The following is a 140,816-nucleotide window of genomic DNA, read 5'->3' on the forward strand; positions in this document are numbered from 1 at the left end:
CTGTCGGTTAATGTGTGTGTTTGTTTCTGTCGGAGCAAAAATGACTTCTTCTCCTCTCAAGGTCAATGTGATGCTGTGATCAATGCTTGATGTCCTTTACCAGCACTCTTTACTCCTGCTCTAGCTCTCCGTTTCTCACTGGTTTAGCCTTGTGTATCAACTTTATTACTTATACTAGGATCTGAAAGAGTGAATGCAGAAGCAATGATTGGCTTATATTTTTATTTCCATATATTTGTGTGTCTCTCAAAGGGCAAGGCGCCTTGGAAAACAATCCCTGGCTGTGGTGCCAAAGCCTTCCCTTTAAATTTTACACAGCTGCTAACGTTGGCAGGAACAACAGCAACATAAAACCAATAAAACACCCTTTCCTTCTGAGTGTGGCAAGCTACGATTTCCCCCTAAGTAACAGTGCTGATTTTGTATGCTTGCAGTGGCTGGTGGGAAATGTAGTTCAGAGAGATGATGCTCTGTATGCCAGAATGAAACAGAGGGAAATTGACGCATATGACTCGATGTGGGATCCCATCTTTGTGGACGATGCCGCATTAGGACTAGGCGAGCAAAGAAATAAGGTACTGGAGGTTTTGAAAGTCAAAACTAACAATGTCATCAATCTGAATCAATCCCGATCAGAGGAAAATGCTGTAGTTTTATGTGCATTTCTTTGATTTCTATAGATTTTTAAGGCAACTTTGATCATCACTCCCACCATTGTGTTTTTCCCTCTCTTGGTTTGCTCTTCATGCATTTTCCTGACAAACATGGCTCGGCAGTTTGATTTCTGCAGGCATTTAATTTAACCTCAACTTGGGCTGTACTTCCAAATTGATGGGAAATGACAAATATGGCAAGAGAGAAGAAAACATCAGTAGCTTCTCTTAAGATAATATTACAAATACTGTACAACCTCAAAGGCAATTGATAACTCTCTTAAGGCTAAGTGAAGCAATTGAAAAAAAAAAAAAAAATGGATCGTCATATAAGAGAAAGAGATTATTTGCAGTTTGATGAATAGTGCCAATTAAGTGGCTTCGCTTTCAAAGTGAGTTACACAAAAACAACAACCAGCTCCATTTACAGCGGGACAGGATTGGATTATAGGGACGTTTTTCCTCAGAAGTCAGGCTATGGATGAAGAAATGTTGATCCGAATTCACTTCCCTACAACGTCTTTCCTGACCTGCCACCCCCGAACCTTTTTAGCCTCTCCTCCATCTTTGCAAAGTCCTTTTACTAGTTCTCTCAACCTTCTCCTGTCACATTTTTTTCCTTTTGCTTTCTCTTGTTTTATTCAGTTTGTCTTGTGAATCGACAGAATTTTAACCAAACTCTGGTTGAAATTCTGAGATGACAATGAAGATTTCTCCATGAGAATTAGTTTGTGGAGTGCGTTGTGTGCTCTTCCAGGAATGTTATCTCATAGTCTTGTGCTCGTATTATCACTCAGATATTGATTGACAGATGATCAATGATAATAATTTAAAGTGATTCAAATTTCACTGTAAGTAACACAATTTTTGACTCATTTGCATTACCCATTATAGCACCTCATCACTATTATTTACACAGTGAATGACTTAATGATCATGGTAGCTAATAATCATTTTACTATAGACTTAGTTTGTAGATTTCCCCGTGGCAGTAACTTCTCATGTTCTCCACCTGTTTTTACACCCTCACACAGATGACTCCCGACGACAACATCCTGTTCAGCACCCTGGAGATGAAGAACGAGATGGGTGGTGGCGGGGATCTGTCCCGGGGCCTGGGAGCACCCGGAGACCCCCGCAACACCATGCTGGCCTACGATAGCTCAACGCTGCAGTACCGCCGGGCAGCCATGGCCCGCCAGAACTATGGCCATAGCGCCTTGGAGCGCCACGCCCAGAAGAAGTCGCGCCTACGGAGACGGGCCTCCCAGCTCAAGGTGAACATCCCAGACCTGTCCGACGTGAACTCTATCGACAAGTGGTCCAGGATGATCTTCCCCACCGTCTTCTCCTTCTTCAACGTCGTCTACTGGCTCTACTACGTCCATTAAACCCGGCGGCGCCCGGTGGCCAGCTTGCGAAGATGGAGGAGGGAGGGAGATGGTGGGATTTAGGGAGGATGAGAGAAATCAGGAGAGAGAGAGAGATGATGTGAGAGAGAGAGAGAGAATGAGAGATAAACAGTGCACCGACTTTTTTTAGCTGGTTCATTTTAGAAAAAGCGAAGAGAATGCAAAGACTTTCGGATGGACTGCAGCAGCACCCAACACTTCAGTCAGACTCTTTTAGGATTTGGGAAACACCTTAAAACGACTGACAAACACTCGAAAAAGAAGAGCGAGTTTTAAAAAGACATAAATGGTGCCTGTTCCAGAATTTCAATATATCACTAATATTTGTCATTCGTAGCTTACTCTCTGTGGATCAAATATTTATGCTTGTGTTTGCATATACTTTAAGAATTTGTTTTGTTTAGTATCTATTTACTTCGTAGCCGAGCTGTCTGCATCCAGGAAAGCTTTATAAATGATTTTAAAGGAGTCATCCTTAATAGTCTATTTTCCTATAATTACTGTATATCAAAAACATCCTTTAAAAGCATGCTTATGTTTGATTTCATTTGCATCTCAGTCATGATGACGATGGAGCGCAAAGCGATTTTTAGTTTCACTAGTTGAGCTTAGTCTGTCAGTTACCATTTTGCAGCTTTGGCTTTAGGATGATGGCTCACCTGGGTGGATGGTTGGAGCATCGCTGGATGACAACAGGTGGACAGCAGGGGGCGCTCTTTTCTTTGCACATCCCTGTGGGGTTTTAATGGTGCCAATGCTGAGCAGGAAAAGCTTCCTCAGGTTGTTGAAGGTCTCGTGTTATCTGGTGGAAGAGCGGGACTGTTGGACACTGACGCTTTGGCCAATTTTTTTTTTATTTGCTTTTTGCCTTGCTGACAGAATCAAGTCCATTTCACCACGTGTTATTTTTTTAAAGAGAACATTTGACTCCTCAGTAATCACTGCCATCGTGTGAGGAGCTTCAGAGTGGCTTTAACACGACATAAGCTGGCGTAAGAACTTTGCTAACAGGTGAGCTGAGTTTCATTGCGACCAGAGTTGCTGCATAAATATGGCAATCCACAATCATCATTACCAGTAGAACTGAATGATAGAAGTATGATGCGTTTCATTGTGATTAGGTTTTCTGTTTTGAAAAACTGTAGATAAACATAAATCATGTTTAAAGAAAAAGAGATGATTCATTTTTATAAATCAATACTCGCATTATTGTGTAAATATTATGGATTTATTCTATTTAAATGGGTCTCTGTTGTTGTTTTTGCAGTTGAATTACAGATCAAATGTTCCATTCAGTCAAAAAAAAGAAAAGAGCAATTTAACTGAGGAAAAAGAAAAACACAATTCACAACTTTGCTGACTCTGTACTTTTGGGACTTTTCTCTCTTTTCTTTCTTTTTAATGGACTCTAAAAGCATCTACTTGCTGAAACTAAAGCACTTCCAGACACCAGTGACTTTTGGGTCAAGGTTTTGTTCTCCGGAGATGACTAAACAAGGACCCCACTATCCAGGCATTGAAGTCAGGCATATTTTGTACAAAGTTTCTGTAAATTCCAATTGTAATATTTCATAATGACTGTAAATATCTTGTGTAATGATTGTCAGCAATTATGAAGATGTATCTAAATTCAATTAAAACTCAATTCAGTCTATCACTTCAATAACAGAGTACATGGGTGGCGGTTTTATGTGTCCGGGATGAATGTGTTCACGATGACTGCTTGTCGGGCTCATGGCTGATTGAGCGTCTGAATGAGTGAGTGAACAGCTAAACCCGACGCAGAGTGAGTGGGCAAGCGAGAGAAACAAATGTAGGGGTGAACAGAGAGATGTGAGGGCTGCAGCTGGGGACAATTGGCTGCATAATGGATGGAGAGGCAGAGCGAGAGGCCACAGTGGCGGTCTGGGCTCGGCCGGGGTCTGAGCAGGGCAGAGCGCCGGCCCCGGCCTCAGGGGACATTAACGCAGAGAGCCATGGATATGGAGGCACTCTGTGGACTCAACTGTGGCCCGCTGGCTGCAGGGGCCAGAGCGCCTGCTACAAAAAAAAGACGGGAAGAGAAAGAAAATAAAGGGCAAGAAAGAGAGCCATCCATCCATGCCTCGACCTCTCCGTGCATCCTCCCCTCACTCAGCAAACCCACTGCACTGCACTTTCTCCCTGACCTGACCACTGTTACAGCCCTTAAATGGATGCTATTGAATATTTGATGGTGCAAAACACTGAATATTTAAAAAGAGATTTTGTTCTAGTAGGGCCTAATGTGCAGCTAATGTTTGATTTTGAACTTAAACAACCAGAAGAACACAATGAGATACCAACGGAGGGAGGATGTTTTAACTGAGGAAATATCTGATGAACAAATAAGCATAAAAGCAGGAAATGAGGATTTTAAGATTGTTCGATGGTTACCTTAAATATACAGTTTCTGGACTATTCTCATTGAGCTCAGGAAAATGGAGGTCTAAGTCTTAATTTTTGTCTTAAAACCACTGTGATGTCTGATGTGTGTTGTGTTTTACGTGGCTAGGGTTAGGGTTCTGGGGGGTTGAACCCTAACCCTAATCCTAGAGCGGGCACCAAAAGGGCTAGAGCTGGCCCTGATCATGTTTGAGGATTTTGTTTTGGAGATAACAGAAGAGACCCAGATAGGAATGAACGTGGCGTGTGTGTGTGTGTGTGTGTGTGTGTGTGTGTGTGTGATGCTTCTGGGTGTAAAAACTCTGAGTGCAATACTACCTAAAAAGGCAAAATGGTGTAAAAACTGATGTAACGCGACATGTAACCTTGTTCCAGGTTCCTCCATGCACTGGTAAGAAACAGCTCTACATTACTGTTCCCCTTCACTATAACAGATGTATTATCCCACTACAGTAGACAGATGGTTTGTGCTAAATTGGCCCTCTCTCTCTCTTTCTCTTTTCCTCTTTTCAAAAAGGGCATTAGTGTTGACATGTAAGAGAGGGGGGGGACAAGGCAGATGCTTTCTACTTTGTAGTGTTTCCATGTCACTGGAGTAATTAGGAATGCACAGACCTCTGCTCTGTGGATTTGTGTGTGTGTGTGTGTGTGTGTGTGTGTGTGTGTGTGTGTGTGTGTGTGTGTGTGTTTTGTTTCCAATAGTGTGTTTTGTCCCTGTGTGTGTGTGTCTGTGTGGACTCACAGCTGCGCCACTGTGCAGTCGGCGTGCCAGCCAAGCCAAACCTAGCCAGAGCTGACTGGGACGGGTGAAAGGGTGAGTCTGGCACACACGCGTCACGCCACTCCCCTGCTATACACGAATTCGGATGGAAAAATCACGCCGAGCCACCCAGCAGAGATGAACCCGCCCGTGTCAGCTATTCAAGGGCAAAACAGGAAATCATTTAAATTTTTTTAGATTGATAATAAATCACCTGCAAGGTCGAGCATGGCATCTGTTAAAAAAAAAAGAAGACAATAAAGGCCCATCTATCTCCATTTGGAGGCAATTTACCATTAATGCTTCTATATGCTGTGCATCAAATACTAACCAGCTACATATAGTTTCATTACTAAGGCTATAACTGTGTCGGAAATTAAAATTTAAGCATCATAAATGAGTGACCCAGTGCAAATTTGGTGCGTTTAAACAGGTTTTGCAGCCTGCTCTGGAAAAGACAGCATATGTCAACACCAGGAAGTGGAAGGCGTCCTACATGCATGCCATCTGTGCAAGAAGATGCTTTGTTGTAGTCCGTCATACGTGAGTCTCACACACATACATGTCAACACAGTCATTCACCATATTCTGAATAGACCTTTTCAAACTTGACAACATAAACACTCTAAATGGGCTCCTTTGTATTTCCTGTTGCAATGTTTGTTAATGCAGCAGCTGACAGGAAGTAAACGTGGACCAAAGCTGTTACCGTAGCAACAGAATGAAAAGGTTTATAATCATGATCAAACTTTCAGATCTATCGGCAAGAAATCTTTCAGGCTTCTGTAGCTGACCTCTGATCGCTCTGTGGACGTGAGCAGGGAATTCTCTTACATGCACCAATAAAGAATTGTGCTAATTATTATCTTCAGTCTTATTAAATGTCTTTAAACATCGTGGACTGTATTCTCCATCTGTATACTCCTGAATGGGTTGTGTATGTTCCCTCTGTTGTGTTCATTTACACTCTGTAGACTCTTCATATGTTTGCCCCGAGCAGTCATAGCGCTCTGCTCGGTGTTGTTGTCAGTTCAAATCTCCTTATGACCCACTGCACCAATTTTCTGCTCTGCAAATATTAGATTGTCAGCTGTGCATACCATATTAGCGTATTCTTTTTGTGTGTTTAATTTTCAAGGACAAAGACTACTATACTATGCAGGTCACTGACTCGTAATTCTGCCGTATGAAGGACTTCAAAGAGTTGGTTTAATGATTCTGCTGAAATGAGATTATTGACAGCAACGTTAAAGTCAGCTGAGTCACTGGAGCACCTTCAGCTAAATTTCTGACTGTAATCAGTCACCTTATTTCCCCTCTCCGTGAGGCTTGAACAGCTCCAGTGTGAGGAATGCAAACACACCTGTCAATGCAAAGGGCGGACTCAGAGGAGGACTAGGTGTGCTGTCATTTGTTTTAACCTGGCATTAGGCCTCGACACAGAGAGAGACTCATTCAAGGAGAGGATGGGCCTGCGGAGAGTCCTTTTAACCCACAGGAGCTGAAAGAATCGAGAGGATGGGAAGGAAAAGTTGGTAAGAAGAGGAAGAGAAAAACAGAAGTTGCAGCCATGACATGGAGGAGCCCTCTGGCCCTGTTGAGGGATGCTCTGAGAGGTCAGAGGGCGCGGGACAAGGACCTCCGCAACTTGGTGTCCAATCTGCCTTACGAGGGCCTGGAGAAGGCGAAGCAACCCAACCGCTACTTCCCCAGCAACGCCATCAAGACCACCAAATACACCCTCCTCTTCTTCATCCCCATGAACCTCTTTGAGCAGTTTCACCGTCTGGCCAACATCTACTTTGTGGGCCTGGCTATTCTGAACTTTGTCCCTGTAGTTAATGCCTTTCAGCCCAAAGTAGCTCTGATCCCCATCCTGGTCATTCTGTCTCTGACGGCCCTGAAGGATGCCTGGGAGGACTTCAGGAGGTACCAGTCGGACAGGAAGATCAACAACACGCCGTGCCTCATCTACAGCAGGTAACTCAAAGACAATCACGTCCCGAATATAGAAACAGTGCAGTTGTGCTGTTCATGCATGATGTGGAAACGTTCACGGTGCCTCCACACATCTGTGTTTATCATTCTTATCATCCAGCATGTCTGTGTGAGTGTGTAGATCTGTGTGATTGTGTGCTGTGTGTGTTTTACCTCCTCTGCGTTTCAGCACCCCGTGAGAATTTTTGACTTAGAAATAGAAAATGTGTGGGAGATTATTCCTCTTTTGAAGAGCCTCACAACAATATCTCTCACCATTGCATTGTGCACATTTGATGAAATCCTCATCTGGGTGTTGCGTCAGCAAAGACAGTAAGGTTAGCGGTTATCTATTTTTGAATTACTGGTGAAAAATGAATAATTCACAAAGGAGGATAAACACTGTCATTTTCAACCCTTTCGCTGCTGGAGTGGAGTGGGAGGAGGAGGAGATGGAGGAGGAGGTGGAGGAGGAGGAGGAGGAGGAGATGTGGATTTCCTCTGGATGTGATGTGATGAATCCTCACATATTCAACCTCTGGAAGGGTTTATCATTAACCAGCAGTTGCTTGCTTTCAAATTTCCAAGAAGAATCAGCAGGGATGCTGGGAAGTGCAGCCTCAGCTGGGGGAAAAGCCTACACCGTGTTTGTGTGTGTTTAATATATTTGTGTGTGTGTTAATAGGGTCCAGTGCTGACCCCAGATGTAGCATTTCGGACACTTTGGAGGACGCACAGGTCCCTCTGGGCCTGTTAGCGGACACTAGTCGTCTCCGCCTCACGCAATCAGATAAACAGCAGTTGAGCCGTGGCGAGCGGGCTCTCGTGGGTCTCTTATTGCTCGCTGGGTGGGGATGCTAAAGCTCCAGATTAGAACAGAATCGATTGGCTGGGATTTCTTTGAAGTATACAAATGTTTCCAGAAGAAGCTCAAGAATAAATTTTAGGCTTCCACACACTTCCTCTTTTTCGCCATCTAGGTGAGGTTTATCCATCTGACAGCACGAGGAACACGCAGCCTTGCAGTGCATGTAAAGGTCCACGTGGAAGGCTGTCAGATGAGAGGGATTTAATTCATCAGACCTTCTCAGATGCACGTCCTTATTTCCATCACCCTTCACCCACATTGTTGTTTTCACAGAGGTGTGAAGTGTGTCTGTTTAAGCACGGTGTGCCTTATCTTCAGGGTCATACTATCTGTCTCTATCTCTAAACTCTTGTCAATCCACCTGCACTCAAAGGTACCGAACACAAAACATGCCGGCTGTTAATCATGCTGATGTATTGATAAGTCTAATTGTATCGTCTGCTGCTCACTGCAGAACATTAAAACCAGTCACCACGCCTCACAGACTGGTCCTGTGACTGTTGTTTTAAGAGTTAGAGAGTTCAGTACATGTTGTATGAATGTGACTCATATCACACCTACTATCAAACCAAACAGGTTATCTTAAGTGTCACTTTATTGCTTAAAGGTCCCATATTGTAAAAAGTGAGATTTTCATGTCTTTTACATTATAAAAAAGGTTTATGTGCTATATAAATACTGGTAAACTATCAAAATGCTCAATTTACGGAGAAATGCACACAGCCCGTATTTAGAAATTTTGCGTGTGAAACAAGCCGTTATGATTTCTGTCCATTTGTGATGTCACAAATATACAATATTTAGACCATTACGTGGTTTTAAACGTAAACGTTCCAAATGGGTCCCAGTTTATTTCCTATTTGCTAGCTGCTGGCTCAGCCGTCCCCATGTTGAAAGTTGGATCGGTGCATCACTACTGATAATGAAATGTACTCTATGCAATGTGAGAACACACAAAACACTTCTTAGACAAGGACTTCCCATAACAGGTACCCGTCAATTTAGACATCCTGACGTACATAAAGGTTTTTTGACAGGAAAGAATATTTGTGCAACCTGGTAAGTATACACTAAGTACAACATGCTAAAAATACAATCTCCTTCCCTCCTGGCTTTGTTTTGATGGAGGTGTGGTGTTATGTGGCAGCCACCCGATCAGGTCCTACATGCAGGGCAGCATGCCTGCAGCTCTCTGTCACTCGCGGTCAGCCAGCTTGACGTGCAGGTTCAAGCCATAAAGCTCTGTGAAGGCTCACCCTCTGGGAGCAGCCTCAGCTCATAATATTTACCTGTTCCTCTGAACGTTTCCTTATTCTAAAGCACACACAACACATCTGGGCTGCTCTCCAAAAACAACAGCATTGATTTTTCATTTGGTCGTATTGTTTATTCCCTGACTTAAGCAGCTGCTGTGATTCTTTTATCAATAAGGAGTGAGTCAATATTTCATTTGATTGCATAAACAGACAAAATACACCCACTGTGCCAATACTGTTAATAAATGTGACAAAAATCAATGTAACAGCCACCCAGGGACTTATATATCTTTATGCAATAATCTGTAGTGACTGTTGGTATCTGACATGTCTGATTTCAGGAAAGGGAGACAGTTTATGGAGAGGCGTTGGAAGGATGTGCGAGTGGGAGATTTTGTGAAGGTGATTAGCAATGAGATCGTCCCTGCAGACCTCCTGCTCCTGCATACAGGAGACCCCAACAATGTGTGTCACATAGAGACGTCCAACCTGGATGGAGAGAGCAACCTGAAGCAGAGGAGGGCGATGACAGGCTTCTGCATCTCGGTGAGGAATACCTACTTGTTCTAGGTTTCATTTCTCTACTGTGTTTATTCACAGTCCTTCTATCCCCATTCCTTCTGTGCTGCCTCACCTCTCCTCCTTGTGATTGATGTTTAACACACATAACATTTCCTGATCATCCACGGTAACTGTGGATCATCATAGTAGGTCATAGTCTTTCATAACAGACGGAAAACACAAACCTGTTGGATTACATAGCTTACATAATTCTTATTTTTAGACCACAGCTGTCTTTTGTGTGTGTAATAATCATTATGTCAGTCTGGAAGTGCAGGTTAAGTTACCTTTAAAACGTTTCCATTCATACTGTAGTCCCTTTGTACCTCCTCTCATTTCCCAGGACCCTGAATTTGAACCTGAAAGCTTCAACAGCCTTGTGGTGTGTGAAAAGCCCAACAACAATCTGAATCATTTCAAGTGTTATGTGTGAGTATCAAATACACAGATCACATGGATTCCCCAAACAGTTCCTTTGAGCCTTTCAGAGCAGCCGAGCAAAACTAATTCCAACCCACTCGCTGCACTTTCTGATGCCACCAGAGGCATTATTGGGGCTGTAATAGACTATAATCGATTTCCTCGGGCACCACAGCTCTTACAGCTGGTCTGCCCATGCTGTCCAGCTATGGCCGTAAAGCAGGGGAATCGCTAATGGGGAATATATAGGCAGTAATGAATATCTAACAAGATCTGACAGTACAAAGGAGGTTTCTCACTTTCTCCTCCTGCAGAGAGAAACCTGATAAGGACAAGGTGGGCGCTGGAATAGAGAGTCTGCTGCTGCGAGGCTGCACAGTGAGAAACACGGACCACGCTGTTGGCTTTGTGGTGTACGCAGGTATAGTCTCCATTTTCTCAGCTGCTTCACTGCTTTGACCTTGAGCTTTTAGTGTTTTTGTCAAAGGGCCGTATAGCCAGGAGTTTAGAAGTACGGAGGTCATGAGTCCAGATTACAACTCCACCCAAATGTTTGACTCACTACCAACCAAACTCATGTAAATGTTAAGTTACACTTTCTGTAAATCTTTCCACCCTACATTATGATTTGCTGCAGGTGTGTAATTATGGTGCAGAATACACTAAATTCCTTTCATTTAAATCAGATTTTTTTTTGCCTAATAACTGTCAAGTTTAGTCAAACAAGACTATGTTGTGTTGTGTGTATTACTCTGCTGGCGGCTCTGTGAAGCTGTAATTTAGGCACAGCTGTGTTTGGAGCTAAATGCTAATGCCAGCTGATGTTTAGCAGGTATGATCTTTACCATGTTCACCATCTTTAGGTTAACATATTAGCATGCTAACATTTAGTAATATAGTGATGCAGGAACGAGTCCTAAAACCCATAAATGAGTTAGCATTTTAGCACTTCCGGTTTCATCTAATGGAAGTCAATGGGTTTTGGGGTTTTTGCATGAAATAAGGTCTGTGGTTAACACAAGCTGAAACGATTTTTGTTTTGTTCTACGATATAAGATACGTCAGTAAATATCCCACTCGTGAATTTTGAAGCTTTTATGTGTCCTAAAAAAGGCGGTTGCTAACATGCTGATGTTAAGCAGGTATACTGTTTAACATGTTAACCATCTTAGGTAAGCATGTTAACATTTGCTAATTAGCACTAAACACAAAGTAACTTTTCAAGTATTTGGTCAGAAACCAAAGTATTAGACAACTTTTGACCTGGTAATGATGCTCTATGAAGAGTTTAAGGATCACCGAAGTTATTACAACGATGCAACATCCAGGAACATTTTGTGCTAATCCATCGAGTAGCTGTTGAGATATTTCACAGGATAAGTGAAAAATTTGACCTGCTGTTGTTGTTAGAGGTAAAGTCAGAGGATCATCAAAGTCAGTAGGATTCATCCTCTAGGGATCGCAGATGTCTGTGCAAACGTTCGTGGCAATTCATCCAATAGCTGTTGAGATATTTCAGTCAGGAGGTGGTGGACTGACAGACTGACATTGCAATGCATAGATCCACACTGCTACGTAGCATGGTTAAAAAACATCTGAATAAGTCCTAAAAACATTTGCTTAATGTGTGTAATATTAAACGCCCACATTTCCTGAAATGTTACAGAGAACATGACCTCCTAGTGCCCTGCTTTTTGTTCTTACATTAGCTGACCCAGCATGAGCTCATATTTTAAGGTATAATAATCAATTTCCCTTCCATACTGACCATATGTGAGTGTCTATTGGTAACTGATTCAACACCTTCTGATCCCACCTTTAAGGCCCTGAAACCAAGGCCATGCTCAACAACAACGGGCCAAGATACAAGCGCAGCAAACTAGAGCGGAAGCTGAACATAGACGTCATCTTCTGCGTCATGCTCCTCTTCGCCATGTGTCTCGTCGGAGCACTAGGTCAGTAATGAATTACATAACCATAAAATCACTACACAGACTGGTTCATGATTAATGATTTTACATTTATGAGGGGATGTTTAATTTCCAATATTGAAAAAAAAAAACACTTTGGCCACAGGCCCAAAACACATACCAGGGAAGCTGGGAGGAGATAGGGGAAGGTGTGGTGCCAAAAATAGCTTTCTTCCCTGTGCGACAGTCGGTGTGATTAATTCCCCTGTCCTCACACATGCAGGTCACTACTTATGGCTGCAGGCGCTGCCCGGTGTGCCCCCTTACCTGGTCCCCGACAGCAGCGGTCACCTGGACAGTCCCAGTCTGTCTGGCTTCTACATGTTCTTCACCATGATCATCCTGCTGCAGGTGGACAAGTCTGACTGTGTGTATTAAAGGGAGGATTTATTGTGTTTTTCTTAGTTTCTTAAACTCTCCTCTCATCTCCTTTCTCCTCTAATATCTTCTCTTTCAACATCTGTTTTCCACTTTACTCTCTCTTTTTCATTTTTACATCACTCCTCTTATCACTTATCGCCTCCTTTCCTTTCATTTCTCTTATCACTTCTTTCTCGCTCTCTCCTTTCTCTCTTGTCTATATTTCAATTTTCTCCCCACTCCAACTTTTCCTCTCCTCTCCTTTCTTTCTTTTGTCTCCTCGCCTCTCCTTTCCTCTTCTTTCCTTTCCTTATTTCCTCTTCTCTCCTCTCCTCACCTTCAGATCCTGATCCCCATCTCCCTCTACGTGTCCATTGAGTTGGTGAAGATGGGTCAGATCTTCTTCATCACTAATGACATCGATCTGTACGATGAGGAGACGAACAGCCGCATACAGTGTAAGGCCCTGAACATCACGGAGGACCTGGGACAGATTGAATACATCTTCTCAGACAAGACTGGCACCCTCACTGAGAACAAGATGGTGTTTCGCAGATGCTCCGTCATGGGCACCGAGTACCCGCACAAAGAGAATGGTAAACCTTCATATTGAGACATTTTATGTAACCAAAATTATATATATATATATATATATATATACTGTATACATACTCGTGAAACACACAACGATGTTCAGACACAGCACAATCCCAGAAGTAGCCTAACATAAAAAGGTCTGGATGATCCTTTCCTCTCGTGAATCACTTTATTGCATCACAGGATACCTGAGAAACGTATTACTGAATTACACTCACTTTGACACTTCGACTAATGTTAGCAAGCTAATCTTAGAATTAGCTCAAAGTAAAGCTGATATAATTTGGATAACAACACGTCCTTTCCGCTGGCCAAACTACTTTTTGTGCTATTAGTGGTAAGAGTCTAAAAATAGTTGTCTCGTCTATCCACTAATTGATTTCTGTGGTGTTCCAGTGTCACAGGTCCGCTCACCTGGCTGCGGACTTAATGACATCGAATAATATGTTTTGATTGTCACCTGTTCAGTTGGAATGCACTTCCTGGTTGGCTCTGCAGTGTGAAACCTAATTTGTTCCCAATTCAAGTTGTGCTGTGTCGCGATATTTTGATGTTGATCTGCATTTGTGACTCTGTCTTGCGTGTGTGAAGCCAAGCCTAGATTATCTTCTATATTGAAATTTGATCAGACAGAATATGAATATTAAGATGTAGTGGAGTTAAGGCACAAATTGGATACTTTTTTTCGACTGAATTGGATTTTTTTCTTCCATATTTGTGCTGCCTAGCTTCAATCTGATTTCTGACTAATTGTATTACTGATCTATTTACCCTGGAGTTGAGTTCTCTCTTTTATAATTCTTCCCAAAGTTCATTTATTTGGCTAATTGAGGTTTTTTTTTTGGGCAGCCTTTGATTCAACCTGGGTGGGACTGTTTAATCCAGGTTTTTAAAGTCCAAATCCAAAGTTTTAAAGACACAGTTGCAGTTTTGGTTAAGGGCTTTACATTTGAACTTGACTCTGGACCTAACATACGGTATGCAATATATACAATATACAATATGTATCAACATGTTTTTTGGGGATTTGCAGCCATCCGCCTTGCTTTCCTTGAGGAACCAGAGTCAGAGGAGGAGGTCATCTTCAACCATCCTATACCCCACCTACAGACTGGATGGTCCATGGATGCTGAGGACCCCAGCATCCCTGAAGACATGCGACATCACCGTGACAACCAACGCAAGAGCAAGGTCGTGATCAAGGGAAATGCCCAGAGCGATGTGGCCTTCAGCAGTCCGCTGGTAAGATGGTCGCTAAGTGTGGAAGAAAAGGCAGTGGGGTCAAGTTGTGGGTTTTGCCCGTCTTGATATTATAATGAAGGGTCACAGGACGCCACCATGGGGAAAATGCTGGTGATCATTTTGTTTGCTCATGCAGAAGGTGTAGTTGTCAGGTAGTTGACTCAAGGCCACCCGGAGGGGCCAACAAATTAGACTCATTCTTCTTGATTAACAAGTGTCCTTCCACTTATAATCATTACTGAGTAGCACAAATAAATGGCTCAAAATCAAACATGACAGTGCATTTATATAGTGTGAACTGGCCCACTACAATCAAAACCAATGTAGGGAGCTGGGACGGCTACTGAGACATCTCGTCTTACTCTAATGTAAAGGGAAATGAATTATAATGTCCTTATTGAGTTTATGATGATGTCTTACCACAAAAACATTATTAAGAATGCATTTATCAGAATGGAAATGTAACTTTATCTATCCATCCATTTATTAACTTAGTTATCCTGCTTATGGTGACGGGGAACTGTAGCATATCCCAGCATGGATATTGTGAGAGGCAGGATACATCCTGGACAGGTTTCCAGTCTATGACGAGAAGTATTTTCTGCTTCTTTTCATTATATCTGTTGTCTAATTGGGTAATTAATGTCATACATGTTTCCAATATCTAGAAATTTGAACTTTTAACCCTATGACCGCATTCAAAATATTCTGTTCCATGTCTGAATACACGCTCAAAAGACCTCAAAGTGTCATTTGTTTACCCAGATTTCACCCATCCTCGTGTCAAAGGGCCTCATGGTCCCAGTCCCTGCTGCAGATGGCCGAGCTGCTAGGTGTCAGTGATAAGCACATCCATTTTGGCTCAAAGACGCCCCCGTGTCTGTGACGGGACATATGGTCATGCTGGGCACAATTTGGCATAGACCACTGATGTCACATAAACTGTAAACGTGCACTATAGATTAGTCATCGTCGTCTTGATATACAGTAGCTCTGTGTCTATTTTGGTCCACAGAGCAAAGAGCAGAGGCCTGGAGATACAGGCTGAGACAGCAACAGTCTTGTGTTTATTCCAGTGAGGCAGCACAGAGCCCATCTTTGGTTTTCCTCATGCCGAGTCTCTAACAGAGAAGCATGTTTGCATGAATGAAAACTTCCTTCTGTCCCTTTGTCCTTCCTGCAATATATCCCTTGCACATGAGCAAACAAAATTGGCTGAAAAGGTTAAAAGCTAAAAACTTTTTCCAATCCTGTGTCATGTCAAAACAGTGAAAGTGGAGTGTAAGCAAGAAATAGTTTATCAACATGAGCTTTTAATTAAAAAACTGATTAACTTTTACTCCAACAGGAAACTCAGGTGATTCCAGACAGGAAGCTGCTTCAGCAGATTAGGAGGGCAGAGAGCAGCAGAAGCAGCGGCAGCCGGAAGATAGATCCTTACCTGGACTTTTTTCTGGGTCTCGCCATTTGCAACACGGTGGTGGTTTCCATGGCAACAGCTCAGAGACAGAGGGTGAGTGCTCCGTTTGCTGTGGATGGGAAGTAGAGATGGAGGGCACAGACAGGAGAGGAAAGATGGACGAAAGGATTTGTTCTCAGTATGCAAACTTACAAAAAAAAATTCTTTCTTCTAGAAAACACTGTGGAGAATCTATTAATTGTCTCATTCATTATTTAATAAAGAGCTATAGACCTGGTGTCCAGCCATTTGGCTGCAGCACAGCAGCAAAATCTCCATAATTTAATCAGTAACACAGACAACAATTAAATTTAAATTCGTCTTATTAACCTCAAACATTTAGTTTAATTTTGAAAGTTCTCTTCAATTGTTTAGCTTCAAGTTTCTGCTCTTTCATCAGTGGTCAGTACTAATTTCCTTTCATCTCTAAAGCCCCAATTGTAAAGAGTCCTCACTAAATTAGCCACATAGTAAAGGGAGATTTGCAGGGGCAATCAGGGTTGCTTTATTAATTTTAGTACTCGCTGCTCTCGTCTGTGCTGTTCCCAGCTCTGGCAGATGGGAGGAATATGTGGGTTTTCCCTTGAGTTTGTAATTAAAGGTAAAAGCACAAAAAGAAACAGAGTGGAAATGGATGACAAGGTTTTAAGAGTGTTTTTGTGTGATCACCATATGGGTGATATAAAAACACTATGTGACATACACATTTCTTTTTCAGGTGAACATGTTTTCACGCTCTGGTCAGACTACAAACCCACTGGATACTTTGTCCAACCTGCTGAAGCCTGGCTCTCTTCGCAATATTTTCACCTCCTGGCAGCGCAAGCCAAAGAGAAATCTCATCATCTCACAGGACTCAGTTGTAGAAGAAGACAGTTTTAACCCCCCTATAAAACTAGAGGAGCCTGAAGACCCCAGTGGGCTCCGAAGATGCTCGCTCTACGCTCCATCCCAGTCTGCAACGAACTCAGACGATCTGAGCTATGAGGCAGAGAGTCCAGATGAGGCAGCCCTGGTGTACGCAGCCAAGGCATATGGCTTCACCCTGCTGGCACGCACCCCTGACAGCGTGACGGTGAGGCTCCCGTCTGGGGAGGACCTGGTGTTTGAGGTGCTGGACACCTTGACCTTTGACTTCAACAGGAAGAGAATGTCTGTTTTGGTGCGACACCCAATCACCAAAGAGTATGTGTTGTACACTAAAGGGGCAGACTACGCCATCATGGAGCTACTCGGGACACCGTACGCAGGTATGAGCATGTGAAAGTCAATACTGAGATACCCTGGGTCAATTCATGATTCAAAATGAAACTATATAAATAAATCTGTCATATTATTTTCAGAACAGCTCAGTGGGAAGCTGAAGAATATAGCAGCAGGTACTCAGTATCACCTCGACTGCTATGCTAAATCGGGGCTGCGTACACTTTGCTTTACAAAGAAGGTGCACAATCTGATATATTAATATTTACCAGCATCGTTTTCTTATACTAGAGGAGCTCTGTTTCATCTTTTTTCTGCGTGTGCTGCAGGTTGTGAGTGACAAGGAGTATGAAAGCTGGTCAGTGAGCAGACAGAGAGCTCTGGCTGCTATAGACAACAGAGAGGAGCTTGTTATGGACACTGCTGTGCAGCTAGAGACAGACCTCTCCCTGCTGGGTAACATACATCAGCCCAACACACATCATTCATAATAAACACTTGAAAAGCATACTGTGCATCTGTGTGATAAGCTCTGTGTTTGAATCATGCCTGACTTTGGGATATATGTCCTCCTACAGGAGCGACGGGCATTGAGGACCGTCTGCAGGAGAGTGTCCCAGACACCATCATGGCTCTGCGGGAGGCAGGGATCCAGGTGTGGGTGCTGACTGGTGACAAGCCGGAGACAGCTGTCAACATCGGCTATGCCTGCAGGCTACTGGAAGAGGAAGACCTGGTGATTAACATGAGCTGCAAAAACAAGGTGAGGAGGCCGCTGTCTGCCTCACTGAAGGTTGGCTGTTTGACTCAGAGCTGCTTTTCTTTACTGCTTATGTGAAATGAGAAATGGCGGTACACCTCTGACTCATTTCTTACTCCACAATTAGAATTTGTTTTGGTAACATCAAACATGAAATAAAAATGGAAAACAAGCTTAATAAGCCAGTTAGCTTAGGTTAGCATAAAGACTGTAAAACAGGGGGAAACACCTGTCCGAAGGTAACAACATCTGCCTACTAGTAGTTGCTAGGCAACAAGCAGAGAATCCAGGAGGTTACCAGTCCAAGAAATAGTCAGACACATTTTTACACATTTAACAAACGCAATACAATTCATTAATGAGCTTAAGAGGTGCTTGTAGGTGAATTTTTTTTTACCTTTGGACAAAGACAGGTTAGCTGTTTCCAGGCTTTATGCTAAACTAAGCTATTCGGCTGCTGGCAGTATCTTCATATTTACCGTACGGAGGTGAGAGTTCAATCTTCTCATTCAACTTGAACAATTCCTTTAAACTTGTATCTCTTGGGGATTTTTTATATATATATATATACATATATATATATATGTATATATATATATATGCTGAAACATTAGATTTAATTTAGGGGTAATTCTACTGACTTAAACCAGTTAATCTTACATCTGGAGATCTTACCGGGCCTGTCAAACAGCAGGCTGTTCTCATGCATTGTTCGTAGCTATACCTACGAAAAGTAAAGCACTATAATTCATATATAACCCACATAATCAATTCATAAGTAATCTACGTAATCATGAGCCAAGACAGGTGACGTAGTATAAACAGAGACAAAGTCTGTGTGGGGAGGAGGTCGTGTGGATACGTAGGTCCAAAAACACAGGACGTTCACCCATTAGACCGCTGTTTGTGTCCTGTGTGAAACCAGAAGTCTTGTTTGTTGTACTGAAGTAACGCCATTTCCGTAGTTATTTTAACCCAAACCACGATCTTTTCCTAAACCTAACAAAGTAGTTTTGTCACCTAAATACCACAGGAGCTTGGGCAGGCGCACTGATCGCTCGTGTTGCTGGACATTCATAGGAAAACGCACAAAATATAACAAAATAACTTTTCGTAAGATATCATACAAACCGTTGTATGAGGATAGTTGTAACAACGTTGGTATTGATTTGGCGGAATTTTTTTAGATAAAGTAAAATATCATCCGCACAAAAAATTTATAAAATGGGGTGTGTTATGTACTGTGATTCACGATCCCGTGGTTCATGATATCAGATTTAATAGGGCTGTCATTGACAAAATAATACTTCCCAACTTTCTTAAATTATATATAATTTATTGCTTAAATATATATGCCTGAATATTTGAGCCACTGAGTAGAAGGTGAATGGAGTTTTCAAATGATGAATCAAAAGTAAAAAAAAGACCTGGAGAATTAGAAGCATACAAGCGCCACTAACTCCTATTGAGCATTGGCCTTTTATGTAATTTATATTTCCCGCATCACATACAGCTTGTTTCCGAGGACAGCGTTTGCTTTTCTTGATGGTCATTCAGGACAAGTCGTGTGTTTTCCAAGCAGTAAGTTCAGGAGGGTTTTACCTGTGAGCTTGTCTCCCTCCAATTTAAATGGCCAAACCTTTTTTGACCACTTTTACATTTTAACTAAAGGTCAAACCCTCACATTTTCATCTGAGAAAGATAAGGTGTCAGGTGTAGGCCCTGCTTCCCGGCCATTAAAGATCTGGTAGCACAGGAATGAGCCCTTCGTAACAGCCTGACCACGTCTAATCATCCCCGTCCTCAAATAGACTGAAATTACCCGTCGGCTCTAACGGATACACACGGGGAGCTTTCTGGAACAAAGGGACTGCCGTGCTCCTCTCAGACGGGACTAGTCATTGATGATGAATGGAGTGAGATACCCCCAATACAATATCTACTGCTTTCATATCTAATTACCAGTCTAATATTCAGCCCTCAGGGGAAATACCTCTTTGCTCATATTGGTAATGAACTTTTTTTTTAACCACTGTAACTCGATGACCACCAGAGGGATGCATTCCCACAGTCATCACCCTACCACACCTAATGAAATTTAACCAGCATCAGATAGATGATATAAAAACAGCATGTGACCCAATTTTTTTCATCATGTCGCTTCTCCTTTTGGCTAAGAGGCTGGAGTTATTTACAGACAACAATGACGAGTCCGATGGGACCAGAGGCTCGTAATTGCTTCTAGTCAGACATCGTGAACATGACTCAACAGCAGAGTGATGTTATGTCTCTTTTTACCAGCACATACCATAATCTCTACTCTGTAGCACAGATTGTCTTCAACGTTATGCCTTGTTATGTTATGCATTTTGCCTTTTTCTTCTTTTTTTGGATTATAAGAGATGTCACATCCAAGTTACAACTTATCCTCTAATTTTTATATTTTCTTTAGGTCACCTTACTACCTTCTGTGCAGTTCAGTCAAATTAATAGGGCTGTGTATTATAACAGGGCTGCAACTAACAATTATAATATAAGCATATAATTACAATTAATTATAATTATAACGGATTATTTGCTGGTAAAAAAAAAAGCCCATCCAATGTTTCCTAAAACCAAAGATGACAACTTTAAGTTATTTATTTAGTTTTGTTAACTATCACATAAGACCAAGAAAAGCAGGACATCTTCACATTTGAGATGCTGGAACTACAATGAGACCACAAAATAAGCAAATGTCGATGTGTAAGCATGTGTCCTTGTGTGAGACACTGAACCCCAAGTTGCTCCCAGGGCGCTTCACAGCAGCCCACTGCTCCTAAATGCTTAGGATGGGTTAAATGCAGAGGTCAAATTTCATGTATGTATATGACGAATGTAATAAAGTTACATTATTTTGTTTTCCAGATCGTGTGCACATCCATCTTGGACAGCACACTGGAGGAGGTGAGGAGGTACCACAAAGACCCGCGTAATGTGGATACAAAGCAAAACATCTCTCTGGTGATCGACGGACGCACCCTGGCCATGGCTCTGTCGTCAGACCTGCAGGACCGCTTCGTGGACCTGGCGAAGCGCTGCCGCTCTGTGCTCTGCTGTAGAGTCACGCCCTTACAGAAGAGCAGAGTGGTGAAGGTGGTCAGGGAGAAGCTCAAGGTCATGACCCTCGCTGTTGGTAAGAGACTTTTCTTGAGCTATTCACGTAATTCCAAATGCATTTATTTGAGAATTTAATCTATGCAAAGCAGAAGAAAGCAGCTGTATAAATACAATAAACTGTAAAACAGTATAACATAAAGTGACAAAGAAATCTGGTGTTTTTGGAAGTCTTTGTTTTATATCACTTTAAGACTATAGCGGGCCCCTGAAAGCATTTTCGCATGCCAATTTTCAACAGAAAATCAATAAATTGATTACCATTGCACACTGCTGGGGTACTGTAATTCTTGGATACAATAGGCTTTTTACACAAAAGACATTATGACATGTCACAGTAGGAAAAGCCCAGGTGTAAATTATCCGATTAATGATGGCTGAATTCCAGTTAGCTTCTTCAGTTTCAGGGTCCTGGTGTTGTTCATGCTGGCTCCCCATCATGACTTACTGGGACACTTAAAAAGAACAGAACCATTGTTAATGTTACTAGTAACACCTGTGCTTTTCCTACTATGACAAGTCAAAATGTCTGCAGATGTATGAGAAGGAAAGTAAAAAACATTGTATGGGAAAGAAATGGTTTTGTGAGAGCAAACAGTGCTACAGGGGAACAGAAAGGTAATTGAGGTAACTGAGTCACTGAACCTCCTGAGAAATATATTGTTGGACATTAGACAAGAGACGGTCGAGATCCTCATTTACCCTGAATAAAAACAAATTCATTCCTTACCAGAGCCTAAATATATTATACATACTGACGGTGAAGGTTTGTTTTCCTGGCAGACTTTACATTTTATATTTGCATCATGGTGAGACACATCATCCCTTCACTGGGTTCTATAAGGACGACAGTTAATTCAGGTCTTGAGAAAATGACCTAGTTTGAAAATATAGGCAAAATATAGATTTTTTTTTTCATTAAACTCAAATTAAATTCACCAAATAAATGCATTTTATTTGTATTAATGTGTTAAGACCCATAAAATCAGTGGCTTTTAATACATTTTCTTCATTTAATAGACTATTGTTGTTAAACTCACTGTGTGGTTTCAGGTGATGGTGCAAATGATGTCAACATGATCCAAGCAGCTGATATCGGCATCGGGCTCTCCGGTCAGGAGGGCATGCAGGTCTGAACTGAGGTCTTTATCTTTGAAAATGTTGTTTGTTTCTTCTACTGCTCTCACTGTCCAAAACTCTGTGTCATCTGCAGGCGGTCATGGCGAGTGATTTCGCTATATCTCGCTTCAAACACCTGAAAAAACTCCTCCTGGTCCACGGACACTGGTGCTACACCCGACTGGCCAACATGATCATTTACTTCTTCTATAAGAATGTGGTGAGTGTCGTATCTCTGCTGTCTGAATCAGCATCTAGCCTGCAGGTTTCTCATCTAATCATCTGCACTTCAATGTGTTCCCCCAGGCCTACGTGAACCTGCTGTTCTGGTATCAGTTCTTCTGCGGCTTCTCCGGCACCGCCATGATCGACATCTGGCTGATGATCTTCTTCAACCTCTTCTTCACCTCTGTGCCGCCCATCATGTTTGGGATAATGGACAAAGACGTTTCTGCAGAGATGCTGCTGGGCGTTCCTGAACTGTACCGGACCGGACAGGGTGAAGGGGTCAGTGACACTCCCAAATGATAGTAGCTACGTTTTTACACAGTTTATGTATTTTGATTTATTCAAACGTGTGTCTGGTTCTTGTTTAGGAGTACACGTTTACAACTTTCTGGGTCTCCATACTCGACGCCTTCTACCAGAGTCTGGTGTGCTTCTTTTTTCCATACTTGGTAAGAGAAACATTTGAATACTCTGTCTTTGATTCAAGTTGTTTGTCATCTGTCATGATGCGTCCTCCGAGTTACCAGTTATTTCACTGGTTTACTGCTTTTTGCCTAAAATTTGACGACATGTGTTTTCTCCCCTGCAGGCGTACCAGGGTTCAGACATTGATGTTTTTACCTTTGGAACTCCTTTGAACACAATTTCTTTATTTACCATCCTGTTGCATCTGTCAATAGAGATCAAAGCCTGGGTGAGTGCTCAACTGATGGATATCTATTTCTAGATATAATCACGCTATACACTCTCAGTGAGCCAAAACTCCTATCATTAAATAGTTTGAGTCAGGTCTGCATGTGAAACCAATATGATAATAATAATATGTTTACATTAATCCACTGTATTTTTAAATGAATGCAATAAAACAGACAAATGTATTTGTTATCAATATGTCTAATTGCTGTTTTATGCGTCTTGCCTTGCAGACGGTGGTTCACTGGGTAATCATGCTGGGCAGCGTGGCGTTGTTCTTCATTGTGACGCTTGCCTACAGCGCCCTCTGCGTCACCTGCAACCCTCCATCCAACCCGTACTGGATCCTCCAGAGCCAGATGGCCGACCCTATGTTCTACCTCGTCTGCATCATCACCACTGTGGTGGCTCTGCTGCCCAGGTACCGTCACTGTTATCCGCCCTGTGTCTGTCACACACAGAGGGGGGGTAGTAATTTAATGTGCCCTTGTCATTGTTACAGAGTAGCTTCTTACCATATATTGTACTTGGAAAGACAACAGTTTAAAAAGCAGTCTACACAAAGCAGCCTACACAAAAAATATGGTCATCTGATGCCTCACTGGCCATTACAAGATGACCATATGTAACTAGGGCTGCAACTAACACTTCTTTTTTAAAAATCAATTTGATATTTCGTCTTTAAAATGTCAGAAAATAATATCCATCACACCTACATCCCAAGGCAACGTCTTCAAATGTCCCGTTTTGTCCCACCAGCTGTCCAAAATCCAAAGATATTCCATATCTCGACTATGAAATAAAACAGAGAAAAGCAGTTTAAATAAGTGCAGATTCATTTTCTGTTGATCAACTAATCGAATAATTGACTTTTTGTTTCAACTCAATATGTAACTGTCATTTAAGGAGTTTGCAGTCTTATTTCCTTTTAACATTAATTAAGGATATTCTAGTCCAGTGTTTCCCCTGAGCGATCCCAAAATACATCTGAGGGGACCCAGTATGTATATACTGTTTGACCAAATTCAATTTATTTATTTTTTTACCTATTTATCTAATTCTTTAATATAACTCAGTTTTTTTTCTTGTGAAATGCTGGGTACTCCTACCCCTTTAAGTCTCTAAAAATCCTACAAATAAAGAAGGAAAAATCCCTGTACACCAGTCGTGAAAAGTAACTAAGTACATTTACTCAAGTACTGCACTTATTACAATATTATAATACAACTTTGAGGAACTTGTACTTTACTTGAGTGTTTCTATTTTGTGCTGCTTTACATTTCCACCTCACAACAATTCAGAGGGACTCATTGTACTTTTTACTCCACTACATTTATCTGATAACTTAAGTTACTTTACAGATTCCGATTAATTATACAGAATATAATAAACCAATAAATTATGATGTATTATTATTTGTATAGGTTAAGATAAGACCTGATCCCTGGAGAGGAATTCACAAGCTACCCAGCGGTATATAAAGTAGTTAACATTATCCCCACCCATCGTTACATATTAATGCATCCAATAATTATCATCCAATAATATAATATACATTATTCTGAAATAGGACATTCTGCATGATGAGTACTTTTACTTTTGGTACTTTAAGTATTTTTTAATGCTAATACTTTTGTACTTTTACTTAAGTAACATTTTGAATGCAGGACTTTTACTTGTAGTATTTCTACTCTGTGGTATCTGCTTAAGTAAAATATCTGAGTACTTCTTCCACCACTGCTCCACATAGATAACCTGTGATGACGGATCACAGGTGACATTGCTAATTTTTAGGGGTCACTAGTCAGAAAGGTCCGAACAACTGTTGTAGTCTTCCTTCCACCTCTGTTTAAACCTAATCAACCTTATAATTATATTATTTCTGTATTAATTTGGAGCGTGTATTTCACTTGTGCAGATCATGAACTGCTATGTAATTGTACGGTTGTTGTGGTGCACAGACAGTCTCGGCCGATTTGTGATTAAATAATGTTAATTGTGAAGTCCAGGAACGATCTGCACCGCGGCTCGCTCTTCCTCCCGGTTGCTGATGCGTCTGAAAGTGCTGATATTTAGAGGGAATGCTCTGATTTACATCAAAGGGCCGCATATTTTTCACTGGCCTACTTTCTCACCACCACACTCTCTCCCCCAGGTACATGTTTCACGTGCTGAGGAACTCTATCGCCCCCTCCCCGCTCGTGCAAGCCAGGCATCTGGACCGGCTGGAGCCCTCCACGAGGGACCAGTGGATGAAGGAGTGGAGGAGCTACGGGGGCAAGGTGCAGGTCAAACGCTCCGGGCCGTCTACCCCACCCAGTCCCATCCTAGAAACCCCTGTTGATGATTATCTTGAGTCTGCCACCGCCTTTGATGTCATGGAGGATGAATTCACACTGAATGTCATCACTGAGAGTCCTGTACACACATGAGAAACACAGACTCGTTGAAGGAATAAGATGATTATTTATTCAGAAAATTGTAAATATTCTGATCTGGCTCTGGATATATCTCAGTATATTTTCATTTTTTTGAGGGGGTGGTCTTACATAGATGCAATCAGGGAGAAATACTCTTCCTCTCTGACTTGTGACGAATCATCGATTGGGGTGATGAGTGATAAAAAGTATGTAGGCCCTCTCCTCCTTACTCTCCTCATAACAAGCTGCCATAGTGAACACATAAGCCTGTTACTTTCCTGATGGGTTTTCAGAGCACAGTGGTAACCCAATTAGTCATGCCACCCACCCCTCCAAAACGTGGCACTTTTCCAGAACAAAATGCTTAGCTGGTTTAATATATTCCTCTCACCTAGATACCCTAAACAGTCACAATGCATCCTGTCACTGAGGCCGACACACACGTGTGTGTAGTTTACAGATTTTCCATTAAATTTGCCTGTATAGAAAATTATGTTTTTACGCTGTAGGCTGGGCCTGTGACTACTTGTGTGTAGTTTTTTGTATGTGCTGTGAAAATACACGTGAAAACAATCAAATTGTGTTTATCCCAACTGTGTGTGAGTGTGTGTCATCTTATTTTAGATGCAGCATCAAACAAGCAAAAAGGTAAATTCAGAAGAATCGGAAGAAAAAGGCTCCTAAGCTACAAAGTCTGGAGCATTTTTATGTAAATGGGAGTGTGCACAAGCTGAATCCACTTGTAAAAAGGGCTGAGTTATCATTGGCATACTTCATTATACAGTAGCAACTCTGCTTATATAAGGTCCCACCGCCTCCAGTTAGACCATTGCTGCTCTCTAGTGTTGAACATGAAAAGCTGCACAAAGGTCAAAAGGGACAAAGTCAGAAAAAGGCTTGATCATATTATAGCAGCAAGAATACACAACATTTAAGTTAATTAAACATAATTTTTATTGAGAATTAAATACAGCATAAGTTAAAGAAACAGCTGTTACAATGAAGCAGACCTGAGCAACCCTGTCACTGCTGCACATACAGAAACAAAACATGTAAACATGTGTGATATGTGACAAATTAACAAATATCTTTACAGCTGTTTTAATGCATCGTTTGTTGCAGTGTGGCACTGGATGCTGGGGGGATTTATTTAATTTAACGCACCAAAACTATTTTGTACAAAATAAATTTGTACCATGTGGTAACAAAAATATATCATGGTAAAAAAATGAAACTCAAACTACTACTATGATTGTCACAAAGGCCTCTATTTTGAACATGGTAAAGAAATCCAGTGTGGAAACCTTCCTCTGTTTAGCCAGTGCTCCTAGATGAACAGGGATGTCCATATACATTAAAAAATAAAGTGCATTTGAAATATTTTTTGTAAAAAAAAGCTTAAAAATAACTCTTCAGTTCTTCATAACCCGTTGAAATATGCATATTTCTGATGAAAACCTGTGACAACAGAAATTAAAACACTGTTTTTACTATTACTAACTACAGAATGTGTGATGTTCATTGTATTCCAGGGTCCATTTTGTGGTTTGGTTGTGTTTTATCTTATTCTTGAGGGTTACTAAGCAAATTTAGAAGATGACAATAATGACAAACATTACATGGAGATATCTCCAGTGCAGCAAGAATGAGAGTTTGTTAGGTCAAAATGACAATTGTCTTATCAACTTAGATTTCAGACTATAAATATAGAACATGCGCTTTAAATGCCAATTTGAATGGAAAATAAATTCAAGTTTAGCAGTGAAAAAAAGAGGATGGTCAGTATGAATGGTTTAGATGTCTAAAGCTGAGTTCAATATTTTATAGCCCCATTTAAAGCTTTTAAATTAAATTCAGATATTTTAACTGACAAGTGAAAACCAAATCAAAATGTTGTAGTTGAACTATTAAAGTCTCCACTGACACAAACATAGATAGACTTGAGTCTATTGCATTTTATATGAAGGTGTGACTGTTGCTCTGGCTCAACTGGAATCTCTTGTTCTCTCTGTACTGCATTATTATAACTATTGTTCTTGCTCTTTCTACCAACGGCTGGATGAGTCCAGACGAAGTCTCAAACTGTATTATGGGAAATGTAGGAATGATAAGGAGAAGTAGATAGGGCAAGACTTAGAGGGATGTAGCAATAAGGAAAATAATTAACATTTCACCACAAAATAAGACCCAGAATTCACTGAACGGCACACACTGATGTATTCTGGGAGATGCTGTTCAGCATAAATGATGAAGTGTGATGCTTTTAACATAAGCAACCAGCAGATGGCAGATCCACATCCTTTACCCACAATGGTTGAAAGGTTGCAATTCAGACCATCCTTCACTGACTGAAAGAACCTACTACATCCAAGATTTCACATCACAATATATCTGGATCTGGAGAGAAGGCCGACAGAAATCAATCTGTTTTTAAGTAAGAAAGCATTTTCAGTCTTACATCAAATCTACTGCAGGTAAAAATACAAGTGACAGATTTAGAAATGAACACTGATGACAGAGAAACTGTCTCTCGCCTGCTTAGTGTCCAAAAAGAACCCATCATCACACTGCAGCCCTCCCCTCTGGCTTTATGTCAGCCTACCAGGTGGGCATCATATCGGGGAACCACGTGCGGCCCAGGTGCTTGGACACCTCGCTTTGGATCTGCTCCATGTTGTAGCTGCTGTCTGGGATCAACATCTCCTCCATGATTGACAGCTGAGTCAACCTGCCCCCGCACGTCTTTACAAACTCCACAAAGCCACTGCAGGTCACCTCGCACTCGCCCAGCCCGATGGCAGTCAAGCTTTTGCAGCGTTCGGCGATGCGGATCAGCTCCTCGTCCAGGGGCTCCAGGCCGTTGGCGCACACCACCAGCTCCACCAGCCGGGGACAGTTCATCCCGATGCGTCCCAGCATCTCCTTGCTAACCGCCCAGCCAAAGTACAGGTGGGTGACGGGAGTCTCCTCGCAGAAGAAGGGCTCAAACTCCTCCTCGTAGAGGTAGAAGTACATGACGATGTTGACCTTAGGCGAGTGTCTCACCAGAGCCTCCCAGCTGCTCCTTTTGATGGTGTGAAAGTGTGTCTGCCCGGGGTTTTCGCTCACCACGTCAATGCGCAGGTGCTCCAAGTGGACGTGTTTTTCAGAGGACAGGGCGAGCAGGAGCTCATCGCTCAGGAGATGATAGTTCAACGCCAGCTCCCTGAGTCCATGGCACTGGTCTGCAACACACAGGATACCTGAGGACAGAAAGAGACGTCAGAACATCTGAATGGGAGCAGATCCTTGAAAAAAGGACAAATAATCAGCTTGGCTCTAAGGATGTGCGATTTCATTCAGTTGACTGAAATATCGATCATCTATTTAGTCACAAACTGTGCGTTCCAATACCCATACTACCATACTATTTAGTATGCCAGAAAAATATTTAGTATGTCCCAATACATAGTATGTCAAATACAGTAGGCCCAAAATACCAGGATGTCCTACTACATCCAGTCGCATTTAGCAGTATGCAAGCATGCTTTTCTGGCAATTCTGACCAACAATCCTCTGCGCAGCACATATATGAACACAAGGGTCAAAGTTCAAGGCGCAATGTTTTGACAAAGTAGTCTGTCCCAATTGTATGCATACTGCATGCAACAGTACGTACTTTGTAAGGGCAGCTGCAGTATGTATTAAAAGTAATAAGTAAGCAACATGGAGCATCCTGGTGGCCTACATTAGGGATTTAATACACTGACCTTGTGCTTGTACTTCAAGCCCGGCCAGCAGCAACACTTCATTTCCCCCTTTCTCTCTCTTCTCATTTCTGGCCCACTCTCTACTGTTGCTGCTGACTAATAAAAGCAAAACAAGAAAATCCCCTTTTAAAAAAGATCCCAGTGACCTGCTGGGGAGACGTGAGGACAGCTGCTCATCTTCAGCAGCTTCAGGGTGTCGCTGTTGTTGGCGACCAGCACCTTCAGGGACGGGTCGTCCACTGGCGTATCATCAATCTTGATGGAGGACAGGGACTTGGAGTTGACAAACACCACTGTCAGTGCAGACACAAAGTGGGCCTGAGGAGGGACAAACAACGCTGATTAAACCAGAATGTCTGATAGCAGATAAATGAGCAGGATTTGTGCAGAATGATTACCGTCTTCAGATTGACGTGCAATCGACAGACATGATGTGGCTAATCCAGCTCTTTATAACAAACAGGGCAGCCGTGAAAGTGCTGAGATGTGTGTATGAAGCACAGGCAGTCTCTTACCTGAGACACATCCATGAAGCTGGGCCGTGCCGTGGAAATCAACCCCAGGGTCTTAATGGTACAGTTCACCAGCTGGGAGAGGATGTCACAGGCCGCCTCTGCAGATTCGGTGCAGCTATCCACCTGAATTACCAGCAGGGATTCAACATTTAGGTAAAACACACACACAAAAATGAGGAATGGAGAGACGGAGGTGCACTGTAAGAATAATCTCAGCCCTGGATGTGTTAAGCCCGCTAATGCCAAGGCAGCCGATGCGTCACTATCAATTCTGCAGCAGGTGGTTTGGATTAAGAAGGCCACATATTGTTTTCGTGGCAGCTGTGTTGTGAAAATGGAGGAGGTGGAGGTGAAAGGAGAGGAGAAATGGGTGACAGCAGGGAAGGGCTTTTACCTTGAAGCTGACGTACTGCAGGTGCTGGGCATGCCTCTTGATGATCTGCTGAATGAGGTCAGGATGAGTGGAGCGCAGGTAAGACGTGGCCGGCTGATTAAGCTCGAACTCAAACCTCCTCCACAGATCGGGGGAGTGAAAGACGTCATTCCAGCAGCGGGAGACGGACGAGGCCCTGGCCCGGTCCACCAGGGACAGGTGCTGGAAGATCTGCAGGACGACATGGTGGGGCAGGTTACCCCAGTCCTCTGATGAGGTCAGGGTAAAGCTGGACGTCCTCCGCTTCTGTCTTTTAGCCCTCTTCTCGTGGGAGGGGAAGAGCTGGCACTTTGACTTGAAACCTGTCCTTCCTCGCTTCATTCTGAAAGAAATCAGCACACACAGAGATCATGATATGTTCAAAGTTTAAATGCAAACAGTAAAATGATCCATGCACAGTGTGTACATCAGTATACCTGTTGGTTAGTCACAGTACACTCTCAGGTTTGTGGCTGAAACCAGGCAACATTTTGTGAATTTCACCTAAAATAAGGTTAGTTTCTCTCTCCTTGTCTACATAAAAGATAGTAGTTATTTAATAACTAGACTTCTAGAAGTAAGTTACTCTTTCATTCAGCATATTATCACTGCTTGTCATATTTGGCTTTAAGGATAAACATCTCCAACTCTTTGAAATCCTTGTTTTCAACCCCCACGTCTACTAGCAGTTAAATCTGAATCAGTATCATTACTGAAAATGGTTTGTTTTTAATATTTTACCAGATGTTTTAACACACTGGCTGGAATTGACTCTAATAAATCAATAATAATCTATAACAACTGTTTATTAAACAAACTGCTAATTCTATCAGACAATTTATACTTCAAAATCTACCACTAATTTCTGTGAAAATGCCAAGTGCACGTCTCATGTTCTTCTATCGTACACTGAGTTAAAAAAAAACTACTACTTATATCACCCAAGCTTGCATGCATGAACATGAAAACTGCCACTGCTGATATAACCTGCACTGAAGCCTCTATCAAATACGGTCTTCTGATGGATATTGAATAATAGCAAACTCACCTCATAAAAACTTGTCAAAACACTTGTGGACAAAGTGATGATGAAGCCTTTTTACAAAGATGTTCCTGCAGTCTTGTTGAGGCAATCTTTCACTCAGTCCCAGTATAAAACGTATGTAATCTCTGTACGCATGCATGACCCACCAGTGTGAAATGTCACACTCACTAGGTTCATAACTGGGGACTCATATTTTCCCACAGCATTGCAGTCTTTATCTTAATGTAAGCTGATAGTATTACATTTTAAATCATTATTGGCTCATGCTTATTTATAAAAGTCTTCTAAAAAAGAGTATAATTTCTTTCTTTTTTTTATACTTTCTTTTTTCCTTTTTTCAAGGCTGTTTTCATATATGCAATTCACTGTTTGTAATTACAACAGTCTATAAACCAACTTTTAGGTAGATGAGCTTACAGACAAACCCATCAAGTAGACTAGAGAAAACAACCTCAACATTCAAAACCAAAACAAAACCAAGAAAAGAAATAACAATAATAATAATGACAAAAAGAAAGAGTAGAGTTAAAAAAAAAAAAATTAAAAAAGCAACAAAAAAAATAAAATAAATACAAAATAAATAATCATACAAAATTACGAGTATAATTTAATGTATCTTCACTTCAGTAACCAGACCTGCTCTGCTGTGAGGTTTCAGCTACAGGTTTCAACAACCTGTAAAGTCTGTTTACAGCTGGTCCAGTCTATAAATAACAATTTACAACAAGTTTTGAAGCTTGATACTCTGGTGACTCTTCAGACAGCTCTTTAGGAGCATGATAGATGAACAGTAGGCTACTACTTATATTAAAACCTATTAATTGGACTGGACTGGACTGAACTCAATGGTATAAAGCACCACATGTGGCGCCACCTAGACACATTTACAGAAATCTGGACGCTTTATGAGCATATAATCATTTCAAACACAGAAAAATAAACACCAATAAAAACACGTGTTACTTACATGAATGTCTCACAAACAACACTTTGCTCTCGGACAGCGTCCACTGGAATCCATGGCTGGGGAGAACTGCAGAAATGCAGTGTGTTGCTGCAGTTTATATAGGACAGCAGCAGCAGCAGCAGCTCCCATAATAAGCTCTCCTCTCGGCTTTAGCGACAGCTTGACGGGCGCTGCCGAGCAGCAGAGACACGTGAGCTGAGCAGGGGGACAAAACATGGATCTGCTCGGCTGCATCTCCAACCACAACACCCCCACCACCATGCATGCAGAGGTATATAGAGGGGATGTCTACCTGACCACAACACTACCACCCATGCATGCAGAGGTATATAGAGGGGGATGTCTACCTGACCACAACACTACCACCCATGCATGCAAAGATATATAGAGGGGGATGTCTACATGCTCCTGTGCGTCCTTATTAAAGAGAGGTTACATTTGCTTTGATTTATTTATGTACACTAGTGTGCGTGCATGTGTGTGTGTGTGTGTGTGTGTGTGTGTGACCTATGAGCAGCTAGAGCATATAAAATAGCATACTATGTGCACGCGCACTTGGGAAGTAAGTCAGTGTGTGCGCGTGTGTGTGTGTGTGAGATGTAAAAATGGCCATTAATAATCAAAGATATTTGCAGAGTAAATAGGCCTACCATAATGTTTAATAAATGCTGAACTCTACACGTTGTAGAGGGTGTTTTTATTGCAAGGTTACAAAATGCTCTGTCACACACTTTAATAATAAACTTTAATATATATAATATATATTTAAATACACTTTTAATAATATCTATATATATATAATATCTATCAAAAAGTAAGCACAACTACAAGCCAAGTATACCTTTCTGTATAGGCCTGTAGGGCAATGATACTTCATTATACTTTTCTTAAGTATCTCGATTAAAAGATTAAGTACAAGTAGGCCTATTAGCCAAGTATACTTAGACTTTTATGTATACTTGTCAGTATAAGTCAAATATACTTAGACTTTTCTGTATACTAGTCAGTATGAGCCAAGTATACTTAGACTTTTCTGTATACTTGTCAGTAAAAAAGTTATTTCTATAAAACGGTCTCTATATCGGGACAGTAGTACATGAAACAGGTAACCTGGAAAAAACAGTGTCCTCCGCCTGAAAACAGAGCCATGATGAGGTGCAGAAGTCCAAGTATCTCTCGGAGCACTTAAATTACAATATGCTGAAAGGTTATTATGGAATTTTTGCCCAATGATGCCAAAATATACTGCCTACTGCCATTTTAAGTATACCTTTGATTAGTACATAAAAAGTCAACTGAAAGTATACTCTCTTATTTCAAGTTTAAAAGAAGTATACTAATAGCACACTTGAATAAATTTCTTCTTGGTAAGGGAAGTAGAAAGTGAAGTACGCCTGCAGTATGAATACAGTGAGCTTACATCCTGGGGGAAAACTGTAGGTTACTTGTGCTTTAACAGGCAGGATTTGTTATTGGTGCTTCTTCATGTTTGCATTTCCTTTTCCTGTAACTAATTAAAGCCAACACAAACACTGTTTGAGGCTATTGTTTGTGCTTCTATTGATGCTCGCATATTGTTTGTGTTGATGGATGTCTTTGTGTCCAGTAGATCCTGCACCCTGACAAGGAGGATGGCTGGAGGAGTGAATCAGCCACTATACTTCATCATACAGGCTCATTGTTTTTTTTTAAGATATTGCATGTATGTGCATGCATTTACTGTATGATCATTGTTTTGCATTCATAAGCACAATATAGCAGTAGTCTTTTGACAGCAGGTTCCCATAATGCAATTGCTCTCACTGTTAAATATTGGTAAATACTACTATATGATTATAGTATGAAAATGTGTACTTTTACAGAATTGGCAGCTCTGATGTTGTTTTTGTGTTTTCCATTTAGCATACTTGTGTGTGTGTGTGTGTGTGTGTGTGTGTGTGTGTGTGGCTATTTAACCCACCTTTACCATTTATTGTGACAAATGTTTCCCATATAGTTTGCCATTTATCATGTCACGATTACTACAAAATAAAACTCCCAGTTAGCAGATGGTGTTGTAAACACTGTTTATCAGTATCATATAATCAATGATGCATGGTTGCATGGTGACAGAAAAAGCTATTAGTATTTGGCATGCCATGATCAGGAATACAAAAGTGAAGCTGTTTGAAATCAGTTTGTGCAAGTCATTCTAGTTCCCCCTCTGCATCCTTAAACCTTCAAAAGCATGCAGCTGTGCCTCAAATATTAATATAACTGACTCAATGTTTTTTCCACAATATGTAGGCTACTGTTAAGAGGACGTGTTTATTGTTTATTTGGAACCCCATTAGTTGTTGCCTTGGAAACAACTACCCCTCCTGGGAATCTCAATTAGGAGCTGACTCATACACCATTAAAATATCAAACACAGCAATTTATCATATTCTATTTCACATTTTAACAAGTGAACAGGTCATCCCACACAAACAAATCAGGAACCCTCTGACCAGTTCACACAATTCACTTCTTTCTTTAAATTTCCATCATAATTGGACCAGCAGCCACCCACAGAAAAAGAAGGTGCAATTTTATTACCAGGGCAAATGTTTATGTCACATGTAGTGGGGTCAGTCATGGTGACAAGGCACAAGTTTGCCCTGTGTTTAAAGCTCCCCCATGAGGACAACCAGTGTCATTGTTCAGTGCTGCCTGAAACACAGTCTGAAGTTATGTCAAGCTATGGGGTAACTATAGTTACCCCAAGCCTTAACATAACTATATGAGATGTATCACTATAGTGATGATGTATCACATTTTAGAGACACACTGTGGCCCGGATTGACCATTTAGGGTGCATAGATGATTACAAAGCGACAATTATTACTGGTCAGACAAAACAAGGGAGAAAGGATTCAAGGAGACAAGGAGGCTTAAAGGTGCAGCGGGTAGAAATGGAGCAAATATGATTAAAAAAAGTTATCTTTATAAAATCAATATATCCTGACAGTAGCGCATGAGACAATCTGAAAAAAATCATGTGCCTCTGTGTCCTCCGGTGTCCTCCAGTGCTCCTAATGGCATCTGCAAGATTTCACAGACTGGAGTAAAACAACCAATCAGAGCCGAGCTGGAGCCTTGCCGTCTCTGAGCAGCTGTCAATCACTCACAAACTCCGATCAAACAGTCAAACTAGGCAGCGCTGATCAAATATGAATCAATATTCTGTTACTGTAATACCTATTTCTCGCCCCAAATGTTTTCAGAAACATCTTGTAGTGCACTGTTTAGCTGTAAAATTAGAAAGTTTGTGACCATGTTGGGATCAGTTGAGGATATACCAAGCACCGCCCACCAGCCGGAGCACAGCCAATAGGAACGCTGAATTGGAACGCTCTCTCTCTGAAATGACCTGTGATTGGTCAAAGTCTCTCGTCACGGGCTACATTTTCTAAAGTCTGAAAACAGAGCCATGAGAAGGTTCAGAAGTCTAGTTATTTCTCAGAACACTTGAATTACAATACGCTGAAAGGTTATTATGGAATTTTTGCCCAATGATGCCAACAATATACCGCCTACTGCCACTTTAAGTATATCTCTGATAAGTCAAATTTACATAAAAAGTCAACTGAAAGTATACTTTCTTATTTCAAGTTTAAAAGAAGTATACTAACAGCACACTTGAATAAACTTCTTTTTGGTAAGGGAAGTAGAAAGTGAAGTAGGCCTACAGCATGAATACAGTGAGCTTACATCCTGGGGGAAAACTGTATTACTTGGGCTTTAACAGGGAGGATTTGCTATTGGTGCTTCTTCATGTTTGCATTTCCTTTTCCTGTAGCTAATTAAAGCCAACACAAACACTGTTCGAGGCTATTGTTTGTGCTTCTATTGATGCCACGTATATTGTTTACTTGAATTACGATAGGCTGAAAGGTTAGTATGGAATTTTTGCACAATGATGCCAAAAACTTTATGTCTACTGCAGGTTTAAGAATCCTACTAATCTTACTAGTTATGCCTGTTAGACTCATGGTTAGACTCACACTTCAGGCCATCTCAGTGCTTTACATCTGCTAAAAATCATGACTGATCTCTGTATATCTAATCTAATAAAGTCTCTCAATTCCAATTCAATTCAATTTGCTTTATTGGCATGACCGTCAGGTGAACAATATTGCCAAAGCATCAATTCAATAATAAATAAAAATAAAAAAGGAACAAAATAAAAACAAAAACATATATATATACATATATACAATTCATTAAGCAAATTACAATATATAGATATTTAAAAAGAACATGCATGTAAATAGAAGAAAACAATAAAGAAGTAATTAATGTTTGTTGTGTCAATAAAACAAACAAACAAATAAAAAACAATTAATAACAATATATTGCAATATCAAAGGATAAATGTAAAAAAAATAAAAATTAAAAAATAAACCCAAAAAAAACATGACACACACAGTTCATGTAATAGCTAATTATTATTAGAGTGATAACAGCTGTACTCTACATGGAGTAAATGCAGCCTTAGGTGACTATTTGTGGCAATGTTTCATTCATATTTCATTAATCCGTTTTTTATATCCACATGTAGCTTATACTGTGTATACTACACTATTTTAAGTATTTTACTAGTATTAGTACTATATTATTATCATTATTTTTAACTTTCAAGATGTTTCAAAATGTCCTGTAATGGCAATTTTCATATCTGCAGTTTAACACTGTACCTTTAGATAATCTCAGGGCCTCACATGTTCAACTTCGTCACCATAGGACAGTGACCTGACATTTTAGTTCTCTGTAACTGCAAACAACAGATTGCTGAAATACTTGTTATGTCTTGTGATGCTCTGTTGTCTGCTGTGTGCTGACGCATTGATACACTTTCTATCCTTCTCTTCCTTTCTTCTTTGCACTTATCTTCATGTTATGCTTTAAATGTATAAATACTGACTACTCTTTGTATTCGGGGCTCACTTGCCACAGTCCACAACAGGTGGCTGTGCTCGTGAGTCCATCTGCAGATGTTTTAGTTATTAATGTATGCCTTTTTATTAAATTCACTGAAAGACAAGTTGTTACGTTGGTTTATGTCTTGTTTTAACAGAAACTGCCACCACAATTCTCTATTGTGTTGTTAATTGTACTACTCTACGAGCCTCTACGATTGCCTCTCGGGGACAAATAAAGTGATTTGAATTTTAATTGAATTGATATTTACCTATAATAATTGTCATGGATTGATTGCAGCCTTGCAGCCACGAGTGACGCTCCGCCCCCTGGCAGTGACGCGGCCGTGACGTCAGCATGAGAAGAAGAAAGAGAGCAACATCTCCACAGAGCTGAGCTGAGTGACAACAGAGGAAGAAAGCTATTATCACAGCTCTGTTCGGTTGTTCCTCGCAGGCAGCACGATGCCACGACGTGTCCGAGTAGCTGCTTGTAACGTGAACGGTGAAGAGAAGAAGCTAACTAGCTAGCTTAGCCACACAGCCTGACAGATAACGTCATTAGCCCGTTGCTAACCGGTTACTAAGGTGAGAGTTGATATCTTCATGCTAACACTAGCTGAGTTTAACCACAAACATGTTGTCTGAAAGGTTAAATACGTTGTTGATGCATCAGCTGACTTACCACACAGAGTTGTGGGAGTTTAGCAACAAGCTAATGTTAAGTTTAACTTATTATTAAGCTAAGTCAAGCTACTGTTAGCTGCTTTAAACTTACATTAAATGCATTAGTGTGAACATCTTACTCACCAGAAGTCACTGTTACAAATGATATGTAGATCCTATTAAGTCTGTCTGTAGCTAATCATGTTTGATTTCCTTAAAGGAGCAATCACAAACAGGTTTATCTTGTCTTCATTTTGAAGTGTTGATAGTTGTCTTCTCTGAGGCTGACATTTGATTTGATCCTCTGCTAGACATTTGTTTTATTTTATTGTTTTACTTTATTTTGTTACTTTTTTCAAGTCTGTTTTCATAAATGCAATCCACTGTTCGTAATTGCAACAGTCTGTCAACCAACTTTTAAGTAGATGAGCTTACAGACGAACCCATCAAATACACTATAGAGAAAACAACCTCAACATTCAAAACCGAAACAACACTAAGAAAAGAAATAACAATAATAATAGAAAAATAGAGTTAAAAAAAAAAAACTAACAACAAATAAATAAAAAAATACGAGAGTAATAATAAAATAAATCAACAAATAAGTTAGACATGTGTTTTATAGTCATCAAGACTCAGTGCCTTGCTGATTTTCTGTCCTGTCAGTCTGTCAATTGTATTCATTAGGTGTCTCAGATGTAAACTACTCTCAAATCATGAAGTGTTTGATTATGAGACTTATCAGTTTGTGATTAGATGACTATCATTAAAAGCAAAAGTAAACTATAGTATATTTGACCAAGCTTGAGAACTGAGATGACCTTGTATAGGTGTGGTAGGTGTCTTTCAAAACTCAAGAGAAGCTGACAATTGTCATATTTCAGGTAAACATTGACTTGGTAGCAAAGTCCTGAGTTGGCACCAGGATTTTTGTAGGACAGTAGTGTTACCTGCTTTTCTGCTGTTACTTTATAACCAAATGTTTCCATCCAAGCAAGGAAACACAGAAATAATAACCTAATAATTATTATTTTTTTTTACATTCTTGTGACTTTTGTACAAAAAAGCTTTGTTTTATTTTTCATATTTTTTGTCAAGTGAAGGTGCTAGAAGTGAAAATACGTCACAGATTATATAAATTGGCAGCATTGGTGCAGCTCCAAGTTTTGTCCCTTGTTTCTTTACAGCTGTATTAATTGATCCTATCCTTTGATTAACATTTTTAAAAAAGGTTTCTTTAAAATAGGTAGTATTGTGAATGTGAAGTGTTTTCCTATCTCACTTTGGTTGCATGGCTTATAGTTGTAGGTAGAAATCAGCTTTGTCTTCTCAGAGCTATCAGGTCCCGCGGTCCTCAGTAACATGACTGTCTCTTGATTTTAATTAAAATAAAAAGATTTATATTAATGCATAGTGCTATATAACCTTATCATAAATGTATAAACAACTCAATCTTGTGTTGTTTTTCCCCAAGATCCTTTTACATTTTGTGAGAAGAGCCTACCTGCCTCTTTTATCAATTGCCCTGATGTTGTTCTTGTTTTAAAGTCAAAGACTTGCAGTTTTTTGTTAGACAATAAATTCTGTCCTTCTTGTGTCCTTTTTAGAGAAAGCAATCATGACGCAGAAAGTCAATCTGTGTTCGGTTTCCCTCGGAGTGGAGGGTATGACTTGTGGCTCCTGTGTCCAGTCCATAGAGCAGCGCATCGGGTCGTTCCCTGGAGTGATACATATAAAGGTAAATGCAGTGTTTGCAAAGATATAAGAACATTTTTACATTTAGTGTCATTCAGTATTTTTTTCCACATTGAGGTGCAGTTCTTAACATTTTCTGACTTCAAATTTCTTGCTTGCACTTCCAGTTTAAAAAGAGGATCTGAAATAACTACCATGGATGTTGTACCATGCAATCTGTATTTTAAAATAGAGTATTGTGGAAAAGGCAGATATGTATACATTATTATATTAACTAAAGGTTCCTGCCCATTTTAGGGTAACGCAGTTTGATTAATCCCAGTGTTGCTCCCTCAGGACTAGCTGGTCTGATTTACAACAAAGTAACATCAATGTAGCCATGAGAGATAGCTAAATTGCAATAGTTGTGGTCTGCTGTTTTGTTTATTGTGTGTTTACCCCTCAGGCTGGGGTTAAATGAGAACATAACATAATAAAGTGTTCCAGATAAAGCTCTGCCCTTTGCAGGGCTGTGACAGCAGGTCGATATGCAGTCTGTACCCACAGGAAATGTCATTTATGTCTTACGAGAATTTAGTTCCTGGTTCCTTTTAAGTTAATTTATATAGACGGGATCTGGGAGGAGTGAATAGATTTTTCTTGGTACAACAGACATCGTTCCTTTCCTCGCCCTCCCCCGTCTCTCATTCTCAGAAAAAGAAAAGTGAATCCAAAAGGCAGGCACACTCACTTACTACTAAACCCCCACGGTGGTTTGTAACTTACGGCCCAGTCAAGTGATCTCTTTAGTGTGTCACATGTTTCCTTCTTGCTAAAGAGGAAGAGTTAAGGGTCAACATGCTGACAAAACATGCTGTGAGACCATGGACTCATTTTACCTCTTTTTTCTATAAATATATATATATATATATATAAGGTCCATTGTTGAGACAAGGCAGATTCACAGTATGGCTGTAAAGATTCTATTAAACAGAAATAGAATGGCAGGATGTGGATGTGATCACATAAGGAAAGAATTTTCTTCCTACACTAAAGTAAACCAATAAGATTGATGACTTCTCCACAATAGAGGGCTGCAGAAATTAGTCATAAAACCTGGAAATGAGTTAGCATTTTTGCACTTCTGGTTCCCTCGTCTCAAAGTCAATGTTTTTTTTTCACAGTGGTGTCCATTTGTGAAGATTATCTTGCTTAACAAAACATGTATGTAGTGGCTGTTTTTGCAAGGTGTCTCATTTCTGACTCGTGTTCCAAATAATTTCAATAATTTTTGTGAAGACCCAACGTACTCACAGGAGGCAGGAAAACTTGAACACGGGTTTATTTGAGAATCTATTATAACGTTACGACAGGTGATTTCCATCAAAGTTACGTCTTGCCTTGTCCACTACCGACTTGATGTTCTAATACGTTAATGAAAAAACTTCCGAAAACTCAAAAACGTGTTGCGATCCACACCTGCGCAGACTTCACAGCATCTTCCAAAACCTTTTTATGGCCATGCACACTGCCTTATGTCACTATAATCTGTCATGAATAATAAAATGTCTATTCTAGCTCTTTATAACGAGAAAATGGTAAATAACATAATCCTACACGGTCGCTATTCAAACTATACGAAAACTTTGGTACAAACTTAAATAATATCAGAATTTATATAATATGTCATGCCAACAAAACAATTTTACCAAATATAAACATGTGCATAATTAAGTCTTACAGTGTAAGTATTATAAACTTTTGTTTGCCACAGATCTTGTTTTCTGCAATAATCCAAAATCCAATGGAAATATCCTTTTGGCTTTTTGTTGAGGGAACCAGAGTGATGCTAACTTCCTGGTTGTCCTACAAAAATAGGTCATCCCTGCAGCATATTGACATAAGAATTCTGACATAAATAACGTACTTAATCCAGCACTTCGCCAAAGGCAAACAAACCTACATTAGTGCTTAACAGTTTTATTGGTAGGGCTGCAACAAACGATTATTTTCATTGTCGATTATTATTTTCTCGATTAATCGATTAGTTGTTTGGTCTATAAAATGTCAGAAAATGGTTGAAAACATTGATCAGTGTTTCAAGATGACGTCCTCAAATGTCTTGTTTTTGCACAACTCAAAGTTATTCAGTTTTCTGTCATAGAGGAGTAAAGAAACCAGAAAATATTCACATTTAAGAAATCAGAGAATTCAGATGTTTTTTTTCTTAAAAAAATACTGAGACCGATTAATCGATTATCAAATTAGTTTGCGATTCATTTAATAGTTGACAACTAATCGATTAATTGATTAATCTTTGTGGCTCTAATTATTGCTGTGCTAATGAAGCAAATTATACATATATGCTGTTATTAATCTGAAGAAAGAGAGCCACCTTTGGTACATTTATTTTGTTAGTTATTAACGTGATTATTAGTAGAATGAAAGACTCAAGTTAAATGCAGCTAGTGATAGCTAAACTGATTTAGCTAAGCCTGATTTTTTTTTTTTCACATTTTCTGAATATACTCTCTGTTATATTTACTTATTTAACCCATACCGTGACTTTTATTTTTTAGGTGTCGTTGGAGCAGAAGAATGCCACTGTCCTATTTGACCAGAGCCAACAGAGTCCAGAGTCTCTGTCAGAGGCCATCGAGGACATGGGCTTTGACTCGAGTCTATCAGACTCCAGCACAGCCACGCCCGTCTCTACGGACACCCAGCTCATCCTCACCTCAGGCCTGACACCTGCAGCCCAACAGGAGGCTCTGGAGAAGCTGTCCCAGATTCAGGGAGTACTGGATGTCAGAGAGAGTCCGGCCCAGATGGGTCTCACTGTTACCTTCGTTCCTTCCCTGACTTCTTCGCAGCAGCTGAGTGAGGTGGTTGCCATCTTAACTCCTCTGGAGACCCCCACACCCAGCAGCCCGATACCAAAAGGCCCAACCTTGTCCCCATCTCACACCACGGGAAGCGGGGTGGCGCTCCTTAAGTTGAGCATTGAAGGAATGACTTGTCACTCTTGTACCACCACTATTGAAGGAAAGATTGGAAAACTGAAAGGGATTGAAAAGATCAAAGGTGATGTACTTGACCTGTTCACAAGCTTTTAGTCATGTATTGCCTCAATGTTTGACCTAGAAGTGATGTTGTAACACAGTTACAGCTGCACTCTACAGGAATGCACATCTTACAGATAACAAGTCTAAGTATATGTCAGGCTCTCTGTATGTTCACCAAGGACAGGTTGCTCAGTGGGATTTGACTATGACTCATCCTGTAGGGAGTGACATGGAGACAGACAGGATTATGTTAGTGTCATTGTGTATGAACTGGTTGTATATGCTGCCAGCAGTATATTCTAGATACATTGTCCCAAATGTATTTTTCTTTAATATTTCCTTTATTGGGTTTTATAACATAACAGCCCGTACGAGAATATAAATCACATAGATACTAGATCAGCCCACCCATCCCTCCCCTGCCAACCTCCTTCGAGGCTCCCCGCCAGCAGCTCCGTCACATCTCCAAAAATGATCGCAGCAAATTTCCAAACGGGCGTTATTTGGATAAACTGACCACATATTGTTACTTTCTTGCATGAAAACATATTAACACATAATAAAGTGACATAAAGTGGCTTAAACAGTTTGCTCAGTAGACCTGAAGCCTCAATAAACGCTTCAAATCGCTGTTTTGCCCGTAAGAGTGAGCTGAGACGCACGCCTGTACAGAGCCAGACGTCTGCATAGATTACATTGACAGCTAATCTGTTTTGTGAGATGTGCGAGTGAGAGACCCGTCTGATACACTTGCAGTAGATGGAGGCATTAGCTATGGAGTTACTTTTGTGTCTTTATTATGCAGGCAAACAGAAAAGGTTTGAGAGCAAAACTATTGGCATGCAATCAAAAAATATTTTATTGCAAGTAAAATAAATTTGTGATTCAAAAGTTTTGTTTGCAAATCCAAAAGTTTCACTTACTGTTTAACCAAATCTCGTGGGTGGGAACCTAATGTGGATGTTGCCAAGCTGTCACTCCAGTCGAGACTGGCCAATAGAGAGGTGTCTTTCAGCATAGGTCCCCGCCCATGAGATTCAGCTCAACAACAAACAAAACTTTCAGATTTGCAAACAAGACTTTTCACATTAATACATTTTTAATCACAATTTTATTTTACGTGCCATAAAACACTTTTTGATTGCAGTTTCATTTTTGCTCTTTAATCTATTTTTTGATTACACTGTGGAAAGTTTTCCTCTCAAACCTATTCTGTTTGACTGGATAGTAAAGACACAAAGGTAACTCCATAGTTAGCCAATTGGGTTGTATTCATTCAATCAAACATTACAGCAGTGGTCGTTGCAGACACACCTGCGTGCACCTTTCTAGTTTGAATATAAAAAGGAGTACTGCGTTGTGCACTCTGTCTCCAGAAATGTTAGAAAACCACCCCAAATCCTTTTAAACTCTCCAGCCCTTCCCTTCAGGTTATCTTTTCATTTGGTATACATGGTATACTTCATGAGTCCATCTAGCAGATGTTGATGGTTGTTCATCTTTCCATTGCATGGCTATGGATAAGGGCTATTCTAATACATTTGAGTTTCCAAATGGAACATTTCAAGCGAACAAAAATGATATCCTCATGACAGTTTTATAATAATGATAATAATAAAAATCTTAATTTATAGAGCACTTTTAAAAACCCAAGTTAAAAAATGCCTCACACAAGGCAGCAAATTAATATGATGAATTATATAATCATTAGATTTTAGTCCCCAAATTCAAACAGAAATATAAAGACAATCAATATTTGAATTATCTCAGATGAATGTTTTAAGAGGAGATTTAAAAGATGTTATCGACTCAGCCAGCCGGATTTCCTCGGGCAAGTCGTTCCAGAGCCAGGATCTCAGACTAGCAGGCTCGTATGGTACTAAATGATTGTTTAACACTGATTTAACACTGATTAAACACTTCATGTGCATTTTTTATGTATGCAAATATGGACAAGAATGTTCTTTTAGTGGATTTTAAGTTATATTGTTTGCAAACATCTGCATCATCTTTTCATGCAGTCACTTCCTGTGCCTGAGTCCTTCCTTTGCTTTTGTATTTTTAACTTTATCATGTCTTTTATTCTCCACAGTTGTTTTAGAGACTCAGGAAGCTACAATCGTGTACCTGCCTTACCTCATCACTGTCCAAACCATTACCGACCAGATTGCTGTGGCCGGCTTCAAGGCGTTTGTCAAGTCCAAGCCCCGCCCCCTGCAGCTGTCCCTCAGCGAAATTGAACGCCTTGTTGATTCTCACAAACCCACTGTCTCTTCGCCATCAGAGTCATCAGAGGAGACCGAAATCTTCATAGACACGACACTTACTGAGCTCAGGGTGAAAGGCATGCACTGCCGTTCATGCGTGGTCAATATCCAAGACAATATCTCCATGCTGCCTGGTGTCTCCTCTGTGGAGGTCTCTCTGGAGCAGGAGAAGGCCTCCATCTGCTATGATCCTCTAAAGGTCACTGTGACTCAGCTGCAGCAGGCTATTGAGGCTCTGCCTCCAGGAAACTTCAGGACTCAACCGTGGGACTCCTCTGGCCCTCTCAGTCCTGTTTCCACATCGCCCGCGCCTGCCTTATCGCCGCCTCGGCCTGCACGAGCGACCCAGGCCAAACCTGCTGCCTCACAGCCATGTTTTACCCAGCCTCTAGCATCTGTAGTCAATATTCACATCGAGGGCATGACGTGCAACTCCTGTGTCCAGTCCATCGAAGGCATGATCTCCCAAAGGAAGGGGGTGACGTCAGCCCAGGTCTCTCTGTCCGATCACCAGGGGACCTTTGAGTATGATCCCCTCCTGACCACCTCAGAAGAGCTGAGGGAGGCCATAGAGGACATGGGCTTTGATGCCTTCCTACCTGGTAAGAGGATAGATGGTGTGGTTGTTGAGTCAGCACATTTCTCACATAGTGAAATGGTTAAAGCAGTGTTAATTGTAGTGTTTTGACTAGAGAGAGAATTGCCTGCAGATAGTCTATAGCAGGGGTGCCCAAACGTTTTCCCTTGGTGGGCCAAAACTGAAACTTAATGGTGGGCCATGGGCCATAAGCAAACACCTATTGTATTTCATTGTATTGTTAAGATGCAAAATATTACTAGGATCCCAAGTTCCCTTAATTGAAATGCCTTTTGTCCGTGTGCCATTGTCTCTGACTTAGTTTTTTCTTACCTCACTCACGCCAAATTGACTTCTTGCTCAAATTGTCACTCAGATTATGAAAAATAATTAATAAGGGATCCTACATATTTAAAGAGCAGTTTAACCTCACAAAAAAATAAAATGGCACGAACAACAATTTATATTATAATTTTTTTTAATAATTTTTTTTCTACTAGAAACATCTGGCAGGCCAAATCAAACCTTATGCTCACTTTGGGCAGCCCTGGTCTAAAGCTTTGTTGCCTCTAGATGCTCTTCAGCCGTCGGGGATAGTTGAACTGTGAGGTTGAGTCATCATAGTTACATGTTTCTTTAATAACTATAATTTGTTGTCCACAGAGACCAACTCTCTGCTGCCTGCACCAAATCCCAGTCTCTCAAAGTTTTCGAGTCTACCACATGTGAAAGATAAGGAGCTGGATAGCGACCTGCACAAAGAAACCCTGCAGGGACGCAACGGAGACGCGCACTCTAAATGCTATATCCAGATAGGAGGGATGACCTGTGCTTCCTGTGTGGCAAACATCGAGAGAAACCTCAAGAATGAATCTGGTCTGTAAAAACACCAAAATAATTAAGATTCATTTCAGTTTTATATCTCTTTGCTTTTACCCAGAGCTAAAGAGAAAATGTTTTTATTGTTGTGCAGGTATTTACTCGGTTCTGGTAGCACTAATGGCCAGTAAAGCAGAGGTGCGTTATAACCCTGAGCTCATCGACCCTGGGAAGATAGCGGAGTGTGTGAAAGAGCTGGGCTTCACCGCCTCTGTTATGGAGAACTATGAAGGTTCAGATGGAAACCTGGAGCTTGTGGTGAGTCAACGTGAGGTTACATTGACATTATGTTTGCGTTGCATTAAAAAGACCAGTTACATTCAACACAGTCATTTATTTCCACAATATGAAATCCATAAATAAGCATTTCCATCACTAGTTGAGAATACTGTCTCGTACATGCAGCCTCCTTTTCAGTAGAAGTAATGAATCATGTCTGTTCCTCTCTTCATACTCTCTTCAATATATTTTTGTCCCTTTCTCTACTTGACTGCTCCTCTTCACCTTCCGTCAGGTCAGGGGAATGACGTGCGCCTCTTGTGTTCACAAAATCGAATCCAGCCTCATGAAAAAAAAGGGGATTATATATGCTTCTGTTGCCTTGGCAACCAACAAAGCACACATCAAGTACGACTCGGAAATTATAGGGCCGCGAGACATCATCAAGCTGATCGAGGTATTATTCCTGTTTGTTATTTAAGCATTTGTTCAGTTTTTTTCATGCCAACCAGAGAATTTGTGTACAATACATTTCTATATGAAGTGCTTCATCATAATGGTATGAAATTTAATCAGTTGTTTGACTAATTTGTAGGATCTGGGGTTTGAAGCATCTTTGGTAAAGAGGGACCGCACTGCCAGTCACCTGGACCACAGCAAAGAGATACGACAGTAAGTAGCATTTTGTTTTTGTACACCAAGAACATGCAAGAGCACCCCATTGTGTTGCCCCCCCGCACACACGCACCTCCACACATAACAAACAGTGATATCCATCTAAGAATAACTAATAATAATGAATGTGTCATATGAATAATGTTGTGGGATTATTCCTTATTTCAAGGGCTATTTTGGGATTTATACAATATTATTACATACTTATATATCAAAAAACGAAGCATTCGAATACTGATTTGGATGCCAATTACCATGGCAACGGTCAAAGCTTCGAAGCATTCGGGTCAGCCCTACTTTCTTTGATACCAAATTGTTTTTTTGTTTTTTTTAATGATTCAACAATGTGTCTTGCTTTTTTCTCAGAAACCAGTTCTGCTTTTAGGTCAGTCAGCTGCTAAAAATAGTTGTACAGAGATAGAAACACACCCACTTAACATTACTGAATGGTTTCTGTTATTACAACACCCAGCTTCTCATGAACACCACATAGCTCGGACCATTAGTGCCAGGGAAAATATAAATGAAGCGTTGTTCACCAATCGACCGCTGAATCTTAGTCCTAACTCTGAGAAAACACACACGCAGACACACATTACGTTATTGGTTCAGAAATTTTATTACATTATCGGCTTTTATTACATTAAGGACGGAAAAAATATGATGTTATTGGCAGTTAATACATTAACGGTAGGTATTATATCATTGGCTGCTACAGCCTCTGTAATGAAAGTTAAAACCTAGAGTAGACCACAAAATACAATGAGTCCATTTCTAACACACAACTGTCTCTCTAAGGTGGAGGAAATCTTTCCTGGTGAGCTTGATTTTCTGCGTTCCTGTGATGGGCATGATGACCTACATGATTATCATGGACCACCACATGAATGTTTCACATCAAAACAACGCCACAGTGGAGGACCGCAACCACTACCACGCCACCATGTTCCTGGAGAGACAGCTGCTCCCAGGCCTCTCCATCATGAACCTCCTCTCTTTCCTCTTTTGTGTGCCTGTACAGGTAAATCACAGGGAACGTGATATGGACATTTCAGCAGCACATATTGTACAAATATAGATTTTAAAAGAGGTGCTGAATGAAATGTTTGTGGTTTCTGTTTTTCCTTTTCTTTAGTTTATTGGAGGTCGCTACTTCTACATTCAAGCCTACAAAGCAGTCAAACACCGATCCGCAAACATGGATGTGCTAATAGTTCTGGCTACCTCCATAGCCTTCAGCTATTCATTGATCGTCCTAATAGTGGCCATGGCGGAGAAGGCAAAAATCAACCCCATCACCTTCTTCGACACCCCGCCGATGCTCTTTGTCTTCATCTCCTTGGGACGCTGGCTGGAACAGATAGCCAAGGTTTAGTTCATTACCATTGTATCTATGGTATGAAATGCAGGACCTCAGATGAATTTATTAGTCACTTTGAAATCTTCTTCTTCCATCCAGAGCAAGACATCTGAGGCTTTGTCCAAGCTGATGTCCCTACAAGCTACTGAGGCCACAGTGGTCACTCTCGGCAGTGACAAGTCCATTCTCAGGTACTCGTTGTTCTCCTTTTGTTTACATAAATCTTTCATATCTTTAGTTGGTTTTAGATTACCGCATATCTAAATGTTTGCCGTTGAAATGTCAGTAAAAGGTCTAACATAACAAAGACTGAATAAACAAGCTGCAAATGATTTTCCAAAGTAACAATAGCACAAATATATTTGTCAATTCCAACTGAGATTCAGATTTAATCCCCAGTTTTCATCTTGTGTTTTTTTCTGAAAACCCTACTAGCCCCTAAAAATATCATTTGATTTTTCTCAGATTTTTTTTCACACCATTTCTGATTTACGATTTTAATTTGTTTTTTTCTTTCTTAAAAACAAACTAGGCCTACAAAAGACAAATGAATTATTAAAATAAGTTTAACTATCTGATCTACTACTCAGATTTCAGAAATCCTGCTGAGAGAAATCTGGTTTAGTAAAATTGTGCATATGGTTTTGCTGCTAGTTATTAACAGCATTTCACACTTCTTTTCAGGTTTCCCCCTGGGTTTTTCGAGGGCTTAGGTGCTGTGTAGCCGGTGGGGTATGGGAAGTGAGGGGTTTGGGGTCCTTCCCAAGAAAATTTTAAGGTTTTCGATGTAAAACAAATCAATTTTACATAATTTCAGACCATTATTATTACTATAGATAATGGCCAAAAAGCTTAAAGACAGAATTTGCTATAGTTGAATCATTATTTTATTATTTACACATAGGCTATCACAGCCTTCATCTAAACATTTAATTCTTCTGGCAATGTCTGCCCTGTAAAATCATATTCTGTAAATCAAAAGAGCAGATTCAGAAAACTGAACATTGTTTTATCAGTGCATAACGTCGCGTATTAGTAAACAACCAGTTCCACCCCGGCATTCTTACAGAATGACTGGTAGATGATTCGCTCTCATCTGCGATATTATGCTTTTGCAGGACGTGAACATTGTATGGATAAATTACAGCACTGTTCTCACCTCCTTCCCCCGTGCAGTGCCTGTGCGTCGGCTCGTCCGGATGCTCTCCACGTTGTTTTTAAGCAGCGCAAAAAAACTCTGCAATGGCAGTGAAAACCTTGATTTCAGAAAAGCAAGCTTGAACATCAACATACTGTATGTCGAAGTAGCCACAGCAACACAGTCAACAACACGGAGCTTGAGAATTGTGAGTAGAGAAAGAATGAGGCGGTGTATGGATGACCCATAACCAGGTTACTATATTTATATTAATGCAGGACCATGAGGATACAGCCGTTTCATGAGACCAGCGAGGATCTTTTCACCCCGTGGAGGTTCATATGAGACAGTATAAAACATATAATTATATATATATATACATATATTAATTTCCATTGCAGTTTAATAGTAGGCCTACAGAAAAAAACAGAGGGTGCTGAAGCACCATCAGCAGCCCCCGCTTCCCGCGTCCATGGTTACAGCAATAGTGTAGTAATGGTCTAGCATTGTATCGACACTGTATGATTTACAACATTTACATTGTTTGACACTCGTGTGTGTTCCAGTGAGGAGCAGGTGGATGTTGAGCTGGTGCAGAGGGGCGATGTGGTGAAAGTCGTTCCTGGAGGGAAGTTTCCAGTAGATGGGAGGGTCATCGAGGGACACTCCATGGCCGACGAGTCTCTGATCACAGGTTGGTCACAGTGAATGAAGGACCAAGTATTTATTCATATTGATTGAGGGCTCATTATCAGTATTGGTGGCAATAATATGCTAAAATGTAAGTTCTCAGGTTAAGAGATTTGACTTGCACACACACTCCTGCTCAGATTGATCCCTGAAATGTGTGCCTTTTAGCTGTTTGTGCTGTATTGGGTTACTTACTGTTGCAATGTTGACACAGTTTACCACAACAATTATTACCCTTAATTTGCCACATCGTTAGCATCGGTGCTCAATCAGAAAATCCTTTTAGAATATGAAAGGATAAATTGCCAGTACTAACAAACATGTAGTCTTTGGTTATTATTTGAGTCGTGGTTTCTGCCAAAGCTGCAGTATTTGCTACAGATGTCCTGTTCCTGTGTTCTGCTGCCTCGTGTTTCCTGACCAGCTGTTGCTTTGTGATTCCAGGTGAGGCCATGCCAGTGACTAAGAAGCTCGGGAGCTCTGTGATCGCAGGCTCCATTAACCAGAACGGCTCGCTGCTCGTCAGCGCTACACATGTCGGGATGGACACCACGCTGTCTCAGATTGTCAAACTAGTAGAGGAGGCTCAGACTTCAAAGGTGAATTATTTGGTTTGAGATCTGCTCTGTGTGTCTACCTGCTTTGGTGGTAACTGCTCAGGTGTTTAATTCCTGACGTTTCATTTTTAGGCTCCCATCCAGCAGTATGCAGATAAGATCAGCGGCTATTTTGTACCCTTCATTGTTGGCATATCCCTCCTCACGCTGATCGTCTGGATCTTCATTGGCTTTTTCGACTTCTCTCTGGTGGAGATGTACTTTCCTGTGAGTCTTCTTTTTAATCTTGATATCTGACTGTACCAAGCTCCTCAGTTTAGCATCAGCATTTTACTGATTCAAAACATTAAACACGACTAAATGTCATCTGATATTGTTCCTTATTACTATTTAACTTTATTTTCTTCAGTGATTGTAAAGGTGATTTGTAATTAATTTGAAAGAAAAGCTAACCGCCCCGTTTCCTCCCTGCAGGGTTACAACAAGAGCATTTCCAAGGCCGAGGCAGTGATTCGCTTCGCCTTCCAGGCCTCCATAACAGTATTATGCATCGCATGCCCCTGTTCCCTTGGCTTGGCAACCCCGACAGCTGTCATGGTGGGCACAGGGGTTGGAGCCCAAAATGGCATCCTGATTAAGGGAGGAGAGCCACTCGAGATGGCGCATAAGGTATGTTAATGATGACACCCCTATGTAGTCAGCTAATTATGTAACATACCAACTGTCAATTTAAACACATTATGAAATGGCTCTGGTTTCCTAGGTTACAAAACCACATTAGTTTAGATGTGACTCTGATTAAATACAGTAAAATCATTTAAAATCCAGCCTGATAGTATTTCTTTCTGATTTTGATCACATCTCCTTTTACTGGCAGGTCCAGACGGTGGTGTTTGATAAGACTGGGACAATCACATACGGTGCTCCGAAGGTTGTCCAACTTAAGATGGTTGTGGAGGGGAACAAGATGCCTCGTTCCCGACTGCTGGCCATCATGGGTACAGCTGAGAACAACAGCGAACACCCTCTGGGAGCAGCTATCACCAAATACTGCAAACAGGTTGGTCCCTACCTCAAATTTAACACTCCACAATCTCAGATCCTCTACATGATTCTCTGTATGCTCCAGTTGTAAAAACATCCATTACTCTCTGTGTGAAGGAGCTCGGCACAGAGTCTCTCGGAGCATGCACTGACTTTCAGGCGGTGCCGGGCTGTGGCATCCGATGTCAGGTCAGCAACACGGAGAGCCTGCTGAAACAGGAGGACAGCGACAGCGAGGACAACAACCAGCGCAACAGTGTCCTCGTCCAGATCAGTGACACCCGGACGTCCGCCAGCTCCCATCCACTCATCATGGACCCAGAGCCGCTAAGTATGTTGGGAGGCACATTGTTGTAGTTGTGTATTTAACAGAAATACTGAAACATTTTTATTTAAACCTTAGATTATGAATTTAGGTAGTGATTCGGTTACAGTAAACGTAATCTATGTTTCCTTGCTGTTGTCTAACCCAAATGATATCTGTGTGTAGGCCTTGTCCAGACAGCCACCTACGTTGTCCTGATTGGCAACAGAGAGTGGATGAAGAGGAATTGCCTGCAGGTCAGACCAGAAATAGATGAGGCCATGACGGAGCACGAGCGCAGAGGACGCACTGCTGTTCTAGTAGCTGTAGACAGTGAGTAATACTGTTTGACTCGAAATGTAGTCTTTTTTTATCTGTTTGCCATCATTTCCTGACTGACTGCTAACAGTTTTGTTCTTATCTAAAACTACTTGTATTCTCAGATTTGCTGTGTGCGATGATAGCCATCGCAGACACAGTGAAACCAGAGGCTGAGCTGGCGGTCCACACTCTGACCAGCATGGGTCTGGAAGTTGTGCTGATGACCGGAGACAACAGCAAGACGGCACGAGCCATAGCTGCTCAGGTATGGACAGAGACTGGATATGGAGCTAGGCGATATGACAAATCAGTATTTTAAGAGTGAGAATCTGTGCTTTTATACATATTTATAATGGGGAAGAGTGATATGGTTTGAGAAGAAAGCATTATTAATGTTGATATAAAACTACAATGTTGCATTTAAAAAAAACTAAAAACGTCACAACACTCAAGATATTATCACAATATTACGGTAACCAAATTCATAGACAATATAAAGCCTCTATGATGGCGTATTAGGGCCAATGTAGGTTAAAAAACCCCCCAAAAAAACCCATTATGGAGCCAGGGAAAGGGGTGATAATATTCCGAGAAAAAATTCAAAATTTCTGAGATTTAAGTTGTAAATTTACAAGAAAAAAAACATTTGAATATTCTCTGAGATTATAAAGTAATACATTTGAGAAAAAAACTCAAATGCCAAACTGTGATAACGCCAGCCTCCGTCTGAATTTCATTGCTCCTAAAGTAGTGTTACCATGGTAAGGATGGACTCTGAGCCCCCTGCCTCGGCTCCTTTAGTATATTTATTTTTTACCTACAATGGCCCTAATACGCCGTCATAAGTCTCTATAATTGCTTTGCATATTGTGGTTTGTGTGTCTCTGAGCCCGTCGGTCTGTCTCTCTCTCCCACAGGTGGGTATCAGGAAGGTGTTTGCCGAGGTGCTGCCCTCCCATAAGGTGGCCAAGGTGGAGCAGCTGCAGCAGTCAGGAAAGAGAGTAGCTATGGTGGGCGACGGGGTTAACGACTCACCTGCTCTGGCCATGGCTGATGTGGGCATCGCCATAGGAACCGGGACAGATGTGGCCATAGAGGCAGCAGATGTGGTGTTGATCAGGGTGAGAATTTGAGCTTGGAGGATATTTTTTAAGTCTGTCATGAATTCACATCTCTGGCCTACAGATCGGATGTTTCAAAACATGAAAACATCAAACTTGATATTTCTGCCCTGCAGCAGAGACGCAGAGTGAAACAGGATCTGGCACAACACAGTGTCACAGATTCAAACAGTATACAACACTGTATCATGATACCAAACGTGTAATACAAGTGATTCAATCTGCAATATGCCATATTTTGCAAGACAGCAACTAGGGCTGCACAATTAATCAAATATTAATTGCGATCACGATTTTGGCTTCCAACAATTAAATGATCGACTGCGAGAAAATTCTGCTTCATATCAAATCAAGCACTTCCTAAACTAACAGTCCGCCACCAGGGGGCAATCAACATGTTTCAGCTTCACTTTTGGGGAGCTGTACTGCAGCTGTGAGGGAACCCTACAGATACAGCCTGTGAAAAACTTTCCTGAATGTTGCGGCTGCAGTCCAGAGTAGAAGAGTAATATACTGTATATTACTTGTTTTAAACAAAAATGCACTGGATTCAGATGAATCGATGCAAAGATTTGTACATTAGCAGGAATGTAGCACAACATGGAAGTGAAAGCAGTCTTCAAGTTTATTTAAATGTGAAAGTGCAATAAAAATATTTTGTCCCTAAAATCAGTGAATAATTGTGATCCTGATCTTGATTATCATTTTGGCCATAATAATTGTACAGCCCTAAGAGTAACACATGATATGTCACAATATCTGTGTGACTGAAGAGAAAAAAAACATTCATTCCCATTTTACTTAAAAATACAGAAGTCTGTTGTTATTATGTAATTATTATATTTATTTACTGCGTTGTGATGTGCTTTATATTTTGTTTCATTTTAGATGTCTTAATCAGGGATGTGTAGCAAATGACAAGTCTTTGAATTGATACTACTGTTTGTATGTATGCTAAGGCTGCACAATATATTGTATTTTATCACCATCGCGATGTCAACACATCGTTAAAGACTGCGATATTGCACTCAGGGATTGTTTTAGTTAGTTGAAAGATGGTATCAGTAGTAAACTGCACTTTAATATGTTTATTTAACGCGAGTCATATCATTATTGCAATGTTCGTTATCGAATATGGCATATTGTCAGAATAATGCTTCTAGATTGAAAAATAGGTTTGTTTTTTGTTTTTCAAAAATGGTTTGACCACTGTTGCCACTGTTTTCAATCTTTGTATCTCAAATGTGTTAACCTCTCTGCAGATATTACTTGGAATGAGGTTTTAATTCGTCTTACTAAGCACTATTTATCTGATATTACTACCCTTTTTTTTGTGTTGTCTGCAGAATGACCTCCTGGATGTGGTGGGCAGCATTGACCTCTCTAAAAAGACCGTCAGGAGGATCAGGATCAACTTTATATTTGCTCTCATCTACAACTTGGTTGGCATTCCTATTGCTGCTGGTAGGTGACTGCAACAGATTAATTTAACTGTTGTCATCACACTGAGAGTGATCATTGCAATAATCCATGACCCGTGTCTGTCCACAGGTGTGTTCCTCCCCGTTGGTCTGGTGTTACAGCCATGGATGGGCTCTGCTGCGATGGCGCTGTCGTCTGTCTCTGTGGTTTTGTCCTCCCTTCTACTCAAATGGTAATGAGATATTTAATGCTTTGTTGAGGCCTTTTTCATCTGTGTGCTTTGCTTTTCTCCCTTTTGATGATATTCATCTAAAACCATTTTTTCCATTCACTTTCCATATTCTCTTTCTTCTCGTCTTTGTTTAGTTACACTAAGCCCACTGCTGAGCAGCTTGAGGCCAGACTGGGTAACAGCAGGCGGCAGTGCGGCAGCCTGTCCGATGTCAGCGTCCACATCGGCATGGGCGAGATGCGTCGTCCCTCCCCCAGACTCAGCCTGCTGGACCGCATTGTCAACTACAGCCGCGCCTCCATCAACTCCCTGCGCTCTGACAAGCACTCTCTCAACAGCTTGGTGCTCAGCGAGCCCGACAAACACTCGCTGTTGGTGGGGGAGGCGCTGTGCGATGAGGAGTTCTGCTGAATACATGAGGCTCACATGGGTCAGCAACGACTTTTATATGCTGGAGGAGTAGATGGTAACTGCATTTATTCAATGCTGGGCCACGCTAAGCTGAAAGGGTTACATTGAATTACGGCCGACCATCTGCTGCAGGCGCCTCAGGGCAGCGCCGTTGACTTACAGAGCCTCGGTTTGGTTTTCTTTTAGCTCAACCAGCCAATCGCACGCACTTCAGAGCTTGAGGGGGATTTTCTCTCCCTCGGTTGCAGACTATCTTTTGTTGAGGTCACGGCCCTCCGGTACACTCTTTGCCACTCTTATGTGTCTAGGGGCATGAAGCATCTACAGAGCCTTGAAGCAGGTGTCCACATCCAGGAAGCAGAGTGACGATCAGCTCTGCCACTGTGCACATCTGCCAGTACAATCTTTAACACCTATCCAAAGACATTTAAACAGCGTAAGAGTGGACACTACCGAGTTATGTTTTAACTAATTTCCCTTAAAAAGGAAAATTATAATAACACTGTTGTATAATTCTTATTCCAGAGTATTTATATTCCTTTTATTTATCTTTTTTTCATTATATCCGATGTGAAAAATGAAGTTGTTGAATCCAAATGCGAATTTTTCATTTTCAATCTCCGAAAAATGTGTAATTACTGAGCAAGGCAGAGAAACTCAGTCAATCAAAGAAGTCTTGTAACTTGCTGAAAACAGATTTTTTTTATTGTGCAGAGTGCTAATGGAGTGAGTTGTAAATGTCAATGTTACCCAAGTGCCAATCGAAGTGCTGCCTTGGCAAAGTCCAACACATTCCAAAGATAGCACCGTACAGAGGTTACCTTGGACTTATTGTGAGAACAGAGATAAGGTCAACGACTCACAGCAGAGACTACGAATGGTGACGCCAACTATAGAAGGTTTCCATAGTTGTGTCGACCCCTCTGCATCTTTGGTTAATGATACAAGGTGAATGTGAACATTATTCACTGTCAAACAGAGATTGTTACATGGATGACTTTGAGCTTGAATTACTTTATTTGCTCGTTGCAAAGAGAGGGTTTTGTGTTGTGATGTAATTTATGAAGAAGCCAAATGGGCCTTTTTCACAGGAAGACATTTAGACTTATCACAGTTGGAAAAGCACAGGAGGAAATTGGTTTTATATTGAGCATGCTGGCTCACCGTCACATGAATAGAACATCATTAATGTTAACACAAGTAACGCTTTTCCTACTATGACGAGTGAAAATGTCTGCTGTGAAAACGGCCTATTGTAAATACATTTGTGTTATCTCTGTCGTCACACTAGACAAGACGTTACTGTTTCCAGGAATTTCTTTCAGTGGTGTAACTCTTTGTGCTTTTTTTTTTTTTTTAATGTGATTCACACTGTTGCACTTGATCAAAGAAACATCTTTTAAACCCAGGGGAGCAGGAAACGCAGCAGGATCAGCAGACTAAACACAGCTGCGTCTCAGCAGTTCCACCAAACAAGTTACTGAGAGGCAAATGTTGAAGAATTAAGTAGATTGTTTCTTAAAAATCAGTGTACAAGTTGTTAAATTGAGATCCTAGACTGTTAAACTGTCTATTTTTTTTCTCCTGTAAGAGTATTACAAAGATTTTCTGCATCACTATCTGCTGTGTCAAATCAGGAGAGAACCGCTACAATCCAGCCATTCCTTGATTTTTAGTGTCTATTGTTTCTTTTTGATCATGAAAGGAACCATCAGTTTGTCCTGCCGCTTTCCCATGATGCATCATGCTCTGTAGCTGTCACAGCCCGCTGAGTGCAATTGTTTTTTGTGCATTGCTTTTGTAAAAGACGTCCGTAGGGCTTCAGATCTGTGTGCAGTCAAATTAAGCGCGTCCATGTTTGCTGTCTTTCATAGGTCTTCTGGACATTATGTGCCTTGGAATAAAAACGCTTTTGTAACGTCACCCGGTCGTGTCCTGTTTATACCAGACGAGGGCGCCGTGGAGCCGTCAGTTAAAAATAATCAACACCAGGTATAAGATTTCATCAACTTTATTTCATCCAGTTAGTCTAAACATCACATCACCCCAGTGAACTGCAAAAACAAATATTTTTTTGTCAGAATATTTTTTTTAAATATAACTGTAAATGACTTCCTCCTCTTGAGTCGATTTGTATCGCTTTGGCTGTAGTGACATTTCATCTCATTTGGTAGATTGAAGCTTGTCAACATGTTATTTATTAGGTAGTTAATTCAATATTTTTCAACACATTAAAGGGGATTTAGCTCGCATTGGATGCAGTCAAACGTTAAGGGACACTCAGAAATAATGTCTACCAAAGGGCAAGTTTAATATTTACCATCTTTTCTGAATCCCTCACTGATCAAGGTGAAAAGCATTGCGGTCAGGAAACTGAACAGGTTTAATAAGTTTTTAAAATGTGCAGCATTTGGAAGTCTGTTACAACATTGTGCTTTTCTGGACGAACACATCCTAAACCGCTGTAATTGGAAAAAATGCTACATTCAGTTACCTTTTAACACTAGAATAACAAACTTCACTTCAAACCAGCTAGGGAACAGCTCCAACTCCAACACGTCTCTCTGGACACACAGACGACCTAAAGTAAAGTTACTTATACAGCAATATATGTAAGTAGATTTACAGTATATTAAACATTAAACACCTTACAGAAATTACACACCATGATGAGCAAAAGATGCAATGAAATCAAATCATTGTTCACAAGCGTTTGATGGATTGAAATGTAAACATTTGCATTATTTTGGACCGGATGGTTTTGAACACACTGGATCCTAAAATCATTTTTAATGAGGATAGGTTTGCTAAAAATTGCTTGTTGGTTTTGTGGCTTCAGGTCCATCTTTTTCACACTCATCCCTGATTTTAAAATGTCCAATGATAGATCTGGCATGCCGCTGTACAGTCGCATTTATTCACACAGTAAAATACAACATCTGTAAATGTGGCACATAAATGTCCTTCAATTTTATACACCAGCAGGCCCACACAACACAGTTTACACCGACAGAGACCAAACATACCAGACGGGGAATTATCAGACTGCACCTGCTTTATCTCTGTGATAGTGTGTGCTGATGTAACTGTATGTAATAACTAGAGTGAGTGTGCATATTTCACACTTTAACAGCAAACTATCATGAAATATTGAGCAGGGGGTTGTTAACGCTCCAATAGCTGGGAATTCACCAGACTGAGGTCAAACTAAGTCTGTATGAGGAGTCCACAGAGCAGCTTGAGTTCATAAAGTCATATTTAAAACACACATATTGGTTAGATGGATTCCTCTTTATATCACCCTTGTCTTGGAAAATACTATCTTGAGAATGTTTTTGGCATTTTTCCCCAATACTGACATCCACATCTAACATATGTATATACAAATGTATTATAATACATCAAAAACAATAATCAAATTGCCACATAAATCTAAAATGTGTCACTTTGTGCAGTAATTATCAAACCTCTTAGGATGCTGCATTAAAAGGAACAGTGTGTAACATTAAAGGGGATCTACTGGCAGAAATGGAATATAAGAAGTATGTTTTCTTTAGTGTATAATCACCTGAAAATATGAATCGTTGCATTTTCGTATTGTTTCGTTTGATAATATCTACATATGGAGCGGGTCCTCTCTTCACCGAGCCGCCATGTTTCTACAGTAGCCCAGAACGGACAAACCAAACACTGGCTCTAGAGAGAGCCATTCACGTTTAAATTCTCCTACACGCTTGGCACACGGGAGAATTTTCCGTTGGTTGCAATCTGCAGCCAAATCCTACACACTGCTCCTTTAAAGTTACAGAAGATAGATACAAGTCTGTGTGAGGCATGAATGAGTTGATGAATTTTGGTGGTATCAATTACAAAATCCTGGATTAACTATTGGAGATTATGGATTAGGTGAGCGAGAACCAGCGTGTTTGGCTAAAATGATCATTATTAACACATTTTGTCGCCACTGTTCAGCTCTCCTGAGTGTGGCCTCATATACTGAAAGATTATTTTTCACATAAGTGAAATCATGAGTGGTTTGTTCATGCATGTTTGGCAAGCAGAATAAATAGTATGATAAACACTGATTATTAAGACATCAAATAGCACCGTGTTGGCCCGTCAATGGTTGCCACCATCATAGCATCACATTTTATAGGGTGGATCCCTGGAGAGTTGTCAGATTCATGATTAGATGTCAAGAGGTCTTTAGGCCTCACTCATTTGGCAAAATGAACTGAATTAAAGTGAGTTAAAGTGAATGCCATTCTTTGAAATAACACTGTCAAGAGTAGGAGGTTGTCATCGTTGATGAGGTGTAAAAAAAATTGTGAGTACAGATTTGGCAAATGCATGAACTGCAGAGGTCTTTGTATAATTAATGTTAAAATCTGATTATAATGCAGGTAAGAAATAAGATGACTGCCAACCTCAGGTAGTATGAAAATGGTTTGGCGGCAACATAAGTCACCAAATCATAAAAAACAAAAACTGCACAGACAAAAATGTCCACTTAAAACCACCTTACACCGGCCACTGTACAGTATCTGTCATGATAAACATCATACTTCTCATCCGGCCCAGTCGGAGAAAATCCTCTCTAGCAGTTGCAATAAAATCAACAATTACACTGACGAAAGCAAACATCTCGTTACGAAGAGACCGAGGGAGTCCTCAGATATCCATCTGAACGGTGGAAATGAGGAGACACAAACTTAACTTTGGCACACTGAATGGAGAGGGCTGGCAGAGAGGCGAGGACCGAGCCTGCAGCTGTGTTATGGCAGTGTTTGGATGATGGGGACTGCACACTCATAGCCCTTTGTTGAAGTAGACCCTCTCCACTCCCGGGTGGCTGGCCCGGATCTTCTCCTGCAGCTCCGGCTCCAGGCGGCTGACTGACATAGAGCTGGATCGGGGGGGGAGGAAACGCAGCGGTTAAGGGGTCAAACACATTTACTGTAGGCGTATTATGCAACTTTCCAGGCAGAGGAAAATCATGCAAACTTTGCAAATATTCAACCAGACTAAAGGGCAAGGTTCAGTCACTATGACAGATGAGTTACTATTATCTCAGGGTCAAGTTTTCACTCACCTCTTCTGAGGGAACAATGCGCAGCACAGTGGAGTGGCAAACACCAGGCTGAGAAAGAAACACAGATCTATGAAATACACTGAACAGACGTACAGTCCAGAGCTTCCTGTTGTGACATCAACCTATTGTCTAAAGACATACCCGATAGACAAGAGGGAGGGTAAATTCAGCTGTGTGGTCATAGCAAGCTGGTCATTTCATGTGTACAAGCTTTAAAATCTGTGCTGCTATTTTCTTTATCATTACTGCAATATGGATTTGTATATAATGATATAGAACATTTTCTGAAAAATCAGTGAAGAAACTGTTTATAGATAAAACAAGACTGAGAGTAGCAGCTCTGTGAGGCTGTGCCCAGACACACAAACTGATGCTTTGAGCTACATGTTATTGCTGTATCGGCATGCTAACATGCTCTCAGTGACAATGTTAGTATGCTGATATTGCCATCTTAGTTTAGCGTAACATTTGAGAATCAGCACTAAACACAAAGTACAGCTGAGGCTGATGGGAAGGTCATTAGTTTTGCAGGTATTTGGTCATAAACCAAAGTATTGCACAAATGTATGGTCTGCTGATGTTGCTATATTAGAAGTTAAGGATCACCAAAGTCAGTATCCTCTGGTGACCATGAATGTCTGTGCAAAATGTATTGGTAATCCATCAAATAGGTTGGACAAAAGTGACCAATAGCTACACTGCTAGCCTGGCTAATAACATGCTGCAATTTCTATAATTCAGTGTATTAAATACCAGACAAATCAATAAACTTCATCACATTGATGCAAAAATCATAAGCTACTGAAATCCAATTTTGCCACAAAACACTCCTGCTCATTGATTTGCGAGATATTAAAGGGAAAGCTACCTCGGTGTGAGATTATAGCAAAATCTCTGACAGATGACCGGCCACTATAACAGGTCTGCTCTGGTGTGTTTGTGTGTGCTAGTTGGCAGGATGTGCTGTTCAAATCACTGTCATCTCAGCTTAACTGAGGGAATGTTTCACATGATTTTAATAGATTAATCTGAGGTCACCGGAGGGGAAGTGGAGCCAGGAAAACACGTGGGAGGACATGTGGATCATTGTCAGCATGACACAGCTTCATGATATGACTAACAAATCTCATGAGCACATTCCTCCTGAGATAAATCACAATAACTTAAACAGCAACGTTTATAGTGACATAAATCTTAGGATGAATGAAATTTCATGTCCTTATAAGTAAATAAGTGGGAACTTCAATGGAATTTGACATGGCTGTTTATCAGGTGGACCATCTCTGACGACTCACCAGAATCCCACCAGGCCGACTTGAATAGGTGCACTCATCCATGGGAACTTCTGAAAAGACCAGGCACAAAAAAAAGCACAAAAGCAGTGGTGAATTCCCATACTAGAGTGGCCTCATGTCCTCAGCGCTTTTCATTCCTCTGACGTGTGATTACGAAAAGAAAACCGAGTTGGTAGACACAGTGTGGAACATGAGGTTCCCACCATTTAACATTTATGTCTTAACGGATGTCAGAAATATGCCTTACCCTCAGAAAGGCCTTCTTTTCCAGATGGTTCATTAAAAACGGGGGGATAGCTGAAAAGACACAAAACGAAATATCACTGCGCGATACATTTTCAACTGAAACATAATAAAGTTGGTGGTTTAAAACTTGTATTTTGTTTAATTAAAGATTATTATAGACAATGAATGATCATATAAACCTATTCGTACCCATTCCTGGAGAAGCCATGAGGATCCTGGAGACCACAACCTGAGAGATGGCCTGCTGTGCAGCTTTCGTCGACTCTCCTAACCTGTTGTCATTCTCGTCTGTTATGGGAATGCCGTGTTGAAGTTCTCTGAAGACAAGGAGCAAATTAAATCAGAATCAACTGACCTTTTTATTACACAAACTGAGAGGAAATGGCTCTAAAATCTTTGTTTCCAGGGATATTTTCACCATTAGTGTTGAATGTGTCTTCTCAAAGTTACCTTTGTCTCATCAGAGGGATGTTGATACAGTTAGCAGCGGCTACAGCAGCGAATGGAACAAACCGTCCAATCAGGGGTGAGATGTGCTACAGCGTGGAGAGAGGAGGGAGGAAATTAATCATTTGGCTCTGCTGTTCTGTGATAGCACAGCCAATGTAACCTTTCAGACCAGTGGAAGTTATTGCAGCTTACATTTCAGATGCTGTACATGTATTCTTTTATAACACAAAGTCACTGTAAAAGCTGGCAATACAACATGCCGACACCAGGGCATGACCCTGTAAATAATACGGCTCTTCTATGACAAAGAGACTATTTGAGCGTGTCTAACTTCATGCCAGCACGCTCATGCGGCTGAGGTCGATACATTAAAATGAAATGCAGAATGGGGTTAGATGAACCGATACCTTTGTTAGTGCGTTTAGTCCTAGAGCGGTGGCGACTGCCCCTGTGGTGGCAGACACATAAGCTGTGCCAAGCTGACTGCAAACAGAAGAGTCACCGGTCACTTCACACACCAAAAAAACGGTTGAATTAAAGGGTTAATATGAGCTGGTGTCAGTACCAAAACATCTGTCTCTTACTTGACCGTGATCGGAGCATCGCCGCTCCTGTTGGTGTAATTGACTATTGCGTTAAAAGACTGGTTGATCCACTGCCAGAGCAACACGGCTGGAGTTGTCCTGCAAGATTGAAAACAATAGAGAATATGACTTTATTAGAAAGAGTTTAAATGATTATCAATATGGATTACCAAGCTTAAACAAATGTTCCTTTTTCCAGATGTCCTTCAGTAATACATAAAAATGTGATTTAAGTTGTATGAATATGATCAGCAAATAACAATCAATCACAGATTGCTCCGTTCTATTCTGTCGTTGCAGTCGTTGTAGGAGGAGTGTCAGTGAGAGAGTTACATCTATAAGTTACAGTCTGACAGTAAAATCCTACATGTTCTTACTTGTAAAATGTCATCATGCATCCAGTGATCGTCATGTTCATTGGAACTTGTGCTGACATGCGGCCAATCAGGATCATCTTCTCCCCGGTATCGGGATGGAAAGCCGAATCAAAAACATATTTGGCTCTCCACAGTTCATCTTCTGTCAGTCCTGGAGAGACTACACCTTTCCTAGGGAGACAGAAAAGATAACATTTAAAAGCAAACCCATTCATAAGAGCACTGAATTTACATTCTATTGCTACTGCAACAGCTGTACTTGCAGCTGGTTTACCTGTAGTCAGTGATGACTTTGTGTGCTTGTGATAGTTGTTCGTTGGAGAGGAGGATGTTCCTGGGGTCTGTGACGGTGAAGAAATGTTTGGCCCGACCTGTAAATGTGCTCTGGTCCCACCGGGGCTCCTTGATGTTTATGGAAGTGGATAGCTCTGCTGCCATATTTATCTGGGGAGAGAAAAACGTTTCAATAATCATATCGGGTGTTTTGTCAGAGCACAAAAGCATGTAGGTGTAATGGGGACATTATGTACCTCTATATGTTGTTCTCTGGTTGTTATAGTTACACAAAACTGATCTGGTTACAGTTTATTTTCCTACAACGTAATAATGTCCATCCCAACCTGTCAATATATTGATTTCAACAAATTTACATTTAAAAATAGTTGTGTTAAGAGTAAATGCTGCTAGTTTAAAGTTACGGCACCCTAAACTAACTTCCAGTTTGTATAGCGTATTCGTTTGTGTAGGGGCTGGAGCCGAGCGGGCTGTAGATTTAACATGGAGGTTCTGTTTCCTTATGTGTTTATCAGGTATGTTTTACTGTATACTTGATATTAATCCATTGTTAATATTTTTCCATGGCGCTTTCATTTTTGTACAATAAAGTGTTACAGAAATTAGTCCTGAAACCCGGAGATTAGTTCGCATTTTAGCACTTCCGTTTTCCTTCGTCTGGAAGTCAAGGTCATTAGGTCTGTGGTAAACACAAGCTGAAGAGATTTTAAAGTTTTGTCCTACGATATAAAATGTGTCAGTAAATAACCCACTCCTGAATTTTTAAGCCTTTATATGTCTTAAAAAAAGACTACTAAACGTCATCACGCCGACTCGTCCTCCTTCACAGCCTTGTTGTGTATACTCGCGCTCATGCGACCTTGGTGTAGTTTGTTTATAAGCCTAACGTTAGCTTTTTACTTCTGATGATTGCATTCACACTTCAATAATCATAACAGTGATGTTCATTTGTGAAGATTATCTTACGGATCAAAACGTGTAAGTATCATAAACGTGTGTTTGCCACAGAGCTTATTTTCTCTAATAATCCAAAATCCAAATGGAATAATCCCATTGGCTTTTTGTTGAGGGAACAAGGGCGATGCTAACTTCCTGGTTGGCCTACAAAAATACATCATCCCTGGAGCACTCTGTTATCCTGTGGGAGAGGAGCTGGAGCAGGCAGCAGATTTAACATGGAGGTTCTGTTTTCCTATGTGTTTATCGGGGTAAAAAGAGGCCAACCATGAAGAAATCGATCTATCTATCTATCTGACCAACACAAAGCAGAAGCCCACCGGTCACATAGAAAAGATCCTTGAAGGATTTACAGTCGTCTTCTTCTAGAGTAAGAAAGAATGGCACAAAAAAAGCACAAGTTCTCTGTACAGGAACACAAAAATGCCAGACTGATTAGTTATCTAGAATAACTGTGTTTCATAACTGCATTGTATTATGATGACTAATATTGTTCCAGGATGTCAGGGCCCCGCTTCAGCAGTCACCCCCACGACTTACAGCCACTCACTTCTCGTTTTCTTTTTTGCAGACACAGGTCAGCGAAGGAGGACTCATGAAAATAATGCTCCTCTCTGGATTGCCATGCTGCTTATTCAGCATAATGTTGCTATGGTGATGGCTGACCTGACACAAGGGTTGTGAGGCACTACATTGCAAAGCCCTATTATGAGCGCACACCAACCCCCCCAAACTGTGGCTGAAAAGCAGCTCTTGGAAAGTGACAAAGACCTCAGCGTGTGCACTGTGAACAACTGAGAATGGCTGCACAAAGTTGTTTTTTTAATTATTTTTTATCAATACAAATTGTATTAGGGTTAAGTGAACAAAGCACAATAGGTTATGCAATATATATTTTTTTTATCACCACCACTAGTGAATATTTCATTAAAGTTGTATGCATTATCACATCACAATCTAAAACCAGATAAGACTGGCCTGCACTGACTGACTGACTAAACACTGCACTGTCAAGAACATCAGCTTTGTGAATGTGCATGCTCCATTCCTCCCAGTGTGTGTGCTTGTGTCCAGATAACCCAGTCTGATCTGGTTTTTATTAACCATTTCATGCTCCAGCTGAACTACTGGGTAGGCCAGCAGGGACACACCAAAGTGCAGCAAGTCCATGCAAGGATCTGCAGCAGCATGCATGCATGCATGATGAAACTCCACCTGAAATTGCACCAAAGATGGCTGCTGGGATTGATAATAAAAGGGGAAACTCTCCTGTTTTGCTGGAGGCTGTGGCATGCAGGAGGCGTGCGGTCTCTTTAAATTGAATTAAACTCCACGGGATTCTCACGAGATGACAACAGAACACCCCCCCCTTCCCTTTTCTCTGAGATTGTCCAATGAAACACTAAAATCACTGTGTGAGTTGGTTTGAACAATGGTTGCAGAGCTGTTAATAATAGCAGAACTATAATGATAATTCATTAATGAAGGTGATAACAGGAGGAGTGAACTTTAGACCTCTGATCTAGACCCTGAGCTGCATCTGCCCTCACTCTCAACCAATCAAAGGAGGCCTGCCTGGCTATACATTAACCTGCAATTCACAACAACCCCTTACAATCAAATAATCATCCAAATACATAATCATCCATATACTACACTCAGCATCTCATTGCACATGTTTTAATCTGCATTTATGGTGTCTATTACACTAGAAATAGCTTGCTTTCTGTCTGTGGTTTGCAGGGTAAACATGCTCTACTGTGACTGCTACACATTAACCTGCAATTCACAACAACCCCTTATAATCAAATATATCATCAAAATACATAATCATCCAAATACTACACAGCAGCATCCCATTGCACATGTTAATTAATCTTCATTTATTGTGTATATTACACTAGAAATAGCTTGCTTTCTGTCTGTGGTTTGCAGGGTAAACATGCTCTACTGTGACTGGATATGGTTAATTGTGCAACCCGACCTAAACCAGTCAAATCTGGACTGTAACTGGAGGTGTTATGTGTGCATCTGAACAAAGAGATCAAACCTTTTACCTTTTACAATGCAAATCAAAGTATCATTTTAAAATATTAGGCACGACATCTGTCCAGCCCGATAACAGTCCAGCTGTGTGCGCCCCAGATTCAACTAGTATCAGCCTGCCACATCCACACATCCACACATCCTGCAGGCTGCTCATCAGAGGAGGCTTTAATGACAGTTTCTCAGACACACAAAGTGCATGCTGGTTCTTTTTCCCTGTTGACGTCTTAATGGATCCATTAAAACAAATAAGGAAAGGTTACTTACTGCACTGTGGGCTCCGGCGGTCCGCAAGAGGTGTCCCTGAAAGGCTGCAGCCAGCTAATTTGACATGCAGCAGCGTCAGAGGGAGCACACAGAGAGGCGCATCGTCACAGCGGCCGGAAGCGCAGCGACAAAATAAAAGTCGGCTATTCAACACCGACAAATATTGGCGTTTTAACGATAAAGAAAAACGTCTTTGGACATACATGATGTTTTTTTTTTACTTATCTACAATACTATGCAATCTTAAGAGAACACCTGAGAGGGGGCAAATTAAGTTCAATTTCACTTCGTCCTTTAAATGAGGCTTTTATTTTTCAGCAGCGAGCTGAGCACCACTTCCGGTGATGCTGTGATATTTTGGCCACATTGGTTAACAGGCGGTAAATCATTAATAACTGGTAAAACTTTGGATTTACACACACGACTCTACAATAGCCTGACACTAATGTCTAGTGTAATGTAAAGTAAATGCCCTTTAAAACAAATAAAGCATTTGTTTTGGTTCAAATATAAATAAAGCACACTGGCAATATTTGCACTATCTGTTTATATCATGTTTATTTTTGTTTATAGCTTATTTTGTATATTGTATATTGTTAGAATTAATTTTTTTTAATTCTTATTTTATTCTAACGTTTTTATCTATTCTTTTGTTATTATACTGCTTATTTGCACCAACAAAACTAAAGCAAATTCCTAGTGTATACATCTTACACCTGGCAATAAACACGATTCTGATTCTGATTCTAAAGGAGAAAAACAAAACAAAATTCAAAACACAATGAGTCACCATATGGCAAACTAACAGTCGCATCCCTTTCATGTTTCACAATCATTATATACCAAATTGTAATAAATAAATAAATAAATAAAACTACCCAATTTCCTGCATACATTCATATTAAGCCTGATAATCACCATGCTGATTATTCTCTCAGTTGATCATCAGCAGTTTCTGGGTACCTGTTTCCATCTAGTGGTGATTGGTGAGAGGAAATAATGCCACAAACTGCCTAAATAAAGTAAATGACGAAGCAACTTCAGTCTTTATTTCGTATAGCTGTGGCTGCAAAACATTAAGTTATTTTTTTTTTTTACAACTGATGTCATTGGTACCAATATTGCCTATACTTAAATGAATTACATTAACTCCCATAAGAGACAGCAGAGCAGAAAGAGAGCTACTTAACACTATAACAGGGTATAAAAAAGAACATAGTCTGTCAGTGCCATGTGATAAAAATCAAATACAAAAGTGCAAAGAGAACACACTCGTTTCCGACGTCTAACCCTATCATCTCACTTCACAAAATAAACTGTTGCGCTTTCGGTTACAAAAAGAAAGAAAAAAGAGTTCACGTTATATTTACTGCAGTCTTTTGTTTTGAGGCCATGCCAAGTGACAGATGTAGCTTACATACTGTATATGGAAACACTCTGGTCATCATTAAACACACAAAGATTACTTACATTTAGTTGTTATTCTCAGCATTAGTTCATTCATGTTTCCTGACAAACCAGCAGGTGTTGTGACGGTACTGGTCATAGTAGCAATCATTTCTAGCAATAAAAACATCATGCACAGAGAGGAAAAAAGTTGAAAGGATGGTGGTATTTAGCTAGATGTGATAGTTTCCATTTCATTGTGATTATGGCACACATTTTTTTTTGGTCCATGGGGTTATGAATGCTTCATCTTCTTCTCTGTGTAGCCTCCTGCCATCCTCGCCAGGTGACCTTTACAGGAAATAGTCTGGCGTACGCCGCGTCACGTGGGGCTCCCCTCTGCGTGGTGCAGGGTCGAACTGTAGGCTAAAAAAAAAACGGAGCAAGTCTCCTCATCAACTCACATTTTTCTTCAATAATATTTTTTAAGAAAGTGCCAAAATTTAAAAATTGTACTTACAAGGAGTATTTCAATGTGTCATCAAGTTCCATGATTGCTGCCTGGTTTCCACAGCGATAACAATAGTTTGGTGCACTGAAGATCGTCACTACATTGCGGTCGTGGCACCAATTATAACCCTAAAATCAAGAGATTACTTGTATGTTACCTATTTTTAATCCACAACATGTAAAGTCAAATCTGCATCTGCAGCAAAAACAGAATTACTTCCAGGAGATAAACAAAGTTAAAGTACCTCCATCACCAGCTGGTGGGCTCTTGAAACCAAAGTTAGGCCGTTTGCGTGGTTGAAGGTCTCCGAAATGTCCTGCCCGAAGGTATAACCAGCACCGCGGGGCGAGATGCCCCAGCCACCACGGTCATCTGGGTCGGACCATAACAAGTCACACATTGGACCCTGAAAGAGGAGGAAACATCAGTGTCTCTTTACACATGCAAACACAAAATCTATCCAATGTGTAGACGTTTTAGGATACTGTCAAACTGCAGACTTATATTAGGGCTGCAGCTAAAAATATTTTCATTATTGATTAATCTGCTGATTATTTTCTTGAGTTATTGCTTGTTCTATAAATTCTCAGAGAATTGTGACAAAGAAAACAAAAACAAAAAATCACATTTGAAAAGCTAAAACCAGTGAATTAACAAACTATTAAAGTTGTTGCTGATTAATTTTCTATGGATCAATTCGAAAATCTGATTAAAGTGCATGAATGTGCAATATATATATGATGTAAAAATTGTAAAACTGTAGGAGCATTCTTGCAGCTACATGCCGCATCATACTCCTTAATATAAATGTAGTAACATCCATATGTTATGACAGTAAATTACAGAATAATCCATAATATAGAAGGGCCTTCAAGAGAAGTTTGTCAAATGTGTAGAATTTACCTCATGAGGAACCTCCTGCAAGCGATCCAGCGCTCTGATGTGTTCCAGTGTGTCTATTGAAGGGGACAATCCTCCATGGAGGCAGAAAATCTTACAAGAAGAGAGAGAAAATAAATGACGAGTCCCCGTATGTATGCTTTATGTCACATGCCACACCTGAATACACAACCTTACCTGGTTATCTACCAGCGCAGTGAGGGGCAGATAGTCAAACAGATCTGTGAAGTACTTCCAAACATTGGCATTTCCATATTTCCTTAAGCACTCGTCGTAGAAGCCGTACACCTGTGTGATCTGTCTGCTCTCGTGGTTCCCTCGGAGAATTGTGATTCGCTCACGGAACCTTACCTATAAAGAAAAATGGATTTATAAACAAAAAGAAAAAATAATCAGCTATAAACATAATCCTTGCTTACAATATATATATATACCCTACCCTCCAGATGCTTTATGAGCAGTCTGTCATCAGACAGGCACAGAAAATTGTGTCAGACCCAACTCACATCTTACACCAGGAGTACCAACTTTTATCTTCCGGCAGGAGATATAGAGTCCCACGGTGCAGATTGAACCGTTACAAACATTCATTCTTGCCAATGTCTATTAAACTTCTCAACAACTCGTAACATAAAGCTATCATAAGGACAGTGCAATATGTTTAGACAGTGCAATATGTTAAATAGGGGCAGTGCAATATGTTAAATTGGGACAGTGCAATATGTTGCATCTGTGTAATATTGGGCTATTGTCTGTGCAATATGGGCAGGACGGTAGACGGTGCAGTGCACTAGGGTGCAATACCTGCCATGGTGTGTGTGATAGTATGTGCCATTATGTATGTGGACTGTGCATGTGTTGAAACATCTGTTTCTGTGGAACTGTGTCCCTGTCTTGTGTGGAATCGTTTGTTATTTTTGTTGATGCTGTTTTGATTTAGTGTTTGTAACTGCAGTTGGACGGAGCCCAGGAAAAATTTCCCCACAGGGACAATAAAAGTATATCTTATCTTATCTTATCTTATATCACAGCATCAGTGGCAAAGTGTCTTTTTGTTTTACCTTAAGAGAAACCAGGAGGGTGACTGTCTCCACAGAATAGTAGCCTCTGTCAACATAGTCTCCCATGAAGAGATAGTTGGTGTCTGGAGACTTCCCTCCGATCTTAAACAGCTCCATCAGGTCATGAAACTGACCATGGACATCTCCGCAGACTGTCACTGGACATCTCACCTCCTGCACGTTGGACTCCTTAGTAAGGATCTCCTTGGCCTTAAATGGAGGTGCAAGAAAAAACACAGGATGATGCTGATTTCATTCATTAATTCTCACTGTGCAATATCATTTTCCACTTGTGCAATTTTGTTAATAGTCTGTTTATTGTCAATAATGTATATACTGCTATTATTTTTATACTTCCTTCTATTTAAATGGTTCATATTTTGTTACACTTTGTTTAGCTCTTTTTTACTATGTTAGCTGATGACTCTTGTTATTTGCACTATCCCCTTTGCTGCTGTACACTGCAAATCTCCCCACTGTGGGACTAAATAAAGGAATATCTTATCTTATCTTATCTTTATCAAGTAACATAAAGCATGGTGCAGTGTAGGGGTGCACAATGTGTTTTACACAAGCCTTATTAATATCATAACACACTGAATATTCCTCATTTTTTCAGATTGTGAAGGATAAAGCATATTATTGGAGGTCCAAGAAAACACAGGATGATGCTGATTAACAGGTAACATAAAAGCATGGTGCAGGGGAGGAGCGCACAATGAGGCATGTGTTTTTACACAAGCCTTATTATAATACCCTATACATTTTTCAGATTGTGCATGATAAAGCATATTATTGTTTGCTGTGCCAGTGCACTCCAGTGAGGAAGCAGGAGTGGGCGTAGCTAGGGGAAAACATATTTTGCAGGCATCCTCCTCCATCTTCTTGGCTTCCCTTAGCAATGTACTGCATGCGGCTGCAGCCCAAATGGTGTGCTCCAAAAGCAAGGCCACATGCATTAGCTCAGGCAGTACTTGTTCTTGTAAGATGTACCAGCTAACAGTCAGCTGGCATGATAGAAAGCTAATGAATAGCTGCTGCAAACCCCTTACCTTTTCACACAGGACTTTGACCTGATTCTCACTCAGCTGTTTGCACTCATTCAGCTGTTCAATCCATCCGTCCAGCTCCTTGGTGAATGACTTGTCGTCCATGCCTGCTTTGCCGTCAGCTCAGACGAGCAGCTTTAAAGAAAGTGTCTCAGGAAAACCTCCTCTGTTGCTGTTTTCGGTGCGTTTTGCTATGCTACGTCCTATAGCAAGCTGTCCGGTCATCCGCAGCTTGTATGTGTGTGTGTGTGTGTGTGTGACGAAAAAATGCGTCAGCTGCCCTGCGTCCCTACAGTTTAGTGGGGACAACCGTGTTTAGTTCACATGATACACAGAAAGGATGAAGGTCATACAGTCATCCAGTAGTATATTGCAAAAAAGACTATAAGACGAGCAGCTCGGAGAGATTGTAGACCCAACCCTGTTAGCACTGGTCCACAGCGAGGCTGAGCAACACATCATGTTTACGTCATCGCTTCCATGGTGACAAACCCTTCACCACACGGATTTAACTAAATAAATGGCGTTTATTTGTGCAGGAAATATGATGATTATGATTACTTTATCTTGCTGGTTTTGTGTTTTATGCATATAGGGTTATTTAAAAAGAGAAATTTGCTAATAAGTTGATCTACGTCACCCTCTGCTGGAGGAGACGGGAACAGTAGTCAAGGTTACCAATAGGGATGGGAATTCCGGCTCGTTTTAGTGAGCCGGATCATTTGAGCTCAGCTCACCAAGAAGAGCCGGCTCTTTCTGCTCCCAAACGGCTCTTCGTTTTTACCACTTCTGCCTTTTATAATTCAGCCAAATTTAGCTTTAGCTGTTTTGACCTATGATTATTATGTGTGCACATATATCACTAAAATTATTCAATATAATACTAAACCTTATAATTTCCAGAATATCATAATTTTACATGCTGCTTCGTTTCCGACTGTCACTCATCTTGTCTGCTATTCGTGCACCGCACCACACCGCAACGCACCGCTACGCAATTCACCGCACCGCATCGCTACGCACCACAACGCAACCCCCATCGTAACGCAGCCCGCATCTCACCGCAACGCATCGCACCGCAACGCATCGCACCGCAACGCATCGCACCGCAACGCATCGCTCCGCTACGCAACGCACTATAACTGAGATAATTATGTAACAGAGGTGTAACCTGTGACAACATTTTGTTTACTCTATTAACTATTTGTGGAAGGCGGTTTAGGGTTTGTTTTGGTGCTCATGGAAACCCATAAACTATTAAACTGTGGCTTATTATTGAGCCTCTAAAGGCTGTTTTAAAATAAAACATACATTTATCAAGTTGATAGCATCTTTCCACTTGACAGAATGAGTTTAACGAGATATTTTAAACTTTTTTTGTTTTTAATTTGTGGTTGTCCATTTGATAGCCTCTTTCCCCTCCTGCCATGAAGCTCTGCACCACACAGGTAAAAACTACATTACCCAGAGTTCAACTGCTTCCTCTCAAATGCACATGCGCAGTGGCTCGCTCTACTCTAACCAGCTGTAGGAGAAAATGGCAGCACACATGCTAGGACAGCAGGTAAGACATTTCAATGATTTTAATGATTTTAATCATTGTACGGTCGTTTTGACTGAACCATTTACAGCTTTAAAACACATATTACTGTATTGTATTAGAAGAGGTAAGGCTAAATGTCCAACACATCTACATGAGGCATTGCACTTGAATGACTGCTAACGTGTTAGCCTACAGCTAGCTGACTTTAACGTAAAGGGAATTAAGTGTGCCAGAAGTTAAATCAGCTCAATCACTGGTTCCTCTGTGTTGACATCATGCACTTCTCTGTTCCAGGTCCGTCAGTTCAGCACGTCTGTGATCAGACCCAAACTGATCAGGGTAAATAACGTCAAACTGCACGAAGCACGAAGCATGACCTCTCGTTCAGCAGGACTAGTGTGCACAGTGTAGTAACTCTGTGTGTGTGTATGTGCTTCTAGCCTCCCATCCAGGTGTATGGCGTGGAGGGCCGCTATGCCACTGCTCTGTTCTCAGCTGCTGCCAAGCAGAACAAACTGGACCAGGTCGAGCAGGAGATGGGAAAAGTGTCTGTAAGTGTCGAAGATTAAGACCCTGAGCTGCTAATTGATGTAAAGGTCGATGGATGGGCCAGGATTATATAGTTGTTGGAAATTCGTTTACACATTGTTAAAATAATAATAAATAAATATATATATATATAACATTAATATTACAAATCAACAATGGGACAATAACACCAATCAATTCTGACAATGTAATCATCACATATAACATCACTAATATATAATAGTAATATAATAATATAACGTATTTAATAGAGAAATGTAACAGTAAGTAATAATAATAATGCATTTTATTTGGTGGCGCCTTTCAAGACACCCAAGGACACCTTACAAGGATAAAAATAAACTTAGACAGACAAAAACAACTGGACATGACGGAGACATATTTGTGCAGACACGTATGATAAACTGATGGGTACTATCAGAGTATATATGCAGAATATATATATATATATATATATATATATATATATATATATATATATATATATATATATATATATATATATATATATATATGGTCGATGGAAGGGCGATGATTATATAATTGTTGGTAATTCATTTACACATTGTTAAAATAATAATAAAAACTGTCAAATGTCCTGTATATCAAAAAGAATGAAGCATATTATATATATATATATATTTTTTTTTTTATATATATATATATATATATATATATATACACACACACAATGACATTAATATTACAAATCAAGAATGGGACAATAACAACAATCAATTTTGACAATGTAATCATCACATATAACATAACTAATATATAATAGTAATATAATAATATAACATATCTAATAGAGAAATGTAACAGTAAGTAAACAATGTCATACAAATAATTTAATAACTTTATAAAATGTCAGGGGACTTTTGAAGAAGTAAACTATGAGAAATAGATATGGTTTTAATATACATCTCAGGGATTACAGTAAAATTTGTAGGGCTATCCCCAAACTTCTTATTAATCTTATCCAGAATACAATTAATTATTTCGAAGATCAAACATCCTTACTGATGCTACTAGTAAGAGACATCAAATTTCTATAATTGTAGTTCAATTTATAGTCATTTTAGATTTTTTCTTGTCCTTTATGTAATTAATACAGTACATTTAATGGGAAAGCATCATATCCATATATGTAAGTGGAAAAATAGAAAGCCTAGTTCTATTTTTTTTTTAATGAAATAAAATACTTTGTCAAACTGTTAAATTGTAAAAAACAAACATGAAAGCCATAAAACTACTCAAAAACTTTGAAGATCATCTTTTAGATAGATAGCAACTTTTGTTATAACATATAAGTCATTGCCCAGGATGTTCCTTGCTAAGTAAGCATTGGGATAATGATCTGATCATTGTCCTTATTTAGCTAATCCACATTGTTTCAACTCAACCTACCTTTCTTCTAGCACATACATTCATTTGCCCTTTGCTGTGTGCCATTTTGTTTTTCAGGCCCTCATCAAGAACCCCAATATTTCCAGTATTGTAATGAATCCTCATGTAAAGCGCGCCATCAAGCAGAAGACTTTCCATGATGCTCTTGCAAAGGCCAGGGTTTCAACCATCACTGTCAACCTCATCAGTGAGTGATCACTGATTGCTGCGATGCGTTTTAGCATGGCATTATCTTAATCATAGCCAAGTAGGCTTTGTGAATGTATAGTGTATGTGTGAGTGGAATGCAGTGTTCATATCACATATCGTCAAAATGAAATAAGTTTTAGCCTATCGGTTAGGTCAATAGAGGTTACAGGAATACTAATAATAAAAGGAGTCCACCAGAACATACAGATGGAATACAAATGTTTAATTGTTGTACTACAAGAAGCTGAAGTAAAGAACATGTTTTCCACTTGGTTACTTTATTAAGTTTGCTCGCAGGAACCAACATGCAAATAATTCACATTTTACAGTCTTGTTTAATCTCAGAAGTCATGTGCAGAAATATCACAAGTAAACTAAAACATGCAATGTTTTCAAGAAAACCATCTTGTGTAGTTTAATTTAGAAAAACAATTTTTACTTTGATTTTTTTTTTTTTTTTTATAAATCATGACTGTCCTTTTAAGACAACTGTAGAGAGTTTAGCTTATAGGCACACTCTCAAATTGAAATCAACTGCAGCTCTTAATGTCTTTGACCTCCATGGAGGTCACAGACCTAGTGACTACACTAGGGCCGTCCCGAATACCATTCTTTGGGCTTCGAAGCTTCGGTGAGAAATTTGAAGGTATTCGAATCGTTGCAGCTTGACAGGCTTTGACAAAGCATTCAAATACTGATTTGGAGGTCGATGACCATGGCAATGGTCGAAGCCTAGAAGCATTTGGGTCAGCCCTAGACTACACTAGCATTATACAGATGGTATACGCTTTATTGATTCTGTGGTTTTACAATCCATTTGGGTTTTTTTTTTTTTATATTTGTTGGCCCAATGTGAAATGTGCAAATTAAGCAAGTGAACCATAATTGTATAAAAACATGCCAAAATACAAATAATGTAGATAAAAATGGCTTTTCAATAGGACCATTGCAGCTCCACAATGCATTTTCCACTGCAGCAGTTCTCCACAACCCCCATTGTTCAGTCCCCAGAGTGCTATATTGATATTGATTATGGTGTAAATAAACTTTGGAGTATGTTTCTAAATTTGACAGTAAGTGAATAATTCATATTGCAGGACCAGTTGAATGACATCATAAACAATATGTATTTTTTAACTGTAATAAAACAGAAAAAGTATTTAATCCCGCTCAAACATATCCTGCTTTTTGTTTTTCAGATGTTTTGTCTGACAATGGTCGTCTTAGAATAACTGGTGATGTTATCACTGCTTTCGGCAAGATGATGAGTGCACACCGTGGAGAGGTCATCTGCTCCGTCACCACAGCTCAGGTATGAAATGAGTGGACATACATTATATGTATGTTTCTGCACATCCTTGTTGAAAACTGGTCACCTCAAATAAAACAGTCCCTATTATGTATCCGTCACTTAAAACTAATTAATTGGGTTCTTTTCACTGTAAATATGTTATACAATCAACCAATTAATATTTATCCATTTTAGCCTTTGGATGAAGCTAATCTCACTGACCTGAAAGTAGCTCTCAAGGGCTTTCTTCAGAAGGGTGAATCCATCAAGCTGGAGACAAAGGTACAGTTTCAATGCATGATCCCATAAATATACAAATTACCTTTTTGCAGTTAGTGTGACTTTATCTTAATATAAGTAAAGGTGATTAAAAACCAGTCTGATGCTAATCATTTTCAACTGTTGTCTCCTCTTCACAGTCGGATCCTGCAATCCTGGGTGGCATGATCGTCAGTATCGGAGACAAGTATGTGGACATGTCCACCAAAACAAAGATTCAGAAGCTGACCAAGCTCATCAAGGAAACCTAAGTCCCGTGGACTAAAAAGATCGGAGACGACCAACAGGGGAAACGCTGATAAAATGTACATTACTATCTGTTTTGGCACTGCAGTTGCTCCATAAATCCAGTGTCTAATACTTAAAGTTCATATGGATGTTAATAAAACATACAAAAAATGAAGAAGCCTTTGTTGTCATTGTGTTAAATGTACGCTCATATTTCCTATCAGTTAACCAGTGATTATGATCTTGACACATAGTAAATTGGAAATATAGCAATTATATAGTAGCTGGAGTAGTGTCAATTAATAATTGTGCTTGTGTTGTAACTAGAAGCCCACGTTAGAGATGCGTCTTTGTTTAATTTGGCAGAGTGGCACAGATCTGCTTCTGCGTTTCCTGGAAGCTCTTCTGCGCATGCGTCTTCAGCGCATCCTGTTTTATTAATTTATTTTTCCAGGCGAAAATGGCTGCCTCTCTCATCTAAACCTCTGCTTAAAGGATTAAATGAGCATGAAATACATGCAATAAGCAACAGGAATCGCAGCTCCGCTTCAAGAGGACCCTCCTGGACGCCAGGTTGTAGTTAGTGCAGCTTCTTCACAAAGATGTTGTGGCTGCCAGAGGACGAAAATGTATGCGAACCGAAATTAACCCTTTCCATCTAACATCCACAAACAAATGAGGTACGTACTATTCATTTGACTTTCCTAAAAATAGTATAGCTGGGGTAACATTTCTGTTTGTGCATTTTGTCTTTTTTTTTTTTCTTTTTTTGTCAAACTAGTTGTACCCCTCTTTGTCTTCACATCACTTATGTTTTGTGTTGCAACGCTAAAAAGGCCTGTTGGCTCCACCAAAAGTAAGCTACTAAAAAATGCTTCTTTGGTTTTGTTTGTCTACACGTGTGCATGTGTATTATTTCTACCTAATGTTTTTATTTCTCTGCACTCTCCAACAGAAAATGATGCATCAAGTGACCAGCAGCAACAGTGACTATTGTCTGAGTGGACTGGCAGAGGACTGTCACCCAGCCAGCCACTTTGATTTATGTAGCACACAATCCAACAAATTCTACCCCTCTCCAACAACCCCTGGTTTGCAGCTGTCTCTTGCCGGCCTTGCCCCTTTACCACAGGGCATGCACAAAGCCATGATATGTCAAATGCAAGACACCCAGAGCGACTTCCAGGCTCAGACGGTGAGAATCAGGGGCAATGATGCTGCAGGGCCCGATGGCTCCAAGAAGAAGAAGGGTTTAGTGAAGTCGGGGCGGAGAGGGAGGCCATCAGGGACCACAAAGTCAGCTGGTTACCGTACAAGTACTGGGCGTCCACTTGGGACGACTAGAGCAGCTGGGTTCAAAACCAGCCCAGGGAGGCCCCTTGGTACCACCAAAGCAGCAGGATACAAGGTCAGCCCCGGCAGGCCCCCCGGCAGCATCAAGAGCCTGGCTCGGCTCAAGAAGCTGGAGTTTGGTTGTGACAGCGCCAAGAAATTTGACTTTAGCAACTGCAGTGTTCCCAAGAAACTGGACTTCACCAGCTGTGATCTTCCCACTTTTCCATACGCCATGATGGAGAAAAGACCCCTCTGTGAGCCCAGTGGCAAAGTGGATGAACCCAGCGAATGCAGTGCTTGAAAAACATTTGAGTGCATGAGCAAGAAGAAGCTTAGGAAAAAAACATGTCCCTCAAATGTTGGAGGAAAGAACTTTTTTGCCATTTAGAAATGGCTCTAAGTGTTTGTACAGTGTTTGACATTGTCTTCATCTTCATCATAATAAATGACTGAATTAGAAGTATGTTATTCCAGTTTGGCAGAGATGCATGCGTATGAATTAATCACACCAATCAGTATAGGCAAAAAATGTATTTATCAGTTTGTGGTTCAAACCTCACTAGAGAGTGAATTTTTTTTTTCCCTCAAGCATTTTGTTCCTCTGAGTTGTGACTTCTTTCTCTGCTTTTAACATTTCTATGGCTGGTTTCTTGTGACATTTTCTACATTTATAAAAAATTGTACTAACAGCTGATCAAATCGGCTTTTTTCCTGAGCATAAATATGTGGATGTGTAGCTGTCCTTTCTGTGTTCAATATGTGTTTTAATTTGTGATATTATCCTGCATCGTACCTATAATGGGGAACACTGCAATATATTTTTTTTGGATTAGCTTGAACTGGTAAAACTCAATGCATAATATTCCTTTTGAGCACAGTATTTGTTATTTCTGCACTTTGTGAATATAATTTCGATCATGTAATGTAGCAGCCTGTTTCCGTCCCTAAACTCACTATAAGCACTTCCAGATTTACATGTATGTTGTTATGCTGTTTATTAGGGGGGGGGGACAAACTTAATAAAACAGAAAAAAATGCTTTGTGGTATATATATGTAATAATAAATGCTTATGTACTGTATGTGAAACAAAATAAAATACATTTCTTTTCCACACAACTATTTCCTGTTAAAATGGAAAGCATGTAATTCTCCTTGTAGACACCAGAGGGCCTGTGTCTCCAGACAATAATAATAATAATAATAATACCTTTATTTACCCTCTGTTAAAATTAAATGACGGCCTACTGACAGTCATGGTTTTAATGTATAGACGTGTTATTACACAGTGTGATAGCAGAAGTGGTTAAACACACTATATAATGGGTGGTGTTTTAATGCAAACGCCAGATCTATTAGGGTGGGTGAATAAGTTAGTGCTTCTACTGGATCATTCAACACAAAAAGGGTTATAGGGAAATAAAACCACGTAAAAGATGTGAATAAACAACGCAGATAGGTGTAGTATATTTAAAAACCTGCACACACACAGAGAGGTAAGTTCCTGTCAAGTCGTCCTGTAAACTGACTGGTCTTTGTTTGATCTTCAAGGACTGAGCAGAGCCTATTGTGCTCTGCGCGTTCATGGATATGAATCAAATTTGATCCACAATGTCGAAGCCTTTATTAATAGGGTTGTGAGAGGTCGAGCTGGAAGGCGATCAAGTTTTTAATCGGAACAAAAAACCCGCGTTTCATGCAGGCATTACAGCCACACTGACTCCTTCTTTATGTCCTTTTTCCTGAGCGCCTAGCGGCCTTGTTTCCTCATGTCATAAGAGCACCTCGGCGCAAAACAGGCAACATGGCGCACTGAGTGTTGGTTTGACCGGAGAGAGGCCGTGTAGTGGAGGAGGCTGCTTGTGCGCATTGCTATCATTTTATTATAGTCTCAATCTCCTCCTGCATGCACCACACTCACACACATTAACACACATACACAGGCCATGTCATACAGCAGAGTTATAAGCCCCCAAAAAACACAATGGCACAATAAAAAATTGGGTCACATTTCTCTCTCTCTCTAAAAAAAAAAGCAAAAAAAAAAAGCATCCATTCGTGATTTACTGTGTCATATAGTGTGTTTAACACATATATAGACTTGTTATACAAGAAACTTCACCTGCGTGTGCACGCGCGTTTGTGTCCGTGCGTGTGTGTGTTTGCGCGTGCGTGTGCTAGGAAAAGGGTTGAGTGTCACGGCCCCTGTGTATGCAGACGGGGGGTTGGGTAGCAGTGCTGGATTGGTTGGTTGCTGCTTCACCAACACACAGTCAGTCTGGGCTTGTTTTAACATAACCGGGGGCACTTCGACAGCAGCAGGCAAAAAAAAAAAATCATGTAGTAAATAAGCTTGCTGTGGCCCACTGAATTGCGCCGCTGCATTTTGGAGATTTCCTTGTTTATTCTCTCTATCTGGGGTTGACAGTGTTTCTAGAGAGAGAGTGGGCTGATGAGGCGATGAAGTGCAGAGAATGAGAGCTGTGCCTCCTTGGCCTACTGGCTAAGAGCTGCTGCAGCTGGGATTGTGCAGATCCGCTTTCACAAAACCCGAGAAAAAACACATTATCCAACATCCGCTGCTGGTTTCACGGTGTCCGACCTACCAAATGGTGAGTTTTTACACGTTTTTTCCTCTCCACGTGTTGATAGTTGTTGTGAACTTAGTGCCGATTTTGTGTGTGAGTTATAATAGTAGCTTCCTATATATGTCGCTGTGTGTGTGTAGCTTGTTTGTGTGACTGTGTTCCTGTGATGGCTCAGTGTCACCACCTCTCTACTACAGCAGCTCTCTGCGCTCCTCCATTCACTGTACTCTAGTCTGCGATCGCCATGACCAAACACAGCCAGCAGACAAAGCGGTAGGCTGCTTATTTTATCATAGTTTGTGAATGAAATACATGAAAGGAAGCGGTGGAGTGTTTTGTCTTTGCAGTCCTACCGGCCTCTAGTATGGAGGCCATGCAATGTCGGCTTATTAGTGTGTGTGTGTGTGTGTGTGTGTGTGTGTGTGCACAGTAACAGTTCTTTGCTCTTCTTTATTGGTTTACTACACATGATTGTGGCTGTATTTCCGCAATGTTATTAAGTGTATGTCAGCATGCTTTTGTTGTATTTACATTATACAAATCTCCCCACAGATTAGAGTTAGAGAGAAACTTAAATGGCACATTTCCCCTCTTCTAACCTGCCTCTTTTTTTTTTTTTTGACAGGATATAGCCATGACAACATGAATCAGTCATACAGACCGGCTGCTAGGGTAGGCTCAGCGTTTGGCACGGGCCAGCCAGAGCTGAGATCCCGCAATGGTCTTGTGGGCACTTCCTATGGAAACCAATGTGGCATTGTGAGACGTGGGTCAGACCAACCGTCAGCCGTGCAGCTGCCATCCTCTAGCCTCAAACAGCCAGCTACACTGGGGTACAATCAGCCGGAACGATCTCACTGCTACAGCCCGCTGAAGAGGCTGCAGGACCTCAACACTGTGGTCAACAGGCCTGACCTAGACAGGGACCTCCATCCTAGGAGCCACTTGCACTGTGCAAGCCCAATCAGCGACGATGATGATGATGATGATGAGTTCGAGGCACCGTCGGTCCAGCTACCTCCTTCTCCAGGCATTGATGACACGGAGCCCTTTGACTCTCTGCAGGACGTGAACAGAAATGGCTTCTCCCCTCACAGCCCTGACAGCATGGAGCGCTGTTCTCCCATCCCCAATGGCTACTTGCATTTTGAGTCCACGCTGTTTGACAGCAGTGACGTCAAGGAGGAGAACGAGGACAGCGGTAGTGAGGACATGGTGTCTTTTCACCGCTCCCCAAAGTTGAGTCGGGACCGAACCGTGACTGACAGTAAGACCACAAGCAGCTCAGGGCAGGATAAACGAACATACAAACCTACTGTCTATAACCTGATGTCCAAAACTATTTCTGAACTCAACCCTACACTAAGCCCCAGCGCACTGCCAGAAATCACTATGAGAGATGGATGGAGCTTGGGTGAGGAATCAGACAGTGATGGCGAACTTACCTCTCCTGTTGACCCTGGACTTATTTCACCAGCTGGCACCAACTCTAATGTGAGTCTGATAACACCTGGAATACTTTATCTCTACCTCTGTGCAACCAAGGCTACATGATGTTGTCAAAGTGTATCTTTATAATGTATTTCCACTGAGAAAGCCCATGCATTGAAGTGATAATTACATATAATTTATTATACTTGGACCACCAGCCCGCTATTAGCTGTAGATCAGTAAGAACGCCGTCCTAAGTGTAATTTTATTGATCTTTCAGAAATGAATTGTACCATGTGTAGGGAGTTAAAATATGAACACACAAGAACAGTGAACAGTTGAAAAGCAGTGCTAACACAATAGACTTTGAATACTGGTTCCTAAATATGTAAATATTATATTGGGATGCAAAGGTAAGTAATGCGTACAATGATCTTATCTCTTAATCTGTTATTACTCAAATATGTCTGAAATTTGAATTTTGATTTGCCACTAATGATATGATATACAACACCACCGTTGTGTGTATTAGATATTAAAGTATTTTCATTGTCCCGATTAGTCCAACAGCCCAAAGAAGAAGCCTCCTCCTGCAGTGAAATACGTGGAAGGGGACGTGGTGTGGGCTAAATTCAACAGACGGCCCTGGTGGCCCTGCCACATCACCTGTGACAAGGGGATCTACACTAAGATGAAAGGTGAGGTTTCATTCATAAAGAGTACGGAAAGAGAAGAATTTTGATTTGAATATTGATTTTATAATCAAATTTTCAAATTGTTTCCTTCAACTCGACCTTAACCTGACAGGTTAACACCAACCAAAGGAATTATATTGTGTGTATGCGCAAGGTAGTTAATAATTATTTTTATTTTGCTTCAGTTCCCAGTCCCCGTCCTTGTCGGATGTATTTCCTGGAGACGATCGGGGAGATTTTAGAACGTGCCTGGGTCCCCGGGAATGCTGTTCTTACTTTTGGAGGAGGCCATCAGTTTGCAGACCTACCTGTGCTTAGACGGAGAGGGAAGCAGAAGGAGAAAGACTACAAGTATACGGTAAGTTAATGAAATAACTTGAAAATGATTATATGATGTTATTATGAACATTATTTTGAATGTTATTTCTGTTCTTGGCAGATACCCAAAAGTTTACTGACTGCATGGAAAGTCAGTGTGGCAGAAGCTGAGGGTATGCTGCCAAATCGACAAAGGAATACTGAAAGCGTGCTTTCAATATCTGTCAATGGAGAGGAGCGTGTGCCCAGCCCACTCCCTACTGAAAAGCCAGCGGAGGCCCCCTCTGTCTCTGTGGATCCTGGTCGACCCCCATCACCCAACACGGCCCCCAACGGAAATGAGCACGATCTCATCAAAAACTCTCCTGTAGTTCAACCCAATAAGAGCAAAGCTTCTAAGCGGAAAAAGAAATGTTTGTCAGACATATTTGGCCATATAGTTGGTGGATTGAAGGAATCATCTAACATCACAAACATGGCGGATCCGTTTCGTACAACAACTCGTGCACTGAAAGATGAGCCAAAGGACTCACCTTATGCAGACCTGGATTCAGTTCCAATGCTGCATCGTCCTAAACGCACAGCAGTGTCTCCAATAAAAGACATAGACAGATTGGTCAGAAAAGAACAGGGTTCAACAAAAGCTAAAAAGAAGTTTACTAAAAAGGTGAACCATTCTACGGATCCCTGTGATTCCTCTAGTGTTTTAACAAAAACATTGGCATCTAAAGACACAAATTCTGAACAGAGTTTGGGCAGCTGTTATGAACTGTCGTACAGTTCAACTGAAAAGCACTCTATGAATCTTCCTGCCAGCAGTCGTCTGATGACGAGGGCTCTGAAAGCCGAGGAAGAGACAGATCTCAAAGATGCACTGGCCACAAGCCAAATCTCAACAGATGCCCAGGCTGACGATTGTCTTGACAATACACCTACTGATGCACCCATCAAAACTGAAAGGTCTCCCAACTGGGAATCGCCCAGCAATGCATCGTCATTTGCAAATCACAGCTCTCCAAAAAGGCGTGCAAGGAAGCCTGATAAGAAACGCATTCGTAATGGCTCATTGATAAAGCCTAAGTGTGTGGACTCAAGTGAACCCACTGTGCAACCGGTTAAGGTCAAGATAGAAAACCCAGATCTATCATCTTCTACTTCCCCGTCCTCATCTCTGTCTCCAATGGATGCTTTCCAGGATGTCAAGGAACTAACGTTTAAGTCTCTTGGGAAGGACGACAGCAGTGACTCTGAGTTGAACTCATTTCGGCCTGATTCTAATTACAAATTCAGTACCTTCCTGATGCTCCTGAAAGACATGCATGACACCAGAGAACAAGAAGGTAAACCCCTGGCTGTCCCGCCATCGCCGGTCCTGATCAAGGAGGAACCCATGTTCATCCCTACATCTACAAGAGGAGGCCCACTAAAGGGTTCTCGTGGTGGTTTCACCCAAAGGATCAAAACAGAGAATGGGAGGTCAGGGAAATCACCCAAAAACACAGCGGTAAAAACCAAGAATAGGACTAAACCTATTATGAAGGCTGACACCTTCCATTGTGAAGACTTTCCTGTTCGACCTCAGATCAGAAACTCAGACAAGCAGCGTAGAAAACAAAGACTACCTGCCAAGCTAAATCTCAGCATACCTGGCCTATCTTCAGACTTGGCTGGCTTGGCTTACGGCAGGGAGTTTGTTAGCGGCCACGCTGACTTAGCCAGTCCTGGGTCTTGTCCTCCCGTCGCTGCTGATCCCTCGGCCAGCTACCTCGATAAGAACTCGGGATCCACAGTGGCTCCAAAGAAACGCTGGCAGATGGTTGAGGGTGCTGCTGAGAATAAGAGGGAAGTTATGGCGGAGGTGTCTGCTGAGATGAATGGGTCTTACACCATGAGAGCTTCGCCAGATCTTGATCTGGGAGTTGAGAAGCAGGCAGAGAATGATGCGCACTTCTCAGAGACAAGCAGCCCAACCGGTAAGACACTAAGATGGTAAAATGAGTAAGAACGCGTTATGCCTGTATATTTGTTGTGTTGAGGCACTTTTCTAGAAGACTTCTACTTGATCTACTGTGGCTTGGCTTGGACCTCGTTTGTACGTTTGAATAATGTGTAAATGTATTGTATGTGTGTTTACGCAAGGACATTCAGAGAACAAACGTCTCCGGAAACCAACTAAACGACTCCTGGAGTCAACTGAGGAGTACGAACAAATATTTGCCCCAAAAAAGAAGTCAAAGAAACACACCTCAGAATCTTCCAAAATGGTACGATGTTCCTCTTTCTTTTAATTTCCTTACAATATAAATGAAAACACAAAGCAGCAACTGGTTATGCACTAATTACTAATTACTAATAATGAAGTATAGTAATAGGGATGCACCGATACCGGATTGGATATCGTGCCGATACTGACTCAAATAGCTGGATCGGGTATCGATGACAATGAGGCCGATCTATTTAAATCTATTCTAATTTTACATACTCTATGCATTATATACTGGAATTGTAATTCCTGTTAATTTTGTAGATTTTATTTACCAAGTTACTGGTGTACAATTTATTATTTTAATAGCAAATATCAATTCAGTAAATTTATATCTATGTATTTATTTGTTACATTCTGTTTTACAAAGTTAAGAAAGCAATGTTTAAGTCAAGGCTGGTGTTGCCTTACACATAAAAGAATGATCCCAGTCACTTCCACACAGTGAGGCATATTAAGGCTTATTCATTTACACTGGTATCGGATCGGTACTCGGTATCGACAGATACCCAAAGCCCAGGTATCGCTATCGGTATCAGGACTGAAAAGTCAGATCGGTGCCTCCCTACATAAAACTAATCTTGTACTTTCACAAGACTAAATAAAACCAGTCATGTGTGAAGTAAATTGCTCTGAAATATAGATTTTTAGTACATCACTTATAATAATTACACACCATAAGAATCACACCATTCAAATTATGTGTGTACAAATATTGTTCTATCATTTATGGCTTTGCTAGTTTTATCAAGATACAGTATCATTGTAGAAACAAATAGCAACTTGATAGTTTTCATCTCTTTCATCTCAGCAGACATCAGGGATGACACTCCATGATCTCAGCACCAGCCCGGGAATAATTACCTCATCATCGCCTTCTGTTGAGCCCGCCGAGGTTCCGGCAGAGCTGGAACAGAGTCCATCTCAGGATGAACTTTCACCTGTAGCATCCTCAGTATCTCCAGCCACAACACAACCCTCCCTTGATGCAGAGACAACAGAAGAAACTGATCTACCTCCTGAATCTGGTAGATAAGTGTCTATTTCACTGAATATATGTTAACCACTGTTATATCAACTATCTCTCTGTATGATGTAAAATACACTGGTGTTGCAGGACAGAATATTTAAAAACTTTTGATTTATGAAACAACTATTTTTGTCCTTTAGACACAGGGTTATTGGCCCAAGAAAGAAAGAGGCCAAGGAAGTTGTCGCACAAGGTGCTGGATTGTACCATAGAAGAAGTGTCCGTTGCTCATACAAAGAAGAAGGTATGTTGGGATTTAGATGGCAGTGGGGGAGCCTTCTTCTAACTTTCCCAGTTAGTGTTTTGGACTGAGAAATATTGAACGAATTTCACAATCTGTTTGTTTTCTAGGAGCCAAAGCGACAAGAAAACTTGGTCAAGAAAACTCAGGTACTACAAAAACACAAAGTCAAAGCAATCACTATCCTCATATACCACCAAATAATGTGATGCTAAAAAATTAGGGCTGTCAAGTCGATTAATATATTTAATCGCGATTAATCGCATGATTGTCCATAGTTAATCGCACATTTTTTATCTGTTCAAAATCTACCTTAAAGGGAGATTTGTCAAGTATTTAATACTCCTATCAACATGGGAGTGGGTAAATATGCTGCTTTATGCAAATGTATGTATATATCTATTATTAATAATCAATTAACGACACAAAACAATGACAAATATTGTCCAGAAACCCTCACAGGTACTGCATTTATTATAACAAATATGCTCAAATCATAACATGGCAAACTGCAGCCCAACAGGCAACAACAGCTGTCAGTACGTCAGTGTGCTGACTTGACTATGACTTGCCCCAAACTGCATGTGATTATCATAAAGTGGGCATGTCTGTAAAGGTGAGACTCGGGGGTACCCATAGAACCATTTTCATTCACATATCTTGAGGTCAGAGGTCAAGGGACCTCTTTTGAAAATGGTCATTCCAGTTTTTTCTTGCCAAATTTAGCGCAAGTTTGGAGCGCTATTTTCCATGCTACTACCTAAAAATCGCAAGTTGCATTAATGCGTTGAATAAATTAGTGGCGTTAAAACGAATTTGCCTTAACGCGTTGCTATTGTGTTAACTTTGACAGCCCTATAAAAAATATATTCAACCATTCTAAACACAATGAAATCTCACATTGGAAAGGTTGGATCTGTGAAGAAAGAGAAGCCAGCACCCAGCACATCCTCTGCCCCTGCTGCTGCCCCCCAGCACTCAGAAAGCGAAGATCTTCCCGTGGTCCTCACTCCGAACAGGCCTTCCAGCCCTCGAGAATCTAAGACCCCAAGGCAGGAGGCCGAGGTTGAGGACTGCAGCACCGAGGGGAAACAAAACGTACACACTGGAACACTAACTCCCAAACCTGAGGTGTGCATGTTGCATTGCTCAGCTAATGAAGACATTGGATTATCCATCAAAGAGGAAAATAATCTGCACCCGTGAGTGTAACAGTATCTCTTTCTTCATCTCTGTAGGTGCTGTCTGTTAGTTTGAATGACTGCCTCTCTTCTCAAGTGGATGTAAAAGGGAAAATAGGAGCTACATCCTTAAAGGAGAATGTCTGTCAGGTGAGATACCAGAAAGTATATACTGTATCTTTTAGCTTTGTATGGCTTGGCTCCTGACACATCATTTATTTTTAACAGTTAGATCATTAACATGTTTCTTATTGTGGATGTTTGTGCAGGTGTGTGAGAGGTCAGGAGACCTGCTGGTGTGTGACGGCCACTGTTACGGAGCCTTTCATCCGCAGTGTATTGGCCTGTCAGCGGCTCCCAAGGGGAAATTCCTCTGTCGTGAATGCAACGCTGGTGTGTACACCTCATTGATTAAAAAAGATGTGTACTTACACACTTCAAAAATGTTGCTTATTTTTTCATTCTGTTGCTTTCAGGTGTCCACGCATGCTTTGTGTGTAAGAAGTCTGATGATGGAGTAAAGCGCTGCATCATACCGCTGTGTGGGAAGTTCTACCACACCGACTGTATACTGGCGTACTCGGCCACCCAGCCACATAACAAAGGCTTCCGCTGCCCTCTGCATGTGTGTCTGTCCTGCCATATCAGCAACCCTCTCAACGTCTGTAGCTCTAAAGGTAAGCTCCACCTGTGGATTTAAAGGAACAGTGTGTAACATTTAGAGCGGTATCTATTACGATCTATTAGCAGAAATGGAATAATACTCATAACTAGAATGGCACTCGGAGAGCGCAGACCTCCGCCAAGGTGCCTGACTTTCAAAAACAGATCACAGATCACAGATCACAGCTGGCGGTACCGTGAGGTATCGGCTTATTATTAACACGGTGTGTTTCCGTGTAACGTATCGGCGGATGCCTCTCTCATTCAGCAGCCTTGTTATGTCTGTATAACGTAACACTACGTTGTCTCTCATCCCGTCATCTACCGCTTTTTTCTTTCTCACCGGAGACGGCCAGCAGCTCCTGTACCTCAAAGTCTCGCCACACATCCACGCACGTATCTCTCTGCTCTCAGAAGGAAGGAGGCGGGGTCATGCGTCATCAGTTACACCGCACATGTGTTATACCCTGTGGTCTTAATGGTCAGGCTGATTGGAATCCTTAAAAAAATTCCTAATGGAGTTATTCATTGTGCTACACCCCACCCCCCCAAAAAATGTCATTCAAATCCATTGCGAACTTTTGGAGTAATCCTGCTAACAGACAAACAAACAAACAAACCAACACCGGTGAAAACACGCCGGTTACTATGTTTTCATTAGTGTATAAATCACCTGAAACTAAGAGTCGTTGTGTTTTCGTTAGCTTAGAATGAGCCTTTCATATCTACATAGAGAGCGAGTGCTCTTCACGGAGTCTGCTATGTTGCACCAGGATGTTTCTGCAGTAGCCCGGAATGGACAAACTAAACACTGACTCTAGAGAGAGTCTTTCGCGTTTTTACGTTACCCGAAGGCCACTGTAGTTCTTCGACATGCTTGTGAAACTGCGGTAAAGTGAGCCGCAGAGTGCAAAACCGTGGTAACGCCAGCCGTCATCTGACTTCCGTTGCTCCTAAAGTTGTGTTATTATGGTAAGGATGGCCTCTGAGCGAGACGAACGCCATTTACCACGGTTTTGCACTCAGCTGCTCTCGTTACCGCAGTCTTGGAAAGACAGGAGTGAGTGGAGGGGTACTCAGTTGGTTGCAGTCTGCAACCACACCACTAGATGTAGCTAAATCCTACACACTACCTTTAAACCACATGATATGATAGCTATGTCATGTTAGAAATGGTCCACAAAGATTTGAAGCTGTGTGAATTTCACAGCGTCATATATATATCCTGATTTTTGTTTTGAGCGAAGATCTGGGGACAAACCGGTGAAGTCGCTGTCATGTTAAATATAATATTGAAAATTGTGCTTTATGCTCCTGAATCATCTTGGCACAGATTATTATAGCACCATCTGTAGTGATGACTGTCCTGCAAAATGGATCCATATTGTTGTTGTTTTTACCAAACTCTGAACCTGCTGTCACTTCTTCACAGTTTTTGGTGCCAATTAGCTTCATCTCTTTGTTTCTATCTGACATTCCTGGAGCCCATCAAATGACTTTTGTTGCCTGAGTTTCATTTTCTGATATCAGCACACAATCTTGAGTTCCATGTCACCTGTTAGTTTGGATAAGTATTGAGCATCTCTTCTAAACTCATTATTAAAGGGCTTTCAGCTTTGTATATAAGGATTTGTTTTGGTGATTAAACTGATTTTATGTGTAACTCACTGTCTGGAGCAGTGAGCTGTTTAAACAAATGGAGAGCTGAGCTGTACCTAATTATAGTGGTTGTAAGTGATAACTCTTTGGCATTTTTTCTCATGTGCCATTAGAAACAGTGCCAGTAGCCTGAGATGCTTTGCTCACACAACATCCTTGAAACAGCACCTGATGCTACAATACAAACAGTTTGTGTCGTCTAGGATTTTGGCTCTTATAAAACACAGGATTTTGGCTCAGTAAACTTGTAACCATTGCTCAAGTAGACTGAGAGCACTGTGTGTTGTCGGGTTATTGTTGCAAAGCTTCAGTTAAATGCCCAGATGTGCATGGATAAAGCTACCTTTGCTCCTCTGTGTTTTTATCGTAGGTCGGTTGGCCCGATGTGTACGCTGCCCTGTGGCCTATCACGCCAACGACAACTGTATGGCCGCAGGCAGCCTGGTGCTGGCAAACAACAGCTTCCTCTGTCCAAACCACTTCACTCCCCGCAAGGGCTGCAAAAACCACGAACACATCAACGTTAGCTGGTGCTTCGTGTGCTCTGAGGGTAAGTCTGGTCTTGTTTCTTTGCAATTTGAACCTGTCATCAAAACAGCTTTACTACTGTGATTATGAATGAATAATAATGTGAAACTATCTCATCTTCTTTTTCCCAAATTGTCTCCATGTTTCAAGTGTTAATAAAAAACACAAGTTGCTGCTTTAGAAAATGCTCTGTTCTTTATTCTTCGGGAGAGCGTAATGTGTTGTAAATACATTTTTATGCCCTATCTTGTTTTCTGATTAAGTGCTCCCTCTTGGCAAAGTGCTGCTTTTAAAGGAATATGTCTTTGCATTACCACATGTTTTGAGTTTAGCACCATCATATCTAACACAGATTAATGAAAATTGGCACAGTCACAGTTGAGTTAATTTGATTTCACTGCCATATCTCCTCGTGTGATAATAGATCAATTGTCTGGTATTTATTTACTGGTTACGCCTCAGGGATGTGTACAATTGCTTGATTTTCCCTGTTTGTTTCATATTGCTGTAAATCGAAAACCTGATGGCTGTTTGTCATAATTTCGAACATTTTATTGACCAATAAATCAAAAATGATGGCCATTAAACTCCCTGATAATGAAAAATAACCTAATCAGTGTGTTTTGCTGTCATTCTGTAGGGGGCAGTCTGCTGTGCTGTGAGGCCTGTCCTGCTGCTTTCCATCGGGAATGTTTGAATATGGAGATGCCTCAGGGCAACTGGTTCTGCAATGACTGCAAAGCTGGAAAGAGGCCTCGTATTAAGGACATATTGTGGGTTAAATGGGGGCGTTACAGGTAAGGTCGCAACATTGCCTTCCCCATACACACACAGTGGCTCTAAGCAACTGCTAAATGTACCCGTGTTTGTTTTCAGGTGGTGGCCTGCAGAAGTCTGCCTGGCCAAAGATGTCCCAAATAACATCTTGAGGATGAAACATGAGGTGGGAGAGTTTCCAGTGCAGTTCTTTGGCTCCAGAGATTTTGTGTGGACGTATCAAGCCAGAGTCTTCCCCTATATGGATGGTGACACTCAAAACATCGAGAAAATGGGAAAGGGTGCAGATGCGGTGTACAAAACAGGTATGTACTTCTGTCTATTATTGTATTTCATATTGGATCTATATTCCTGCTTTTGATATTAAGAAATACATTTTGATATTTAGGCTGTGTTTTAATTAGGGCTGTCGGTCGATTAAAATATTTAATCGCGATTAATCGCAAGTTAATTTCCCATTTTTTTATCTGTTTAAAATGTACCTTGAAGGGAGATTTGTCAAGTATTTAATACTCTTATCAACATGGGAGTGGGCAAATATACTTACTTTATGCAAACATATCTATATATTTATTATTGGAAATCAATTAACAACACAAAACAATGACAAATATTGTCCATAAACCCTCACAGGTACTGCATTTAGCATAAAAATATGCCCAAATCATAACATGGCAAACTGCAGCCCAACAGGCAACAACAGCTGTCAGTGTGCTGACTTGACTATGACTTGCCCCAAACTACACGTGATTATCATAAAGTGGGCATGTCTGTAAAGGGGAGACTCGTGGGTACCCATAGAACCCATTTTCATTCACATATCTTGAGGTCAGAGGTCAAGGGACCCCTTTGAAAATGGCCATTGCAATTTTTCCTCACCAAAATTTAGCGCAAGTTTGGAGCGCTATTTAGCCTGCTTGTACCTAAAAATTGCAAGTTGCATTAATGCGTTAAAGAAATTAGTGGCATTAAAATGAATTTGCTTTAACATATTATTATCGCGTTTTATTTGTTAGAGTAAAGCTCATGTTTTGTCTTTATAGCCCTGACTGATGCAGCAGAGCGGTTCAAAGAGCTCCAGACAGAGAAGGAGATGAAGCAGCTTCAGGAGGACAGAAAGAATGACAAGAAACCTCCTCCATACAAGCACATTAAGGTACTGAGTGTCACCACATAGCCATTTGTGCTTATCTACCCCGACTAAAGAGCAGTTCACTGAGATGTACAGTAAAAAAAATCACACCCCTGTGTCTGTCCCTTAGGTAAACCGGCCAATTGGGAAGGTGCAGATCATTACTGCCGACCTATCGGAGATCCCACGCTGCAACTGCAAGGCGTCTGACGAGAACCCGTGCGGCATCGACTCTGAGTGCATTAATCGCATGCTGATGTATGAGTGCCACCCTCAGGTGTGTGCTGCAGGGGAGCGATGTCAGAACCAGGCTTTCACAAAGCGCGAGTACACACCTGTGGAGATTTTCAGGACACTGGGCTGCGGTTGGGGATTAGTTGGCGTGTCGGACATCAAGAAGGTAAGTTAAACCAAATCAGATAATGACAAATGTGTGTGACTATGATGCTTCATTTTACCTCCCTCCGTTATTAATACTCTTTCTCGTTCTTTTTCCGTTGCTTCTCAGGGAGCCTTTGTGAGTGAATATGTGGGAGAGGTGATCGATGAGGAAGAATGCCGAGCCAGGATCAAACACGCCCAGGAGACGGACATCTGTAACTTCTACATGCTTACACTGGACAAGGTGACCATAAACACAACGCTCTGTATATGATACATCTTAGCAACACACTTGATTCATAATGTAAAACAGACGCTTGGTGCAAACTAGTTTGTATTTTGTTACTCTAGGACCGGATCATTGATGCTGGGCCCAAAGGGAACCAGGCTCGCTTCATGAACCACTGTTGCCAGCCAAACTGTGAGACTCAGAAGTGGACTGTGAATGGGGACACCAGGGTCGGGCTGTTTGCTCTACAAGACATCCCAAAAGGTTTGAGCCTTTAGGCGACAGCCTACTTCTCATTTTGGTGTTTTGCAGATTATTTCATTAATTTACAATCCACACATCTGAGCGCAGCGTGGATCTAATACAACATGTACTTTAGGCATGGAGCTGAATTTCAACTACAACCTGGAGTGTCTTGGCAATGGGAAAACCGCCTGTAAATGTGGAGCACCCAACTGCAGTGGTTTCCTGGGGGTCCGGCCAAAGGTAAAAGCTTTAGAAAACACTTTCACCATTCTAACCTGCCTAAGTTTACAACTTTAAAGAAGAGCCTTCTTGTAACCTCTCTGCCTTCTTGTAACCTCTTGTTCAGAACCAGCCATCAGCTGAGAAACTGAAGGAAGGTAAGAGGAGGGTCCCAATGAAGAAGAAGACCAAGCAAGAAGTGACCAAGGAGAGGGAAGACGAGTGCTTCAGCTGTGGTGACGGGGGCCAGATAGTGTCCTGTAAGAAGCCTGGTTGCCCGAAGGTCTATCACGCCGACTGTCTCAACCTGGCCAAGAGGCCTGCAGGCAAGTAGAGGTGGAGGGCTCTTACGGTTTTTATAAAGATGACTTTGAGCCCATATTATACTACTAAAGGAACACTATGGGCACTTTCATAATCCAACATTTAGTCTGTTTTAATCTATCTCTGGTGCAGTTCATTCGGGCAGTTGTGAATGCAGTAATCGTACTCTGGTGCCGACCACAACAGTCGGTCTGAGATCGATTGCGAGAGGTTGTCTCGGACTGTTTCCGCGCAGGCTGCCTGTGTTGGCATTTGTTGAGATGGACGCAGGAGATGACAGGTTAACATGAGTGGAAGAGGACTGATCTGGACTTTTGCAGAAGTCAGATGTTTGCTTGACATCTGGGCCGAAGAGAACATACAGAATTTGCTCAATAAAGTCCACGAAAATAGTGATGTTTATAAAGTCGTTAGAGATAAACTAGAGAAGGGATTTGTGCGCAGAGTAGATCAGTGAGATATAGTGAAAAAACGTCGACAGCAATACATCTAAGTCCTTGATTCTCTGCATAGAAGTGGCAGCTCTCGAGACGAAACAGATACATTCGTTCCTTCGTACACGCCCCTCAGCAAATCATTTGGTTTTTTTTTGGTCCACTTTAATTTGTCCACTTTGAAACCGAACTAGACTAAATAGAAAACGAACCAAAAGTATCATTCTCACTCTGATTCAAACGGACTATGGCTTGTGAAAGCGCCCTATATATAGTCTAAATTCTTGAGTAGCCAGACTCAGATTAGATCTGGTGGAATGTAAAATAAAAAAAGGTCTTTTAGTTTGTTTATAAACAAACATAATAAAGGAATTATTTAAGGTATTAATACTCGGTGTAATGTTGTATAAAATTGTCAGATTTTGGTAATGGTAGTATGGACTATTCTGAATGGCAGTGTTTGGCTGAAAGTGGACTAAACAGCAACATTTTAGCGACTATGTTTTAGGCTAAATGATGACAGATAGACAACATTTATCTTTGATAACGTGCTGATTCTCGAGACATACATTTGGGATTTTCATGGCCTCATTGTCCCAGTGTTTTAAGGAGGTTTTGACCATACCTCTATGAGCTTTATAAGACGGAGCTGTCGTTATGCAAATCTAAGTGTTTTTTATTACCTTTTGATCAAATGATTAAATCATACTATCGGCACCTTCAGCCTAAAAAAGAGCCATATTTTCTTGACTTAGTAATGCTTAGTAATGACCGTGATCTTGTCTCCAGGGCGATGGGAGTGTCCGTGGCACCAGTGTGATGTCTGTGGTAAAGAGGCGGCTTCGTTCTGTGAGATGTGTCCCAGCTCTTACTGTAAGGAGCATCGTGAAGGCATGCTCTTCATCTCCAAGCTGGACGGCAAGTTGTCCTGCAGTGAACACGACCCCTGTGGACCCGACCCGCTGGAGCCCGGGGAGATCCGGGAGTATGTGCCCAACACGACCTCCGTGAGGCCCGGGGCCATGTCTGTGCCCGTTACTCTCTCGTTGGGCCCAGACTCCAGAGGAGCCAGCTCTGATCCCATCACTTCCCCCGCTGACCAGGATGCGTCGGACGATCAGGGGCCTCCTCCTCGTCTCTATATCAACACAAAGACCGCTACCTCGAGCTTCATCCCCTCCAGCAGGTCTCACCGTACAGACAGGACTGAAGGGCAAGGGTTTTCCACTCCCACCTCCTCCAAGGACGAGAGGGAGGACGGTGAGGTGGAGGACGGGGAGGTGTGTGGGTTAGAGATGGAGGACGTGGAAGACGACGACGACGACGACGACGACGACGACGACGACGAAGCAGACGAGGAAGAGGACGACATGGAGGAGATGGAGATAGTGGAAGACGAGGAGGATGCGCCGCTGTACGGAGGCGATCTGCCGGATGAAGGCGATGACGAAGGCGATGACGAAGAGGAGGACGAAGGAAGGGATGTGTATGACACCTGGGGTGATTATGTGGATGAAGAAGATGATGGAGAGGTGGAGGGGGAGGACTTGGAGGAGTGGGGGAGAGTGGAGGACGATGACAAGTGACTCAGAAACACCCATTCCTTCGTAGCTACTCAGCAAAAACTCTCAATAGACATTCAAAGGACAAAAGAAGTTAGTAAAAGACTGAGAGAGTTTGATATTTTGGTACCTCCTTGAACGCGACACTGCGTTGCCTTCTCGTCCCCAGACTGCTGGACTCACGGTGGGGATGTGTACTGGTGCTAAGGCTCGAGGACTGACTCAGTCCATCTCTTTATACTTTTGTCAATATGTTTATTTGTGTCTGGTGCTGTTATGTTCTTCTGTTCGTTCTCTCAACATTGTTTACATTTTTTGGCCTTTTTTTAATGTTTGGAATATAAGAAAAAGGTGAGAAGTCTCACCTGACCAAACTGTCATCATAAGGGCATCTTATGTTGTTACTGTCTTAACCTCGTCTTTCTAAATTACAAGAGTGATCAAAATAGTGTTCTCACTGGTCCGTGTTAGTCAGGCACAGCAGTACCTGCTGGGTGCTTCTGAGGAATGCAAAAATAAACCCACTGGAGTCTTCAAGGCTTTAGATGATTCTTCTCACTACAAAAGCAGCCTGTTCTTTTTGTGACTTTCTATTAACAGGTGGGTCAGAGCTCAGGATCGGAGGCACACAGAGAGACATTCTACGATCTCTAAATTCAGCACAGATATAACTAACAACTTGTTTTGCATCCGTCACTTCTGTCCCATTCACTAAGTTAGAAAATAAAATCAAAGTACTTATTCACTTGGTATCCAGTATTTCGTTCCCTTACTGTCACATCTGGCATAACAAAGCTTGTCTAAAAGAGTCAAGTCAAGTGTTCATAGCATGCAGTGTCAGCAGTTAGCAGATAGGGAGTAAAAAAAACAGTTTTTACTTCTAAATGGAGTTTTATTTTGCTCATTGTGCTTCTTGTAACCTGTTTGGTTATTTTTCTACTTGAGGTTTCCACTTTTCCCTTTTAGGTATGGCTAACTAATAAGTGTGATTTTAAGTGTCAAACTATAATCTCTTGTTTTGTTGATCTCACACGCACACACACCATGGTTTATCATCATAAACCTTGCAACTCATATACAATCCAAGAGAGATTTACCATGTCTGTTAATGACAGAAATAACGATAACAATAAGCCATTAATGATAAACAGCAGTGCTTTATGTTGACAGTATTTTTTATTTTATTTATAAGTCATAGTCAAAACACGCTCTATGGGAACCACAGGGCATCATTGAGCTGCTGGGCCCCTGTTAACCATTTCCTCCTCATACTTTATGTACAAAGTGTTCAGTTTTTCAATGCTAGAATACTACTTGGCCCCAGATTTACTGTGACAGAATTTAATTAGACAATTTAAGTTGTAACACACAAGCAGAAAATGAAAATGAAAAGGCACACATAGGGGTGGAAGGAAATGAGAATGCAGATATATTGGCCAAACAATCATAAAACGACACTTAATTGACAAACAAATACCGTTAAGTAAAGCAGAGGTTAAAACTATCATTAAGGACTACATGCACAAAACCTGGCAAGAATACTGGGACTTAAGTGACACAGGGAGACATCTGTACAGTATTCAGAAACATGTAGGAGCTGGTAGGATACGGAGCGGGAGCCCAAGGGAAGAGATGGTCATTACCTGTCTGAAAATAGGACATACAGGATTAAACCAAACACTTCATAGAATAGGCAAGCACCCAACTGGACTATGCACGCACTGTAATTAACCGGAAACTGTCAAGCATGTTCTTATAGAGTGCAACAAATATGATGGAGAAAGAAGGGAATTGCTATCAGGAGTAGATGATGGAAATATTACAATGGGGAATCTGCTAGGAAAGACATCTAAGAAAGTACACAATCTTCTAATTAAAAGGACTATTTGTAACTTTCAGAAATGCTTGTTAACAGCGACACCTGTGGCCGTTAAGTCAACGAAAGTCAGCGTCGGTCTCGCGCTTGCTCGCTCTAAATATACATGAACGAGCATCGCTCCAAAACAGTGAGGCGACACACGTCAGCTAAAACCACAATATCACTCTATATTTCACCTGCTTGGCAGTAATGTTAGCTGACCAGACGAAGGTCTCTCCATGAATCACTGCTGATCCTAGTGTTGGCTTTTCCTGCTTCGAGGCTGAAGCAGGAAGAGAAACGTTATCGTCTCCCGACTGCGCCCGCAAGGAGACACCGGCACCCGGTCGGAGACGATAACGTTCCTCGCTGCGGAGCTCCGTCACTTCACAAGACACGGAAAACCTCTGTTGGTCTGGAGGAGCTGCAGCATTTATTTCTGCACAAACGTCCACTGTGCATTCACTAGATATTCTCAGAGCTAAACTAACTCTTCTGCAGTGTGGAGTGAGCGCGCGTTCACGTCTAGAGGTGGAGCGAGACAGCGAGAACACGCGCTGTGTGAGTGAAGGCAAGCAAGGCAAGGCAAGGCAAGGCAGCTTTATTTGTAGAGCACATTTCAACAACAGGGCAATTCAAAGTGCTTTACATAAACATTCAAGAACATTGCGACAAAGTGCAAAAGAACATTAAGACATAATTAAAACAGTTATAAAAACATTAAAACATTAAAACATTAAAGATTATAAAATAAAAACAAGCTAAAAATAAAAGCTAGGATAGAGCAGGCAGAGGAGCAGTGACTCCAGACACACGCGAGCGCGCATTGGATCCCGACCCGGTACATTTATACGCTTGAAAAGTTACAAACTTGAATAATGGAGAGAATTCAATTATTATTATTATTATTATTATTATTATTAATAATAATAATAATAATAATAATTAATTTTTATTTTATTGTTATTGATATTTTATTGTTATTGATATTTTATATTTATTTTATTTATTTATTTGTTGTTTCTGCACGGTCTCCTGCTGCACGCTCCAGTCCAGTAGGTGGCGGTATAGTGATGCGCCAATAAACACCACAGAAGAAGAAGAAGAAGAAGAAGAAGAAGACAGGACGTGACGTAGGAGCAGTTGATGTAAAATGGCGAGGGTTCGTGTGTTGCTCAAAACATAAACGGAGGAGCTCAAACACGAGACACAAATACAGAGACAAACACGTGTTTTAACACATCAATATCAACTGCTCTGGTATCTGTTGGATCCTACCAAGGTAAGGAAGTTATCTATATCATCTAATTATAAGAGATAAAGTACTTATCCCACGTTTCCAGTCCCTCAGCAGGTAAACAGTTAACGTCTATAGAGGATGTGTTGATGCTTCTCTGTGTTGATGCTTCTCTGTGTTGATGCTTCTCTGTCTTGACGCCACACTGCTCTACTGACAGCTTAGTGTCGGTGATGGAAGGCTCAGCCATGGCCGAGGAGGCTACCGTCGGCGCTACCGTCCCCACGGACGGCATCGTGGGCCTGGATGAGCCCAAGAAGATGACCAGGGAGGACTGGAGGAAGAAGAAGGAGCTGGAGGAGCAGAGGAAGCTGGGAAACGCTCCAGCGGAGGTGGACGAGGAGGGGAAGTGAGTTCATGTCTGCACAGAGAGAGATGGAGATGAGCTTACAACATGTTCATATCTGGATATTTAAAAAGTTAACTAAGAATTAATACAATTTCTCAAAAGTGTACTCAGTGATTGATTTTAGTGTTGCACTTCCATATACAAAACAATGTTCAACTTCAGTGTAGCAGAGGCAGAGATATTCTGATCAATGCTCATACAGTAAATGCATGCACATACATGCAATATCTTACAAAAACCCAATGAGCCTGTATGATGAAGTATAGTGGCGGATTCACTCCTCCAGCCATCCTCCTTGTCAGGGTGCAGGATCTACTGGACACAAAGACATCCATCAACACAAACAATATGCGAGCATCAATAGAAGCACAAACAATAGCCTCAAACAGTGTTTGTGTTGGCTTTAATTAGTTACAGGAAAAGGAAATGCAAACATGAAGAAGCACCAATAACAAATCCTGCCTGTTAAAGCACAAGTAACCTACAGTTTTCCCCCAGGATGTAAGCTCACTGTATTCATACTGCAGGCGTACTTCACTTTCTACTTCCCTTACCAAGAAGAAGTTTATTCAAGTGTGCTATTAGTATACTTCTTTTAAACTTGAAATAAGAGAGTATACTTTCAGTTGACTTTTTATGTACTAATCAAAGATATACTTAAAGTGGCAGTAGGCAGAATATTTTGGCATCATTGGGCAAAAATTCCATAATAACCTTTCAGCATATTGTAATTTAAGTGCTCTGAGAGATCACTAGACTTCTGCACCTCCTCATTGCTCTGTTTCAGGCTTTAGAAAATCTAACCTGTGACAGGAGACTTTGGCCAATCACAGGTCATTTCAGAGAGAGAGCGCTCCTATTGGCTGTGCTACGTCAAGTTACTACAATACAGCTCTTTCGAATCAGTTACTTGATTCAGTGGAATTAGAAGACAGAATCGAGAGTATCAAATGCATACTTAAAAATCATTAACACCGCATTACATTAGATTGCACTGCATCTACTGTAGGTTCAGTGTTCAATCCGTCCATCGGCTGACACTCGACGTGTACAAAAGGTGTTTCATTTTCCAGACTGGTTTTAAGGTTTAAGTCCGTCGTGAAGACCGTACTTCAAAAGTTCTTGTCACAAAAGGTGTTGCATAAACAGGATATGAAGTCTTTTGCATACAGAGGTCTGCAGAGTGGACTCAGTCTCATGTCTCTCTCCTCGACCAGAACTTGGCGTTCCTTCACCAGATTTCACAATGGCAGCGGCGTCACAAACTTTCTCATTTTACAGCTAAACCGTGCACTACAAGATGATTCTGAAAACATTTGAGGTGAGAAAAAGGCATTAACGTAACATAATACTGATTCATATTTGATCAGTGTTGCCTAGTTTGACCGTTTGGTTGGAGTTCGCGAGTGATTGACAGCCGGTTCTCATAGACAGCAGCAGGACAGCAGACCTCAGATCAGCTCTTACTGCCTGTTTTCCTCCGGTATGTGAAATCTTGCAGATGCCGTTAGGAGCACCGGAGGAACTAATCAACAACTACTCGATTAATCGTTGCAGCTCTACGCTGAAGTGCTTTAAAACGAAACAAGCATGGACGCCGCACCAGCCAAAGTCTATTATTCAAGGAAATGAAACCCAAATTGAACGTCTATATTTTCAATGCAGTGTTTTTGAACATCGCACAACCAACTCTTCCATCATACAGCCATCTTGAGTTTGTGTGAACGTCCACAAGACCCCGGTTTTGTTTGTATCACAGGCACAAGTATTAGTGTAACACAAGTTTATAGTCTCCAAGCTGAAGCTGAGATAATCCTAACATCATCATTCAGGTTATTTTCTCAGACTTTAGTTCCTCCAACGCCACAGAAGATGTTTAACATCCTTTTTCTTGGCATATTTACAATGAAGCTACTGTTGTAATATTAATATACTGCTTCTTTTCTTTTCCAGGGACATAAACCCCCACATCCCACAGTATATTTCATCGGTGCCGTGGTACATCGACCCGTCCAAAAGGCCCACACTAAAGCATCAGAGACCCCAGGATGAAATTGAGGCACAATTCTCTACCATTGGAGAGTGGTACAAGAGAGGAGTGCAAGAGGTGAGGGTGAATCAGTGAGTTACTTTCATGTAGCCATTACAAATGCACTTTAAAGCTAAACGTTTTTGTTTTTTTACCAAACAGACTAATGTCACCACTAAATTTCGTAAGGGAGCTTGTGAAAACTGTGGTGCCATGACACACAAGAAGAAGGACTGCTTGGAGGTAAAATGGATAAAGCAATCTTTAGTCTTTCAGTGGAGATGAACTCTTTTCTAATCTGTATATTAAAAGAATGTAATATGTGTCATAAATGAAACGTAATAACCTCTGACCTTCACTTTTGTCTCATCAGCGACCCAGAAAAGTTGGGGCGAGGTTCACAGGCACCAGCATAGCTCCAGATGAACACAGTCAAGTATCGCTCGATTTGGACTACGATGGGAAGCGAGATCGCTGGAACGGGTACAACCCTGAGGATCACCACCGCATAGTGGAAGAGTACGCCAAAGTAGATCTGGTAAGTGTTTGTTTGGTTTGTTGAGAGAAAGGAAAACAAACTTTGGTGGCACCATATGATCTCTGCCAGTACGAAAAAAAAGTCTTAACTACAGTATGTTGTCTACATCCCGTTTACCACATGAATCACACTTTGTATTTCTTTCTGCCTCTCAGGCCAAAAGGACACTGAAGGCACAGAAGCTTCAGGATGAGTTGGCATCAGGGAAACTGGACCAAACCGTAAGTGTTCGGTCAAGATCGTAATAACAACGGATTGTCTAATGTAAGAGATGAAAGACAGTCGCTTGTCTAGAAGACTAACCTTTTAATTCTTTGAATCATTTCTCTGCAGGAGCGGGAGCACAACAGTGAGGATGAGGATGAAGATAAATATGCAGATGATATCGACATGCCGGGTCAGAACTTTGACTCCAAGAGACGAATCACTGTTAGGAATCTGCGTATCAGAGAAGACACGGCCAAAGTAAGAGACATATCTGGAAATGCTGAACTGCTGTTTTACTCTTAGCCGTCTAACAGATGATATTTAGACCATATTTGATTGCCTCTTAATATCCACTGTTTATGTAAGTGTAAGTTGTTACTAAGTCAGAGATGCCCAATAATCTGAATTTCTCATTTCTGTTTTCTCACAGTACTTGAGGAATTTGGATCCAAATTCAGCATATTACGATCCAAAGACTCGAGCTATGAGAGAGAACCCGTACTCCAACACTGGCATGAACCCAGACGAGTAAGTTGTTGTTACTGTATTTCCTGATAGCGCAAAAATCCTTATTGGCTCACATTGAAATCATTTTAAAACTGTTTTGTCTGACAGGGTGGGGTATGCTGGAGACAACTTTGCTCGTTATAGTGGTGCCACCATCACCATGGCTCAAACACAGTGTAAGTCACCAAGATATTTTCCAGCTCTCTACAGCCAGTCACCACCTCCGCTCTCAGTTTTTGTAATTTCCTGATGTTGTCAAATAAGCGTTGGTAGGACTTTTTGTTTCTGTAAGTATATATTTACTATTGCAGTGATAAGAGAGTTTAGTCTCGACTGGGATTTTTAGGACATCAGTGATTTAAAAACGATGTTGGTTACATCCATAGACTATATAAGAAGTGGACGTAGTCACCGTGACGTCACTCATTGGTTGTGTACTATGGTTTTGAATCCTTGAGTTCGTCATTTTGGTAATCGTCATCTTTTTTTCTGTTTTTTTGCAACCAAAAGTGACACAAGAGGGTTGAGCCTAAGTACAACCCAACGCTGAATAAGACAGTTTTAGCTGACCAAAATGTTACAATTAACTTTGATGAACTGAAAACACACTGTGAAAGGGTTAAAGTTGTAAGACGAAAACACGGACAACTCCCAGACCGGACAACGCCGTGGTAGCAACCTGTCAATCACAACGTAGCCCCGTCTTAAAGCATCCCCTGCTTTATGGTCTATTTGACTCTAGATGGGACCATCATTTACTAAATGAACATCATGCTGTATTGAAGAAGACTTGAAACTAGAGATTGAGATCATAAACTCATGTTTACAATGTTTACTGAGGTAATAAATCAAGTGAGAAGTAGGCTCATTTTCTCATAGACTTCTATACAATCAGACTTCTTTTTGCAACCAGAGGGGTCGCCCCCTGCTGGCTATTAGAAAGAATTCATGTTTAAGGCACTTCAGCATTGGCTTCACTTCTCAGACCCACTGGTTGCATCAAATCCCCTGTGCTTGAATTAAAATGTTCCTCGAGCAATGTGCAAGTGTATGTGCTGTCAAGACAAGACAGTTGTTATGTGCTTTAGTCACATGGCCACCAGAACTGATTTGAGCAAGATCAAGAAATGAAATATTGCTCAGAACAGTAAAGCGGATACAAACATTAAACAAATCCAGTGACATACCGTAACTGAGTGAACATCAGAGACATTTAAATGCTACAGTGATCTCTGACAGAAGGTGAAGCCTGCTCCAACCAGTGGTTACTACTTTTACATTGTTAAAGTTAAATCCTGTATTCAGTAGCTGTTGAAATCCCCTTGCCTTAGTGAGTAGTCGCAGACATGGCTGAATTAAACAATTTCACTATCAAAGTGTTTGCATATCAAAAATCCAAAAATCCAGACTGTAAATGTTAAATGGGAATAAATTCCCAGCCAAAGCATGTCTACTGTTTTGATATGACGTGGGAGATATGAGATGAGAAGCCAAAATTCTTTGCTTTCACACAAATTACATTCCTTCTCAAACGGTTACTGTACCTTGTAAATAACTGTCAATGCTTTATCTTGTGACAGTGTTTGCCTGGGAGGCCTATGAGAGAGGCTCTGAGGTGCATCTGCAGGCTGACCCCACCAAGCTGGAGCTGCTCCACCGGTCCTTCAAGGTCAAGAAGGAGGACTTTAAAGAGAAACTGAGGGACGGCATCCTAGAGAAGGTACACAGCTGAGCAGCAGGGTGTACAGGGTCTTAAGTATTCATCCTGGCCGGAGACTTCACTGATGATGTTTGTGCTTTTGTGTGTGACAATCAGTACGGAGGTGAAGAGCACTTGGACGCACCACCGCGGGAGCTGCTCTTGGCCCAGACGGAGGACTACGTGGAGTACTCCCGTCACGGCGCTGTGCTCAAGGGGCTCGAGAAGGCTGTGGCTCGCTCCAAGTATGAGGAGGACGTGCTCATCAATAATCACATCGTAAGGACGGCACTGTGGGAAAACGTCTTACTAAATTTTGTCACATTTGTTGGTATTTAAAAAAAAAAATCTCTCTTGTCTTTAGTGTATTTGGGGCTCCTTCTGGAAGGACGGCTTCTGGGGATACAAGTGTTGTCACTCCATGGTCAAACAGAGTTACTGCACAGGAGAGACTGGAATTGGAATAGTAAGTAGATGCGCTAAAAGTGTTCAAAGGCTCTGCTCGATACACACATCAGTTTTTTGTGACTTACACTCTGTTTCTGTTCTCTTCATAACCTCAAGAACAACACAGACTGTGTTCCGTTTGAAGAGGGACTGATGGAGCCAGAGGAGGAAGAAATGCCCAAGTCTCTGCTGGAAGTAAGTGACGCACGCAGAAGAGATTTTGAAATTGTAACAGTCCCCGTTAATGATCACTTGGGTGTTTTTTTATTGTCGGTGTAAATGTAGATCTAATTGTGTCAATGTTTTTAATCCCCAGATGCATCGAGATAAGATAATGAAAGAGAAGAAGAAGAAAAAGAAGAACAAGAAGAACAAGAAGCAGCACAGCTCTGACGGCAGCGATTCAGAGGATGAAGAGAAGAAGAAGGAGAAGCTGAGAAAGGTAAAGTTATTTTTGTGTGTTGGTGTTCATCTGCCTGTATCTCTGGTTTGGCTGATATCTCTGTGACTGACCTCCGACCTGTTTCTTCCTCCCAGGCACTAGAAGCAGAGGACAAGCGGGTGAAGCACATTGACGCAATAATGCTGGTGGATGAGAGGAAGAGGCCGTACTCCAGCTTGCAGGAAGTAAAGGCGCCAACGGAGGAGGAGATGGAGGCCTTCCGCATGAAACGCTTGCGGGAAGATGATCCCATGGCTTCCTTCCTGGGACAGTGACTCCCCTAATCTCTTCTCATGGACTCTTTCCAGAGCTGTCGCTCGGTGAAAAAAACATGTCCCAGACTCGTAAAACTCAACTTTCACCTTGTAAACTTACTGCAGAAGGCTTCTGTTTGGCCACGAACGTAACTGAGACTGTGTACAGCGTTTTGTTAATTTCAATTTGAAGACTTTTTTTTTTTAGACGGACCACAATAATGATATATGCTTTTGTTTGTACTTAAACAGTTCTATGTAAAAAAAAAAAAAAAGTAAAAATTACAGCTTTCTTAGATTTCAGTCTCACCAGTAATTTGAGGAACTACTTTTAGTGAGATTAATGCATCATTTTTATAATAAAATAAGCAGTATGGTTTTCTGAATACTTTGTCTTGTGTAAAAAGTTAAAGTTTGAAATTTTAGCATATTGATTAACATCATTGTCAATGCTTAATTAGCCATATGGACTATTGCTCATCTCTTCAGTGGTCATTAATGATGGATAGGGAAGTATTTTATGAAAAAGTAACTGAAAGAAGAAATTGAATAATAGTTTTCTTACAGATTCTAACTTGCAAAGAGTAGAGTTTGTTAGCTGCAGTGGATCGATGTGTACATTCTGTGCTTTTTCATTTATATTGCTACATAAATAGCATTGGATGCAAATCTAGATGTTAACTGGCTTTTAATACTTTTTCCCTCTGTCACGCAATTTAAATATTCTTCCAACTCATTTTCATTCTCAAACAGTTAAAGTTAAACACAAGTCTACAGTACAGTGTGTGCAGGTCTATTAACAGATTTTTCGTTGTTGCTAATAGTGTCTTGCAGAAACCTGAAACACACAACCAGTTATGTAATTCCCGTGTTTCTTCACATGGTTCCAGTTAAAGGTGAATACAGTAGATCTGCCTCACCCAGCAGCTGGAACATTTTACTGGTCTCTCAGCTCTTGGCTCTGCATCACAAACACAAACACATCTGGTAATCCTCCCATAGCATTTAATACACTTCTATACTGCAGACAGACGACCTTGTTGACACTTCAACAGCTTTTTTTGGGAGATTTAAAACGCACAAAGTTGTATCTTTATCATAATATAACAAAAATGTCGCTTTGTTCTATACATTTTATCCCGTCTGTTATATAACATCCTATTTTTCCCACAGTTTGAGTTTGTGAGCAAGTGATGCGTCACCACTTCAGCTGTGCACTACTCGCTGCACTGACTTGACTGTAATGACATCACAGTGAAAGTATTTGTTGGCAGTGTAGGCCTACTTGCTAAACAGGGCGGAAGTTATGGACTATGATTCACTGTACGCTGCACATTTCTCTGCTGCTCCTCTCTTGGAGAATGCTATCTCTCCCGATTATTGGAAAATCATGTAGGGAAGTTTGTGCACTCTCATGCGGAAAAAGGACTTGGACAGAGCTGAAAAATGCCCATGGGTCATAATTTCTCAACTGGTGAGTTCTTTCTGTGTTTTTCAGACGTCTGATCCACTCCCTTTGCTAAAACAGTCTGCGTCATTCTTTTCTTTCTATAATTGATGATCATATTTCTCAGTAAGCACTGAGTCATAGCATGAAACTGACTACACCATTAAGATAATAACAGATTTTTTATATGATACTGGCTGTAGATGGTATGCATGTATGTCTTTTTGGCAGATGTCATGTTTTTGTAATAATGTCATCTGATTGCGACTAACTCAAAAGCTAAAACACATTTATTGTTGTAAACAATGACTTTCCCTCGTCTTCTCGTGGCTCCACAGTGACCATCATGCTCCAGATGTGTGTGATGTTGTGTTTGCTGTCGGCTGTCATCTCCCAGTCAACAAATTCCTCGACCAAGAGAGGTCGCAACTTCACCATCCACTCCTCCCAGCTGGTCTGCAGTCTGCCAGGCCCAGCGGGGCCCGTCGGGAACCCCGGAGTCCCTGGATCACTGGGGGCCATGGGCCCCATGGGGCCCCCAGGGAAGGATGGCCCGGACGGGAAGGATGGAGAGATGGGAGAAAAGGGAGGTCAAGGTACTTATTGACTGACTCTCTTCTATTGTAATGTTCTGTTTGTAAACGGGTTGTAAAGACCATGGGTCCTCTTTAACAGCTCAAACTACATACTTATCAACATTGACTTAACTTGATAGTTGATACTTTATGACTTTTCATAGAGTCATAGCCCTTTTTTTTAATAACGGATGACATGAAGTCCGCTACAAAGATTACTTCTGTTGGGGCATTCAGAGACACCAGCTGTAAAACATGATTAAATACAATTTATTTTCATTATGCTCTCTATATATCTATGATTGGTGTTTACAATAATTTTTTCATAGCTTTGCTTCCCCCAAATCTCAAATCTATATATCTATCAAGTCTATTTGGATATCTTCTTACTGGAGTTTTAGAATCGTTTGTTAATAGGACGTCTATTAACAAGTGTTCGACCCCAAATATAAGTAACGTCACGTTAACACTTTATAATAAGGGTAAAAATCATATACTTAAGTAATGCTTATGTGCATGCCTCATTGATTTAATGCAGGATTTATCATGAATTCCTGTCGCTCACCATTAAATGATTAGTTAACACTTAATATATCATCAGTTAAGGAAAGTTAATTCACAATTTCTTCATACATTAATTGATATACGACAAAACTAGCTGGGTTCCTCTTACATTAAAGTTTATTTCAGGGCCATGCAATTGCTCAGAAAAATAGCTCCATATTTCTATAGACCAAAAGGTATTTTTGACAGATTTACAACATAGTGGGTGGAACACGAGTTGTTTAAGAAAACAAATCACAAATCACATAAAGTCATAACGACTTAATCATTTGTTAATAGTGAGCGAATTCATGACACGTCCTGCATTAATTCATGCATGAAATCATTTCTAGTATTTGATTTGTACCCTTATAGTAAAGTGTTAGCAACATCACAGTGTAGGATAACTGACATTTCTTTGGCTGTGATTGACTTTTTGGTTGACAAAAAGAATATGTATTCTTTAATGCATAGCCTATACAACACCAAATATTAATAATAACAATACTTAATGGTCATTTTATATACTATATACTTTTCCATATACTGACTGGACTTGCAGCAGGATATACTGTAAGCTATATATCTCTTTGGGACCCCAACATTAAGGAAGAACAACCAATGTCACCAACACAAAGGGTTAATGCATGTTAACTTGATAGACTGAACATAATTAGAGGCCTTTCAGGGCAAATGATAAACTGTGAGGTATAAAGTCAGGTTAGGGAGCTCTTCCAGGCTCTTCTGAGCGTTGTTTTGAATATGTGTGCTTATTGTGCTGAACTGTAAGATTACAAGCATTCTGTCATCATTTTGTCAGGCGATCAAGGGAGGACGGGCAACCTAGGCAAGCCAGGGGTTAAAGGGCGCGAAGGGGTCATCGGCAAGGCTGGACCTCGAGGACTGAGGGGTCTGCGAGGAACAACGGGGGTAACTGGACAACGAGGAGAGAAAGGAGAGCTGGGTGACGTGGGCCAGCAAGGAGCCCCGGGAGGGTGTAACTGTGGCAGTGCGGCCCGGTCAGCCTTCTCTGTGGCAGTGACAAAGAGCTACCCTAAAGAGCGACTGCCCATCCGCTTCAGCCGGATTCTGCTGAATGAGGGCGATCACTACAACGTCACCAGTGGGAAGTTTGTCTGTGCTGTCCCCGGGGTTTACTACTTCACATATGATATCACTCTGGCAAACAAGCACCTGGCCATCGGGCTGGTCCACAACGGACAGTACAAGATCAAGACATTCGATGCAAACACAGGGAACCATGATGTGGCGTCTGGGTCTACCGTTCTCCACCTGCAGGAGTCAGACCAGGTCTGGCTGCAGATCTTCTACTCGGAGCAGAACGGACTCTTCTTTGACCCTTTCTGGACAGACAGCACCTTCACTGGCTTCCTTATCTATGCTGACCAGGACTATCTCAAGGAGGCGGAGAGAAAAGCTAATGCTGAGGATGACAGTTAATCCTGAGATGTCTTTATTTTATTTTATTTTAATAATTGGCTTTATTTCCTACCAAAATGTTGTGAAAATGTGATTGCTCCACAATGGTAGGCTTCAGTGAAATTCAGGGGTTTAACAAGTTCTGACAGCAGGGGGTGCACAAGGAAAGAAAAGGCAACCACAGTTGGGGAACCACTTAAATTGTTCAAACATTGAAAAGCCCTGTGTGTTATCTGCAGTATCATTCATGCTATGATCCTGACGAAATCTTTAAATTTCTCCAGTAAGAATTATTTTCATTCCTCTGGTTTGTTTCACTTTATCTTACAGGAGCTGCAAGGTTGCCACAGGTTTTTATTCTGTTAATAGAAGGTGGCACAAAGCCATCTTCTGTAATGCAGATTTTTTTAATACACAAAGACAACATACAAAGTGAAATTAAACCAATATTGCTATATTATTGTAAAGTATAATGGCATAATGTATTCCTGAGCACACATGATGATGTGTGTGCCATTTGATGCCCCTAAATTCAGTTAAAGGGACTATTTGTAAGATTCAGAAATGCTGCTTAACAGCGACACCTGTGGCCTTGAAATCAACGAAAGTCAGCGTCGAGCTCGCGCTTGCTCGCTCTAAATAGACATGAACGAGCATCGCTCAAAACAGTGAGGCGACAGACGTCAGCTAAAACCACAATATCACTCTATATTTCACCTGCTTTGCAGTAATGTTAGCTGACCAGACGAAGGTCTCTCCATGAATCACTGCTGATCCTAGTGTTGGCTTTTCCTGCTCTGCGCAGGCTTCAGCAGCGGGGCTCCTCAACGAGTTACGTTATCGCCTCCTGACCGCAGCCGAAGACACAGGCACCCGGTCGGTAACGAGACGATAACGTAACTCGTTGAGGAGCCCCGTCACTTCACAAGACACGGAAAACCTCTGTTGGTCTGGAGGAGCTGCAGCATTTATATTTCTGCACAAACATCCACTCTACATTCACTAGATATTCTCAGAGCTAAACTAACTCTTCTGCAGTGTGTAGTGAGCGTGCGTTCACGTCTAGAGGTGGAGCGAGACAGCGAGGAGGCGCGCGCTGCCTGAGTGAAGGAGAGCAGACAGCGGAGACGAGGCTCCGGCCACACGCGAGCGCGCATATGCGAACGCGCATGTGTGCTGACCCGCTACATTTATACGCTTAAAAAGTTACAAACAGTCCCTTTAAACCAAGAAAATTGGCTCTTTGACAAATGAACATCAAATACTTGATACTGTAATTTTTACATTTTTAACATGCAGTGATGTATTAAACAATTGACTTGACACAACTAATAATGGCTAACATGTTCTTAGCGTACATTTCTATAATGTTCCCAAAGTGGGATCTGGGTACCACGAGGTAATAATGTTCCCTTTATTTAGATGAATTTAAGACAATGAGAGGCCTGGAAGGAAGGATGGAGAGAGTGGTACAGTATATGTGCTGTATGTCTTGCATTGTTGTCCTGTTTATGAAACCTGATTTATTTCCTCATTTGGATACTTTCCACATCACACTTGTGTAATATAGAACCATGATTAGCATCCAAACTAGTTGACGTGCTACAAAGTCATGCTCTTAAACTCAGATTTAAGTTGAGCACAGAGAAATGTTTCCTCCTTCAACAGAATAATGTGAAAACAGCCTTCCAGTGTCAAACTCTTCATATACATCGTTCTGCACAGTTAAAATCAAACATCCAGGTATCAATAAGCAAAACACATATTTTGATGAAGGGGGCTAAATTAGCCATCTCATCAGACAGATCAAATATTGCTCATTTCACTGGTTATTAGGGCTCCAACTAATGATTATTTTCATTGTAGATTAATCTGTAGATTTTTTTCTCGATTAATCAATTAGCTGTTTGGTCTATAAAATGGTGAAAAATGTTGTTTCCCAAAGCCCAGGATGATGCCTTCAAATGTTTTCTTTTGTCCACAACTCAAAGATATTCTGTTTACTGTCATAGAGGAGTAAAGAAACCAGAAAATATTCACATTTAAGAAGCTGGAATCAGAAAATGTTGACTTTTCTTTCTTAAAAAAACAACAACAACCTCAAATCAAATAATTTTATCAAAATAGTTGCAGATTAATTTAATAGTTGACAACTAATTGATTAATTAATTATTTTCTAGCCTACTCGTTGTTACTAGGGATGCACTATCCAACTTTTTCAGTCCTGATACTGATAGCGATACCTGGGCTTTGGATATCGGCCGATACCAAGTACCGATCCAATAAAAATTAAGGGTCTGTATGCCTCACTGTGTGGAAGTGACTGGGATCCGTCTTTTATGTGTAAGGCAACAACAGGCTGGACCTAAACATTGCTTTCCTAACAAATAAATACATAGATATACATTTACTGAAAAAATTTACACCAACAACTTGGTAAAAAAAATCTTCAAAATGAACAGGATTTACAATTGAAATGTAAACATTTTTAATGCAGCAACAAATTGGTCAAAACTTCAACAGGGATTAAAATGCCAGTATAAAATGTATATAGTATATAAACAGAATTTAATTGAATAGATCGGCCCCATTGTCACCGATATCCGATCCAGCTATTTGAGTCAGCCCGATATACGATCTGGTATTGGTGCATCCCTAATTATTGATAAACTTGCCAGTTAGATTTCTCATTTCTAAAATGTCAGAAAATAGTGAAAAATACAATTTTGCTTGGTTCTTGTGAAAAGTGTGTTATAATAAGTGCCTTATAATAATAATAACAGAACTAAAATTAGTCAATAATGAAACAAAGAAAATTAAATATAATTCACATGTATAAAAATAAAATGAAGCACTTTTGTGAGCATGTGTGTTTTCTTTGTAGTTCTGACACTGACCTGTAGACTAAAGGACGTTATAATAATAATAGAACTAAAATGAGTCAATAATGAAACAAAGAAAATTAAATATAATTGACATGTTGTATAAAAAATAAAATTAAGCTTGGTTCCAGTGAAAAGTGCGTTATAATAATGCGTTATAAGTACGTTAAGATAACAATAGAACTTAATTTTATGCACCAAATATTTGGAACAAGCTCCCAGAAACCTGCAGGACCGCTCCAACTCTGAGTTCTTTTAAATCAAAGCTTAAAACCTTCTTGTTTGCGGCTGCCTTTTAACAAATCAAATAATGATCTTATACTGCACTAACTTTTACTCTCGTGTGTTATATTCTATTTTAGCTTTGATCTTAGCTTTTATTTTTAGCTTGTTTTATTTTCTAATCTTTAATGTTTTTATAACTGTTTTAATTATGTCTTAATGTTCTTTTGCAATTTGTCGCAATGTTCTTGAATGTTTATGTAAAGCACTTTGAATTGCCCTGTTGCTGAAATGTGCTATCAGAATCAGAATCAGAATTGTGTTTATTGCCAGGTGTAAGAGATTTACACTAGGAATTTGCTTTGGTTATGTTGGTGCAAGTCAAACAGTATAATAACAAAATAGATAAAAACGTTAGAATAAAATAGAATTAAAAAAAATGTAAATTTTAAGAATATACAATACACAAAATAAGCAATAAACAAAAATAAATATACAAATAAATATACAAATATATTTATATATACAAATTATACAAATAAAGCTGCTTTGCCTTGCCTAAAATGACTCAATAATGAAAAAAAGAAAATTAAATATAATTCACATGTTAATTTTATAAAAATAAAATGAAGCAGTTTCGTGAGCATGTGTGTTTTTTTTTGTAGTTCCGACCCTGACCTCTAGACTAAAAGGACTACAACTCCCAGACCTGGAGGAGGGGCCCTTTACGTCACGTCGAAGCTCACGAGCCTCGCACCGCAAACAGCAGCAGCTGGTGCAGCCGAGGAGGACGTTACTTTGTTACCAGGAGCTACCGGAGAGAGAGAGAGACAGAAAAAACCTCTCGGAAGAAAAGTGTAAACAGTTTGGGGGTAAAACGGCGCAACCAGACGCCTGTTGCCGGGATTTAGCTGGTGGGCTGCTGGCTGCTTGTTTCTATCAACTTACCAGCGGATTTGAAGGCTGTGTTTTCACCCAGAAACAGAGGTTATTTTCTGTGAAAGTTGAAGCCGAAGAGGAGTTGTGTGGTTCAGGATGTCGGACTGAGACAAAGGGGTCTGGGTCTGGGGGGCATTCCCGTCTAAAGCGGTGAGTAGGACACATGTAATATAATATAACCAGGGGAAAGTTCACCAGGTTAGCTGCCGTGTTGGACACATCAACCGTGTTTTGTAGTTTCATCGCAGCGTGTTTGTTTGTTATAAACCGATATATAACTTGTGTAGCTCCTCACTGTTTGGCCGCTGACTCGTGGTGCTACAGACTGATGCACTGTGTGAATGATAAACTACAGATTATGAGGGTTATTTCTGGTTTATACGTGAGAAACGTGTGAGATATTACACCAGTGAAAGGCTGCTTTGATTCATTTGACCTACAGCGTGGTCGAGCAGGCATTTAAACTGAAGCCATTTAAATACCCGAGCAGAGAAAATGGCCTATATGCAGGGAGAGAGACCTCTGCTATGGGATTAGCAAGGTGGTCACAAACTTTATAGCTACACCACTCTATTTCTTAACAAAATCACATTTATTTTTTCAATGGCTTTATATTATTTGGTCGTACAAACACAAGCATTTAGTTGATTACATTGAGTGAGAAAATAACTTTAATTAAACTTCACCCTGTCTTGTATAAGATGTTTTTCTCTAACAGTCTTTTACTCATGGATGTTATGTCTGTGGATATGTGTGATTTTGTTGTCTGCTCTGTTTTATGTCTTTAAAGTACTTTGGTCAGAAACTGGCCTATGCAGGGAGAGAGACCTCTGCTATGGGATTAGCAAGGTGGTCACAAACTTTATAGCTACACCACTCTATTTCTTAACAAATCACTTTATTTTCCATACAAACACAAGTTGATTAAATCCTATTATTAATTTGAGTGAGAACATTTGTAGAATAACTTTAATTAAACTTGTCTTGTATCAGATGTTTTTCTCTAACAGTCTTTTACTCATGGATTGCTATGGGGTGTTCACAAACTTTATAGCTAAACCACTGTTATTTCTCTACAAATCACTTTTTACATGGCTTTATTTTCCCTACAAACACAAGCATTTTAGTTGATTAAATCCTATTATTAATTTGAGTGAAAATTTGTAGAATAACTTTATTTTATATAAATAATAACACATTTTTTATTTTTATTTAACCAGGTTAGTCCCATTGAGATTAAGAACCTCTTTTCCAAGGGAGACCTGGCCAAGACAGTCAGCAGCAAGAACACAAAGTTGCAGACACAGACACAAATAGAGATAAAATACAATTCACAAACACTAAAAGCACTAAAATTTGCATTAAAAGAGAACTATCTAAAGACAAATGGGGGGACAAAAAGGAACTTTTCTGGGAGTCAGCTGTACAACAAGGGGGCTAAAAACATTGGCATGCCATAGAGTCTGCTTTAATTAAACTTCACCCTCTCTTGTATCAGATGTTTTTCCTCTATATAAAACTATATTTTCCAGTTATTCTCGTCAGTCTCAGCCCAGCCCCCACAGTGAACTAATTTTGGACATGTGTGTCTCTCAGCAGGTAAAACTTGATCCTTGAAGTCCCCTCTGGATGGGAAAGATGGAGAGGGAGTTGCAATGGTGGAAAGGACAGCTAGCTGCAGATATCCATCAGTCGCTCCGCATCAAGGTGAGTCTGTTGTTACTGAGCAATGCTTCTTTTAGATGGGGATCTGTTGTTTTGTTGACAGTGTAAGCTGAAAACTGTTTTGCTGTTTAACAAAGCCTGATATTTACATTGGAAAAACGTTACAACCAGTAAGTCTGTCTAGCTTTTTCATTCAATCAAAAGAAAATGAAACAGCAGCAATTCTGATAATATATTAATCATTTAAGTAGCTTAATTCACAAACTGTTTCATTCTTCTAAAATGTGAATATTTTCTGTTTTTTTTCTTAATCCTATCATAACAAATTAAACATCTTTGGGTTTTTGACAAAACAAGTCATTTAAATAGAACTTGTGATGGGACATTTGTTTTTACAATTTTGAGGCATTTTAAAAACCAAACGATTTATCAAGAATATAATTAGTAGATTTGTCAATAATGAAACTAATCATTAGTTGCGGCCTTTTTGAAGCCAAATAATTGATTGATAGAAAGTGGAGAGAAATTGTATTTGTCACTATTTTCTGACATTTTAGAAATGAGAAAACTAACTGGCAAGTTAATCAATAATTAGGGATGCACCGATACCGGATCGTATATCGGGCTGACTCAAATAACTGGATCAGCTATCGGTGACAATGGGGCTATTCAATTCAGTTCTATGTTTATATACTATATACATTATATACTGGAATTTAAATTCCCGTTTAAGTTTTGACCAATTTGTTGCTGCATTAAAAAGGTTTACACCTGAATTGTAATTTCTGTTAATTTTGAAGATTGTTTACCAAGTTGCTCGTACATGATTTTATTTTAATAATAAATAACAAATCACAAAATGTATATCCATCTATTTATTGGTTACATTTAGCTTTACAAAGTTAGGAAAGCGATGTTTAACCTTAAGCCTGATGCCTTACACATACAAGAATGAGCCCAGTCACTTCCACACAGTGAGTCATGCAGCTTATTAATTAAACACTGGTATCTAATCGGTGCTTGGTATCGGCAGATACCCAAAGCCCAAGTATCGCTATCGTTGCTGAAAAAGTCAGATCGGTGCATCCCTATCGATGATGAATATAAGAATTATTTGCAGCCCTACAAATACGACAGCCTGAACCAGTAGGCCTGTGTTGATATTCCACAGCAGCATCTTAGCATATTATACACCGCACAATGTATTGAAAGTTGGAAAGAAAATATAATTACATGGCCCTGTTGTCTATTTAAAAATGATCTAAATTAGATTACATGGAGGAGTTAAGGCCCATTAATTGAAAATGTCTTAATTAACCTCGAAGCGTGATCATATTTCTTCCCATGTGTCACTTTAATGGAGACATCTGTCACTCGACTAGCATCTTCGGGCTGCGACTCTGCTGCCAGCTTCACGCTGAGGGAGATGAATACAGATCAGGTTTTAGATATCAGGTGCCTGAACGTACCAGAGATTGTGGTCCTGTGTATCAGATTGTGGATCAGATGTTTGTGAGCCCTATGTACTGTGTATGATTCATTCATTTACACACAGTTTACTCATGCAGGGCAGTCTGACTCAGAGTGAGACATCAATTAGGCTGAGAATCTGCACGCAGAGCTGGAAACTAAACAACACACCCACTCGTTTCTCATATACTATAATGAGAGAGAGAGAGAGATAGTCAGTCTAATGTTAGGTTTGATTGCCCTATATCAGCATTTTGGTAAAATCCCAAGCAACAGGCCCACGACGTAAATGCTGCTAAGTCACGTATGGTGAATCGAGAAATGACTAGAAAAGGTTATGAAAAGATTAGAGTTGATGGCTTTATTTAGGCACCTGTATCAAACAACATACTCTATATTTGTCTCTGTGTATAGACCATTTAAGAACTGCGTTTTTCCAGCTTCTCTATCTTTTGATTCTGTCACGATTAAGGGGCTGCAACTATCGATTGTTTTCATTATCGATTTAATTCACTCGATTACTCAATAAGTCGTTCTCGTTTCATACTGTACATATACTTTTTAAGACAATCTTTTCATTCCTCAGAAGAATAAAGGCTGGATTTTTCTCCGCTATGAGCTTACCGTACATTTACTTCTCATCATAACAGCAGTGTCCTGGCACTAACGACTGAAACATTTGTATTTAAGGACCTATAAATTTGAAAGCTCTCAGACCCCATACTGGCCTTATTATTTATAACTATATATTTATAACAAACAATTTGATAATCACATAATCATTTAAGTCATTTGTCAAGTAAAAATTGCCAAACACTTGAATGTTTCCTGCTTCGCAAATGTGAAGATTTCCTGCATTTCTCTTATCTACAACTATCTGCAACGAATTGTTTTCATTAATCGATTTATCATTTGGTCGATAAAACCTCAGAAATCAGTGAAAAATCACAAAATCCTTAAGGGGACGACGTCATGTTTTGTCTGACCAGCCCAATATGTATATATTATAATGTAAGATCAAGAAAAGCTGCATATGAAAACCTGGAGTCATTAAATATTTGGCATTGTTGCTTGAAAAATGACTTGCGTGATTGATCAATTATTAGAATAGTTGACAATTACATTTTTTCCCGATCGATTAATCGACTATTGTCGCAGCTCTACAAAAAAACAACAATCTGAAGGGTCACTTTCGAATGAATTAAACAATTAATCTGAAAAACAGTCAACAGTTTAATTGAAAATTTAAATAATGATCAGTTGCCGCCCAAATATTTTTCTCTTTTAAGATATCTAAATAGACCAGATTGCTTTACATTTTAATAAAAATGCTTTACAGTGTTCGAAAACTTCTGAGAACTGGATGTTTTCAGATGTGGGTAAGCTGAAAGCACGGTAAAATTTGTGAGGGAAAGGAATGGCGAAATGAGTATCAGAGCTGTGTGTAAAAAGGCCTTCACACAGCGTTCAGATTTCCTGCATGGCGCCTGCTCCCCCACAGTCTCATCCAGCCTTAATGACGTTTGCTGCAGTGGTAATGCCCTGATGTGGGAGATAGCTGTGGTGTGTAGCATGTGGCAAATTATCAGACATGCAAATCAGGCGGAGGCAGCTGTGGAATCCTTAATTATGGTGCGGGTCCCCCACAAAGGCACCTTCTCCACCCCACACAGACCCCCCCGGAGCCCCTCCAGACTCCAGCACCCCCCACCCTTCACATCCACCCCCATTCTCCTGCTGCCCTTGTACCCCCAGACAGACAGATGGACCAGAGGCAGAGGCTGAAGCAGTGGGAGGATTGGGTGGTATGGTCGGTTGTGGCACTGGGTGTTAGATATGTGGATTCGGGAGGGGGGTACTGTTTATTTTTAGATTCCATTGAATTGTCACTATGAGCATTGTTGTTGTTTTAGTTCAGCTCAAAATAAATAATTGATATTTTGTGTAAAGCTGACAGCGTCGGTACAATTTGTCCTCACGGCAAATTGTGTTATTTTTAAGTATTGACTGTAGCATGAGTTCCTTTTGAAATATGAAGCTTTAAAACCACTGTTTGAGCTAGCCTCAAGTCAGGGATGTTCCTAAACAACAGTCCTGACATGATGTGGATGTTTTCTGTATTTCTCCTCATGTAAAGACCCCTCGCTGTTTGAATTTAAGAAGATTAATCTACCAATCCTCAATCTCCTATTAAATCCAACTCAAAAGCCCTTGTTTTTAACTCCGATTCACAGAGCGCAAAAACATTTTTGAAAAACAAAAACAATTTTTGACATAAGCAGCTTAAATACAGAGAAAGAATGTGCCGTGAGTTAGTATATCCAGTTCTAAATGTTTATTGTTTCTTCTCTGAGGCACATTTTGAAACTGGAGCCTTTAGCTTTCCTGTTTTCTGTGGCTGATTGTAAAGATACCCGAGGCTGATTGAATGCTAATGCCCCCGAGTATCTTCCTCCCACTTTGAAACACATGCAGCTAATTGAACATGAATAGGAGATGTGCAAGGGGTGAAACCTAATCCTATCTACTACTCAACCTCTACTGGAGGAACCATGCCGCCCCCCCCCACCCCCCAACCACACACACAATCACCCTCAGCCCATTGCTCCGAGACCCCTGCAATGACCCAAATTAGCTCCTCTTCTCTGCAGCGACGGTGAATTAAATGAAATTGAAATGAGGCTGAAACATAATCAAGAATTTCTGACGGTAAATGGAGTTTTATTCTTTGAGTATTTTAGACACAGCAGCTCTCCTGACAGCAGTTAAACCCAGTCAGCAGGGGACATGCATGGCTCACTATTATGCATATTTTTTTTTTTTACAACCCCCGCGTCTCTCCAGCGCTTCCTCCTGCCCACCCTGCCTCTCTCACCCCCCTTTCATCCATTTTCTCTTCCCCCTCTCCAGGAGCTGAAGCTACCGGTCTACCGAGCCCACTCTCCGCAGATTGGCATGCGGCGGTACTTTGCAGACTTGTTGGCCATCCTGAGCAATCGCTACCAGCTATGTCCTACAGCACGTCACCTAGCCGTCTACCTGCTGGACTTGTTCATGGACCACTACGACGTGGCCGTCAAGCAGCTCTATGTCATCGCCCTCTCCTGTCTGCTTCTAGCTAGTAAGTCCGGTTTCCACCTCCTCCCCTAAATCCAGCTACATAGTTTTTTGCTTGACAAGAAGGAAAATGAAGAGTTGGTCATTAAATAAATGTTCCCAAGACTCACATGTGTTTAAATTGATGTATTGAAAACTTTATTGTTTTAATCTAAACCTAAATCTACTACAGAGGTAACTTTACTAAGATTAATGAAAAGCATTGTATTTTGACTTTTTCTCTAAATGCAGAAGAGCTTATTTTTTGTCCTAAGAGAGAGACTATGTCTGTGGTTTATGCACAGATGGCACAAGGTGAAACACTTCCTGCAACAAGGCTAATTTGAGTCATGCTCAAGAGACCACGGGGGTATTTTTTCTTCCAGCTCCACTGATAGCCTGTGTCGACAGTTTACTGTAGCTGCAATGTTGGTTTGAAAAACAATGTTTCCATTGTGGTAGGATGAGTGTACCATTGTTTTAGGAGAAACTGTTGGGGATTATGCTCATGTATACAGAACATCTCGTATGTCTTTGATCCTGGCTGCAATAACATGTCTGGGGCTGTTACTTTAGTCCCATCCAGTCAGTTTGAGATGAACCAGTATCACACCTGCCAAGGTCAAAATGTCCTCTAATGAAAGGTGTGATTTCTTTTCTCCTTTTTTTACTGTCTGTCTTTGAAAACATGTGATTTGTTGCAGAGGACAGCCTACCCACAATCCTCAGATTTATAGGAAGAGCATTTTGTCTTCAGGCTACTTTTTCTCTGCGATCAGCCTGTTTTCATACTAGGGCTGCAACTAACAATTATTTTCACTGTCGATTAATCTATCGGTTATTAATCGATTAGTTGTTTGGTCTAGAGAATGTCAGAAAATGGTGAAAAATGTTGATCAGTGTTTCCCAAAGCCCAAGATGACGTCCTCAAATGTCTTCTTTCGTTCACAACTCAAAGATATTCAGTTTACTTTCATAGAGGAGTAAAGAAACCAGAAAATATTCACATTTAAGAAGCTGGAATCAGGATTTAGACTTTTTTTCTTAAAAAAATACTCAAACCAATTAATCTATTATCAAAGTATTAAGTGATTAATTTAATATTTGACTACAAATCGATTACTCGTTTAATCGTTGCAGCTCTTTTTCATACATGAAGTAATTAGTATTAATTGATGGTAATAAGAATTCTATATTTTTCTTATTGCCAACAATGACTTGATCCTGCTAACAGCTATTTCCTGTGTAGCCAAAGCCTGAGCTAGTTTATTCCTCTGTGGCATGCAGCTCCATTGTTGTCCAGAGCTATGAAAAACACATGAATGTGTCGCAACATTTTACTGGGTGACATGTTCCGCCATTATGATGAACATGGGCTCTGTAGTTTATTTTGACTCGTTCGCTTACAAACTGTCTTGCTGCCGTAAGTACTAACCTGAGCACCACATGTGGGTTAATCCACGGCTGAAAATGGTCCCAGACAAATTTCCTCCTGTTTGAGTGAGCTTTGAGCTGGCAGAATAGAGAGTTGGAACGTATTGAGAGACGGACTAAGGAAATAGGATTTGTTAACAAAAAATATAAATAACAGTAGCATTATCCTTTAAATTGGTGTCTGACTGAAGACATAATTGGTTGATTGCACTGTGCAGATTTAAAATGATCAAGTTAAAGCTTTAAATACATACATATTTCTTCTTCACTAGACTGATGACTGGTTGATGTTATTCTTTACTCGTAGTTGCTTCCTTTCCCAAGCCTTGAGTGTTTCTACAGAAGTGATGATGATAACTACAGTAGTAACCAACAAGCTTCTCTGCTGTGAAATATAAAACAGTGGCTTTGTGTGTTTGGTGTAATGCAGGTATGTTAATCATTCTTCCCCTGCTGATGCATGGTGCAGGTTGTGTGGTAGTTATTAGTGTCTCTGTGTCTGTCTTGTGATTAACAGACTGTGAGGTTTTCTGTACATTAGTGCAGCCCTTGGCATCATGGGTAATTAGACTAATGATGCCGTCAAAGTGGGAGTCTGGAATAGGGCCCGCTCACTTGGGAGGGCTCTGTGTATGCGTGTGTGTGTGTGTATCCGTAGTCGCACACAGGCCATCTTTGCAATCAGAGTAGTCTCTGTGGTGGGATGAATTTGAATATGAGACTTGAAAGAGGTTTTATTTAAAAGCAATCTCATGAGATTCCAAGAATAGCTTTTGAGAGTTTGCTCATGGAGTGATATAAATATTATCAAGCCAACCTGGACAGAGGTGCTTCGTCTGTTCTCTAATAGATTAATCTGGTTTTCTATTGAATCTTTTGATTGTGGCTCTCAGTTAGTCAGGCTCTCTTCTCTCTGCTCTCCTGCCTCTGACTCCTCCAGGGCTCTAGGGAGCCTCAGCCATGATTGATGAAGGCTTGAAAGGGCGTTTGATTCAAAGTTGTCTTGGGTTTTTATCTGTCCTGAGGTGCTTTGGAATCTGGCCTAGTTATTGAACGGCCTCCCCAGGTCCCACTGCCTGCCTTTGACAGGCACATACATTGTCTTTCTTTAAAATTTTCTAGCTTCCACACTCGGTTAATTAATCGCTACCTCTTTTGTGCCTCTCAGCAGTCAATGCTTAATCCTGTTACTCTATTGTGTGTGTGTTTTGTGGGTGCATGTGTTTGTTCATGGATGAGCTCTCCTGCATTTGCAGGAGTGAGATTATGGTCCGCTTTTTCAGTGTTATTGGCTGTTGGAAGCTTATTTAGAGACCTCACCTCATTCCAGAGAATCCAATTACTCCAAGAAACCGAAATCCTGGGGAATATATTGTGAATTTCAGTGAAGGCTATGTGAATACACTGCATATTACCATTTAAAAATCAGCCCACATCCTTAAAGTTAAGATTCTATTGTGTTACATTCCATGAAGTCCTGCAGTGATCACATCAGTCTTCCTGGCACATCCTGGTCCCTGAAGTCAGAGCTCTGCATACTGCAGCTATTTGTTATGGTAAATGACATCATGGACGTGCCTCTGCTGCCAGCTAGTATACATTGTTACAATGTTTTACTCTTTAATTATATATATATTTTGTTTAAGTTTGTTGTTTAGCTCTTGATTATGATCATTTAATTCTTGGTGTATTTATTTCTGCAAGTTATTGTTTAAACTAGATTTAATTAATTTTGTTCAGTAAACCTGATTCAGTGAAAGGTCTCTAAACAAACAAAAAAAAGAGCATCCTGTGGAACGCACAAGAAGCTCGGTCATATTGACTACACACTGCACTTAGATGGGCCTCGGAGCCCCAGGGTGGGGAGGAACTGTGTGCTGAGGGGCACCTGCCATATGCTCTCCGAGTCAGGCCTCAAACAAAAGCCCGTCAATGCGAGCAGGACAGCCAGCCAGGCAGCCAGACCCTTCCCAGAGAGGGGGAGGGGAGCAGAGGCTGAGGGGTGGAGGTTGTTGTGTGTGCAGGCTTGTGTGGTAGAGATTTGCTGTAAGCTAACATTGCTAAATGGGGAGATGGTCGCTGTGGCAACCTTGTGATGAATCTATGATATATATATTTATATTTTTTGCGATCATCTAATTAAGATTCACATTAATCCAGTAGAGAATTTCCCATTGAAAGGGCACTGCTTTACTGCCACATAACCATTTAACCGACTGGGCTCTGGTGGTGTCCTTTTACCTTTGGCTGCCGGCTCTGTTTCCTCTTCATTCTCTCACCTTGTCAGGGACATGCAGAGCGAGCCAGTCCTGGGACGGGGAGGCCAGTAAAAGCAGCCCCACGTCCCTGGGGGGTTGGGAAATGAGTGGAGCGGTACTTCAAAGGCAGGTCGGCTGCTGATGTTAAACAGGATAGAAAGGGAGGGAGAGGTGGTGGCCTGCAAAATGGGACATGTTAGAACTGAACCACCCAGCAGGGTGCCCTGAAATGTAGATTAATAGGGAACCCACTTCCCCCGTTATCCCCCTCTCAGAGGTTTGACAATAATTCTGATTGAGCTGTGGAGCTCTCATAATTAAAGAAATTATGTAGAGATGTACAGATGGGTTTGAAAAAGTTAATATTATTCATTACCATCAGATGCTACCAAAGCACCAGTTCACCTTTATGTTCATGTGAGCGCTCGTGTGTAATTGTAATCCACAAATGAAGTCATATTTCGTGTTTTGTTGTGCAAGGCCTGAGGCTCTGTTTGCCCACACACTCCCTGTGTCAGCCAGCCCTCATTACCCATACGGCAAGGCGCTATACACCCCCAGTCAATGGATACCCCCCAAAACACACCACACATACTCACACACGCATACATACTCAGGGCTGGGTTTTCTAAGATTCTCCTTGGTCACCCAGGCATTAGCATCAGGGGTCAAGGGTCGGCCCGGGCCTACATTGTGTTAACTGCCGGGGCCAGGGGTGGCAACACGGAGATTCTGTGATGGAGCTGCGACCAATTTCACACTCCCAATGAAAGATGAACCAGCAAATAAAAGGAGTTTAAACAGCAGAGGAAATTCCTCCATGGCTGTCAAGTCGAGGAGAAAAAGAAGTAGAGAAGGAGGAAGAAAATTAAGTTTGTTTTTTTTCACTGAAAGATCCCATTGTGTAGGATTTCGGGGGATCTATTGGCAGAAACGGAATATAATTTTCATAACTATGTTTAGTGTATAATCACCTGAAGCTACGAATCCTTGTGTTTTCATTAGGTCAGAATGAGCCCTTCATATCTACATAGGGAGTGGGTCCTCTTCACGGAGTCCGCCATGTTGCACCACCATGTTTCTACACTGACAGACAAGACAAGAGAGGGCCTTTTATGTTTTTACTCTATCTGAAGGCCACCGTAGTTCTCCGACCCGCTTGGAAAGGGAGGGGTATTCAGTTGCACACTGGTCCTTTAACTATTTATTAGCAAGATAGTATCAACATTAAGTGATGGGCAGTATGTAACGTAAGAAAACAGTTTGAAAAATACACGTGTTTTTTATTTTCACGTATTGGATTAATTTGTAGCTCCACTACAATGTGCCTGTTTGGAGTCTTGTATGATGTCAATTTTCCTCCGTTTTTCTTCCAGTTGTGCTTCTTTTAGTCTCAAGATATGTGTTGACTTTTTCCACATCTATATTGGATTTAGATTTCTTCAGCAATTACTAGCCACTGGTGCTGTGTTGCAGGGTGATAGTCAAAACTGTGTGAAAGCCTAAAATTGATTGTGGTTAACTTACATTTCTGTGAGAGGAACTATTTTGAGGAGTGATCAGAATAGACTAGAATTACATGATTTCTGCTACAGAAACAGAGGGCTTTGTCTCTGCGTGAGGATACAGCTCTCAGGTTTCCTAACCGCCCCTAGCACTCTATGCCCCTCCCAACCTCCACCTCTTTCCCAAAACAGCACACCTGGGAGGAGGCCCTGCATCCTGGCCTTACCTCTCCCTGACCCATGACCTCTAACTTCTCCCTGTTTACTTGACCCTTTCTCATCATCACCATCACCTGTGTGTGTGCCCTGTAGTTGCAATCTATGGAAAGGTACTTGGTGTAGATGAAAAAGAAGGCTGTTTTTATTTTTCCTTCATCAGTATCTCCCTTCCCTGCTCGCTGACTTAAGATAGGATCATTGAGCCGCCTGCATTCCAGGTAGGCTGAACTCACAGGAGAGGAATGCACCGTCTCTCTTGAGGCCACATTCACACTGACAACAGTAGAACAGTGCAGGGGGGCTGCATTGGTGTTGTTGCTACAAGGTATCAGTGAGAAGATTACGCACAAATCAGGAAATCCAGTTTAATGGCTTTTCAAACACTGATCCACTGAATGAGGGTTTATATTTGTTTTGAGATGGGATTGTACAAATGGTAAAATAGCATTATACTACAAGGTATTCAGAGTGGTATGAGCACTTTAATGTTTTTGGTTGACCAGTGCAGTATGTTGGTGGATTAGGCTGGGTACTGAACGAAAGTACTTAGTCTGTAACAGGAAGTATTGAAAACTATCAAGTAGGGCTGTCAATCGATTAAAATATTTGATTGCGATTTATTCGCATGATGTCCATAGTTAATAGTGTTTAATCCTTTATCTGTTTAAAATGTACCTTAAAGGGAGATTTGTTAAGTGTTTAATACTCTTATCAACATGGGAGTGAGCAAATATTCTTGCTTCATAAAAATGTATGTATATATTTATTATTGGAAATTGATTAACGACACAAAACAATGACAGATATTGTCCAGAAATCCTCACAGGTACTGCATAAAAAATATGCTCACATCATAACATGGCAAACTGAAGCCCAACAGGCACCAACAGCTGTTGGTGTGTCAGTGTGCTGCTGTACTTCACCCCTTTGAAAATGGCCATGCCGGTTTTTCCTTGCAAAAAAATTGCGTAAATTTGGAGGGTTATTTTCCTGTAGAAAAACATGTTTATGCCCCTCAAACCTAAGTATGGAATAGTATTATTTATTACATATTTGCACAAGAGATGAGACGATTAGTGGATTATAGGATCTACAGAAGATTAATCACCAGCAATTTTGATGATTGATACTTACTGTTTAAGTTTTTTTTTTAAGCCAAAATATATTCTTTCAGTTTCTCAAATGTGAATAGGTGCCTTTCTTCTTTCTGTCCGCTACGATAGTAAGTTTGGGTTTTGGAGTGTTCTAATGACAAAACAAGTAATATGAAGACGTCACCTCACCTTGGGCTCTGGGAAAATGTGATGAGTAGTTTTCACTATTTCTTCACAATTAAGACCAAACAAGGAATCGATCAAATTAGAAAATAATTGACAGATCAATGCATAATGTACATTATATAATAGTTAGTTATCTGACGTTGGGTTGTGCTGCAGATAAAGTGGAACTAGAATCAACTTGTCTGCCTTACTGCCCTGTGTTTTTTGCTGTGGCAGCACCCCATGCTGTGCCAACTCATTGAAATGAATGAGACCGCTGTTTTGTCATACAGGAGTCACTTCTTTTTACAGTAAGTCAAACCAGTTTGTGGCTCTAATCATACTGTACTTCTGCAGGTCTGTGCTTTGTTTTATTTGTTTTCAAAGCTTTTGGGCATCCTATGTCTCTCATATGCCCAGTCACCCATAGTAGTAAACCGGAGGAGTAATCACAGAGCACAATGAGGAGATTGACTTGCTGTGTCTCTCTTAAGATCAAAGAGGCTGGGGTTGTGTGGAGATTGGGGGCATTGATGGCTTTTTATGGCAGTGTCTGTGTGGACATAGCAGTCTAGCAGCAGACGGAGGCCTGATCCAGAGGATATGAGGGTGAGAGAATGGGGCAAGTGTGGACTGGGCTGTGGAACGAGCCCTGGTGGGTGTAATCAGCCCTGTTTCACAGTGCTTCCTGTTCTGCTGGAGAGATCCCATTATTGCCTCTCTGCTAATTACCCCTCTGGCCTGTTGAGCTGCCTTTCCCCCACATCCCTCCTCTCATGCTCTCTCAACCATTCCCTCTCTCTTCCTCTCTCCTGCCTTGCTTAATGGTGGGTCGCAACATGAGTGGTAAAACTCACACTCGGCAGGAAGAACCACCACTCACTGAGACGTGGGTATAAAGAGGTAAACGAGGTCTATGAAAGGCACCGCAGACAATTGTTGCTCGGAGTATCCACTTTTAAACACAGCTCGGAAAGCCAATAAAGCCTTATTTTTAATGTTTGGTTGCCATGGTTTCAGATTACAGGCCAAGATTTACCCCAACAGAAGGGTTGTTGTATTCCCAACTGAATGCATATTTTGACAAAGCTGATACATAATTTAATAATCCTACCCGGTGGATATAATGCCAAGTAGTTCTGCAACAGCGGGTAAGTGGCACTTTGTCAGCAGGCAGTAGTCATTGTTGGTGTGTTTATATGAATTGTTAAGGCCCTACTTTGCTGTTGCAAATGTATTTTTGTAATCAGGTTTAAATACTTTGAGAATTATTTGCTTCTTTTGTACTTGGTCTCATGCTATCCATACTTTCCACACATAATTCTGGGTAGAGCTAGACAAATCCCAGAGCTAGAGTTCAATCAGTCGGGCCAATATATTGATCAATATCATCTTACTTCAGATATATCACTATCGGCATATATGCTGTGATAAATAACAAGAAGTAGCCGCACAGAAATGCCAAAGATATGTTTCAGGTCATTTATAAACTGTTGGCATCACATAGTTTGTCCACCAGACAGCACTGATATGTTTGTTTTTCAAATGTAAAATGTCCCAGTCAACATACATATCAATAAAAGAATGGATCTTTATCAAAGGTAAAACAACTTTACCTTTACCTGATTAGCATTTATGAACTGTATATGAACATTTAATAAATGGTTTGTACTGGAATTTCTAACTTCGATACAATACAATACCTTGAAAAATATCTATATTCAATACCATTTTCGATATCACTGGGGACATTTGACAACATTGACAGCATAACATTTTAGATTTTTATTAAAAGATAAATAGCAGTATGTGTGTCATCTCGCTATTGGAGAGAAGAGAGAGCAGAAAGCGCAGCTGGTACTCGTGTATCGATACTGCGGAAAAGGAATATTGAAACTGTTTCAAGCATTCAGTATCTGTATGTATTTATATGTCGATATTTCTGACAACACTGTAACACCCTACAATGTAGCTGTAAGCAGATATGAGGATGTTGTAAAGTGTTAATTAATTTACAGTATTTGTCAGCAAATAACACACTGTATTTTACTTTGTCAATTCATTATCTGTTTACACACGAGCCTTCACTTATGGGTGCCCACATGAGGAGTTATACTTTAATAAACACGTATGTATTGACTTATCTGCTTACTACTACATTGTTGTGTTTTAATAAACCATTTATTTAATGTTTATATACTGTTGCTGAATGCTAAACATGTTACTTTATCAAAAATGATTGTCAAGCGTTTTATCCAAAAAATGACCAAATGCCTGTATATCATTATTGTGTTCTCAAATATTGATATAAGCCTAAAAAATCCAGTAACGACCGAGCTATAATGTTCAGTTTCAATGTCAGTCTACAATGTCTTCCTGCTTGAAGCTGTGTGTAGCTAAGGCTCATGCTTCAGAGGGAAGCCTGTATCAGAGTAACCTGACACCTCCTCGCCCTCATTCTTTAAGTTTGAGCAGAGGAGGCCGGTTGGACCCTCGGATTAAAGGCAGAGTCACCCCTCTCCATTGGTCCCCCAGACCCCAGAGGCCTCGGGGCTGTTGCCATGGAAAGGAGGTTGTCTTGGGATGGGGAGGGGGCTCACCGTAATGGCACCGCTGTAATGTCTTTGAGGATCAGGAGTGAGTGAGTGAGAGGGACAGAAATATCAGGGATCGAGCTGACTGTGTTTTTCATAGAAAGTGTTATAATCCACAGTAAGTGTCCCACACTCTGCAAGCCTTTAGTGATGTTTAGTGTAGTAGCTCAGCTTTATAGCCAGATGTTCAGTAATAGTCAGCTTAATTGCTAATGCTTAGCAGGCACTTGTTAGGCTTTGTGGAAGTTTGAGTAAAGGCTCTTTAGGGCTGGCCATAAACCTCCTCCATGTGGCTACAGATGAGAATATATTCATTTTAATACTGAAAGAAAGCAAAGATTTATCATCTGAACAAGACACCATTTTCTGTTGAAATGTTCATTCCTCCTTTTTTTAAAGCTAGTTGGTTTTGATGAAGATATAATGACCCTTGAAAGATATTAAGATCTACAGGTAGTTGTCAAATTTGCTTATTGCTATAATTGCTAGTAAGTGTGACCTCTATGATCTCCAAAAAAACATCTTATCAATAAATTGGCTGCAACTAATATTTTCATTATCGCTTAATCAATTGATTACTTTTTTTTACATTAATTGTGTATAAAATGTCAAATAGTGAAAAATGTCTGTCACGATTTCGCAGAGCCCGAGGGGATGGGTTCACATTATTTTTTTTGTTTGACCAACAGTCTTAAACCTCAAAATTTTTTAACTTTTTAAAGATGTAAAACAGAGAAAAGATGTTCTCACATTCGAGGAGCTGGAATGTGTGCAATTTTTTGCTTGATAATTGACCTAAATGATAAATTGATTATCAGAATTGTTGCAGACTAATTTCCTACTGGTCAATTGTCAGATTGTTGTTTTAGCTCTGCAAATAACAACATCTTCATGGGTATGGGTAGTCTGTCTTTCTGAGGTGACCCACCTTGTCACCACAAACTGTCAGTTTATATATGAATTGCACCAAACAACTGATCAGTAACCTCACTGCATCTCTTCATTTCTTTCCAGGTAAATTTGAGGAGAAGGAGGACCGGGTTCCCAAACTGGAGCAGCTCAACTCTCTGGGCTTCATGTGCAGCCTGAACCTGGTTCTCAACAAGAAGGATCTGATCAAAATGGAGCTTCTGCTGCTCGAGACCTTTGGCTGGAATCTGTGCATGCCCACACCCGCCCACTTTATTGACTACTACCTCCATGCCTCGGTGCAGGAGGGCGACCTATACAACGGCTGGCCCCTCTCCTCCCTCTCCAAGACCAAGGCGTTCATGGACAAATACACTCACTACTTTCTGGAAGTCTCGCTGCAAGGTGGGTTAAGAGGAGGAACGCGGAACTGGACTTTTGCTTTGAGCTGTCGGACATGAATTTATTATCTTGTAGTGTAAGTTTAATGAAATATTTTATGAAATTCTTGTCTCTGGGTTCTTCTAGATCACGCCTTCCTGAGTTTCCGACCATCCCAGGTTGCTGCTGCGTGTGTGGCAGCATCTCGTATTTGCCTTCAGATTTCCCCAAGCTGGACGACTGCTCTGCATCTGCTAACAGGCTACACCTGGGACCACCTCACCCAGTGCATTGAGCTCATGCTGCTGTAAGGGACACACACACACACACACACACACACACACACACACACACACTTGAACACAAAGTAGAGAAATAAGGTCTAACAGAAAGCGAGGCTGGCACACAAGCCTCTTAAAGTGTAGTGGGCAACTCAAAACAAGGTAGATGACATTGAGGCCCCCATCTCTCTATATTTTTGGTTGCCATGGTTTTTGGATTATAAAATGCCTGTTGCTTAAACCAGTACAGGCTTATAATGTTATTTGAATCTGATGAAGCCTGTAGATCTGATAATCCTAGCTGATAGCCTCAGTGCTGTGTTGTTTAACAACTGTAATTAAGTTGCACATTTCTTGGTGAGCGGCTGTGTGTGTTTATTTGTGTGCGTAATTGTTTGCACATGTTCACACTAATTGTGGGGAAAAAAGCCCTGCTAATGGATTTATCTGAACAGACAGTTTTTTCCTCAGGTATGCACACACTTTGCTCTCTCTCTGCAATGCAAGGATGGTTTTAGTTCTTATTTAGTTGCCTACATATTTGTTGAATCATCTTTTTTTTTATGTGTGCCTTTCCTTTCCACAGTGCTCATGACAATGACGTTAAGGAGGCCAACAAGACCAAATCCACTCCTCCTCACCGGCCCTCCTCTCTGCAGTCTCAGCCCCAGACCTCTCACCTCTCTCCAATGTCAGCCATCCAGAGACCAGCCTCTTCCTCCTCCTCCTCCACCTCCTCCACACCACAGCTGCTCTTTCAGCCGGACGGCTTCCCCCACCTTTCCCAGCATTCCCCGTCCCTGTCCCAGCTGCAGGCGCTAGCCGACTCCCAGGTGTTGGGGCCTGTGGTGAACGTGTCTCAGGACTTCCTTCAGAGCCACAGGATGGGTCTCCTAACTGGGGCTCCTTCCATGACTCCTGTGGGTGGATTCCCCTCCTACCCAAGCCTGACCTCGGGTCTCCAGCCGGGGCCCCGCGCGCTGCCGCTCCAGGGCCCCATTTCTGTGCAGATGGCCCTCGCTGCAGAGCCGCGCCACTGTCTGAGCATGGCCTACAGCGGGGGCTACCTGGGGGCTCATCACACTTTCACAGCGGGCTGCTTTGACAGGTGACGCCAGGAGACGGAGAGGGAACACAAACCCCTGCGGGAGTGCACCGCTATGCTTCCGACCCAGTTCCCTACCCCGAAATATCCTTTCACAGACCTCCTCTCTCTCTCCGTCAGCTCCGCAACACCTTCAGCTCGTCCAACTCCCCCGTCCCTCACACAGAGACGCCTCAAACGCAAGCAGAGGTCCAAAGGCAAGACGGACCCGGTGGAAGTCATCACACTGACGTGACAAATGCTCCACCACCTTGAAATACTGAGGCATTGCAAAAAAATGCTGTTGCCATATTCTGAACTGGTTTTCTAAATCTGTGTTATTATGAGACTGTCATCACTGTGAATGAGACGCAAGCAGCAGTGTGATCTAACACCCACCTCATTCAGTGCCTGTTCTCAGTCGTGTGATAGCTGAGCCAATTTTAGAAGTGCACAGAACACAAAGTATCTGTGATAAGGATATCTTGCTGCTTGACATGATTTTTTTTTTAAAATTCTAATCCCAAAAATTGAACACATTTTAGAGAGGAAAAATTGGCTGGTGTTTATTCTTGAGCCATCATTTGAGAGAGAGAGAGAGAGAGAAAAGAAGGAAATAGAGGCTTGTTGCTGACTTTGGTTTGTGTCAGCGAACATTGATATTGAACTGCTGTAGTCTCTGTTGGAGGTGAAGGGCCCCTCTGGGAATCCCTCGCCACATAAGCCCTCAGATGGGACGAAGAATCCAGTGCTTTGAGCACAGCAGGTGAAGTCCGCAGCTGGAACACGCCTGCAGTGTTTAGTTTTTTCGTTCCTCCTCCTCTCTGTCCTCGACACCTCTTCTCTCCCATCTCCAAAGTCCAGCCTTGTGGCAGAGCCCTCACACACACACCCAGGTGAAAATGTGTCTCTCTGGCAGCTGCAGGCTTTGTCATACTAAAGTTTTAATCTCAGTGTCTCCGGCACCACTCAAAGAATTTAACACAAACTGATGTGACTGGACCAGCATGGTGAAGGAGACGTGGACGTAGTTAGTGTATTGTACATATGAATTGCTGCTGCCTTCTTATGAACTGTTGGTTCTGTGTCTGTGTTAATGACTCCAATGTTTACATGAACCACTAAGTATCAGGGACTTGAACAAGATTACTTGAATATGATGCCATTGAAACATGCCATAGCTTTTATTTATGACGACTCATTTATTTCTTTCTATTTCATTTTTTGTTTGATATAGCGTAGCTTTTTATTCCAACTTAGAAACACACCATTGATTAATTATAGTTTTCTTTGTACTTGTCCATAGAAACTGTTTATTCAGGCTCAGGTTTCAAGGCTGAAACTAGCAGCCTTCCCATTATTCTGTGCTATTTATGCTTTAAAGTGGATGCTATTGCAGCATCCGTGGGGGCTGGAATATTCCCCTTCTTCATCACTGGACTATACTCTGCTGACAAGTCAGTAACTGAATCTGTTTGCATCGTAGTGGAGCAACCTCGTGGTCACTGGTTTCACACAACATCTGTGGGCAGTCGGCGGTAATTGCTTCCCAGATTTCTAAAGCTGCAATCCCCAATCTTCCACTTCCTGTTAACGTATAAACACATCCAGATTCCCAGTGTCGGTCACAAGGGTTGCCCACTGGTTACCAGGGTGATACCTTAAATGACATCTGGGATGTTGTTGACTAAATTGTGACTGAATTAGGGATGATACAAATTGATTATTTTCTTTATTAATGGTTTTGTCAAAAAAAATGACATGCCTTAAAAAAATCCCAAATCCCAAAATATTCAGTTCATTATCAATTATAATGAAGAAAAGTATCAAATTCTCACATTTGAGAAGCTGGAAGCAGAGAATTTGGGGCATTTTTACTTGAAAAATGACTAAAACGATTGCTTTTCTGTTACTCGACTGAGTTAATCTACTAAACCCTCGCAGCTCTACTGTGGATCTAAACTTCTGGGACGACGTCGACTGAATCAAAACTGTTTTGCTGTCGACACTGGACATCTCACCATGTCATGCCTTGTCCTCAGCAGTTTGTGAACCTTAAATTCATAGTCAGACTTGTGCATTTCTCAGCTAACACTACATGAAGCCTTCTGAAACTGCAGACTATAATAATCATAAACCATCAAACCTTTTACAGCAAGACATCTGTTTGTTCCCCCACCACTGAAAGGACACATTAATGTGCTTTCTTTCCAGTGATACGAACTATGATACTATGCCTTTTGTTTTAACCCTTTCATGTACAGTTTTGTTATATTTTTTACATTCCTTTTAAGTGTATTTTAGTTAAACCTTTTTTTGTGATGAATGCCGTTGGTGTGAACTAGATTTTTCTGTTTTTAGAGTTCAACTTGCTCTTTTTCCTCATAATTCATGAGCAACTTCTCACTGAGGTGTCAAAGGTGCAATACGTTGTTTTATTCTGTTTAAACTGACCACAGCCATCACTGTCTCGTGTACACCACTGGTTCATCTTTTGTAACTTATTTTTGATAATTGTGTGATGTGACTTGCTGTAGCTTGGTCTCCTCTAGAGGGCAGTGGGCTCTGAACACAATGAATATGTTGCATATTGCAGCCTCCTCCTTTGAGTGATAGATATTACTGAATGCTTTTGTCTTTTAGCTAGAAAAAGATGCATTTTTTCCCCCTCTGGTGAAAGGTGCTGACGTCACTCACACCAAACAACACTTTGTCTAATGTGATAGTAATGAAACCACAAAACTTCCAATTTATATTTTTGTATTATTTTGTACCGATTTGTAGTCTCGGTTTACGTGACACCGAATGATAGAAGGAATTCCTTTATCATGACGTGCCACGGGAAAAAATAAACACACAAGTGAACTGAGTTTGTGAGGGGTGTGTTTCTTCTGAGGGAGCATGCGGCTGAAGGGCCCGCAGCTTTTAGGGAAACGATGGTTTCCACTGCATCGCTCCGATCGGTTCAAAAGGGGAAGACAATGCAGCAGCTCCAGTGATGAGCCCTGCAGGCTTTACACACAATCCTCCAGCTGTGACCACATGCTGTCAATGCAACACATTAAACAGTATAGCACTAAACTAAAGCCAGTGGTGAGCTGTAACTAAGTACATTTACTCAAACACTGTGCTTAAATACTATTTCCGTTTTCTTCTGCGTTATACTTCTTCTCCGCTACATTTCAGAGAGAATATAATACTTTTTACGCCCCTACATTTACCTGTAGTTAACTTTTACTTTGCAGATTAATTTTGACATACAAAACATATGAGGATTTTATAAAATATAGGGCTGCAATTTAATATTATTTTCATTGTTGATTAATCTGTTGATCATTTCCTCGATTAATGGATTAGTTGTCTGGTCTATTAAATGTCAGAAAATGTTGATCAGTGTTTCCCAAAGCCCAAGATGACGTCCTTGAATGTCTTGTTTTGCCCACAACTCAAAGATATTCAGATTACTGTCATAGAGGAGTAAAGAAACCAGAAAATATTCACATTTAAGAAGCTGGAATCGGAGAATTTAGCTTAATTGATTATCAAAATAGTTGGCCATTTAATTTGATAGTTGACAACTAATCTATTATCGATTAATTGTTGCAGCTCTAATACAAGCTACAAAAATAAAATGTTTCATATACATTAATGCATAAATAAACATGGACCACTCTGCTGATAATGAGTACCTTTTATACTCATGTATATATTTTTCTTATAATACTTCACTGCTTTTACTTAAGCTTTGAATGCAGGACATTTACTTGTACTGGAGTATTGTTATTGTGTTGCACTGCAACCGTTACTGAACTCAAAAGATGTGCATACTTTATCCACTACTGACTAAAGCACACTTTGTATTTGAGGTCAAATCAAGAGCAAATAGTTAATCTCTCATTCCCACACTCGTAACCACGGGTGGAACAGTATAACAGTACTACTTTTCCCACTGCAGACAAAGTTATTATTCAGTATTTGAGAAACAAGTTCAGCCTCTCTTCTGCTTCTCAACTCCGCCTCCACAGCTCAGTCAGAGCTTTCTATGTTTTGCGGCATTTTGATATATAGAAATTTATTCAGTGACGGAGCTCTCTCTCACACACCAGACATTATACTCCAATATAATGCTTGCAGATTGACCGCCCTTCTCGTGTTGGACACAGTGGACAGTCAGTGGACTGTGGGCATTTTTTTTTAGCCTCAGCTGTGTTCTCTCCAACGCAGCAGAATATGTTTTTCATTATGACGTTGAAAGAGTTGTTTGGTCGTTTTTCACAAATCTGTAACCATGTGCAAATGCTTAATCACATCAGCTCACACATCTTTAATTAGCATTAAGTTAAAAAATAAATAAAGCACAGTGTTCCTCCACATAAGCCTGATCAAAACCTAATTAACTTGGCATACAGATTAAAGAGCAATCCGTATTTGGCACACGATTTGTTTATTTTGAACAACATTTGGTAAAAAGTGATGTTGAGATTGAAGGGATTTTTCCAAGATCTCCGATGTTAAGTGGCCCATCTGTGAGGAGAGGGTGGAGACGGGGGAGCAATGCACCACTCGTGGCTGTCAGTTTGATAATGGATCATTCTCACAGTCTCCTGTAAGCTTTTAGGGGGCTGAAGAAGCTGCTGGCTTCCAGGAAGAATTTGGAAGAGGGTGGGTCGGGGGTGCAGAGAGGGCTGCTCACCTTACGTTATATGGTGGGTGAGGGTCTCAGTACACAAACTTACAATACAACATTTAATCAGCAGGGGGGTTTTGTGCGTATATACTGCAAATTCCTACATTAATTTGTGTTTAATCAAATGACATGGACTTATTTCAGTTTAGAAGAAGTGTTCCCAACGCACAGAGTCAGAGGAAGGAAAGGGTTAAAAGAGGCCCGGCAGCTATTTTTGACCTGAGGCTGTCTGGCAGGTTTATCCAGCCCCACTTTAGCATAATTGTCTTACATCCATTTGCTATGCAAATACAATGTTTCTGTGAAGCGTCATTAAACTGTAAACTTTGCATACTAAAGCAAATGTATATTAGTATAAATCTATCTTGCGCTCACCAGTTAAACCTTTGTAGCTGGTAGCAATACTTTACACACAGTGCACTGAAATGACTATTTTGATACAAATAAATATTTTTTTATGTGTATTTTGTGTAGCTGTGAAGAATTGGACATGTGCAAGAGGAGCCATTATTATGGAAATGATAAGATATCCAATAAGTATCAATAATAAAAACTACATTTAGTCTCTTTAATGTGAGGAAAAAAGGCCATTGTCATACTATTTCATGAAAATTAGTTTAATAGTAATTCTTTTCTTCTTAGTTGAATATATGATCATGTTATTCTCCTTCTCATAGTGAGTTTTCCTTTATCCATCCTCTCTCTGATTCAGTGATTCAAAAGTAAAAGCAGGCCACTGAATTTCAGCTTTGAAAATGTCCCATCTGTATCATTAAAATTCACTTTTATTCCTCATTAAGAGCACGTGACAAAAAAAAGCTACCATCCTCCCTTGTGATGTCACACTCATTAAAAAGCTCCATAACAGGAGCCTTGTGATATTATACCATAAGTCAGATTTTTCTTTTCTTTTTACCATATAACAGCTGCAAAAGCCCCCAGATTCTTTGATGAGTAAGTTCTCCATTTTCTCTTTTTCATGGTGAAACTCAGCATGTCGAATGTCCAGGACGAGTGGCTGAATCTCTTACAGAGGGAGCAATGTGTTCATGTTTTCACACACATTAACGAATGGAAACTTCTCGTTCATTTTGCCACCGTGCAACAGCTTTTCTTCATTAAAAGAAGCAAACTGCTAAACAAGCAGGATACATTAAATCCCACAGTCAATATAAATGACAGCTTTCCAAATGTGAATGTACTCCAGCTACATATTTGATAACATTTTATATCCCTTTTGCAAAAAGTAGAACCCCATTCATTCTCTTAATGCACTGACATAGATTCATAGGGCTTACTTTGGAGAGGCAAACTGCCTCTGGTGTTTTATGGAGGAATGAGGGCGCCTCGTAGTGGTGACAATGGAGAAGTGCAGTTCTTTTTTGCATCTCCAGTAATAGAATCAATAGAAACAAAAGTAGTAAAGAAAGGACTCCTAACATTTGTGAATATATCTGATTGAGACATTTCTCTTTCATTTCAGTATCAGCAGCTGTACTGTGTATCCATGGCAACAGAGGGTTTCCTCGTTGAGGGTAAACATGTTCTCTGTTTACTTATATCAATTTGTTTCCAACTATCAAACTGTACAGTGTCTACGACTTGTAGCCAGGGCTGTTTTGGGGATTTTATTTGAAAGAAAGATTTTATGAATGGAAGTGGTCCGGCTGTATGGTGACCTGCGCCCTTTTTTGGGAAAACCCGACGTAGACATACAGTAAAGCGCTATATAAGTCCAAGTCCATTTACCATTTACCATTTACAGTATGCATGTCTGGACCAAAACTTTAACTGTAAAAGAAAGAGGAGCAGCAGTGAAAGTTATATAGTATTTAAAAAAAAAAATACTTTCCTACATTTCCAATTTCAAGTCATCAAGAGCAATATATGGATATTAATAAATCTTATTTTATCAACATTTTACTCTAAGTACTTTGGTCCCACTTACATGAAAGTGGGTTTCTCAGATGCTCATGTTCATGTTAGCTTGATCATCAGACTGATTTAACATTTCATTTCACTTCATAATGTTCTTCATATCATTTTGTTTCTCATTATAATTGCTGAAAACAATTGTAGATGTGGCGATTCAGAGGTCTGGAACCAGGCTGTGTGTATGCTGTATTTGAAATCAATAGCCCTCAAATATGATACATAAACATTCACTGCGGTGTCTGCAGTTAAGTGCAATAACACAAAAAAACTCAATAAATACTCAAAAAAGTTGAATGAACACCTGTGTCTCAATAAACTCAGTATCTCTTCCTGCATCTCGATCTATTGCATTGTATTAGTTAGCACATGCAGGCGTTCGTGATATTGCGTTCATAACACCAGACACCTCCCGAGGCACAGATCATATTAATCAAATACTCATTAAAATATATTCTACCACCTGAGCCGAACCGAGGCCCGGCCCTGCTCAGTTTCTGAGCCTGCAGCGGTTCATTTCTGCTGAGTAATACTGACAAAGGACTCACATCCCCGGCAGATATTTGATCTCATTTACTTTATTTGTATTTGAAAAAAACAAGATGAACCTTCAACAAGCAGAAAGAAACATAACAAGATAAAAACAAAAGTATGATGAGACCAGATGCCTAACAAACTTTTGAACCTTTGAGTTCAAATGATGATTAAATACAATAAAGAAAAAGAAAAGAAGTCTAAACACTGTAACATGGAATTAATTATAAAAAAAAGACCTAAATTCAAATGAATAAAAACATGAATTTTCCCTTTTAAAAACTGTTTTGGGAATAAATATTGCATCGTTTAAGCGCCGTTTCCCTCTGATCATCCTGCAACCAGACATTTACCAGATGCTCATGTGATCTGCTCAGTGTCTTTTTCACTCTGTCTCATGAAGGGGAAAGGACAAATTACATGTCCTGTGTCCAGTGCATGCTTTGGTATTATAAGCAATGTGTAATATTCTGCAGGTTTAGATCCTCCAGTGTCTGTGAGCACATGTTATCAACACCTCTGTTCTGTAGAACATCAGTAGAGGAGGTCTGTGTAGTGGTATAGTCAATACTTTACCTTTTTATATGTATGATCCATCATCATGTTCAGTACTGCTGCTGCAGGCCTGTAGGACGCGTGGCACCTTGGATTCCCTCTCTTCGTACAGTGTGACAGGTATTAGCCGGTATTGGCTCAGAAAACCCTGCATCTATCCATGTGTCTCCTTGTTCATCAGTGGAAGGGAGTGGCAGCTACTGATCTGGGGTCTCTCTCAGCGCTGTGACAGTCGGTCAAGGTTATTACAGA

The 140,816-nt window shown here is 40.7% G+C and overlaps 12 protein-coding genes across 14 annotated transcripts in view; 9 read left to right on the plus strand and 3 right to left on the minus strand.

The window, feature by feature from the left end:
• The window catches only part of gabrb2a (gamma-aminobutyric acid type A receptor subunit beta2a), a 39,440-nt gene extending 35,705 nt beyond the window's left edge, over positions 1-3,735 (plus strand). The window contains exons 9-10 of one of the 2 annotated variants that reach the window (XM_074648420.1): positions 435-575; positions 1,688-3,735. In XM_074648420.1, coding sequence (XP_074504521.1) covers positions 435-575; positions 1,688-2,044 — 498 coding nt within the window. In that variant the 3' untranslated portion in view covers positions 2,045-3,735. The remainder of the gene's footprint in view (positions 1-434; positions 576-1,687) is intronic. The other variant, XM_074648421.1, reaches the window with a different exon arrangement.
• A 2,956-nt stretch (positions 3,736-6,691) lies between these two features.
• atp10b (ATPase phospholipid transporting 10B) lies at positions 6,692-26,131 on the plus strand. The gene is made up of 21 exons (XM_074648425.1): positions 6,692-7,229; positions 9,692-9,896; positions 10,255-10,340; positions 10,646-10,752; positions 12,155-12,286; positions 12,525-12,652; positions 13,005-13,257; positions 14,292-14,500; positions 15,849-16,013; positions 16,678-17,209; positions 17,303-17,403; positions 17,492-17,618; positions 17,741-17,925; positions 20,830-21,097; positions 22,132-22,208; positions 22,292-22,417; positions 22,504-22,704; positions 22,794-22,874; positions 23,015-23,119; positions 23,352-23,539; positions 25,274-26,131. The coding sequence occupies exons 1-21, from the start codon at positions 6,820-6,822 to the stop codon at positions 25,548-25,550; spliced, it is 3,963 nt and encodes a 1,320-aa protein (XP_074504526.1). The 5' UTR covers positions 6,692-6,819; the 3' UTR covers positions 25,551-26,131.
• Positions 26,132-26,474: 343 nt separating this feature from the next.
• Positions 26,475-32,374, minus strand: fbxl3l (F-box and leucine-rich repeat protein 3, like). The gene is made up of 5 exons (XM_074648423.1): positions 32,227-32,374; positions 30,197-30,557; positions 29,803-29,925; positions 29,434-29,605; positions 26,475-28,780 (listed from the first exon to the last, which is right to left on the minus strand). The coding sequence occupies exons 2-5, from the start codon at positions 30,554-30,556 to the stop codon at positions 28,137-28,139; spliced, it is 1,299 nt and encodes a 432-aa protein (XP_074504524.1). The 5' UTR covers position 30,557; positions 32,227-32,374; the 3' UTR covers positions 26,475-28,136.
• Positions 32,375-37,537: 5,163 nt separating this feature from the next.
• atp7a (ATPase copper transporting alpha) lies at positions 37,538-57,711 on the plus strand. Its single transcript, XM_074648427.1, has 23 exons — positions 37,538-37,754; positions 39,440-39,570; positions 42,086-42,590; positions 44,664-45,440; positions 46,079-46,291; positions 46,389-46,552; positions 46,809-46,970; positions 47,109-47,185; positions 47,987-48,209; positions 48,324-48,557; positions 48,648-48,739; positions 50,253-50,380; positions 50,821-50,975; positions 51,066-51,200; positions 51,408-51,602; positions 51,811-51,993; positions 52,095-52,308; positions 52,468-52,614; positions 52,725-52,867; positions 53,520-53,723; positions 55,070-55,187; positions 55,275-55,377; positions 55,512-57,711. Exons 2-23 carry the CDS (start codon positions 39,451-39,453, stop codon positions 55,786-55,788), a joined length of 4,569 nt encoding a protein of 1,522 aa, XP_074504528.1. The 5' UTR covers positions 37,538-37,754; positions 39,440-39,450; the 3' UTR covers positions 55,789-57,711.
• Positions 57,712-57,783: 72 nt separating this feature from the next.
• Positions 57,784-67,525, minus strand: sfxn1 (sideroflexin 1). The gene is made up of 11 exons (XM_074648428.1): positions 67,397-67,525; positions 64,107-64,276; positions 63,833-64,003; positions 63,456-63,554; positions 63,279-63,354; positions 62,872-62,957; positions 62,611-62,738; positions 62,423-62,472; positions 62,176-62,225; positions 60,881-60,928; positions 57,784-60,694 (listed from the first exon to the last, which is right to left on the minus strand). Exons 2-11 carry the CDS (start codon positions 64,268-64,270, stop codon positions 60,598-60,600), a joined length of 969 nt encoding a protein of 322 aa, XP_074504529.1. The 5' UTR covers positions 64,271-64,276; positions 67,397-67,525; the 3' UTR covers positions 57,784-60,597.
• Positions 67,526-68,414: 889 nt separating this feature from the next.
• On the minus strand, positions 68,415-72,539 carry LOC141775259 (serine/threonine-protein phosphatase 2A catalytic subunit alpha isoform-like). Its single transcript, XM_074648429.1, has 7 exons — positions 72,307-72,539; positions 71,255-71,464; positions 70,371-70,544; positions 70,197-70,286; positions 69,538-69,699; positions 69,303-69,421; positions 68,415-69,208 (listed from the first exon to the last, which is right to left on the minus strand). Exons 1-7 carry the CDS (start codon positions 72,406-72,408, stop codon positions 69,136-69,138), a joined length of 930 nt encoding a protein of 309 aa, XP_074504530.1. The 5' UTR covers positions 72,409-72,539; the 3' UTR covers positions 68,415-69,135.
• A 1,213-nt stretch (positions 72,540-73,752) lies between these two features.
• On the plus strand, positions 73,753-77,971 carry atp5po (ATP synthase peripheral stalk subunit OSCP). Its single transcript, XM_074648431.1, has 7 exons — positions 73,753-73,867; positions 74,141-74,185; positions 74,287-74,397; positions 75,863-75,992; positions 77,194-77,306; positions 77,481-77,567; positions 77,705-77,971. Exons 1-7 carry the CDS (start codon positions 73,841-73,843, stop codon positions 77,813-77,815), a joined length of 624 nt encoding a protein of 207 aa, XP_074504532.1. The 5' UTR covers positions 73,753-73,840; the 3' UTR covers positions 77,816-77,971.
• A 257-nt stretch (positions 77,972-78,228) lies between these two features.
• On the plus strand, positions 78,229-80,244 carry LOC141775260 (UPF0461 protein C5orf24 homolog). The gene is made up of 2 exons (XM_074648430.1): positions 78,229-78,472; positions 78,748-80,244. Exon 2 carries the CDS (start codon positions 78,751-78,753, stop codon positions 79,426-79,428), a length of 678 nt encoding a protein of 225 aa, XP_074504531.1. The 5' UTR covers positions 78,229-78,472; positions 78,748-78,750; the 3' UTR covers positions 79,429-80,244.
• A 1,359-nt stretch (positions 80,245-81,603) lies between these two features.
• Positions 81,604-97,592, plus strand: nsd1a (nuclear receptor binding SET domain protein 1a). The gene is made up of 23 exons (XM_074648426.1): positions 81,604-81,737; positions 82,339-83,207; positions 83,707-83,842; positions 84,025-84,197; positions 84,279-86,130; positions 86,297-86,421; positions 87,232-87,448; positions 87,591-87,694; positions 87,802-87,840; positions 88,601-88,822; positions 88,930-89,022; positions 89,142-89,265; positions 89,349-89,549; positions 91,565-91,744; positions 92,363-92,519; positions 92,599-92,804; positions 93,543-93,655; positions 93,762-94,031; positions 94,140-94,256; positions 94,364-94,505; positions 94,621-94,727; positions 94,834-95,032; positions 96,254-97,592. The coding sequence occupies exons 2-23, from the start codon at positions 82,356-82,358 to the stop codon at positions 97,048-97,050; spliced, it is 6,426 nt and encodes a 2,141-aa protein (XP_074504527.1). The 5' UTR covers positions 81,604-81,737; positions 82,339-82,355; the 3' UTR covers positions 97,051-97,592.
• A 2,389-nt stretch (positions 97,593-99,981) lies between these two features.
• slu7 (SLU7 homolog, splicing factor) lies at positions 99,982-107,334 on the plus strand. The gene is made up of 15 exons (XM_074648432.1): positions 99,982-100,166; positions 100,342-100,530; positions 102,484-102,637; positions 102,722-102,802; positions 102,933-103,097; positions 103,253-103,318; positions 103,431-103,562; positions 103,735-103,832; positions 103,920-103,987; positions 105,392-105,531; positions 105,628-105,789; positions 105,875-105,976; positions 106,075-106,152; positions 106,274-106,399; positions 106,495-107,334. Exons 2-15 carry the CDS (start codon positions 100,355-100,357, stop codon positions 106,672-106,674), a joined length of 1,728 nt encoding a protein of 575 aa, XP_074504533.1. The 5' UTR covers positions 99,982-100,166; positions 100,342-100,354; the 3' UTR covers positions 106,675-107,334.
• A 110-nt stretch (positions 107,335-107,444) lies between these two features.
• Positions 107,445-111,990, plus strand: c1qtnf2 (C1q and TNF related 2). Its single transcript, XM_074648436.1, has 3 exons — positions 107,445-108,127; positions 108,439-108,696; positions 110,039-111,990. The coding sequence occupies exons 1-3, from the start codon at positions 108,100-108,102 to the stop codon at positions 110,677-110,679; spliced, it is 927 nt and encodes a 308-aa protein (XP_074504537.1). The 5' UTR covers positions 107,445-108,099; the 3' UTR covers positions 110,680-111,990.
• Positions 111,991-114,484: 2,494 nt separating this feature from the next.
• ccnjl (cyclin J-like) lies at positions 114,485-135,725 on the plus strand. 2 transcript variants are annotated; one of them, XM_074648434.1, is made up of 6 exons: positions 114,485-114,851; positions 116,301-116,408; positions 120,747-120,957; positions 131,216-131,515; positions 131,639-131,798; positions 132,359-135,725. In XM_074648434.1, exons 2-6 carry the CDS (start codon positions 116,331-116,333, stop codon positions 132,882-132,884), a joined length of 1,275 nt encoding a protein of 424 aa, XP_074504535.1. In that variant the 5' UTR covers positions 114,485-114,851; positions 116,301-116,330; the 3' UTR covers positions 132,885-135,725. The 2 variants fall into 2 exon arrangements, with proteins under 2 accessions (XP_074504535.1, XP_074504534.1); XM_074648433.1 differs by having other exon boundaries at positions 114,486-114,851; positions 116,298-116,408.
• The last annotated feature ends 5,091 nt before the right edge of the window (positions 135,726-140,816 follow it).

This window comes from Sebastes fasciatus, chromosome 10, assembly GCF_043250625.1.
Source record: "Sebastes fasciatus isolate fSebFas1 chromosome 10, fSebFas1.pri, whole genome shotgun sequence".
NCBI classification, from domain to species: Eukaryota; Metazoa; Chordata; class Actinopteri; order Perciformes; family Sebastidae; genus Sebastes; species Sebastes fasciatus.

Excerpts from the sequence above, each read along its gene's own strand:
- atp10b (XM_074648425.1), top strand. The coding sequence starts at position 6,820 with ATGACATGGAGGAGCCCTCTGGCCCTGTTGAGGGATGCTCTGAGAGGT. Across the intron at positions 9,897-10,254 it reads TGACAGGCTTCTGCATCTCG|GACCCTGAATTTGAACCTGA; the intron begins GTGAGGAATACC and ends CTCATTTCCCAG. Across the intron at positions 14,501-15,848 it reads TGGCCTTCAGCAGTCCGCTG|GAAACTCAGGTGATTCCAGA; the intron begins GTAAGATGGTCG and ends TTACTCCAACAG.
- fbxl3l (XM_074648423.1), bottom strand. The coding sequence starts at position 30,556 with ATGAAGCGAGGAAGGACAGGTTTCAAGTCAAAGTGCCAGCTCTTCCCC. Across the intron at positions 29,926-30,196 it reads TGCAGTACGTCAGCTTCAAG|GTGGATAGCTGCACCGAATC; the intron begins GTAAAAGCCCTT and ends CTGGTAATTCAG. Across the intron at positions 29,606-29,802 it reads GCTTCATGGATGTGTCTCAG|GCCCACTTTGTGTCTGCACT; the intron begins GTAAGAGACTGC and ends GTCCCTCCTCAG.
- atp7a (XM_074648427.1), top strand. The coding sequence starts at position 39,451 with ATGACGCAGAAAGTCAATCTGTGTTCGGTTTCCCTCGGAGTGGAGGGT. Across the intron at positions 50,381-50,820 it reads CGACGAGTCTCTGATCACAG|GTGAGGCCATGCCAGTGACT; the intron begins GTTGGTCACAGT and ends TTGTGATTCCAG. Across the intron at positions 51,603-51,810 it reads CACTCGAGATGGCGCATAAG|GTCCAGACGGTGGTGTTTGA; the intron begins GTATGTTAATGA and ends TTTTACTGGCAG.
- sfxn1 (XM_074648428.1), bottom strand. The coding sequence starts at position 64,270 with ATGGCAGCAGAGCTATCCACTTCCATAAACATCAAGGAGCCCCGGTGG. Across the intron at positions 62,958-63,278 it reads GACTAAACGCACTAACAAAG|CACATCTCACCCCTGATTGG; the intron begins GTATCGGTTCAT and ends TCCACGCTGTAG. Across the intron at positions 60,695-60,880 it reads GCATTGTTCCCTCAGAAGAG|CTCTATGTCAGTCAGCCGCC; the intron begins GTGAGTGAAAAC and ends CCCCCGATCCAG.
- LOC141775259 (XM_074648429.1), bottom strand. The coding sequence starts at position 72,408 with ATGGACGACAAGTCATTCACCAAGGAGCTGGACGGATGGATTGAACAG. Across the intron at positions 70,545-71,254 it reads CCCTCCTGGTTTCTCTTAAG|GTAAGGTTCCGTGAGCGAAT; the intron begins GTAAAACAAAAA and ends TTTTCTTTATAG. Across the intron at positions 70,287-70,370 it reads CTGCGCTGGTAGATAACCAG|ATTTTCTGCCTCCATGGAGG; the intron begins GTAAGGTTGTGT and ends TCTTCTTGTAAG.
- atp5po (XM_074648431.1), top strand. The coding sequence starts at position 73,841 with ATGGCAGCACACATGCTAGGACAGCAG. Across the intron at positions 73,868-74,140 it reads CACACATGCTAGGACAGCAG|GTCCGTCAGTTCAGCACGTC; the intron begins GTAAGACATTTC and ends TCTCTGTTCCAG. Across the intron at positions 77,568-77,704 it reads CCATCAAGCTGGAGACAAAG|TCGGATCCTGCAATCCTGGG; the intron begins GTACAGTTTCAA and ends TCCTCTTCACAG.
- LOC141775260 (XM_074648430.1), top strand. The coding sequence starts at position 78,751 with ATGATGCATCAAGTGACCAGCAGCAACAGTGACTATTGTCTGAGTGGA.
- nsd1a (XM_074648426.1), top strand. The coding sequence starts at position 82,356 with ATGAATCAGTCATACAGACCGGCTGCTAGGGTAGGCTCAGCGTTTGGC. Across the intron at positions 86,131-86,296 it reads AGAGACAAGCAGCCCAACCG|GACATTCAGAGAACAAACGT; the intron begins GTAAGACACTAA and ends TGTTTACGCAAG. Across the intron at positions 94,728-94,833 it reads TCCTGGGGGTCCGGCCAAAG|AACCAGCCATCAGCTGAGAA; the intron begins GTAAAAGCTTTA and ends CCTCTTGTTCAG.
- slu7 (XM_074648432.1), top strand. The coding sequence starts at position 100,355 with ATGGAAGGCTCAGCCATGGCCGAGGAGGCTACCGTCGGCGCTACCGTC. Across the intron at positions 102,803-102,932 it reads AGAAGAAGGACTGCTTGGAG|CGACCCAGAAAAGTTGGGGC; the intron begins GTAAAATGGATA and ends TTGTCTCATCAG. Across the intron at positions 103,319-103,430 it reads CAGGGAAACTGGACCAAACC|GAGCGGGAGCACAACAGTGA; the intron begins GTAAGTGTTCGG and ends ATTTCTCTGCAG.
- c1qtnf2 (XM_074648436.1), top strand. The coding sequence starts at position 108,100 with ATGCCCATGGGTCATAATTTCTCAACTG. Across the intron at positions 108,128-108,438 it reads GGGTCATAATTTCTCAACTG|TGACCATCATGCTCCAGATG; the intron begins GTGAGTTCTTTC and ends GTGGCTCCACAG. Across the intron at positions 108,697-110,038 it reads GGGAGAAAAGGGAGGTCAAG|GCGATCAAGGGAGGACGGGC; the intron begins GTACTTATTGAC and ends TCATTTTGTCAG.
- ccnjl (XM_074648434.1), top strand. The coding sequence starts at position 116,331 with ATGGGAAAGATGGAGAGGGAGTTGCAATGGTGGAAAGGACAGCTAGCT. Across the intron at positions 116,409-120,746 it reads ATCAGTCGCTCCGCATCAAG|GAGCTGAAGCTACCGGTCTA; the intron begins GTGAGTCTGTTG and ends CCCCCTCTCCAG. Across the intron at positions 131,799-132,358 it reads TGCATTGAGCTCATGCTGCT|TGCTCATGACAATGACGTTA; the intron begins GTAAGGGACACA and ends TCCTTTCCACAG.